The sequence below is a fragment of the Oncorhynchus mykiss genome, chromosome 30 (genome assembly GCF_057628025.1).
Source record: "Oncorhynchus mykiss isolate SJ-2025 chromosome 30, ASM5762802v1, whole genome shotgun sequence".
Lineage (NCBI taxonomy): Eukaryota > Metazoa > Chordata > Actinopteri > Salmoniformes > Salmonidae > Oncorhynchus > Oncorhynchus mykiss.
Window position 1 is genome coordinate 29,103,978 of NC_143051.1, and position 144,179 is coordinate 29,248,156.

General features: G+C 42.3%; 4 protein-coding genes across 11 annotated transcripts; 1 reads left to right on the plus strand and 3 right to left on the minus strand.

Moving 5' to 3' along the window:
• Positions 1 to 3,836: 3,836 nt before the first annotated feature.
• On the minus strand, positions 3,837 to 48,640 carry LOC110488229 (thrombospondin-3b). The gene is made up of 23 exons (XM_021560367.3): positions 48,234 to 48,640; positions 44,631 to 44,837; positions 43,360 to 43,613; positions 39,146 to 39,248; positions 29,075 to 29,101; positions 28,848 to 28,930; positions 25,855 to 25,906; positions 25,059 to 25,207; positions 24,657 to 24,797; positions 24,279 to 24,353; positions 23,968 to 24,120; positions 23,174 to 23,284; positions 22,962 to 23,069; positions 22,253 to 22,412; positions 21,731 to 21,849; positions 21,591 to 21,643; positions 21,167 to 21,360; positions 12,716 to 12,894; positions 12,577 to 12,625; positions 12,185 to 12,381; positions 11,787 to 11,959; positions 5,794 to 5,933; positions 3,837 to 5,693 (listed from the first exon to the last, which is right to left on the minus strand). Exons 1-23 carry the CDS (start codon positions 48,316 to 48,318, stop codon positions 5,638 to 5,640), a joined length of 2,868 nt encoding a protein of 955 aa, XP_021416042.3. The 5' UTR covers positions 48,319 to 48,640; the 3' UTR covers positions 3,837 to 5,637.
• Positions 48,641 to 50,605: 1,965 nt separating this feature from the next.
• On the minus strand, positions 50,606 to 79,698 carry LOC110488230 (metaxin-1). 2 transcript variants are annotated; one of them, XM_090227964.1, is made up of 9 exons: positions 79,303 to 79,424; positions 69,667 to 69,736; positions 69,313 to 69,388; positions 68,084 to 68,169; positions 57,923 to 58,015; positions 52,699 to 52,881; positions 51,914 to 51,990; positions 51,646 to 51,803; positions 50,606 to 51,286 (listed from the first exon to the last, which is right to left on the minus strand). In XM_090227964.1, exons 3-9 carry the CDS (start codon positions 69,320 to 69,322, stop codon positions 51,063 to 51,065), a joined length of 831 nt encoding a protein of 276 aa, XP_090084090.1. In that variant the 5' UTR covers positions 69,323 to 69,388; positions 69,667 to 69,736; positions 79,303 to 79,424; the 3' UTR covers positions 50,606 to 51,062. The 2 variants fall into 2 exon arrangements, with proteins under 2 accessions (XP_090084090.1, XP_021416044.1); XM_021560369.3 differs by lacking the exon at positions 69,313 to 69,388 and having other exon boundaries at positions 79,303 to 79,698.
• Positions 79,699 to 103,177: 23,479 nt separating this feature from the next.
• LOC118946464 (uncharacterized) lies at positions 103,178 to 112,979 on the plus strand. Of its 2 annotated transcripts, XM_090228532.1 has the most exons (8): positions 103,178 to 103,345; positions 104,598 to 104,782; positions 104,969 to 105,042; positions 105,456 to 105,595; positions 105,704 to 107,073; positions 107,190 to 107,324; positions 109,892 to 109,976; positions 111,729 to 112,979. In XM_090228532.1, exons 1-7 carry the CDS (start codon positions 103,282 to 103,284, stop codon positions 109,943 to 109,945), a joined length of 2,022 nt encoding a protein of 673 aa, XP_090084658.1. In that variant the 5' UTR covers positions 103,178 to 103,281; the 3' UTR covers positions 109,946 to 109,976; positions 111,729 to 112,979. The 2 variants fall into 2 exon arrangements, with proteins under 2 accessions (XP_090084658.1, XP_090084659.1); XM_090228533.1 differs by lacking the exon at positions 109,892 to 109,976 and having other exon boundaries at positions 111,729 to 112,416.
• A 17,723-nt stretch (positions 112,980 to 130,702) lies between these two features.
• Positions 130,703 to 142,494, minus strand: LOC110488232 (uncharacterized). 6 transcript variants are annotated; one of them, XM_021560374.3, is made up of 9 exons: positions 141,945 to 142,477; positions 140,963 to 141,094; positions 139,070 to 139,183; positions 138,635 to 138,691; positions 138,226 to 138,363; positions 134,351 to 134,398; positions 133,772 to 133,888; positions 132,643 to 132,726; positions 130,703 to 132,453 (listed from the first exon to the last, which is right to left on the minus strand). In XM_021560374.3, exons 2-9 carry the CDS (start codon positions 141,056 to 141,058, stop codon positions 132,427 to 132,429), a joined length of 681 nt encoding a protein of 226 aa, XP_021416049.1. In that variant the 5' UTR covers positions 141,059 to 141,094; positions 141,945 to 142,477; the 3' UTR covers positions 130,703 to 132,426. The 6 variants fall into 6 exon arrangements, with proteins under 6 accessions (XP_021416049.1, XP_021416046.1, XP_021416045.1 ...); XM_021560371.3 differs by having other exon boundaries at positions 130,703 to 132,422; positions 141,945 to 142,452; XM_021560370.3 differs by having other exon boundaries at positions 130,703 to 132,425; positions 141,945 to 142,169.
• Positions 142,495 to 144,179: the final 1,685 nt, after the last annotated feature.

Below are 144,179 nucleotides of genomic sequence, written 5' to 3' on the forward strand. Positions count from 1 at the left end.
GTGGAGCAGGTTGAGAGTTTCAAGTTCCTTGGTGTCCACATCACCAACAAACTATCATTAGGGGGTATATTATTGTGGCCCTGGTGGCACAAAATCAATAGTCTGACTGCATGGAGATGCTTGGGAATATGGTCAATACGGGGGACCGTGTTGTGGGTGTTTCAGGGGAAAGGGGTACATCAAAGACGTGATAATGGTTAATAAAATCTCCCCATTTCTGTCCATTTTTTGCAGTCTTGCAGGCCTTCTCATACAGCTGCAACTGTATATGCATTCGTAAATCAAGACCTTTCTTGAGTTGGGCTCTGGGATGGTGCAACTGTTGAAAATGTGAGCCTATGGTTGTGTGAGGGAAAGGGGTTGAGTGTGTATGAGTGTGTGGGTGTATGTGTGTATGCCACAACTGTTGTGAGGGAGTAAAAGATGTTAGGAACAATACAGGATGATTCACAATAATTGTTTGCTAATATAATAATGGCTTGCAATAATGTCATTTTGGTAATGGCGAGACTGGTGAGAGGTAAAATCCTTTGCATAAATTGCCTACATTACTACACATATTAATAGCTAATTATGGAAAATAAGATAAACATGATTTTATTATATATATATATTTTTTTTGATGGCTATATATAATACAAATCGAGGAGAGGGCGATGGAAATGCATTTGGCAATTGATGTACTTCTGTTCTGTGAGTGGCACTGTGTGCTCTTTTCGAAGGATGGATCCCAGTCTCTTCAGGGCTATGGGATCCGGGGGGTCGGGGGTGGTCTGCCGGGCATTGGGATGACAACCCAACTCGGGATGAGGAGGGCTTTTAGTGGGTGGAATAGTGGGGACCAATTGGAGGTTTACTTAGTAGCAATGCAAATATCATGGTACAGCTATATAGACACTCAATCATCATGTTACTTTTGAATGGTATGTTTACAAACATATTTGCCTTTTCCCTTTATTCAGATTACAACTGCTCACTTTCGGTTGTTTGAAAAGGAAATAATCCCGACTATTTCTGCTGGTACACTCTGTTTATTATCTATGCATAGTCACTTTAACTCTACGTACATTTACGTGCTCTAACCTCTAGGCTACCCTGCCGCTACATTGACTCTGTTATTTTACTGCTGGTCTTTAACTATTTGTTATTTAAAAATGTTCTTATCTATTTTTTACTTAGCCCTTATTTTTCTTAAAACTGCATCGATGGTTAAGGGCTTGTAAGTATTTCACTGTAAGGTCTACTACACCTGTTGGATTCGGCTCATGTGACAAATACAATTTGATTTAATAAAGCATTATACCATTCGGCTTTAAGAAAAGTGTTACTAATATACATTAGTCCTTCATCAATTCATACAGTATGAGACATGCACCAGGATATGGAAACGGAAGTGTAATGGAATTCTAATCAAAACTGTTACTCTGTAGCTTCGCGTGGGTGATATTGCTGTTTTGCAATGAGAAAAGCGCCCTCTAGTGAGAAACCATAGCATGAATAAAATATTCCGTAAAACACCAAACATGAGACAAATTAATTTGGGGTTGAAGACAAATGTGGTAAACAATCTCAGAATAATGGGTCACACACATAGCTAATTTCTGACATTGCTTGTAATATCCATTACACAACGACAGCTGGCTTTGTGCCAATTACAACATGTATGAATAAAGTTTGAAGAGAGGTCGACTGCTGTTGCTTTTGCGGCGGATGTTTATGAGTATGCCAGGTGCTTTCTTGGAAGCAGGAAAACTGACTCAAGCAATGTCAATGTTTAAACGCTGGCTTCATAGGTAATACTCATACTGTAAGTTTGACCTATGACTGAATATGAGCCACGTTACAGAGTTCCAAATAGTTATAGATTATTAAATTATAAAACGTATACCTGGGCGTTTACCTACATTCCTTACTTTTTTTATGTGACTTTATTTAAATGCTGCAAAGTTATCAAGACTTCAAGTGTTACCCTTTTTTCCTGAGACATTAGATTGTTACGATTGGATGTCATGACATATATTATACCCAGATAGCACACATACATCTCGCCGATGTTGTACACATGATACATCGGGAAAATGTATGGAGAATGTTTGCTAACTGGCAAGACGTGGTGAGAATATCTGGGTAGTGTGCTAGCTGGGTAGTCAACGGTCGAAATTGGTCAAATGTCATCAAATAATCTGCTTCACCCACATTTGACTGGTGTTTGAATTTGAATGTCTGGAGCGTGAATCAGAAGTGCAGAGAAAGTTCATGTTTCCCCTGTCACCACTAAAACTGTGATCACATTGCTCCATCTAGAGGTCAACGTGTGCTGCTATAGTTATTTTCCATGTAAACGCCTGCCGCGTCTTTTTTTTTATCCACGCCCACGGTTGTTCCCTGGGAGAAGGAAGAACGCTAGAGACCAAAACAAAACATTTCCAACCATACCTTGCATTTTCCCAAATGTGAATATAAAGCTGCATTAAAATAGATTTTTAGTGAGCGATTTCAGCCAGACTGACTGACCAGATGGATAGCATCAACATCAATGATAGTTGCATTGTTTTTGGAGGTAATTAAACAGTGAATTATAACAAGTGTTATTTCTATTTTACACCGCTGACTTTTTTATTTTACTAGGCAAGTCAGTTAAGATTCTTATTTACAATGGCGGCCTAGGAACAGTGGGTTAATTGCGTTGTTCAGGGGCAGAACGACAGATGTTTACCTTGTCAGCTCGGGGATTCGATCTAGCAACCTTTATGTTGCTAGGTTGAAAAGAACGAAACGGAGAGTGACCTACCTGATTTTTTTCAATAGAAATTCACGTTTTCGTCTCAAAATGTTTTCTGTTTGGAGTAAATGGTTTCAGTTGCAACAGACGAAATGTTTTGCAACAGAGTCTGCGTAATGAATACACCCCTGGTTATAACATGAATCCCGTGTCCTGATCTTTTCCTCATTCTTTTTGTGCCCACATTTTCAGACTTGTCTACACATGGTGTTTTTATTTTATCCATCCACTGTGTGTGCATTGTGACCAGATTTCCCGGCCCTCCTGCAAGACGCACAGCCTGCTGATGCCATAAGTCAGTGGTGCCAGTTGTAAATTATTTTAGAGGGCAGAATAATAATTTAAATGGATTCACTGTCCAGAGCCGTCTACACTTGTAAGATATCCAGACACAATGTGTGCCTGACTACCTCCGAAGATGGGCAAGAGGATCTGATCACATTCAGATCACAATGCATCTTAGTTTTTTGCCCCCATTTTCATGATATCCAAATGGTAGTTACAACCTTATCTCATCCCTGCAACGAGGCGAAGGTTGAGACACGCATCCTCTGAAACGTGACCTGCCAAGCCGTGCTGCTTCTTAACACACTGCTCGCTTAACCCCGGAAGTCAGCCTTACCAATGTGCTGAAGGATTCCAGCTGGCATTCAAAGTTGCCATTTTAGCAAACCTTAACCCTATTCCTAACCTTAACCTAATTCTCCTAACCTTCTACTTTAATTATCCTAACCTGTTGCATAAGTTCTTCTAACTTGCTACAAACAGTCAAATCTGACGTTAATATGACCAAAGCTGGATGCCTTCTAGCCATGACCTGTTTTCTCCGACACATTGGTAAGGCTGACTTCTGGGTTAAGCGAGCAGTGTGTTAAGATGCAGCGTGTCTTGTTTCCGAGGACCCGAACTCAGCTTGCTTATTCACTCAAAATACCAATTAGTCCGAAAAAAGGCTCAGAATTGTGTAAATGTAGCCAATTCATCTTATGTATATGTTGGGTTGGTGAGATCTAATATTATGGGTTACATACAAACAGACTCAGTAAAAAAGATGGTGGATGGAGATTTGGATGTTTATTACTGTGAAATGTGTTTCTCGCAGGCTTCCACATAGGTCTGTCTCATCTCATTCTTCACAAAAGTCAGTGAGATATACAGTACTTCTCTTTAATTACTTCCATATCTGTAATAGCTATGCATAGCATTATTTCCTTATTGGGCAAAAATAACACACACACACACACCTTTGTTTTCGATGATCCTCATAGAAAGAACAAGTATAGAATTCATTATAAACTCAGCCTTGTGTTAAACCCTTCATCATGAGAAATATTGTACAATTTAACAGTGGATTCAGTGGTGTGTAATATGACAAGTGTGAGTCTGAAACCTTCATGATGCTCAGTTTAAGTCTAAGATTAGGCTTTTACATTTTTCCAACATATATTCACTACTAAAAAAAAACTATGCATTTAATTTTCCATTCTACACATACACTGAGTGTACAAAACATTAGGAACATTAGAGCGCTTCAAAGGGTGAGTGGGCATGACAAACAATTCAAGAAATGCAACGCTGCTGGGTTTTTCCGCGTTCAACAGTTTCCTGTGTGTATCAAGAAAGGTCCACCACCCAAAGGGCATCCAGCCAACTTGACACAACTGTGGGACGCACTGGAGTCAACATGGGCCACATGCCTTTCGATACTTTGTAGAGTCCATGCCCTGACGACTTGAGGCTCTTCTGATTCAATATTAGGAAGGTGTTCCTAATGTTTTGTACACTCAGTGTCGTCCTGTACCTTGGGATTTCACAATCTTGATTTCTTAAAAGTATACTGAACAAAAATGTAAATGTATAGTGTTGGTCCCATGTTTCATGAGAAAGATCCCAGAAATGTTCCATATGCACAAAAAGCTTATTTCTCTCAAATTGTGCACACATTTGTTTACATCCCTTTTAGTGAGCATTTCTCCTTTGTCAATATAATTAATCCACTTGATAGGTGTGGCATATTAAGAAGCTGATTAAACAGCATGCTCATTACACAGGTGCACCTTGTTCTGGGGACAATGAAAAGGCCACTCTAAAATGTTCTGTTTTGTCATACAATACAATGCCACAGATGTCTTAAGTTTTGAGGGAGTGTGCAATTGTCATGCTGACTGCAGAAATGTTCAACAGAGTTTACCCAGAGAATGTAATGTTAATTTCTCTACTATAAACCGTCTCCAACATAATTTTAGAGAATTTGGCAGTACGTCCAACCGGCCTCACAACCGCAGACCACGTGTAACCATGCCAGCCCAAGACGTCCACATCCGGCTTCTTCACCTGCAGGATCGTCTGAGGAGATGAAAAGTATTTCTGTCCTGTTTGTTGGGAAAAACTAATTCTGATTGGCTGGGCCAGGCCCACCCATGGCTGTGCTCATTGCCCAGTAATGTGAAATCCATAAATTAGGGCCTAATTTATATTTTTAAATTGACTGATTTCCTTCTATGAACTGTAACTAAGTAAAATCTTTCAAATAGCATTTTGCGTTAACATTTTTGTTCAGTATAGCTTTCATTCTTCATTTTATATAATAATAATAAAAGCTATTATTTTGTCATTTTATATAATAATAATAAAAACTATTATTTTGTCAATCAATCTTTAACTCTTGACTTGGCCAACCTGTAGTCAGGTGTAAGGTTGCTGTGGAGTTAAAGACAGAAAGAGTACCACTGTAAAGTAAATGTACCTTAAAAACACAAAAGTATGCATGTATATGCGCACACACAGACACACAGGATACAGCGAAGGCACAGGTGATGTAATGTAGCTGCACAGATGCTGTGCTAGGCTTAAAGTCACACCCTGATGTGGATCTGCTTGCGGTAGAACTCATAGTCCTCTGGTACAGTATCTGATGGGAAAAAGAAAGACAGGTTATAACCAGGAAGCCATAACAATTTCAATTGAATTAATTCAAGAGGTTAAATTCCAATTCAAGAAGGTTGACATACCGTTGCAGCGATAGCCCAGGTTGGACCAGATGATTTGCTCCTGGGAGAAGCAGAAGACGCCCAGCCTCCCGCCCCTCATTGAGGTGTCCACCAGCACGCCCGAGTCTGCCACCAATGTCATGCCTTCATACAGCCTCACTCTGGCATAGATATACACAATGAAAAGCTGTACAGATCGCTCTATCATCTGAATTATATATAGATACTGTATAGCCATAAAGAGCTATAGATCTATCTCTATACAGTAAACAGCTCAAGGAAACAGTGAGGAAGGCCCTACTTAATAACCTTCCATCTTCTCTAAATTTGCTGATGAATTACAGATATCTGAGTTGCCTAACTTTTTCACATGATTGGTTAACTTGATGTTCCTAGGGCCTCCACCGAGCTACTGCATGTATATGTATGTACAGTCGTGGCCAAAAGTTTTGAGAATGACACAAATATTAATTTCCACAAAGTTTGCTGCTTCGGTGTCTTTAGCTATTTTTGTCAGATGTTACTATGGAATACTGAAGTATAATTACAAGCATTTCATAAGCGCCGAAGGCTTTTATTGACAATTACATGAAGTTGATGCAAAGAGTCAATATTTGCAGTGTTGACTCTTGTTTTTCAAGACCTCTGCAATCCGCCCTGGCATGCTGTCAATTAACTTCTGGGCCACATCCTGACTGATGGCAGCCCATTCTTGCAGCCCATAATCAATGCTTGGAGTTTGCAAGAATTTATGGGTTTTTGTTTGTCCATCCGCCTCTTGAGGATTGACCACAAGTTCTCAATGGGATTAAGGTCTGGGGAGTTTCCTGGCCATGAACCCAAAATATCAATGTTTTGTTCTCCAAGCCACTTAGTTATCACTTTTGCCTTATGGCAAGGTGCTCCATCATGCTGGAAAAGGCATTGTTCGTCACCAAACTGTTCCTGGACGGTTGGGAGAAGTTGCTCTCGGAGGATGTGTTGGTACCATTCTTTATTCATGGCTGTGTTCTTAGGCAAAATTGTGAGTGAGCCTTGGCTGAGAAGCAACCCCACCCATGAATGGTCTCAGGATGCTTTACTGTTGACATGACACAGGACTGATCGTAGCGCTCACCTTGTCTTCTCTGGACAAGCTTTTTCCGGATGCCCCAAACAATCGGAAAGGGGATTCATCAGAGAAAATGACTTTACCCCAGTCCTCAGCAGTCCAATCCCTGTACCTCTTGCAGAATATCAATCTGTCCCTGATGTTTTTCCTGGAGAGAAGTGGCTTCTTTGCTGCCCTTCTTTACACCAGGCCATCCTCCAAAAGTCTTCACCTCAATTTGCGTGCAGGTGCACTCACGCCTGCCAACTGCCATTCCTGAGCAAACTCTGTACCTGGTGGTGCCCCGGTCCCGCAACTGAATCAACTTTAGGAGAGGGTCCTGGCGCTTGCTGGACTTTCTTGGGCGCCCTGAAGCTTTCTTCACAACAATTGAACTGCTCTCCTTGAATTTCTTGATGATCCGGTTGATTTAGGTGAAATTTTACTGGCACAAATATCCTTGCCTGTGAAGCCCTTTTTGTTCAAAGCAATGATGACGGCATGTGTTTCCTTGCAGGTAACCATGGTTGACAGAGGAAGAACAATGATTCCAAGCACCACCCTCCCTTTGAAGCTTCCAGTCTTTTATTTGAACTCAATCAGCATGACAAAGTGATCTCCAGCCCTGTCCTCGTCAACACCCACACCTGTGTTAACGAGAGAATCACTGACATGATGTCAGCTGGTCCTTTTGTGACAGGGCTGAAATGCAGTGGACATGTTTTTGGGGGATTAGGTTCATTTGCATGGCAAAGAGGGACTTTGCCATTTATCTGATCACTCTTCATAACATTCTGGAGTATATGCAAATTGCCATCATACAAACTGAGGCAACAGACTTTGTGAATATTAATATCTGTGACATTCTCAAAACTTTTGGCCATGACTGTATACAGTCCATTCAGAAAGTATTCAGACCCCTTGACTTTTCCACATTTTGTTACGTTATAGCATTATTCCAAAATGGATGAAATTGTTTTTTTTTTCTCCCGCATCAAACGTGAAAAAACAGGTTTAGACATTTTTGCAAATGTATAAAAAAAAGACTGAAATATCACATTTACATACGTATTCAGACCCTTCACACAGTACTTTGTTGAAGCACCTTTGGCAACGAGTACATCCTCAAGTCTTATGGGTATGACGCTACAATCTTGGCAAACCTGTATTTGGGGAGTTTCTCACATTTCTCTCTGCAGATTCTCTCAAGCTCCGTCAGGTTGGATGGGGAGCTTTGCTGCACAGATATTTTCAGGTCTCTCCAGAGATGTTTGATTTGGTTCAAGTCTGGGCTCTGGCTGGGCCACTTAAGGACATTCAGAGACTTTTCCCGAAGCCACTCCCGCATTGTCTTGGCTGTGTGCTTAGGGTCATTGTCCTATTGGAAAGTGAACCTTCGCCCCAGTTTGAGGTTCTGAACATTCTGGGGCAGGTTTTCATCAAGGATCTCTCTGTACTTTGCTCTGTTCATCTTTGCCTCGTTCCTGACTAGTCTCCCATTCCTGCTGCTTAAAAACATCCCTGCAGCATGATGCTGCCACCACCATGCTTCACCGTAGGGATGGTGCCAGGTTTCCTCCAGATGTGACGCTTGGCATTCAGGCCAAAAAGTTCAATCTTGGTTTCATCAGACCAGAGAATCTTGTTTCTCATGGTCTGAGAGTCTTTAGGTGCTATTGGCAAACTCCAAGCAAGCTGTCATGTGCCTTTTACTGAGGAGTGGCTTCCGTCTGGCTACTCTACCATAAAGTCCTGAGTGATGGTGTGCTGCAGAGATGGTTGTCCTTCTGGGAGGTTCTCCCATCTCCACAGAGGAACTCTGTCAGAGTGACCATCGGGTTCTTGGTCACCTCTTTGACCAAGGCCCTTCTTCCCCGATTGCTCAGTTTGGCCGGGCGGCCAGCTCTAAGAGTCTTGTTGGTTCCAAACTTCTTCCATTTAAGAATGATGGAGGGCACTGTGTTCTTGGGGACCTTCAATGTTGCAGAATTTTTCTTATACCTTCCCCTAGATCTGTGCCTCAACAAAATCCTGTCTTGGAGCTCTAAAATCATGTCCAATCAATTGAATTTACCAGAGGTGGACTCCAATCAAGTTGTAGAAACATCTCAAGGATGATCAATGGAAACAGGATGCACCTGAGCTTAATTTCGAGTCTCATAGCAAAGGGTCTGAATACTTATGTAATTAAGGTGTGATTTTATTTGTAATAAATTTGCAAAAATGTCTAAAAACCTGTTTTAAAGGCTGTAACGCAACAAAATGTGGAAAAAGTCAAGGGGTCTGAATAGTTTCCGAAGGCACTGTATTCATATATAGACTATCGTTCAAAAGTTTGGGGTCACTTAGAAATGTCCTTGTTTTTTAAAGAAAAGCACATTTGTTGTCCATTAAAATAACATCAAATTGATCTTAAATACAGTGCAGACATTGTCAATATTGTCAATGACTATTGTAGCTGGAAACGGCTGATTTTGAATGGATTATCTACATAGGCGTACAGAGGCCCATTATCAGCAACCATCATTCCTCTGTTCCAATGGCACGTTGTGTTAGCTAATCCAAGTTGATAATTTTAAAAGGCTAATTAGTCATTAGAAAACCCTTTTGCAATTATGTTCACACAGCTTTACTAATCTTCCGTGAGTTTTACTAACAATACACACACACATTAGCTTGGTGGAGGACCTGGGAAATATATACAGTGGGGCAAAAAAGTATTTAGTCAGCCACCAATTGTGCAAGTTCTCCCACTTAAAAAGATGAGAGAAGCCTTTCATCATAGGTACACTTCAACTATGACAGACAAAATGAGGGAATAAAATCCAGAAAATCACATTGTAGGATTTTTTATGAATTTATTTGCAAATTATGGTGGAAAATAAGTATTTGGTCAATAACAAAAGTTTCTCTCAATACCTTGCTATATACCCTTTGTTGGCAATGACAGAGGGCAAACGTTTTCTGTAAGTCTTCACAAGGTTTTCACACACTGTTGCTGGTATTTTGGCCCATTCCTCCATGCAGATCTCCTCTAGAGCAGTGATGTTTTGGGGCTGTTGCTGGGCAACACGGACTTTCAACTCCCTCCAAAGATTTTCTATGGGGTTGAGATCTGGAGACTGGCTAGGCCACTCCAGGACCTTGAAATGCTTCTTACGAAGCCACTCCTTCGTTGCCCGGGTGGTGTGTTTGGGATCGTTGTCATACTGAAAGGCCCAACCACGTTTCATCTTCAATGCCCTTGCTGATGGTAGGCTTTGTTACTTTGGTCCCAGCTCTCTGCAGGTCATTCACTAGGTTCCCCCGTGTGGTTCTGGGATTTTTGCTCACCGTTCTTGTGATCATTTTGACCCCGCGGTGTAAGATCTTGCGTGGAGCCCCAGATCGAGGGAGATTATCAGTGGTCTTGTATGTCTTCCATTTCCTAATAATTGCTCCCACAGTTGATTTCTTCAAACCAAGCTGCTTACCTATTGCAGATTCAGTCTTCCCAGCCTGGTACAGGTCTACAATTTTGTTTCTGGTGTCCTTTGACAGCTCTTTGGTCTTGGCCATAGTGGAGTTTGGAGTGTGACCGTTTGAGGTTGTGGACAGGTGTCTTTTATACTGATAACAAGTTCAAACAGGTGCCATTAATACAGGTAACGAGTGGAGGACAGAGGAGCCTCTTAAAGAAGAAGTTACAGGTCTGTGAGAGCCAGAAATCTTGCTTGTTTGTAGGTGACCAAATACTTATTTTCCACCATAATTTGCAAATAAATTAATAAAAAATCCTACAATGTGATTTTCTGGAATTTTTTTTCTCATTTTGTCTGTCATAGTTGAAGTGTACACCTATGATGAAAATTACAGGCCTCTCTCATCTTTTGAAGTGGGAGAACTTGCACAATTGGTGGCTGATTAAATACTTTTTTGCCCCACTGTGTGTGTGTGTGTATGTGTATATATATATATATATATATATATATATATATATATACACTGAACAAAAATATAAACGCAACATGTAAAATGTTGGTCCCGTGTTTCATGAGCTGAAATAAAATATCCCAGAAATGTTCCATGCGACACAAAAAACATATTTTTCTCAAATTTTGTGCAAACATTTTTTTACATCCCAGTTAGTGAGCATTTCTCCTTTGCCAAGATAATCCATCTGACATGTGTGGCATATCAATAAGCTGATTAAACAGCATGATCATTACCCAGGTGCACCTTGTGCTGGAGACAATAAAATGCCACTTAAAATGTGCAGTTTTGTCATACAACACAATGCCACCGATGTCACCGATGTTTCAAGTTTTAAGGGAGCGTGCAATTGTCATGCTGACTGCAGGAATGTCCACCAGAGCTGTTGACAGAATAGATAGTTAATTTCTATACCATAAGCTGCCTCCAATGTCATTTTAGAGAATTTGGCAGTACGTCCAACCAGCCTCACAACAGCAGACCTCGCGTAACCACGCCAGCCCAGGACCTCCACATCCGGCTTCTTCAACTGTGGGATCGTCTGAGAGCTCTCTCTCAGACGAGGTCTGCTGGGGGGAAGGGGGGGGGGGGGAGTATTTCTGTCTGTAATAAAGCCCTTTTGTGGGGGAAAACTCATTCTGATGGACTGGGCCTGGCTCCCCAGTGGTAGGCCTGGCTGCACCCCTGCCCAGTCATGTGAAATCCATAGATTAGGGCCTAATGAATTTATTTCAATTGACTGACTTCTTTGAAATGGTTGCATGTTGCATTTATGTTTTTGTTCAGTATATATACTTTTTGGGTTGTGTAAAATGTGTATATTTATAGGTCTCTAGATCTAAAAATGTTTTCCCTGTTAAAATAAAGGTTAAATACAAATAATACATTGGCAGAAGAATACAACTAGGAGTAGAGCATTTGTGGCTGTAATGCCCTTTGACTTTTTGCTCACTTGATGTAGCCCATCTGCGGGCGGTGGCTGAGGTGCCAGCGGTACGATGTCTTGTCCCTCCAGCCCACATTCCGGGGGTCCTTCCACAGCAGCGTGACCTCGCCTGGGGTGTCGCCCGTGTGCCACAGGGCGTTCCGGAGGTACTCGCCTGGACCCGTACGTGACTTCACTGCCTGTAGAGAGAAGCGAGTAAAGTCAAGTGTGTGGCTGGGGTAATCTAATATCTATTACATTTGGAGTTGAGGCATGTAGCTGGAACTACCCAACTGGATGACGTGGGATGTGGACTCCTATTGACACAAGACTATTTTGAAGGTCTAAAAACATCTGACAAACTTCTGATGTTTTAGTGTAATGTCCCTTTAAAGTCAACTGGTGCAGTTTACTGTGTGCCCCACCTTTAGTTGCAGGCCTGGCTGGGCCATGGCCCTAAAAGGCAGCGACTGCCAGTAGGTCTGCTCCGTCTGTTTCCACATGACCACGTAGAAGCTGGACGAGTCCTGGTAACCGAAGATGAAGCCCACGTAGTCATCGTCTGTGGCCGTGTTGATGTGGAATGTCCCTTCAAAGTCTACCCCGTTAAAGGCTGTGTAGCCTGGTGGGGATCGGGTTGAGGGAGAGAGAGAGAGAGAGAGAGAGAGAGAGAGAGTGAGATACTTGACTTTCATGCTCTTTTTTTGAGACATTTTCACGTAAAAAGGAGAGAAAGTGGGATAAAGAGGGGTGGGGTCAGAGAAAGACAGACAGAAAGATACACCACAGAGTGGCAGAAGGAGGTTTACAGACTTACCTATGGCCAAACCAGGGTCACTGTTCATGGTTTGAACAATTTCCATACCCTAAAAATTAATTTCAGAACAATACTAAATTAATTGAAGTACATACAATATAATGTTTGTTTTCTACATGGGAATATTCCAAATGGTCACCCGATTGAGCACAATCCACTTGGGTTCGATTTGGGCATCGCCCTCCGGGTCCAGGATGACCGTCTGATAGTTTCTGAAGTCGGTCATTGTGACTTCAGCGCTCTCTGGACACACGTCAATCAAGTCTATCACGGAGTCGTTGTCAAAGTCATTCTCGCACATGTCACCAACGCCATTTCCTGATTGGATAAGGGGGACACAAAAATACACAAACATACACCACTCTGAGAAAACAGATGGGGTGGGGAGTATAGCGGAAATAGGTTACTGTAGTATGACATACAGTATAGGTGTTACGGTGAGTGAATGAGGACCCAAAAGCGAACTAACTTAAACAGAGCTTCTTTAATAACCAAACATAGGTAGGCTCAGATAGACCGGCAGATTCCGACAGGACAGGACAAGGTTACAGCAAACATGACGATAGTCTGGCTCAGGCATGAAACACAACAAACAAGAATCCGACAAGGACAGGAACAAAAACAGAGAGAGATATAGGGGACTTAATCAGAGGGAAAAAGGGAACAGGTGGGAAACGGGGTGAATGGGTAGTTAGGAGGAGACAAGGAACAGCTGGGGGAAAGCGGGGGAGAAAAGGTAACCTAATACGACCAGCAGAGGGAGACAGGGTGAAAGGAAAGGACAGAGACACAACATGACAATACATGACAGTACCCCCCCACTCACCGAGCGCCTCCTGGCGCACTCGAGGAGGAAACCTGGCGGCAACGGAGGAAATCCTCGATCAGCGCACGGTCCAGCACGTCCCGAGAGGGAACCCAACTCCTCTCCTCAGGACCGTACCCCTCCCAATCAACGAGGTACTGGTGACCACGGCCCCGAGGACGCATGTCCAAAATCCTGCGGACCCTGTAGATGGGTGCGCCCTCGACAAGGATGGGGGGGGGGGGGGGGGGGAGACGAGCGGGGGCGCGAAGAACGGGCTTAATACAGGAGATATGGAAGACCGGGTGGACGCGACAAAGGTATCGCGGAAGAAGAAGTCGAACTGCGACAGGATTAATGACCCGAGAAATACGGAACGGACCAATGAACCGCGGGGTCAACTTGCGAGAAGCCGTCTTAAGGGGAAGGTTCTGAGTGGAGAGCCAAACTCTCTGACCGCGACAATATCTAGGACTCTTAGTTCTACGCTTATTAGCAGCCCTCACAGTCTGCGTCCTATAACGGCAAAGTGCAGACCTGACCCTCTTCCAGGTGCGCTCGCAACGTTGGACAAAAGCCTGAGCAGAGGGAACGCTGGACTCGGCGAACTGAGATGAGAACAGCGGAGGCTGGTACCCGAGGCTACTCTGAAAAGGAGATAGCCCGGTCGCAGACGAAGGAAGCGAGTTGTGGGCGTATTCTGCCCAGGGGAGCTGTTCTGACCAAGACGCAGGGTTGCGAAAAGAAAGACTGCGTAAGATGCGACCAATAGTCTGATTGGCCCGTTCTGCTTGACCGTTAGACTGGGGGTGAAAGCCGGAAGAGAGACTGACGGAAGCCCCAATCAAACGGCAAAACTCCCTCCAAAATTGAGACGTGAATTGCGGACCTCTGTCCGAAACGACGTCTGACGGAAGGCCATGAATTCTGAAAACATTCTCGATGATGATTTGTGCCGTCTCTTTAGCAGAAGGAAGCTTAGCAAGGGGAATGAAATGAGCCGCCTTAGAGAACCTATCGACAACCGTAAGAATAACAGTCTTCCCCGCTGACGAAGGCAGTCCGGTGACAAAATCTAAGGCGATGTGAGACCACGGTCGAGAGGGAATGGGCAGCGGCCTGAGACGGCCGGCAGGAGGGGAGTTACCGGACTTAGTCTGCGCGCAGACCGAACAAGCAGCCACGAAACGACGCGTGTAATGCTCCCGGGTGGGCCACCAAAAACGCTGGCGAATGGAAGCAAGTGTACCCCGAACGCCAGGGTGGCCGGCTAACTTGGCAGAGTGAGCCCACTGAAGAACGGCCAGACGAGTAGGAACGGGAACGAAAAGAAGGTTCCTAGGACAAGCGCGCGGCGACGGAGTGTGAGTGAGCGCTTGCTTTACCTGCCTCTCAATTCCCAGACAGTCAACCCGACAACACGCCCCTCAGGGAGAATCCCCTCGGGGTCAGTGGAGGCTACTGAAGAACTGAAGAGACGAGATAAAGCATCAGGCTTGGTGTTCTTAGAGCCCGGACGATAAGAAATCACGAACTCGAAACGAGCGAAAAACAGCGCCCAACGCGCCTGACGCGCATTAAGTCGTTTGGCAGAACGGATGTACTCAAGGTTCCTATGGTCAGTCCAAACGACAAAAGGAACGGTCGCCCCCTCCAACCACTGTCGCCATTCGCCTAGGGCTAACCGGATGGCGAGCAGTTCGCGGTTTCCCACATCATAGTTACGTTCCGACGGGGACAGGCGATGAGAAAAATACGCGCATGGGTGGACCTTGTCGTCAGAGAGGGAGCGCTGAGAAAGAATGGCTCCCACGCCCACCTCTGACGCGTCAACCTCGACAACGAACTGTCTAGAGACGTCAGGTGTAACAAGGATAGGAGCGGATGTAAAACGATTCTTGAGGAGATCAAAAGCTCCCTGGGCGGAAACGGACCACTTAAAGCACGTCTTGACAGAAGTAAGGGCAGTGAGAGGAGCTGCCACCTGACCGAAATTACGGATGAAACGACGATAGAAGTTCGCGAAGCCGAGAAAGCGCTGCAGCTCGACGCGTGACTTAGGGGCGGGCCAATCAATGACAGCTTGGACCTTAGCGGGATCCATCTTAATGCCTTCAGCGGAAATAACAGAACCGAGAAATGTGACGGAGGAGGCATGAAAAGTGCACTTCTCAGCCTTCACAAAAAGACAATTCTCTAAAAGGCGCTGGAGGACACGTCGAACGTGCTGAAGATGAATCTGGAGTGACGGTGAAAAAATCAGGATATCGTCAAGGTAAACGAAAACGAAGATGTTCAGCATGTCTCTCAGGACATCATTGACTAGTGCCTGAAAGACAGCTGGAGCGTTAGCGAGGCCGAAAGGAAGAACCCGGTATTCAAAGTGCCCTAACGGAGTGTTAAACGCCGTCTTCCACTTGTCCCCCTCCCTGATGCGCACGAGATGGTAAGCGTTACGAAGGTCCAACTTAGTGAAAAACCTGGCTCCCTGCAGGATCTCGAAGGCTGAAGACATAAGAGGAAGCGGATAACGATTCTTAACTGTTATGTCATTCAGCCCTCGATAATCTATGCAGGGGCGCAGAGACCCGTCCTTCTTCTTGACAAAAAAAACCCCCGCTCCGGCGGGAGAGGAGGAGGGGACTATGGTACCGGCGTCAAGAGCTACAGACAAATAATCCTCGAGAGCCTTACGTTCGGGAGCCGACAGAGAGTATAGTCTACCCCGGGGGGGAGTGGTTCCCGGAAGGAGATCAATACTACAATCATATGACCAGTGTGGAGGAAGAGAGGTGGCCCTGGACCGACTGAACACCGTGCGCAGATCGTGATATTCCTCCGGCACCCCTGTCAAATCACCAGGCTCCTCCTGTGAAGAAGAGACAGAGGAAACAGGAGGGATAGCAGACATTAAACATTTCACATGACAAGAGACGTTCCAGGAGAGGATAGAATTACTAGACCAATTAATGGAAGGATTATGACAAACTAGCCAGGGATGGCCCAAAACAACAGGTGTAAAAGGTGAACGAAAAATCAAAAAAGAAATGGTTTCGCTATGATTACCAGAAACAGTGAGGGTTAAAGGTAGCGTCTCACGCTGAATCCTGGGGAGAGGACTACCATCCAGGGCGAACAAGGCCGTGGACTCCCTTAACTGTCTGAGAGGAATGTCATGTTCCCGAGCCCAGGTCTCGTCCATAAAACAGCCCTCCGCCCCAGAGTCTATTAAGGCACTGCAGGAAGCTGACGAACCGGTCCAGCGTAGATGGACCGACAAGGTAGTGCAGGATCTTGAAGGAGAGACAGGAGTAGTAGCGCTCACCAGTAGCCCTCCGCTTACTGATGAGCTCTGGCTTTTACTGGACATGAAGTGACAAAATGACCAGCAGAACCGCAATAGAGACAGAGGCGGTTGGTGATTCTCCGTTCCCTCTCCTTAGTCGAGATGCGGATACCTCCCAGCTGCATAGGCTCAGCTCCCGAGCCGGCAGAGGAAGATGGTAGTGATGCGGAGAGGGGGGCAACGGAGAACGCGAGCTCCTTTCCACGAGCTCGGTGACGAAGATCAACCCGTCGCTCAATGCGAATAGCGAGTTCAATCAAGGAATCCACGCTGGAAGGAACCTCCCGGGAGAGAATCTCATCCTTTACCTCTGCGCGGAGACCCTCCAGAAGACGAGCGAGCAAAGCCGGCTCGTTCCAGCCACTGGAGGCAGCAAGAGTGCGAAACTCAATAGAGTAGTCTGTTATGGATCGATTGCCTTGACATAGGGAAGACAGGGCCCTGGAAGCCTCCTCCCCAAAAACAGATCGATCAAAAACCCGTATCATCTCCTCCTTAAAGTCCTGATACTGGTTAGTACACTCAGCCCTTGCCTCCCAGATTGCCGTGCCCCACTCACGAGCCCGTCCAGTAAGGAGAGATATGACGTAGGCGACACGAGCAGTGCTCCTGGCGTAAGTGTTGGGCTGGAGAGAAAACACAATATCACACTGGGTGAGGAACGAGCGGCATTCAGTGGGCTCCCCAGAGTAACACGGCGGGTTATTGATTCTGGGCTCCGGAGATTCGAAAGCCCTGGAAGTGGCCGGTGGATCGAGGCGGAGATGGTGAACCTGTTCTGTGAGGTTGGAGACTTGGGTGGCCAGGGTCTCAACGGCATGTCGAGCAGCAGACAATTCCTGCTCGTGTCTGCCTAGCATCGCTCCCTGGATCTCGACGGCTGAGTGGAGAGGATCCGAAGTCGCTGGGTCCATTCTTGGTCGGATTCTTCTGTTACGGTGAGTGAATGAGGACCCAAAAGCGAACTAACTTAAACAGAGCTTCTTTAATAACCAAACATAGGTAGGCTCAGATAGACCGGCAGATTCCGACAGGACAGGACAAGGTTACAGCAAACATGACGATAGTCTGGCTCAGGCATGAAACACAACAAACAAGAATCCGACAAGGACAGGAACAAAAACAGAGAGAGATATAGGGGACTTAATCAGAGGGAAAAAGGGAACAGGTGGGAAACGGGGTGAATGGGTAGTTAGGAGGAGACAAGGAACAGCTGGGGGAAAGCGGGGGAGAAAAGGTAACCTAATACGACCAGCAGAGGGAGACAGGGTGAAAGGAAAGGACAGAGACACAACATGACAATACATGACAATAGGTTAGGACAAACATAGGTGGCCTGTGGTAGTTTGCCAGCAGTCCAATAAAATGCCAAACCATTTAAAACAGAATACGAAATTCTACTCTAACTTTAATTTCCAGTAAAATGTGCTCCCCCTCTGTGTGTGTCTGAAAAGTTACAGATTGGGCCTTTAAATCCTGGTCACCTTCTCACGTGTGAGTTTCAACTATCTCGAACAGTCGCCCCAGTGTGAGTTTCAACTATCTCGAACAGTCACCCCAGTGTGAGTTTCAACTATCTCGAACAGTCGCCCCAGTGTGAGTTTCAACTATCTCGAACAGTCACCCCAGTGTGAGTTTCAACTATCTCGAACAGTCACCCCAGTGTGAGTTTCAACTATCTCGAACAGTCACCCCAGTGTGAGTTTCAACTATCTCGAACAGTCACACCAGTGTGAGTTTCAACTATCTCGAACAGTCACCCCAGTGTGAGTTTCAACTATCTCGAACAGTCGCCCCAGTGTGAGTTTCAACTATCTCGAACAGTCGCCCCCAGTGTGAGTCTCTTTATGCACGCGATGTCAGAATATACTTACTCACTGTTGCAAAATGTGATTCAAACCAAGCCACGCTGCCTGCTAATTATCTATAGGTTATGTTTCAACTAGTCAATTCACATATAAGTAGTCCATTTCACTGTTGCGGACAATTTACGTTTGAGGCTTTACTGAGCAGGACATACTTCTCTCTTCAATGAAAGCCCAAGCACAAACTTTTTCCTCCCTGGCACATTTTCTAGCTTCCTTCACTACTAATTATAACTTTGACATGTGTACATTCCTATCAAAGTAAATGCCTTGTTACGCTATCATTATAGTTTCTGTATATCGTATTGTCGTTTCTAATGTAGAACACCGTATGTACGGAGCATAATGTATTAACTGTTTTATTCACGTTTTCAAGTACTGGTGACAAATCATGCATTCCGATTCTTGCATAGATTATAATGGACACATATGAAGTGTGTAAAATAATTTTTTGAAGGATGTAATTATTATGATGAGCTAATGCTAAGCTATTTGCCAGCTACTGTTGAAGTCGGAAGTTTACATACACCTTAGCCAAATACGTTTTTCACAATTCCTGACATTTAATCCTAGTAAAAATTCCCTGTCTTCATCAGTTAGGATCACCACTTTATTTTAAGAATGTGACATGTCAGAATAATAGTAGAGAGAATAATTTATTTCAGCTTTTATTTCTTTCATCACATTCCCAGTGGGTCAGAAGTTTGCATACACTCAGTTAGTATTTGGTAGCATTGCCTTTAAATTGTTTAACTTGGGTCAAACTTTTTGGGTAGCCTTCCACAAGCTCCCCACAATAAGTTGGGTGAATTTTGGCCCATTCCTCCTGACAGAGCTGGTGTAACTGAGTCAGGTTTGTAGGTCTACTTGCGCGCACACGCTTTTTCAGTTCTGCCCACAAATTGTCTATGGGATTGAGGTCAGGGCTTTGTGGTGGCCACTCCAATACCTTGACTTTGTTGTCCTTAAGCCATTTTGCCAAAACTTTGTAAGTATGCTTGGGGTCATAGTCCATTTGGAAGACCCATTTGCGACCAAGCTTTAACTTCCTGACTGATGTCTTGAGATGTTGCTTCAATATATCTACATAATTTTCTTTCCTCATGATGCCATCTATTTTGTGAAGTGCACCAGTCCCTGCAGCAAAGCACCCTCACAACATGATACTGCCACCCCCGTGCTTCACGGTTGGGATGGTGTTCTTCGGCTAGCAAGCCTCCCCCTTTTTCCTCCAAACATAACAATGGTCATTATGGCCAAACAGTTCTATTTTTGTTTCATCAGACCAGAGGACATTTCTCCAAAAAGTATGATCTTTGTCCCCAAAGGGAGTTGCAAACTGTAGTCTGGCTTTTTTATGGCGGTTTTGGAGCAGTGGCTTCTTCCTTGCTGAGCGGCCTTTCAAATTATGTCGATATAGGACTCATTTTACTGTGGATCATGATACTTTTGTACCTGTTTCCTCCAGCATCTTCACAAGGTCCTTTGCTGCTGTTCTGGGATTGATTTGCACTTTTCGCACCGAAGTACGTTCATCTCTAGAAGACAGAACGCGTCTCCTTCCTGAGCGGTATGACGGCTGCGTGGTCCCATGGTGTTTATACTTGCGTACTATTGTTTGTACAGATGAACGTGGTACCTTCAGGCGTTTGGAAATTGCTCCCAAGGATGAACCGGACTTGTGGAGGTCTACAATTGTCTTTCTGAGGTCTTGGCTGATTTATTTTGATTTTCCCATGATGTCAAGCAAAGAGGCACTGAGTTTGAAGGTAGGCTTTGAAATACATCCACAGGTACACCTCCAATTGACTCAAATTATGTCAATTAGCCCATCAGAAGCTTCTAAAGCCATGAAATCATTTTCTGGAATTTTCCAAGCTGTTTAAAGGCACAGTCAACTTAGTGAATGTAAACTTCTGACCCACTGGAATTGTGATACAGTGAATTATAAGTTAAATAATCTGTCTGTAAACAATTGTTGGAAAAATTACTTGTGCCATGCACAAAGTAGATGTCCTAACCGACTTGCCAAAACTATAGGTTGTTAACAAGAAATTTGTGGAGTGGTTGAAAAACGAGTTTTAATAACTCCAACCTTAGTGTATGTAAACTTCCGACTTCAACTGTATGTGTGGCGCCATGTTTGCTGACCTCATACTATGCACTCACGTAAACGTCTGTTAGACCACGGATGACTTTTATTAGATTTTTAGAAAGGGTTTTACTCAATTATTTAGATCACTGGTGAGGTCACCAGCGATGTGATGAATTGTAAATAGTAAATGCTATTAGCCTTATTCATATTATGGTTTCTGTCATCCGAGAGTTAGCTAAATATCACTGCTTGTGTTAGGTCACTCTTTCCTCAGTTAACACTACGACCAATGTGGCCAGCTCAAACACTGACTGTTGCGTCACTCATAACTGTAACCTTCTAAATGAGTGTTCTAATCACACCGGTTTGAGCGTACGCTGCAGGGACCACTGTAGAATGATCACACACGTGTTCATACGTGTCAAAGGGTCAAAACTCTGCACTTCAAAGAATCTCTTTCCCTGGAACTCCTCCCATACCATTAGTGTCTGTCTGGCTGGGGTTAGGGATGAGACGACAGTTATCCGGCCCGGGAGGTCTCGCATCTGGAATGCCATCGTTGTCGTCGTCATCGTCGCATTCGTTGCCGATGCCGTCATTGTCTGAGTCCAGCTGGGAGCTGTTAGGGACGTCTGGACAGTTGTCCCTTGAATCCTGGTGGCCGTCCCCATCCCTGGACAAGATTGGGACATTAGGAGAAGGCTCAAGTATACAACCTGAGATCATGGACATTGTATTGTAAAATTATGTTTTTTACACATCTTGTTAGTGACAAGAAAAAGACAGCGTTACCTTGTTCAGCCTGGTTGTCATATGGTTATATAACCAGATAACAGCTCCAAAAATAGCTTCTTTATGTTTTGCTGAAGTCCCCTAAACCAGAAAACTAGTAAGAGCACTCACATGTCCTGGTTGGTGTCACACACATCTCCCACCAGGTCGTTGTCTGTATCAGACTGAACGGAGAAAATAGGTTTCAAAGATTTCCTCAGTAAACTATAGTTTTATTTCAACTATCTAGAATGTTATTCTTGACCTCTGACCTGCATGGGGTCGTTGACTTCCGGGCAGCTGTCACAAGCGTCCCCCACTCGATCCCCGTCACGGTCAGTCTGCATAGGGTTGGGCACCTTGGGACAGTTGTCCAGCACGTTTGGGATACCTGGCGAGAGGACAAGGAGGAGGAAGATGAGCGATTAATTTATGGTTTTGGGACGGTATTCACAAAGGGTCTCAGAGTAGAGTGGTGATGATCTAGGATTAAGTCTTCCCTGTTCATATACTCTTATTTATTATGATTGACAGGCAAAAGTGATCCTATATCAGCACTCCTACTCTGAGATTATTTGTGAATACTGGACCTGGAGGGCCAAAACACTTCCGGGAACACTTGCGAAACAAACACTTCCATTCTCTCCCTCTATTCATGAACTAAATCAGACAAGGAACATAATCAATAATATCAACCAATCAATTAACTACCAGGTGAGAAAAAAACCCAGCAGTACTTTGGTCCTTGTGGGACAGTAATTGAATAGCCCTGTCCTAAGCGATCCATAGCCTACCATCCCCATCAATGTCATTGTCACAGGTATCCCCAGCCCCGTTTCCATCTGTGTCCTTCTGGCTTCCGTTGGAAACGTTGGGGCAGTTGTCACACGTGTCCCCATACGAGTCTGTGTCCGAGTTCTGTTGATCCTTGTTGGGGACCAGACGGCAGTTGTCCTAGAAAAACGAAGAGGAAAAACTAAATGGTGTGAAGTGGAAACAGGAAGATTCCATTTTGCCTACTGAACATGATCCCACACTGACAAAATACAAACATGGAATTTCTAAACCCAGAGGCGCAACCATCGCAAGATTTCCGGGAACACTTGCGAAACAGACCAGACCATGGTTTAAAGAGTCAAAGAGAGAAGTGAAAAATTATTCCTTACTTGTTCATTTTCTGAAAATGTAAAGGCACAACCTTGTTTCGAGCCAATGTCTCAAGTAGTTGAACATGTTATTACTTCAACCTCATGAAACTGGCTAACTGACACATTTTCTGTCAAAAACAACTTTATATTGAAGGAGTACCTTTGATTTGACGGCGTGCACATGCACAGTTTGGCATGAGACGACCGTTAGACCTGATGACACGTTTCTACGCGTGTGCTTAGCTAGGCAACGTCACCATGACATCGCCTACAAGTGTGATCGGGGATTTCTGTTGGAGGAACAGTTTTAGCCTGTCTTCATAATGTACTGTCTTGGATACAAGGCTAGACTGACCTCCACGTTCTTGATGCCGTCTCCGTCCGCATCCTCATCACACTGGTCACCTATACCGTCTCCGTCTGCGTCCTCCTGGCCAGAGTTGGGCGTGTTCACACAGTTGTCCTGCATAGGGAACACAACACATGATGATTGTGGTAAGTAAGACATTTTGTTAATGTTTTGTGTGTGTGTGTGTGTGTGTGTGTGTGTGTGTGTAACAAGCTTACGGCTCGGCAGTGATAGTCATTGTCTATGCAGGGGAGAGGTTGGTCGGGGTAGCCATCAATGTCTGTGTCTGGGCCACATGTATGCCCATTACCTGCCCAGCCCACATTACACTGTAAGGGAAGAGATATTCAGAGAGAATATACCAAGTGGTAAAAAATTGGAACAGGATTTCTTAATGATGTCATACTGTATAACCAGATTACAACCAACTGGTCTCTGTTACAACCAAATAAAGACGTCTTTTCCATGGCAACACATTTTGGGGAAAGTGTCATATTTTGGTTGTTATCTTTTTCTTGGTGCTAAAAAGACATTGAAGGGATAGTTCACCCAAATGACAAAATTACATATTGGTTTCCTTACCCCGTAAGCAGTATAGGGACAAGGTATGACAGAAATCCATGCGTTGGTTTAGTTTAGTTTCCACATTCAATATTTTAGCGTTTCTGGCACAAATCCTATTCAAGTCACGGGACCGATATTAGCATTTTTCGCACATCATGTTCAAATAAACTATAAGGGACGTTGTTGAGGTTCACAATCAATTTTTAGATACATTTGGAGGATTTGGACATGATGCATGAAAAATGATAATATCGGTCCCATGACATGAATGGGATTTGGGCCACAAATGCTAAAACATTAGCATGCGAAAACAATGCCAGGGAAACTTAACCAAAGCATGAATTGCTGGAAACCAATGTGTCACTTTGTAATTTGGGTGAACTATCCCTTTAACAACTTCCTTTTAAAAGCGTCTTTAGCCTATTGAGATGTGCTATGCGTGTCTTACCTCGCAGGAGACCCTGGCAGCACCCTTTATGACACAGTGGGCGTTGACGTCACAGGGGTTGAAGCCCAGCGTGGCGCAGGACCTCCGCAGGAAACAGCCCACCGTCTGGTTGCCTACAAAGCTCTCCTTACATGGACCACACCTGAACGAGCCCTTTGGTGGGAGGGCGAGATGGAGGAGGGAGTTGGGGTAAGACAGAAGGGGAGACAGGAGGGAGACAGAGAGAAAGACACAGAAAGGGAATCATGTATTTCTTTTAAGTGATACAAATATTTCACCTCGCAACCTCTGACTCCCTTTCCACTACTGACCTCTGTGTTGATGCAGACAGAGTTCGGCACACAGGCCTTGTAGAGGTCAGCACACTCATCCACATCTCTGCACTTCTACATAGAAAGACAGAACACCTCAATTTAAGGACAAAACATATCAGACCACCTATTATGATGGCCATAGTGGCAATCACTTTGACACAGTGCACATCTATGTATACAGTGGGTGAGAAGAGGTGTCAATAGTGGTGGTGGTGTGTGCCTGCTGTGTATGTGTGTGTGCACAATGTTAATGTATGTGTGTAGGGTTAGGGAAAATAGGATTTTTAATGGTCAAACATTTTTACACTCCAAAAAGTCCTGACGTTTCACGAAAACAAAGTGTGTGTGTGTCAGGGGGTTTAATGTTGGTCAGACCTGCTTGTGGCTCTTGGCAAACTCCACCCCAAGCCCGCTAAGGAGGGGTCCGGAGAAGCCGACGGGACATGGTTCACAGGTGAAGCCCTTTGCCGTGTTTACGCAACCCTCGGGCGAGAAACAGGGCCGGGCTAGAGCACACTTAGACATGGAGAGAGAGAGACAGAAAGTAACAATACATATATCAGTGTATTTGTGTTCTTGTCACACCTCAAAGTGATTGGTCGCCAAACATCAACTTTCTAATTGTTACTCTGCAGCTGGGTCGTCTGGGGAAATATTGTTCCACCTTAGCTGCAAAGCTTTTGGGAAACTCAACCAAGAATGTTTAAGAAATGATGGGAGCATATCATGCTATCATCTTGTGGTGCTAAAGAAATATAAATAAGACCCTTAGAATACCTCGTCAATGTCCTGGCAGTGGGTGCCATTCCCCGTCATGCCGTCTGGGCAGGCACCACAACGGTACCCTGGGTACTCCCTGGTCTCTGTACAGGCCAAGCCCTTATAGCAGGGGTTGGGCTCGCAGCGAGAGTGGGTCTCGTGGAAGCCTGGTTAACAAAGATATAGAGCATACCAGAGCTGGGTTCAAAATAGGATTTTAAATCTTTTAGCATGCCTTCGAGCTTGCACAGAGTGCCATATGGGCAGGGTTTGCACTAAAACAAGCAATCTGCAGTTGCTACTTAGAAATGAATTATATGTATCCATTGATTCTTGAAGAATATAACTTATAAATGCTTAATGAGCTCAGTTCAACTGTCACATCCCATCAGAGCCCAAAATATAAGCTTGTTTTACTCCAATGTTTGTAAAGAAATTAAATGTAAACAGACACTGTATAGCCTCACAACTATCATTTTTTGTATCATGGATGGTCAGTCCTTGCATCAATAGCTCTTTCTATGAATTTGAGAGTGGCTACATTTCTCCAGCCCCTTTCCTAAGCTTTTTACCGAAACAGTGGCGGGGAACTCTTTTTTGCTAAATTGAAAGGGGCAATTTTTCCATTGGTTCCATTGCGCCAAGCAAGATCAATCAAAGACAGCTAAAGTACTTCATATATTTCAATCTCTCTCTCGCTCTGATTTCCTGTGCTTCTCATATCATCTTGTTTATATTTTCTTTATATGAATCCCCTCTGTTTTATACACGGAGGCGCAGCCTGATGGTATGGTACTGCTCTTCATGCACTCACCACACACTTGGCACTCCAGGATAGTGTTCCTAATCAGAGACATCTCCTTTACCTGTGAAGACCACAAACATACAGCAGTCACCAGAACTGTTTAATGTATTCAACTCTAAATGTAGTATACTGTAGTTGCTCTATAGAACAGTAGTATACTGTAGTTGCTCTATAGAACAGGGGTATACTGTAGTTGCTCTATAGAACAGTAGTATACTGTAGTTGCTCTATAGAACAGTAGTATACTGTAGTTGCTCTATAGAACAGGGGTATACTGTAGTTGCTCTATAGAACAGGGGCATACTGTAGTTGCTCTATAGAACAGGGGTATACTGTAGTTGCTCTATAGAACAGTAGTATACTGTAGTTGCTCTATAGAACAGTAGTATACTGTAGTTGCTCTATAGAACAGGGGTATACTGTAGTTGCTCTATAGAACATGGGTATACTGTAGTTGCTCTATAGAACAGTAGTATACTGTAGTTGCTCTATAGAACAGGGGTATACTGTAGTTGCTCTATAGAACAGGGGCATACTGTAGTTGCTCTATAGAACAGGGGTATACTGTAGTTGCTCTATAGAACAGGGGTATACTGTAGTTGCTCTATAGAACAGGGGTATACTGTAGTTGCTCTATAGAACAGTAGTATACTGTAGTTGCTCTATAGAACAGGGGTATACTGTAGTTGCTCTATAGAACATGGGTATACTGTAGTTGCTCTATAGAACAGGGGTATACTGTAGTTGCTCTATAGAACAGTAGTATACTGTAGTTGCTCTATAGAACAGGGGTATACTGTAGTTGCTCTATAGAACAGGGGCATACTGTAGTTGCTCTATAGAACAGGGGTATACTGTAGTTGCTCTATAGAACAGTAGTATACTGTAGTTGCTCTATAGAACAGTAGTATACTGTAGTTGCTCTATAGAACAGGGGTATACTGTAGTTGCTCTATAGAACAGTAGTATACTGTAGTTGCTCTATAGAACAGGGGTATACTGTAGTTGCTCTATAGAACAGGGGTATACTGTAGTTGCTCTATAGAACAGGGGTATACTGTAGTTGCTCTATAGAACAGTGGTATACTGTAGTTGCTCTATAGAACAGGGCTATACTGTAGTTGCTCTATAGAACAGTAGTATACTGTAGTTGCTCTATAGAACAGGGGTATACTGTAGTTGCTCTATAGAACATGGGTATACTGTAGTTGCTCTATAGAACAGTAGTATACTGTAGTTGCTCTATAGAACAGTAGTATACTGTAGTTGCTCTATAGAACAGTAGTATACTGTAGTTGCTCTATAGAACAGTCGTATACTGTAGTTGCTCTATAGAACAGTAGTATACTGTAGTTGCTCTATAGAACAGTCGTATACTGTAGTTGCTCTATAGAACAGTGGTATACTGTAGTTGCTCTATAGAACAGTAGTATACTGTAGTTGCTCTATAGAACAGTAGTATACTATAGTTGCTCTATAGAACAGTCGTATACTGTAGTTGCTCTATAGAACAGGGGTATACTGTAGTTGCTCTATAGAACAGTAGTATACTGTAGTTGCTCTATAGAACAGTAGTATACCGTAGTTGCTCCATAGAACAGTAGTATACCGTAGTTGCTCTATAGAACAGTAGTATACCGTAGTTGCTCCATAGAACAGTAGTATACCGTAGTTGCTCCATAGAACAGTAGTATACCGTAGTTGCTCTATTCGAACAGTAGTATACTGTAGTTGCTCTATAGAACAGTAGTATACTGCAGTTGCTCTATAGAACAGTAGTATACCGTAGTTGCTCTATAGAACAGTAGTATACCGTAGTTGCTCTATAGAACAGTAGTATACTGTAGTTGCTCTATAGAACAGGGGCATACTGTAGTTGCTCTATAGAACAGGGGTATACTGTAATTGCTCTATAGAACAGTAGTATACTGTAGTTGCTCTATAGAACAGTAGTATACTGTAGTTGCTCTATAGAATAGTAGTATACTGTAGTTGCTCTATAGAACAGTAGTATACTGTAGTTGCTCTATAGAACAGTAGTATACTGTAGTTGCTCTATAGAACAGTAGTATACTGTAGTTGCTCTATAGAACAGTAGTATACTGTAGTTGCTCTATAGAACAGTAGTATACTGTAGTTGCTCTATAGAATAGTAGTATACTGTAGTTGCTCTATAGAACAGTAGTATACTGTAGTTGCTCTATAGAACAGTAGTATACTGTAGTTGCTCTATAGAACAGTAGTATACTGTAGTTGCTCTATAGAATAGTAGTATACTGTAGTTGCTCTATAGAACAGTAGTATACTGTAGTTGCTCTATAGAACAAGGGTATTCAACTGGGGGAGGTACAGGGAGTCAGCACATTTTTAAAGTGGAAAGTGGTTTATTTAATGAATATCGCTAGTAACAATACAATGAACTAAGTTTGAATTGTCTACCCACAGTAGAAAATAGGAAAATATATTCTTTCTAATGTCAACTTTATTTCTCAACACCTAATATTGTGTAAAATACACTCATTGGAGCCAGTTACACTCACTGGAGTATCTGACATAGGCTTTGAAAAGACATCCTCGAATATAATAGGCTATAATGTGGCTGTGGAGGTCAAAATAATGAAAAACTATCTAGCAAATCTATTCATTTTAAAATATGATAACTGCTCCTTGCCTGATGATAAGACATGACATATAATGGGGGTCCCTGTTTGGTTTTCCTGGGAGGTCGTCCCTGGGCAAGAAAAGCTTGAAAACCTGTGCTATAGAACACTGCCATCTCTCAAACAGTTACGTTCTTGTTTATGTGAGCACACAATTGATGAACCTGCACTTTTCTGCTTGTTTCCTCTCTCTTTCATCTCTCTCTTTTAGTCCCCTCTCACCCTCAGTCCCCGTGCCTCTTATCCAGTCACCCCCTCCCCACACACCCCCTGCCTTCTCCCCTCTCTCTCTTTCATTCCCCCTGGGCCTCTTCCCCCTCTCATTCTCTCTCCATCTCTTACCTGTTCCCTGATGTCCTCTCGGAGTTCGCCAAGAATCTGGTTGAAAATGATCAGCTGGCCAATCAAAGCCTTGGTGTGGTCACCTGACACAGTGATGTCCAAGCATTAGAACATAAGCACAGGGAAACCATTAAAGTAAATTATAGCATTATACCGGTAACTATAATTGTTAGGTAGCATTTGGGTAGGGGGAGGTTGATAAACCAGTGTTTCTGATTGATACTCACCCAGAATGGCATTGACATCGGCGCTAACTATGGAGACCAGAAAGTCCACTTTAATCATTTCAATCACAACACACTACTCATTTTAATATACTATTCATAACAATGCCTTTCACAGACATGAACTAGTGCATGTAAACAGAGACAGAAAAAGGACAACCAACATGACAATTATATGTTAGTTACGTGGGCTCACCACTAGAGGGGGTTAAAGTGATAAGAATACACTACTGAGATTAGCTTCTGCTGACCAAATACCTAATGTGACGTATGGGTAGGAGGAACAAGTGGATGGAAATATATATCAGCAGATATCAAAGTGAACACTCTCTATAGACAGACAGGTTTCCTCCCACAATGTACCAATATTCTGGCTTACATGTCTATACATAATAAATGTCAGTTTGGCACAGAGGAAAAGGCAGAGTTGGGACATCTGGCTTTCCTACATCCCTGTCTTATCCGCAAGTTGCCGTAGCATAAACCCCCAGACACAAAATGTTTTTTTTTTTGTTTCCAAGACAATGTCATTAATCCCAGATCTAGTGATGTTACTCCTAGGTCTGAGTTTCCATGACTAAAGTGAATATAACGTTATACACTGAGTTTACCAAACATTAGGAACAACCTCCTAATACTGAGTTGCACCTAGGGTTGTGGCGATCACAAATTTCGTCAGCTGGTGATTGTCAAGCAAATAACTGCCGGTCTCACGGTAACTGACCATTAATTAACATACACATTTAGCATCTTCTGGCTTCCACACATAGCCTACAAGCCACTGATGCAGACCTTTGGAACATCTACATGTTAAAAAATATAATTAACCCATGCAATATAGCCTAAACCTTCACAATAAATCCATTATTTATTTTAGACAGGTCTAAAGAAACATGATATGAAGGAGATGTCTATTTCAGAAGCACAGAATAGCATACTCTGAGTTGTCTTTATGTTAGGTCCTGATCTGGCTATGCCATATGGCTGTGGGCTACACTAGTTCATTAAGCAGACGAGATTCGCTTAGAATTCCGTGGCATTATTTTCTAGTATTTTCTAGCATAAATTAGAAAGGGTCTTTCTCTAAATGATTTGAGGGAGTGTGCACATGCAGCTATTCTGTGTTGAGCGGTTAACCAAGACACAGGTACTCCTACATGCTTAATTTAGAGTTATTAATGTAACTTTAGTTATGATACAAAGGCTTGTCTATATGTTTTGATTTTGAATACATTCTAAGGCTGCATGACGCGACTCTAATGATTATTTGAAAACAAGTTGAATGAAAGGCATGAGCTCAATATGTTTTTCATCAGTCTCTCATTCACAATTTGACAAATGCCTTGATAATGCCTTGAATTTCCCAGTAGCATCCGCTTTGTGTGGCTGTAATTTCCCCTCAAAATATCCATGCCTTTTGTGGCCAGTGGCTGTTGGGCTGAATATAATAAATTATAATTCCTTCTCCCTGTTGTGCTGCTTGCTCCAAAGCACCTCTCACTCACATGGCTCTGTCACGGATCCCTCTGAACTTTCATTAAGCACACATGTCCCCTATTCCCACTGATTAGTACTTGTACAGTTGAAGTTGGAAGTTTACATACACTTAGGTTGGAGTCATTAAAACTTGTTTTTCAACCACTCCACAAATTTCTTGTTAACAAACTATAGTTATGGCAAGTCGGTTATGACATCTACTTTGTGCATGACAAGTAATTTTTCCAATAATTGTTTACAGACAGATTATTTCACTTATAATTCACTGTATCACAATTCCAGTGGGTCAGAAGTTTACATACACTAAGTTGACTGTGCCTTCAAACAGCTTGGAAAATTCCAGAAAATAATGTCATGGCTTTATGATAGGCTAATTGACATAATTTAAGTCAATTGGAGGTGTACCTGTGGATGTATTTCAAGGCCTACCTTCAAACTCAGTGCCTCTTTGCTTTTCATCATGGAAAAATCTAAAGAAATCAGCCAAGACCTCAGAAAAACAATTGTAGTCTCCACAAGTCTGGTTCATCCCTGGGAGCAATTTCCAAACCCCTGAAGGTACCACGTTCATCTGTACAAACAATAGTACGCAAGTATAAACACCATGGGACCACGCAGCCATCAGGAAGGAGACGCGTTCTGTCTCCTAGAAATGAACGTACTTTGGTGCAAAAAGTGCAAATCAATCCCAGAAAGGACCTTGTGAAGATGCTGGAGGAAACAGGTACAAAAGTATCTATATCCACAATAAAATGAGTCCTATATCGACATAACCTGAAAGGCCGCTCAGCAAGGAAGAAGCAACTGCTCCAAAACCGTCATAAAAAAGCCAGACTACGGTTTGCAACTGCACATTTTGGAGAAATGTCCTCTGGTCTGATGAAACAAAAATAGAACTGTTTGGCCATAATGACCATCGTTATGTTTGGAGGAAAAAAGGGGAGGCTTGCAAGCCGAAGAACACCATCCCAACCGTGAAGCACGGGGGTGGCAGTATCATGTTGTGGGGGTGCTTTGATGCAGGAGAGACTGGTGCACTTCACAAAATAGATGGCATCATGAGGAAAGAAAATTATGTAGATATATTGAAGCAACATCTCAAGATGTCAGTCAGAAAGTTAAAGCTTGGTCGCAAATGGGTCTTCCAAATGGACAATGACCCCAAGCATACTTCCAAAGTTTTGGCAAAATGGCTTAAGGACAACAAAGTTAAGGTATTGGAGTGGCCACCACAAAGCCCTGACCTCAATCCCATAGAAAATGTGTGGGCAGAACTGAAAAAGCATGTGCGAGCAAGGAGACCTACAAACCTGACTCAGTTACACCAGCTCTATTGTGGGAAGGTGGTGGAAGTCTACCCGAAACATTTGACCCAAGTTAAACAATTTAAAAGCAACACTACCAAATACTAATTGAGTGTATGTAAACTTCTGACCCACTGGGAATGTGATGAAAGAAATAAAAGCTGAAATAAATCATTCTCTCTACTATTATTCTGACATTTCACATTCTTAAAATAAAGTGGTGATCCTAACTGACCTAAGACAGGGAATTTTTACTAGGATTAAATGTCAGGAATTGTGGAAAAACTGAGTTTAAATGTATTTGGCTAAGGTGTATGTAAAGTTCCGACTTCAACTGTATAAGTGTGCCCTTTGGTTTCCATTGGGTTTTCGATTATTATTATAATGTTCGTTGGTGCGTGTGAGTACCTGTGCTGTGTGTTTTGGGCTTTCGTGCCCTTGTGGATTGCGCAGATGATTACAGGTCTCGTTCCGTGGGTGCGTGTGTGTATATTTTCGAGGTATTCCTCGCTCTTTTGTTTGGGTTTCAACCCTGTGTGTTGTATATGTGTTTGTTTGGTCTTCGTCCCCGTGCCCTCACACGGCACGCCATAACTTGGGGGCATAATAAAAAAAAACTATTACGCATTCCTGCGCCTGTCTCCCGAATCATTGTTACCAACGTGACAGGCTCTCTATCACGTGATCAGGTCTTTCTCACAGGCTGCAATTGAAGACCGATACAACAGGGATGCAACTGCTTGTGTCTTTATCCAATTCTGAGGCGCATACTGAAGATATTGAACGGTCCACATTTCATTTGTCAGCCAACTAGGCGAGTAGGCCTAACAAACAGCAAAAGCACTAGCCTATGTCAGTCTACTATCCCCCACGGTACAAATGTTGACCTATTCTGTGCAAGAAATAAATGTTCCAAACATAGTCTGGGACAGTTATGGGATGCGACAGATCACACATTAATACAACCACTAGCATCCAAAACCCTTTTTTAAGCAATGAGGCTTACGCAACAGATAAGAATGTTTAGCTTAAAATGTTGATAAACTATTCGGCTATTTCTTCACATTATAAGTGCAGCCATGTGCACACGGCGGTAGGCGATAAGCGCAAATGTTCCATTAACGGGAAAACACTATCAACATTATCCGCACAAAGGATTATGCATGTAATACTTTTATTATAGAGGTGCATTTTTATGGTGAAAATGATCTTACCAAAACTTCAAACTCACGCACTGCGTATGCATGCCAGTTAGGCTCTACGCCTGTTGCAAAGTGGATTCATGTGCTTCATTTTAAGAAGTTATTTGGCCACTTTAGTTGTGATACAAACCTGACCAAAACATATAGGCCTATGGGCTAGGCTACATGAGTTGTGCGACTAAAAAGTCACAAAAAAAAGGTATGTCTTCTTTCTTGCCTTATGATGGTCATCATTCACAAGAGATGATAACCTCAGCAAAAAAAGAAACATCCCTCTCACTGTCAACTGCATTTATTTTCAGCAAACTTAACGTGTAAATATTTGTATGAACATAAGATTCAACAACTGAGACAAACTGAACAAGTTCCACAGACATGTGACTAACAGAAATTGAATAATGTGTCCCTGAAAATGTTTTTGTGTCCCTCAAAATCAAAAGTAACAGTCAATATCTGGTGGGGCCACCAGCTGCATTAAGTACTGCAGTGCATCTCCTCCTCATGGACTGCACCAGATTTGCCAGTTCTTGCTGTGAGATGTTACCCCACTCTTCCACCAAGGCACCTGCAAGTTCCCGGACATTTCTGGGGGGAATGGCCCTAGCCTTCACCCGCCGATCTAACAGGTCTCAGACGTGCTCAATGGGATTGAGATCCGGGCTCTTCGCTGGCCATGGCAGAACACTGACATTATTGTCTTGCTGGAAGTCACACACAGAACGAGCAGCATGGTTTGCAGCATTGTCATGCTAGAGGGTCATGTCAGGATGACATGGGGGAGGAAGGGGAGGAGGATGTCTTCCCTGTAAAGCACAGCGTTCAGATTGCCTACAATGACAACAAGCTCAGTCCGATGATGCTGTGACACACCGCCCCAGACCATGACGGACCCTCCACCTCCAAATCGATCCCGCTCCAGAGTACAGGCCTCGGTGTACCGCTCATTCCTTCGATGATAAACGCGAATCCGACCATCACCCCAGGTGAGACAAAACTGTGAAGAACACTTTTTGCCAGTCCTGTCCGGTCCAGCGACGGTGGGTTTGTGCCCATAGGCGACGTTGTTGCCGGTGATGTCTGGTGAGGACCTGCTTTACAACAGGCCTACAAGCCCTCAGTCCAGTCTCTCTCAGCCTATTGCAGACAGTCTGAGCACTGATGGAGGGATTGTGCATTCCTGGTGTAACTCGGGCAGCTGTTGTTGCCATCCTGTACCTGTCCCGCAGGTGTGATGTTCGGATGTTCCGATCCTGTGCAGATGTTGTTACACGTGGTCTGCCACTGTGAGGACAATCAGCTGTCTGTCCTGTCTCCCTGTAGCGCTGTCTTAGGTGTCTCACAGTACTGACATTGCAATTTATTGCCCTGGTCACATCTGCAGTCCTCATGCCTCCTTGCAGCATGCCTAAGACACGTTCACGGAGATGAGCAGGGACCCTGGGCATCTTTCTTTTGGTGTTTTTCAGAGTCAGTAAAATTGCCTCTTTAGTGTCCTACGTTTTCATAACTGTGACCTTATTTGCCTACCATCTGTAAGCTGTTAGTGTCTTAACGACCGTTCCACAGGTGCATGTTCATTAATTGTTTATGAATCATTGAACAAGCATGGGAAACAGTGTTTAAACACTTTACAATGAAGATCTGTGAAGTTATTTGGATTTTTACAAATTATCTTTGAAAGAGGGTCCTGAAAATGTGACGTCTCTTTTTTGCCGAGTATATAATTCACAAGTGATAAACTAATATTGTCACCCATCAGACTATTCTTGATTTAGTCTTGTCTTTACATATACTAAATAATATGTGTATAATTTGTTTTGATTTAGAATGGACCATTATCATGCATCTGTCTCGAAACAGGGGCAAGGCAAAAAAAATACATGCACTTAAATAGCGAATGGAGGATGCTTTTCCTGTAGTTTATTTTCATGCCAGCTAGGTAGGCTATACTCCTGTTGTAAAGAGAATCAATTTGCTTAATATTAGAAAAGTTGTAAATATAGTATACCTAATCTATAGAACGCTGATGGGATCATCCTCATTTTAATAGAGGCCATCACTCTGTTTTCTCACGCAATTGCAGAGTCTATGGAAATGTGGTAGCCTATAGAAAAAGTTTGGACACCTCTACTCATTCAATGTTTTTTCTTTATTTGTACTATTTTCTACATTGTACAATATTAGTAAAGACATTGAAACTATGAAATAACACATATGGAATCATGTAGTAACCAAAAAAGTGTTAAACAAATCAAAATATACTTTTTATTTTCGATTCTTCAAAGTAGCCACCCTTTGCCTTGATGACAGCTTTGCACACTCTTGGCATTCTCTCAAACAGCTTCACCTGGACATTCCACATATGCTGAGCACTTGTTGGCTGCTTTTCCTTCACTCTGCGGTCCAGCTCATCCCAAACCATCTAAATTGGGTTGAGGTCAGGTGATTGTGGAGGCCAGGTCATCTGATGCAGCACTCTATCACTCTCCTTCTTGGTCAAATAGCCCTTACACAGCCTGGCGGTGTGTTGCGTCATTGTCTGTTGAAAATAAATGATAGTCCCACTAAGCGCAAACCAGATGGTATAGTGCAGGGGTGTCAAAGTCAAATGGACGGAGGGCCAAATAAAAAAATCAGCTACAAGACGAGGGCCGGACTGTTCGAATGTTCATTGAAAAAATTTTAAATGACGCATATAGTCTAGTGAACCTAATTGAACCTACTGAAAACCTAACAAATATATTACAATATGATCAGATAAATAAAGCAATATTTTCTTATGGCTCTGTCAGTAATCTTTAATTTTCAACAGACACAAAAGACAAATTTCCTTTATATAAATATCCCCATAACATGAACATTAAATGAAAGAAACCGGTATTCAAGGCACCATCAGTAGACTATATTTTCTATTTTAGCAAAAGTGGGCTAAATTTACTTCAAAGAAAAAACAATAATAGCAATTTTCTATCATCCACTCAACTGAAATATTTTTAAAATATAATTGGATTGAAATACAAAAAAATAAAGTGCAAAAATCTATTAATCAAAAACAACACTTTGTTTAAGGAGAAGTAACATGCAGTGAAAACAAATATTAAATTTTAACTTTTAAACTTGAACTGAGTAAAAACTCTAAATATGTGATTGCACAGTAATGTTCACTTGTTTGAGGTTGAGGGTGATACTTGGTGGTGTCCCATCTTTTCCACAAGTTCATCAATGTTCGGGGTAAGGCTCTGAGCTGAAGAAATCCTCAGAATTGAGTGGAGGTGTTCAGCAGTAAGTCGACTTCTGTGTGATGTTTTGTTCAGGTTCATCAAAGAAAACAGTTGTTCACACAGGTATGTGCTGCCAAACATAGACAACGTTTGAGCAGCCTGGATGCGCAGCTGGGGCATTGTGCCGGGGAGGAAACGGGCGAACTCCGCAGCACCCACTGCCGCATATTTTGCCCTCAGTGCATCATTGCATTGGAGGTCAATCAACTCCATTTGGAGGTTTGGTGGTGAGCTTTCCACGTCAACAGCAAATGGGTTACCGAGCAGTTCCAACCTGCTTTTTTGTGCTTCAAAGTCAGCAAATCGGCGTCGAAAGTCAGCGGCAAGCATACCTATTTTATCAGCCAACTGTGTGCTCGGGAACGCACTGGTAGAGAGCTTCTCTTTCATGGTCTGGCAGCTGGGAAAGTGGCTCAAATTTTCTTTCCGCATCTGCGTCTCCCACAGAGTCAGTTTGGTTTTAAATGCCTTCACTGTACTGTACATATCAGAGATGACACGATCCCGACCCTGCAGCTGCAAGTTTATTGCATTCAGATGACTCGTAATGTCACACAGAAAAGCCATTTCACACAGAAACATTTCGTCTCGGAGTTGTGTTGTGTCTTTCCCTTTGCTGTCCAAGAACAGACAAATCTCCTCACGAAGCTCGAAACATCTTTGAAGCACCTTTCCCTGGCTTAGCCATCGCACCTCTGTGTGATAAGGCAAATCGCCATGCTCCGTTTCTAACTCCGTCAGAAATGCCTTGAACTGGCGGTGATTCAAACCTTTGGCTCTGATAAAGTTAACTGTGCGCGTGATGATGCTCATTACATGCTCCATTTTCAAGGCTTTACCGCACAACGCTTCCTGGTGTATGATACAATGATAAGCTGTCAGCTCACCTGTCGCGTTTTCCTCTTGCATCTTTTCCCGTATCTTCGCCACCAGTCCGCTCCTGTGTCCACACATCGCAGGTGCTCCGTCGGTTGTCAAACCCACGAGTTTTTCCCAAGGCAGCTCCATCTCATTTACACATCTTGACACCTCTTCATACAAATCATGCCCCGTAGTTGTGCCATGCATAGGACGTAAAGCCAAAAACTCCTCTGTCACGCTTAGGTTGGAGTCCACTCCGCGGATGAAAATTGACAACTGGGCAATGTCAGAAATGTCGGTGCTCTCATCCACAGCCAAGGAATATGCAATAAAATCTTTTCCCTTTTTCACAAGCTGCTCTTTTAGATTGATGGACAACTGGTCTACTCTCTCGGCAATGGTGTTTCTGCTCAGACTCACATTTAAAAAGAGTTGCCTTTTTTCTGGGCAAACTTCGTCACAAACTTTAATCATGCAGTTTTTGATGAAATCCCCCTCCGTAAATGGCCGGGCTGATTTAGCGATCTCTTCTGCCAAAATAAAACTGGCCTTGACAGCAGCCTGGCCTTGTGATTTGGCTTTTTTGAACAGAGCCTGTCGAGATTTGAGGCCTCGTTTTAATTCCTCTGCCTTTTGTAGCCTTTGTTCCATGTCCATATTCTTGTTTTTGTCCGCGTGTTTCGTTTCATAATGTCGTCTCAGATTATACTCTTTCAGTACCGCCACACTTTCTCCACACAGAAGACACACAGGTTTTCCAGCTACCTTCGTGAACATATACTCCGACTCCCACCTTGTTTGAAACCCCCGGTTCTCAGTATCCACCTTCCGTTTTGCCATTTTTGATGGGTATCTGAAAGTTAATTTTACTGTGATGCTGACGACTGCTGTGCCAATAAATATTGAAATGAAGCAGCCTACTGCTCGGTGCGTCACCTTTGCATTGTGGGAAATGTAGTATTGGTGCGTGTAAAAGATCTGCGGGCTGCCGGCTTGCTGCGGGCCGGTTCTAATAATAAATCAAGATCATCCCAGGGGCCGTAAAAAACCTTCTTGCGGGCCGGATGTGGCCCGCGGGCCTTGACTCTGACATATGTGGTATAGTGTAAAGCTGCAGAATGCTGTGGTAGCCATGCTGGTTAAGTGTGCCTTGAATTCTAAATAAATCACTGACAGTGTCACCAGCAAAGCACCACCACTCCCTCACACCTCCTCCTCCAAGCTTCACGGTGGGAAATACACATGCGTTCACCTACTCGGCATCTCACAAAGACACAGCGGTTGGAACCAAAAGTCTCAGATTTGGACTCATCAGACCAAAGGACAGATTTCCACTGGTCTAATGTCCATTAAGGCTAGGGGGCGGTATTTTCACGTCCGTGATTTGTTTAACACTTTTTTGGTTACTACATGATTCCATATGTGTTCTTTCATAGTTTCGATGTCTTCACTATTATTCTACAATGTAAAAAATAGTCAAATAAAGAAAACCCTTGATTGAGTAGGTGTATCCAAACTTTTGACTGGTACTGTATATTTGCATTTATGTCAGAGTGATTAGAGGGACAATTGAGTGCTGAGTACCAGGCAGTTAGAACGTTTGGTAGGCTACTAATGACCATCAGCAGCATCAGAGCTTGGAGAAGCCTAATTACAAGTGGAATGTGACTGCCTTCATGACTCGTGACTGCCATTGTGGCGGTCATACGGTCCCCATAACAGCCCTAGTTGTCTCGTCCCCTTCATCTACACTGATTTAAGTAGATTTAAACAGGTGACATCAATAAGGGATCATAATATTCACCTGGATTCACCTGGTCAGTCTATGTCATAGAAAGAGCAGCTTTTCTTAATGTTTTGTATACTCAGTGTAATAAATTAGTATGAGGATCGTTTGCATGTGTTTATGGTTGTATACAAAGATTTTACCTGAATTCTGAAAATGTGTATCTCCCTGAAATGGACAGTCGGTAAGGATTCCTGCTTTGGCTATGGAGCCACCCAAAGCCAGTTTCAAAGAGTCCACTGAGCCCTGAAACACGCACACACAAGCACAGTACAGTTAAATTAATTAACTCTCTCACACACACAAAGGGGCATGGTAGGTGGAAAATCATGCTAATTTGTATTCAGAGTAAACTGTCACTTTTAAATGAATGTCTAGGCCTAGGGCTATGTTATGCAACTGACAACATGCAATGTTCCCTACAACTCCTCTGGGACTGCAGCTCCCCCAGGACTGCTGCGCTAAAGAAATACCAGCTCGTGCATAGAAGTACAAAAACAAAATCCCCATTAGTTAACACAATCAACATTTCCCTCCACTCAAAATGTTTCATAAAATCAATGTAATATTTGCCACTTTCAATGCAACGTGACGAGCATGAGCGGTTGCGAGTAGATTCACTTGTTTTGAGATCAAAGCGTGTGCACATTTATTCATCTTCTTTGCTAGTTATTGAGTTATGGCTAATTTCTGGTCAGCATCTTTGAAAAACGAGTCAGGTAAAGAGCTTTTTTATGTCTTAAAGGGGCAGTGTTATATTTTGAGACAGGATTGAATAAGCTAATTAGTAGCCAATAGGCAGAGGAGACCATACATTTGTGGCTGATTCATTGTAACAATAATAATGGTATGGGAATAATAATGCATTTTATTTTGTAAAGTGGTTTCTTGCATCAAACACAACACAACAACATTTTCTGGCACTTCCTTGTCTGAAGGACAAGTGGATAAACTGGTTAATGTCAAGCCCTGCATGGATTTTGAAAAAGTCTCATGGAATGTAATTCTACATTGAATACCAAACATTGGCTGCTACTGTAGGCTGAATGCTAGAACTGCTATTTCCATGTAAATAATATTGTTTTTCAAGGTAGGCCACTCTGGTAGGCCTACATTATGATCACTGTTAAAACTGTAACTTAAAGTGGGTACAATCTCAGTGTTCACAGTAAACGCACGCAGGAAGTTGCACAGAATATTCACAACATTCAAGTTCGCGCTCAGTAGACCTGAAATTTGCTCAGTGCGAAAACAATTAAAGGGAACATTGACCCCCAGTCTTACTTAGACATATTGAGGCACATGCTCTGGGTTGTGTTCATTGGGGCACACCGTAGCAAAAAATAATCAAAATGTTGTGCAACGGAAAGGGAAACACGTGTTTCTTATTGGACAAATTCTGATAGTACCTCCCAGTTTCACTCCCCTTCTGACCATTTCCTTCTGTTTTATGCCTAGTGAACATGACCCTGGTCAGTACCCGTGTACATCTGCATGCATATCACCTGAGCGGTCCATTCAAGATAAGAGATACAAACTAGGAACAATAGCTGCAGTGTGCCCTCTCATTTTAGATATTTCCTTCTACAATTCCCCCCATCCTCCTTCCTGTTCTCTCTTTCATCCATCTTGACAGGGAGTGTGGCATCTATCAGTCAGATAGTCACACATGCAAACAGCACCACAGAGTTACAGATAACTACAGAGTTCTCCATATAAGCCTCAGCATGAGCCATTAAAATGTAGCTGATAGATAGGATGTACAGCTCTAGTCCATGTTATTCCATTTTTTTTGATGAAAAGTTACTTATAAAATAGTAGACATTTGACAGTTCACTCAATTTACGTATGTGCATACCCCAACCAGAAGCCATGGATTACAGGCAGCATCTGCACTGAGCTAAAGCCTAGAGCTGCCGCTTTCAAGGAGCTGGACTCTAACCCTGAACCTTACAAGATATCCCGCTATGCCCTCCGATGAACCATCAAACAGGCAAAGAGTCAATACAGGTCTAAGATCGAGTCATACTACACCGGCTCTGACGTTCGTCAGATGTGGCATGGCTTGCAAACCATTACAGACTACAAAAGGAAGCACAGCCGAGATGCTGCCCAGTGAAACGAGCCTACCAGACGAGCTAAACTACTTCTATGCTCGCTTCGAGGCAAATAATACTGAAACATGCATGAGAGCACCAGCTGTTCCGGAAGACTGTGTGATCACACTCTCCGCAGCCGATGTGAGTAAGACCTTTAAACGGGTCAACTTTCACAAGGCCGCAGGGCCAGACGGATTACCAGGACGGGTACTACGAGCATGCACTGACCAACTGGCAAGTATCTTCGCTGACATTTTCAACCTCTCCTTGTCTGAGTCTGTAATACCAACATGCTTTAAGCAGACCACCATAGTCCCTGTGCCCAAGAACACTAAGGTAACCTGCCTAAATGACTACCGACCCGTAGCACTCACGTCTGTAGCCATGAAGTGCTTTGAAAGGCTGGTCATGGCTCACTACAACACCATCATCCCAGAAACCCTATACCCACTCCAATTTGCATACCGCCCCAACGGATCCACAGATTATGCAATCACTATTGCACTCCACACTGCTCTTTCTCACCTGGACAAAAGGAACACCTATGTGAGAATGCTATTCATTGACTACTGCTCAGCGTTCAACACTATAGTGCCCTCAAAGCTCATCAATAAGCTAAGGACCCTAGGACTAAACACCTACCTCTGCAATTGGATCCTGGACTTCCTGACAGGCCGCCCCCAGGTGGTAAGTGTAGGTAACAACACATCCGCCACGTTGATCCTCAACATGGGGGCCCCACAGGGGTACGTGCTCAGTCCCCTCTGTTCACTCATGACTGCACGGCCAGGCACGACTCCAACACCATCATTCAATTTGCCGATGACACAACAGTGGTAGGCCTGATCACGGACAATGACGAGATAGCCTATAGGGAGGAGGTCAGAGACCTGGCATGTGGTGCCAGGACAACAACCCCTCTCAACGTGATCAAGACAAACGAGATGATTGTGGTCTACAGGAAAAGGAGGACCGAGCACGCCCCCATTCTCATCGACGGGGCTGCAGTGGAGCAGGTTGAGAGCTTCAAGTTCCTTAGTGTCCACATCGCCAACAAACTAACATGGTCCAAGCACACCAAGACAGTAGTGAAAGGGGACAAAACCTATTCCCCCTCAGGAGACTGAAAATATTTGGCATGGTTCCTCAGATTCTAAAAAGGTTCTACAGCTGCACCATCGAGAGCATCACTGCCTGGTATGGCAACTGCTCGGGCTCCGACCGCAAGGCACTTCAGAGGGTAGTGCGAACGGCCCAGTACATCACTGTGGTCAAGCTTCCTGCCATCCAGGACCTCTATACCAGGCGGTGTCAGAGGAAGGCCCTAAAAAAATTCAAAGACTCCAGCCACCCTAGTCATAGACTGTTCTCTCTGCTACCGCACGGCAAGCAGTACCGGAGTGCCTACCTACATGTACATACTACCTCAACTAACCTGTGCCCTCCCACATTGACTCTGTATCGGTACCCCCCTGTAAATAATCTTGCTATTGTTATTTTACTGTTGCTCTTTAATTACTTGTTACTTTTATCTCTTATTCTTATCCATATTTTTTTTAAACTGCATTGTTGGTTAGGGGCTCGTAAGTAAGAATTTCACTGTAAGGTTTCACTGTACCTGTTGTTTTGGTCACGTGACTAATAAAATAAAATTTTACTTCATAACTAATATCTACGACATCTTATTAGCCATGCAAAATCTAGGTGATTTGCTTAAGTGGCATAGATGGCAGTTGTGGATAGAATATTAGGCATGTAAATCAACCATAAATGAGCAACACTATTAAAATGAGGAATTCATTGTGGTCAGGCTGGCTTTGTGTTTCATGTACTGTATGGCTTAATTGCTTTGGTCTTATAAAAGCTAATCTGCCAGACTCCTGCCAACTACATACAAGTAGTGTAGTACAAATGGTTGAGTTAGGAAGTATGATTAGAGACTTTGAGTCTGAGAGCATGCTCTAAAATGTGCTCTGAATAAATAGAGGTAGACTAAGCAATATGACATCATAATTTTGCTGCCCTGCCACCTTCTGCTATACAAAAACTATTAGCTCTTCCCAATTGTTGCACTCCCTTGAGGCACACGTGCCCACATTGGGGAGAGTCAATTGTGCAAGCCATAGGGCAGATTTAAATGTTGTTGTTGATTTCTGTAAGCAGGATGCCCCACTGTGTATGATGATATCTTATTGCTAAGTCTACCTTTAACTTCAGTCTAGGTCTGTTCGGAACTTATTAAAGTTGTGTTTCATCACCTGTAGCCTGGCATAGGCCTTCTGCCCGTTGCGTATCTCCACAGACTCTGCCTCCGCTGGGAGCTGGACCATGGATGGCAGGACCTGTGCTGAGTCAGCCAATCGGCAGTTGACATAGAGTTCCATGTGGAGGTGGTTTCGTTGGAGCCCACCCACACGGAGGATGAGTGACTGGGTGCGTCCATCGGAGAGGCCGGGGTTCTGGAGGTTCACAGTGTGTAGTTTACCATCCTCGCGTACGTAGCGCACCAGAACTGAGAAACAGAGAGGATTCTAAGATCAGGTCATCTCTTGTAGACAGATCTACGTAAACATAACTGGTACCATAGAATCTGTCGGGAAGGAATGGGATGCGTTGGATAACGAGCAGCAGTAGTTCCTGTATTTGGATTTTTCATCACTGGTTATTTGGACAAATCACAATTTCATAGGTGTTAGCATCTTTCAAATTACAGAAGGGAAGGGGACATTCAGTCCATAACCCGCAATCTCTCTTGGACAGATTCTCGTGAAAAGATGAAACGGCAATAATCTAGTAGTTCCTGGTTTGGAGTTTTAGACGTTGATTATTTGAACGAATCAGGATTGGATGAAGTCGGTGCTTAAACTGGTGGGGTGATTTTCAAGCCTGTGTATGGATGATAAACACTCTCCACTAGATTCCACAGCCACAAAGTCAGAATTAGCTGTATGATAAAAATTCATACAAATACAATAAAAAACGTGAAATTAGCCGAAGGGAGGTGTTTAGCCAAGAGTTACCATTTGCGAGGGAGAAGACTAATCACAATTGTTAACGGCATTCCCCCAGAAAGTAAAACAGGAAATGACACACTTTCAGGGGAGAATTGTACTTCTAGGTAACCGAGATGAACTTGCCTGTAATTTAGCAAAGAGAGAAGGTGGAGATCCTCGTTCCGGTTCCGCTCCTCGTTCTAGCATCTCTTAATCCCTTCTCTTAAAATGTACTGTATGTACCCAGAACATAGAGATCAGGCAACCCTGAGCATCATTGAAGCTAGCCTACATACTGTAGAAGAGTTTGTAGAACAAGAGCTCCATATGGAAAAACAACATACATATTGTTAATTGTTTTGCAACTATCTTAGATGTATGGGTGTAGGGGCTAGGAGTCGATTGGGGAAACCCACTATTGGGATTGGATGATTGTGTCTTAGTTATAGGCCATGAAGAGAATCAATTTAGGCTACACCAAAATATCTATCTACCACACTTCCCTCCCTATCCCCTCTACTGACAGTACACCCTACCTTTGTTGACCTTGCCCATGAGGGCCACCTCCAGGTACTTCCTGTTGTCGCCTTTGTTGTAGACTCCCAACAGCACTCCTCCCAGTTTGGGCGGCAGACGAAGAGTTGACACCAGGTAAAGGTCCGACACGAAGCCCAGAGCCCCCGACATCTTCCCCACCGCGGACGCACTCTGCCTGGCATCGTGAAGCTCCAGCATGTCAATCACTGAAATATGGAGGGGTGGTGGTGAATTACATGGGTCCAGTTGGAATACTTTGGAAATGCCTCCTTAAAGTATGCACGTGTGTAGGGTGTGAAAAGGAGGAGGGATGGATAGTGATGGAGAAGTTAGAGAAAGAGGGATATTGCAATAGAGAGAAAATAGGCATACACAAAAGAAAGAAGGCCAAACAGAGGACACAAAAAAGGAGATATCGGATGGAGTAAGAGTGAAAGAGAAAATATGAATGAATAGACAAATGGGGGATTCCTCCTTTTTGCGTTTACTGCCACTCTGGAGTGTTTTTTGAGAATTTATAAGCCTGACACAAACTCAACGCCTCGTCTTCTTTCTGTTCCGTCGCCCCTGCCACAAAATAAACACTGTCACTGAAAAGACCAGCCTTTGCTGTCACTGTTGGTGGCAGCATTTATGTCTGTCATTAAACTGGGTGCTGCTGGAATCTTTTCTTTATGAGACGTCTCTCCATTTATGGTGAATTCCGGGGGTGTTATAATGGTAAGTTATTGGCCATGGTTGGCAATGGCGACTGGCGTGGGGCTGAAATATACATTATGCTCCTTCGCTTAAAGAAAACGGTTTCTTATATTTGTCTATGAAGATATTGGAAACCCTTTGAGAGGTTGGAAATACTGCAGGGAGAAAAACATGGGGTGCAGATGACAGGAAAAGTCTTAAAATGCTTGTAACCATCATGAGTTGCAAATGTGTGCAGCAACAGAACGCAGACCAAAAAAATGTCACGTAACATTCTCAACTGTTGTAACAAGTATGTTCAAGGCCTAGATAAGAGTCCATTTATCCTATGAGCGTTTTGCTTGAGCTCTCGTCCAGGTGAGTGAGTGAGAGAGAAAGAGAAAGATGACAGACGTATTGGATTAGACATACCAGCCTCTCTCTAATCGTTCTCGTGTCTCCCTAGTGGCTGCCCATTCAGAAATCTGACTAAAGCCAAAGACATCAGGGGTGCCTCTAACCACCAATTCTCCCCTTGCAGACGCCCGTCTCTGTATATCTCCCCCCCTTATAATACAAGCCCAGGATTTGTTCAGTCTGAATTATGTTGAATATAGACCTGGACCTAATGTGTGACCAACTGCGTTCGAACCCAGTTCTCTTGCACGCCAGAAGATTAGCTAACTCAGCTAAACCTTCATGTGTCAGGCAGTTACAGTACTCATCTCTTCATGGTTTACCAAATCACCAGTTAGTAATGAACCTTGGGCTTTAGTTTAGCGGGTTAATACAGTATTGTGGTGTGCAGGAGACCCGGGTTCAAACCAATAATGTATATAAACCCAGGATTGCTGATGCTATGTATTGGCCAATGAGAGGATTTGAAGCAACCGGTTGGCAATATTGGCACTCCTCAGAAGAAGCAGTCCTCGATAGGAATGAATGGAATTCTACAGTATTTCATTTAAATGTTTCAAGAACAAAATGACATGTATTTCAGTATTGTTTTGTGGTAGTGGGGGCAGTAACATAACAAATTGCAAAAAATTGTACTTTAAGGATTTATTTTATGTTTAGCTCACATATCATTTAAAAGTATGCATTAAGATGTATGTAATATAATAAATCTAGCAAAAATAAATGTAGACATGAATAAATGCATTTGTATAGCTACCAAAATGTTTTTTTTTACAGTGGTGGTGGAGTGCCATGTTGGAGGCTTGAAAACAGCGCCCCCTGTCAGTCATATAGTGTATATATAAATCATTGGTTCGAACCCAGTTGGTCACATCAGCACCCCAGGCATTCCATGTCATCTTATTCCATTGTCACACAATGCTAACTCCTCTTGTTGGTCACCTTTGCTTTCAATCAATTTTTTCTCACTCTCTACCTTGGTCTCCTCCCCATCTCAACTGCTGCGTTGCTTGTTGGTTAGTTCTACTTGGTCTCTTTTTTATTTTCTTTGATGATCTTCCTCCAAGTCCTTATCATCTCACACTCATTCTCTCTTCAGTCTTCTCCCATTCTCTCTCACTTCAGATATTCACTCTGACACATGGCTGAAAGTCAAAGCTGCAAGAATTGATTGGGGTAGAGCTCAACATCATTGGAAGTCCCGCAAGTCGGTCCTGGCTTTCAAAAACAAGGCTCTCTGCATTTGATATCTCCCTTACCAAAGTTCTTGAAAAAAAATATCAGCCTCCACTGTTTGATCGAATCCGAAAGGTCTCCTTCCGGACACCCTCTCCTTTCCTCTATCCCCAACTTTCAGAACACTATTAAATCACTTGTAAACTTGGGATGGGCTTGTTCAGTAGACCTGAACACTGACCACTGCAGATAGAAATGCACCGTATAGAACAGATTCCCAATTGTATAAGTGACGAGTGAGTCCAGTCTATACCATTTCTATCTGCACCATTCTGAATGTTCAGTCCCACTTAAAGCAGCCCTAGTGAATGAAAAGGCAGGGAAGCAATTACCCTAGGGGTTAAGAATTTGTGAGGTGATCCTTCTGTTGGACTGTTGTATGGGCCAGTAACCATTAGTAATCAGTGTGATGGACAGGTGTAATTAAAAGATCTCTTTCTCGCTCTCCCTAAGTCATAGTTGACATGCGCACACCTTGAGCTGACAGCCATTAGACCGTAGCACCATCGTTGTGGGCATGTCCCTGTGAAAACTTATTGATGCCCATCATCTGCTTGGCCCCATTGCACCATACGGTTCAGCAAACACCTTCTAGTGGGAGGCGGACCCATCAGTGAGTGTTCATTGTTTCACTGGTTGAATCTTATTGCTATCTTAAACTGCATTTAGCAGGACATCTGGTCATCTCTATTGTATAGAGACGGCAGCCATTGTATGCAGAATTAAGAAGGAAAAGAGTAGGCTAGAGATGCTTACCGTTTCAAGTTTAGGAGCTCTTTATAAAGCAAATGTATGCTTAATATGCTATTTATTATTCTGATGGCATTGCAATGTAATGATAGAGATGATGTAATACGCAGCCACAAATTTAAGGAAAATAGAAGGGGGGGATTCTGGCAGGGGGGATATTTTCGGCACAACACGCAACAACAAAAAAGTCCTTCAATTTGCATGACCTCAAATGTTGAAGAGGTCGTGGGCGATGGCAAGCATTCCACAAGAGCGCACATTTCGCGTTTGCCACATAAGTGTCTATTTGGTCTATTTTTAATACACTCGAGTCTATAGTGGTTAAATTGAACATAGCCTAATCAGAATGCCTCAACACCGCGAAAGTGAATTTGATAGGAATTACCATAATAATCATGAACCTTTTTACATATAGGTTGTGGCATACAGCCACTGAACGATGCAGTGGCTTCACGTACAATACAATTAAAACTAACATCAGAATACTATTTTGTCAAATCATGCGTTATAGTTTTCATTACCTTGCATTTCTGAAGCCCTGGTCAAGCCCAAGAGAACCGCCGCGCTCGCAAGCAGCAAATGTAGCACAAACCTCACCATATCCATCCTCAAGGCACAAGGTTTATAAACGTTACCTAAATAATCGAATGTATAACTTTTCAACTGTGACTACACCGAAGTAACGAAACGTGAGTGGGAGTGTGTGAAGAACACTCCTCGACCGGCACGCTGACCAGCGCGGGTGGAGTTGTCAAGGAGTTTAGGCTCGCACAGCCAGGCAGGTCAGCGGGTCTCGCTCGTGATCCGCGCAGCTTGGGGTGTGCTGCACCGAACACTTTCCCCATCTCCCAAATGAGAAACATGAGCTGGTCTGCGAGCTACTACAGACAGTGAACAGGGCAATGGCCTCTGTGCGCTCCCTGTCTCCAACTTGCATACTGATAATCTGAAAAGTATTCAAACGAAATGAAAACAAATATCACTTCTTACTGTACATGAATTGCAATCACACAATTAATGTTTAATTATGGTGCAATGATTCCGTTTCATTTGTGTGCATTCATACGATTTGTTTAAGAGCTGGTAAATACGGGATATTCATTTAACAATAGCACAATTTTTATAAAAAAGCATCCCACGGGATCTAATTGACAATCCTACTAGACCAGGTCCAAACTACCAAACTTTACCCGTGACAACATTTGGAATGGCCTGCCAGAAGCTTTGAGAATGAATTTATGTATTTATGAAAACTTGTTTTTTGGTTCAAAAAGATTATGAGATTATGTCATGGCTCTGGGCTATTGCCTTCAAGTTATAGTCTTCTTTTCTGAAATAATGTGGTTGTAGATTGATTACTGAGACTGTTTAAACTAATGGATATTAGTGTGATTTCATCCATATGTTGTGTCTCATTGGTAATGTTTTGGCCTACAATGTACACAATGACAACACACAGGTCAAATGATGAATGTGGAGACAAAACATATGGTGAAAATAATATCTCCCTCCTTGTAGTAGTTGCCTGTGTAGCTCATAGAACACACAAACAATGTCAGTTGGAGCCATTTTTCAGCATATTATTGAGCGTACTGTATCTATTTCACTGTTTATATGCTTCAGTTCAACCTCTCAGTTCAACCTCAGCGTAAGAACCAGGGCGTGTTTAGGAGGGCGGCAGGGTAGCCTAGTGGTTACAAAGGTTGCAAGTTCAAATCCCCGAGCTGACAAAGTACAAATCTGTCGTTCTGCCCCTGAACAGGCAGTTAACAGACTGTTTGTTCCTAGGCCGTCATTGAAAATAAGAATTTGTTCTTAACTGACTTGCCCAGTTAAATAAAGATTAAAAAAATAGACATAACATTCAGATAGGTATATATTGTCTCCACAAAGCATTTCTAACAAAAACGCAACATGCAACAATTTCAAAGATTTTACAGAGGAGGAAGAGGAAATCAGTCAATTCAAATGAATTCACTAGGACCTAAATCTATAGATTTCACATGACTGGGAATACAGATATAATATGTTGGTCACAGATACCTTTAAAAAAAATGGTCCTAAAGGATCTCATCACTGTATTTCTGTGCATTCAAATTGCCATTGAGAAAATGCAATTGTGTTCGTTGTCCATAGCTTAGCCTGCCCATACCATAACCCCACTGCCACCATGGGGTACCTGGTACATAACGTTGACATCAGCAAACCGCTCGCCCACACAACGTCATACTATCTGCCCAGTACAGTTGAAACTGGGATTCATTTGTGAAGAGCCCACTTCTCCATAGGCCATCAAAGGTGAGCATTTGCCTGCTGAAGTCGGTTTCGACACTGGACTGCAGTCAGATGAGAACGACGAGCACACAGATGAGCTTCCCTGAGATGGTTTCTGACAGTTTGTGCAGAAATGTTTCGGTTTTGCAAACCCACAGTTTCATCAGCGGTCTGTAATGAAGCCCTTTTGTGGGGAAAAACAACATTCTGATTGGCTGGGCTATGCCCTCCCAGGCCCACCCATGGTTGTGCCCCTTCCCAGTCATTTAAAATCCATAGATTAGGGGATAATACATTTATTTCAATTGACTAATTTCCTTAAATGAACTGTAACTCAGTAAAATCTTAGAAATTGTTTCATGTTGCGTTTATATTTTTGTTCAGTGTATAAATGTTTTTTTTTTCTTCTGTTGTGACAGAAACCTTCTCTGTGTTAAACTAAAGTCTGTCTCCTTCCCCTTCTTGGAAAGATCAAGCAATTTAAATAACTTCCAGTTAATATATCTGCTGTACTGTATAATTCTGTCTATGTTTTCGATTGTGATTTTAGGGGTAGGGTAACATATTTGAAGCTTGGAGAAACTGGAATGTTGGCAAACATACAACAAACACCTTGTGACAGATGGTTCAGCATTTGTACTTTTAATGACCTGAAATCAAGTCAAAATTCTGTTTGTGTAAGTGAAACCTGACAAAACATTTCAGAAAGTGGCTCAACCCTCATAACCTCTACCTGAAAGAAAGAAACCTGAAAAAATAAAAGGCATACCATTCTTGAATTAAATTAAAGTGTTCTTGAAGATTCTGAGACAAGAAAAGGTATGCCTTCCTGGGATGTCGAGAAAACAAAAATCAAGCACCAAAAACAGAGACTGCATAACTAGGCATGTTTGTGGAAGCCTAGAAGTGGTCTGAACTGACAGAGGATTATCGTGCAATGTGGGAGATTGAGATGTTTGAGGAACGTAATTCCTGTCCATCTATTCTCCGTCAATATGCACAGAATAAGTCAGAGAACGTCCATTTTCCCCTCACAACACCTCCTTCCATCTGGTCCTACACCGAGACAGTACTGCTCATTCCTCTTCCTCTTCCTCGCCTCCCTCTTCGATGTGGCGGGGTCCCACTAGCGCTGCCTGCGGTCGGATGTGCTGGATGCTGACGATCCCCATCAAAATGGCGTAGCCCAGCATCGAGCCCATGGCGAACAGGACCGACAGGATTTGCTTGCGTCGTTTATGGGGCTCGCTGTCAAAGTCACTACTGTCCGAATGGACTGACACCTTGCGAATGGGTGTCTCTAAAACAGAGAAGAAAAAACAGGATGAGAGTCCAAGAGCAGAAAGCATGAAGTCTCTGCACACAGTGGATCTAACATTTTAGCAATAGATTCTCAATACAGTTAGAGTTTTCAGTGTTTTGGAATTGAGTATCAGACTGCTAGACAAGGCACTCCAGATCAGCTGGTTCTCAAGTATCCCAAACAGTACAACTTTTTTTGTTGTAGCCACGGACAAGCACACCTGAATCAACCAGTCAACCAATCATCCACTTGACTATTTGAAATCAGGTGTGTTTGTCCTGTGCTACAACAAATGTGTACGGTTGGGGGTACTGCTCGAGGACCGGAGATGAAAAATAATACTCCAGGGAACTTACCTCCGCCCTCTGAGGGGAAATAGAGGATGAGGATGTTGGTGCAGTAATGCCGCAGGTTGTCCAGGGAGTTGAGGTGTTGCTGGAGTTTCCCATTGGGCAGCTTCACCTTCAGCAGGGGGGCTAGGTGACCAAACACATAGGCATCCAAAGAGGATGGGCTGTGGAGACAATCCACAAATGACAGTATACACACACTGATATGAAAGACGGTGGGGCAAACGTGTTATACATGCAATTTGTTTGCAGTTTGCACACAGCAGCCACTTACGAATCCCCGAAGAAGAACTTGTGTGAGCCCAGCCGTTGAGAGAGCAGGGTCATGCACTCTAGCGCATCATGATAGAGCTGTGGAGAAGATGAAAAGCCCCCAGACAACCATCAGCATGGACACACAGAGGCATTCACAGCCTGATCAGCTGTATCTGCATTCATGAAAAAGGTAGTCAGCGAGCAAGTGCCCATGGGGCTTATTTACGAACCATCCTTCAACAAAGCCAGAACATTGTTGTGTGTACAGTTAAACCAGAGATGGGGAACTCTGCCAAGGACCAGATTTGCCCATCCAGAGTTAGAGTCAATAAAATATAGCATAAAAAAACAATACCCCCTTTACCTGACTCAATTACCATGTGTTGTGAAAACACAGACTGTTTTGGCTTTTTGGGATTACTATGAACTACCCTCTCCATGTCAGTGTACCAAAGAGCCAATTCAAGGGCCTCTCTCTAGTAATAGCTAGCTGCCATTTTAATGATAATAGTCCTTCCATAGACTTGACCGTATAACCCCTAATTTATGCCCTGCGGTGATACTCGTTTTTCACCTCCTTCTCAAGACCCTCTTTCATCACTCCCCTCCATCTCTTCATTCTCACCGTCTGAATAAACTCTTTGTAAACTCTTTGTTCCTCTCTTCTGCATCACCCTCTTCTTCACCTTCTATCTCATCCCTCCACCTGCTACCTGCCCATCTGCAGAATCCCATTGTGTCAATTCACACGCTCTTATCTTCTTCCATAATATGTCTTTCTCACCCTCAACCATTCCTCCTCACCTCCTTCTCCAGCTGCTCCCCAGGCTCCAGTGTGGGGTCTCCCCTCACCAGCCTTAGCCTTTCCAGTTGCTGGTTGTGAATGCGGTTGGGCAGCAGGAAGTTGAGTGGGAAGGGGATGTTCTCGGCGTACCAGCGCCGTGTCACGTCCACATAGTTTTTTGAGTCCACCCACTGTGTGTATATCTGAGGAGGGAGATGGAGAGAGACAGAGAAAGGCAGGGACAGACACATACAGTGCCTTCAGAAAGTATTCATTCCCCTGGACTTTTTTTTAGCCTGAATTTAAAATTGAGATTTTTTGTTACTGGCCTACACACATAATGTCAAAGTGAAATCAGTTTAAAAAACAACAACATTTTAACAAATTAATTAACAATGAAAAGCTGAAACGTCTCGAGTCAATAAGTATTCAACCCCTTTGTTACGGCAAGCCTAAATAAGTTCAGGAGTAAACAAGTGCTTAACAAGTCACATAATAAGTTGCATGGAGTCACTATGTGCAATAATAGTGTTGAACATGATTTGTGAATGACTACCTCATCTCTGTACCCCACACATTGAGCAGTGAATTTCAAACACAGATTCAACCACAAAGACCAGGAAGGTTTTCCAATGCCTCACAAAGAAGGGCACCTATTGGTAGATGGGTACAAATAAAAAAAAGCAAACATTGAATATCCCTTTGAGCAAGGTGAAGTTATTTATTACAGTTTGGATGGTGTATCAATACACCCAGTCACTACAAAGATACAGGCGTCCTTCCTACCAGTTTAATGGCTGTGACATTGTAGTTACTCCACAATACTAACCTAATTGATTGAGTGAAAAGGAGGAAGCATGTACAGAAAACAAATATCTCAAAACATGCATCCTGTTTCCAACAAGGCACTAAAGTAATACTGCAAAAAAATGTGGCAAAGCACAAAGTGTTATGGTTGGGGCAAATCCAATAAAACACATTGCTGATGACCACTTTCCATATTTTCAAGCATAGTGGTGGCTGGATCATGTTATGGTTATGCTTGTAATCGTTAAGGACCGGGGAGTTTTTCAGGATAAAAACAATTAATGGAATGGAGCTAAGCACAGGCAAAATCCTTAAGTAAAACCTGGTTAAGTCTGCTTTCCACCAGACACTCGGAGATGAACTCACCTTTCAGCAGTACAATAACCTAAAACACAAGGCCTAAACTACACTGGAGTTGCTTACCAAGAAGACAGTGAATGTTCCCAAGTGGTCGAGGTACAGTTTTGACTTAAATCTTAAGACTTGAAAATGGTTGTCTAGCAATGATCAACAACCAATTTGATAGAACTTAAAGAATTTAGAATATAATAAAAATGGGCAAATGTTGTACAACTCAGGTGTTCAAAGCTCTTAGAGACTTACAGTTTTAATCACTGCCAAAATGTGTATCACTGCCAAAGGTGTAGCATGTATTGACTCAGGAGTGTGAATATTTATGTAAAAGGAGACACACTATATATACAAAAGTATGTGGACATACATACCCTTTAAAGTAATGGATTTGGTTATTTCAGCCACACCTGTTGCTGACAGGTGTATAAAATTGAGCACACCGCCATGCAATCTCCATAGACAAACAGGCAGTAGAATGGCCTTACTAAAGATCTAAAGATGTCATAGGATGTCACCTTTCCAACATGTCAGTTGGTCAAATTTCTTCCCTGCTAGAGCTCCCCGGTCAACTATCAGTGCTGTTATTGTGAAGTGGAAACATCTAAGAGCATCAACAGCTCAGCCATGAAGTGATAGGCCACACAAGCTCACAGAATGAGCGAGTAAAACTTGTCTATCCTTGGTTGAAACTAGAGGTCGACCGATTAATTGGAATGGCCGATTAATTAGGGCCGATTTCAAGTTTTCATAACAATCGGAAATTGGTATTTTTGGACGCCGATTTATTTAACTAGGCAAGTCAGTTAAGAACACATTCTTATTTTCAATGACAGCCTAGGAACGGTGGGTTAACTGCCTTGTTCAGGGGCAGAAAGACAGATTTTTACCTTGTCAGCTCAGGGATTCAGTCTTGCAACCTTACGGTTAACTAGTCCAACGCTCTAATGAGGAGCCTGCCTGTTACGCGAATGCAGTAAGAAGCCAAGGTAAGTTGCTAGCTAGCATTCAACTTATCTTATAAAAAAAACATCAATCAATCATAATCATTAGTTAACTAAACATGGTTGATGATATTACTAGTTTATCTAGCGTGTCCTGCGTTGCATATAATCGATGCGGTGCGCATTCGCGAAAAAGGACTGTCGTTGTCCAACATGTACCTAACCATAACATCAATGCCTTTCTTAAAATCAATACACAGAAGTATACATTTTTAAACCTGCATATTTAGCTAAAAGAAAGGTTAGCAGGCAATATTAAACAGGTGAAATTGTGTCACTTCTCTTGTGTTCATTGCACGCAGAGTCAGGGTATATGCAACAGTTTGGGTCGCCTGGCTCATTGCGAACTAATTTGCCAGAATTTTACGTAATTATGACATAACATTGAAGGTTGTGCAATGTAACAGGAATATTTAGACTGATGGATGCCACCCGTTAGATAACCGATGGCTAGCTAGTCTCATGTCATATGTTCTGAGCAAGGAACTTAAACTTTCTTACATATATTGCACTTTTACTTTCAACACTTTGTTTTTGCATTATTTAAACCAAATTTTTGGTTTCATTATTTATTTGAGGCTAAATTGATTTTTTTTTTTTTTTGAATTTTACCCCTTTTTCTCCCCAATTTCGTAGTATCCAATTGTTGTAGTAGCTACTATCTTGTCTCATCGCTACAACTCCCGTACGGGCTCGGGAGAGACGAAGGTTGAAAGTCATGCGTCCTCCGATACACAACCAACCAAGCCGCTGCTTCTTTAACACAGCCCTCCCTAATCCAACCCGGAAGCCAGCCGCACCAATGCACCGGAGGAAACACCGTGCACCTGGCCACCTTGGCTAGCGTACACTGCGCCCAGCCCGCCACAGGAGTCGCTGGTGCGCGATGAGACAAGGACACCCCTATCGACCAAGCCCTCCCTAACCCGGGCGACGCTAGGCCAATTGTGCGTCGCCCCACGGACCTCCCGGTCGCGGCCGGTTACGACAGAGCCTGGGCGCGAACCCAGGGCTCTGATGGCACAGCTGGCGCTGCAGTACAGCGCCCTTAACCACTGCGCCACCCGGGAGGCGAGGCTAAATTGATTTTATTTATGTATATCAAGTTAAAATAAGTGTTCATTCAGTATTGTTGTAATTGTCATTATTACAAATAAAACATTTTTATTTTTATTTTTAAATCAGCCGATTAATCGGTATCGGCGTTGAAAAATCATAATCGGTCGACCTCTAGTTGAAATACTCTCTACCGAGTTCGAAACTGCCTCTGGAAGCAAAATCAGTACAATAACTATTGGTTGGAAGCTTTATGAAATGGGATTCCATGGCCGAACAGACACACACAAGCCTAAGATCACCATGTGCAATGCCAAGCGCCGGCTGGAGTGGTGTAAAGCTCTCTGCCATTGGACTCTGGAGCAGTGGAAACACGTTCTCTGGAGTGATGAATAACGCTTCACCATCTGGCAGTCCAACGGTCGAATCTGGGTTTAACGGATGCCAGGAGAACATTACCTGCCCGATTGCATAGTGCCAACTGTAAAGTTTGGCGGATGAGGAATAATGGTCTGTTGTTTTTCATGGTTTGTGCTAGGCCCCTGAAGACCAGTGAAGGGAAATCTTAAAGCTACAGCATACAATGACATTCTATTCGATTCTGTGATGTGGCAACAGTTAAGGGAAGGCCCTGTGCACAAAGCCATGTCCATGCAGAAATGGTTTGTCAAACATATTTGGGATTAATTGGAACGCCAACTGCGTGCCAGGCCTAATCGCACAACATCAGTGCCACTAATGCTTGTGGCTGAATGGATGCAAGTCCCTGCAGCAATGTTCCAACATCTAGTGGAAAACCTTCCCAGAAGAGTGGAGGGTGTTATAGCAGCAAAAAGGGGCACCTACTCCATATTAATGTCCATGATTTTCAAATGAGGATGTTCAATAAGCAGGTGTCCACATACTTTTGGTAATTTAGTGCATTTCATTTTCAATACATTCGCAAACGTTTCTAAAAGCATGTTGTTTTCATTGTCATTATGGAGTAGTACTGTGTGTAGAAGAAAAACATTTTTTTATCAATTTTGAATTCAGGCTGTAACAACAAAATGTGGAATAAGTCAAGGGGGTATGAATACTTTCTGAAGGCACTGTAAATGGATGGAGGAGGAGGAGAACAGAAGAGGCAGGTACCATAGATTGCGACCATAAAGTACTGCTAGAGCAACTACAACAAATGATCAAAGGCACGTTATAGAGCCAACACACAACAATGAAGATCAAATGCAACTTTTTTCAAAACACACCTGTGATCTTTTCAAGGTAGAGAAACGTGCATGTTCCACACTAGTTCCTACCCTGTCAACACCATAGGTTATCAAAAGGTCAACTCCCAATACCAGACAGAATTAATAGGACAGGACCACCCTGAGTAGAGGACCTTGTGCATTTCAGGTAAAATAGCAACCCAACGTTTATATCCCGGGACAAATTAGCTAGCAATAGCAAGCTTGGTAAATAGGACAAATTAGCTAGCAACTGCAAGCTAGCTAGCTAAATTGCCATAAATGTTTAATGCTTTTCGACCTGTCTCCAAATTAATATAATTGGTTCAGAGTTTGTTTTGATATTTCAACATGCGTGTCGTGATCGCGTTTGGTGTGGGGGGGACAAAATCAATATGCGCACGATGGCGGGTGGACGAACACACGCGCCCGGTTTGGGTATGGTGTCAGACAGAATTTATTTTCCTGAATCCACAGGGGTAACTCCAACTCCTCCCCCTGGCACAGACTGAAATAGCCGAGACCTTTGATAATGTTTGGATCATCATCAACCACCATAGAAAGGCAATAATGGGATTGTTAAGATGTGGATATGGTTATTTGTGTGTGTGTGTGTGTGTGTTGACCCCATGCCCCTGTTTTACCCTGATCTGCTAAACCATATCCATCCTTTACCCCTTTTCTCATCTCACTTTCCCTTTCTTTTTCTATGTTCTACGGTATGTGAAGAGAGAAAAACAAACTGTCATCTCTTTCCTCCGGCCTTCCCTCGCCCTCTCCACATGTAGACGTGATCTCACCAATGCGGGCAGCAGTTTCTCCTCCAGTAGTGACACAAAGGCAAGAGTGTCCGCCCCTTCCTTGGCTGAGAGGTCATAGTCAGCGTTGTATTTCTGAAAGACAAGGACGGTCAGTCATTTAGTTTAGATATGGGATATCAGGTCCTAGATGAGAGTATGGATGCCGTTACAAAATAGTCAATAGAATTTACCAGGTAAAAAGACAGTCATAGCAAAAGTTCAGGTGAAAAGGCCTTTACAAAGCACAGAGAGGAATCTATACTGAACCAAAACAGAAACGCAACATATAAAGTGTTGGTCTCATGTTTCATGAGCTGAAATGAAAGAACCCTGAAATGTTCCATACGCACAAAATGCTTATTTATCTAATTTTGTGCACATTTGTTTACATCCCTGTTAGTTAGCATTTCTCCTTTGCCAAGATAATCCATCCACCTGACAGGTGTGGTATATCAAGAAGCTGATTAAAAAGCATGATCATTACACAGGTGCACCTTGTGCTAGAGACAATAAAAGACCACTCTAAAATGTGCAGCTTTGTCACACAACACAATGCCACAGATGATTCAAGTTGGGGGAAATGTTCAATTGGAATGCTGACTGCAGGAAAATCCACCAGAGCGGTTGCCATAAGCCACCTCCAACATAATTTTAGATATTTGGGCATTACGTCCAACCGGACAAAAAAAACGCAGACCACATGTAACCACGCCAGCCGAGGACTTCCACATCCGTCTTCTTCACTTGACGGATTGTCTGAGATCAGCCACCCGGACAGCTGATGAAACTGAAGAGTATTTCTGTCTGTAATAAAGCCCTTTTGTGGGAAAAAAAAAACTAATTGTGATTGGCTGGGCCTGGCTCCCCAGTGGGTGGACCTATTCCCTCTCAGGCCCAACCATGGCTGCACCCCTGCCCAGTCATGTGAAATCCGTAGATTTGGGCCTAATGAATTTATTTCAAATGACTTATTTCCATATATGAACTGTAACTCAGTAAAATCTTAATTATTGCATACACACACATATATTATATATATATTATATAAATATATAATATTATTTATTTATTTATTTATTTATAGAGATAGAGATAGAGATAGAGATAGATAGATAGATACACACACACACAAAGTTGAGAGCCATTTCCCTGTAATTTCAGGGAGTTACTATACTGTAGGTCACCAAGTGCTAACAATCAGTATCTATATAATGTGTGTGAAATGCTTGATATTGTATGTGATGTAAACAGGTCTACTTTCTTGGGGACCTGAATATTGATTGGTTTTCATCAAGCGGAAGCTTCTCACTGTAACCAGTGCCTGTAATCTGGTTCAGGTTATTAATCAACCTAGCAGGGTGTTTACAAACACTACAGGAACTATATCATTCTCGTGTATTGATCACATTTGTACTAATACTGTAGAAAAGGGATCTTCAACTAGATTAAACCGCCGGGTCAATTTTTTTTTTTTTTTGTGAAGAATCAACAACAAGTGGGACACAATCATGAAGTGGAATGACATTTATTGGATATTTCAAACTTTTTTAACAAATCAAAAACTGAAAAATTGGGAGTGCAAAATTATTCAGCCCCCTTAAGTTAATACTTTGTAGCGCCACCTTTTGCTGCGATTACAGCTGTAAGTCGCTTGGGGTATGTCTCTATCAGTTTTGCACATCGAGAGACTGAAATGTTTTCCCATTCCTCCTTGCAAAACAGCTCGAGCTCAGTGAGGTTGGATGGAGAGCATTTGTGAACCGCAGTTTTCAGTTCTTTCCACATATTCTCGATTGGATTCAGGTCTGGACTTTGACTTGGCCATTCTAACTCCTGGATATGTTTATTTTTGAACCATTCCATTGTAGATTTTGCTTTATGTTTTGGATCATTGTCTTGTTGGAAGACAAATCTCCGTCCCAGTCTCAGGTCTTTTGCAGACTCCATCAGTTTTTCTTCCAGAATGGTCCTGTATTTGGCTCCATCCATCTTCCCATCAATTTTAACCATCTTCCCTGTCCCTGCTGAAGAAAAGCAGGCCCAAACCATGATGCTGCCACCACCATGTTTGACAGTGGGGATGGTGTGTTCAGCTGTGTTGCTTTTACGCCAAACATAACGTTTTGCATTGTTGCCAAAAAGTTCGATTTTGGTTTCATCTGACCAGAGCACCTTCTTCCACATGTTTGGTGTGTCTCCCAGGTGGCTTGTGGCAAACTTTAAACAACACTTTTTATGGAAATCTTTAAGAAATGGCTTTCTTCTTGCCACTCTTCCATAAAGGCCAGATTTGTGCAATATACGACTGATTGTTGTCCTATGGACAGAGTCTCCCACCTCAGCTGTAGATCTCTGCAGTTCATCCAGAGTGATCATGGGCCTCTTGGCTGCATCTCTGATCAGTATTCTCCTTGTATGAGCTGAAAGTTTAGAGGGACGGCCAGGTCTTGGTAGATTTGCAGTGGTCTGATACTCCTTCCATTTCAATATTATCGCTTGCAGAGTGCTCCTTGGGATGTTTAAAGCTTGGGAAATCTTTTTGTATCCAAATCCGGCTTTAAACTTCTTCACAACAGTATCTCGGACCTGCCTGGTGTGTTCCTTGTTCTTCATGATGCTCTCTGCGCTTTTAACGGACCTCTGAGACTATCACAGTGCAGGTGCATTTATACAGAGACTTGATTACACACAGGTGGATTGTATTTATCATCATTAGTCATTTAGGTCAACATTGGATCATTCAGAGATCCTCACTGAACTTCTGGAGAGAGTTTGCTGCACTGAAAGTAAAGGGGCTGAATAATTTTGCACGCCCAATTTTTCAGTTTTTGATTTGTTAAAAAAGTTTGAAATATCCAATAAATGTCGTTCCACTTCATGATTGTGTCCCACTTGTTGTTGATTCTTCACAAAAAAAAATACAGTTTTATATCTTTATGTTTGAAGCCTGAAATGTGGAAAAAGGTCGCAAAGTTCAAGGGGGCCGAATACTTTCGCAAGGCACTGTACCTCAGCTGAATCTGGTAATGAATGGTGTGGCTGTTGAGCAAGTTGAGGATACTAAAGTGACCATAGATTGTAAACTGTCATGGTCAAAACATATTGATTCAATGGTTGTAAAGATGGGGAGAGGTCTGTCCGTGATAAAGAGATGCTCTGCTTTTTGACACCACACTCCACAAAGCAAGTCCTGCAGGCTCTAGTTGTATCTTATCTTGATTATTGTCCAGTCAGAAGTGCTGCAAAGAAGGCTGCAGCTGGCCTAGAACAGAATGGCAAGTTTTGCTCTTCATTGTAATCAGTGCAAATATCAATCTCTTAGCTAATAGTTGTGGAAATACTAACTGCATCGCTTCTTGTTTTTATAAAGAGACATTGTTTACATAGTCAATTTACACACAGCACTGGCAAAATTCAAGGAAACATACAGTATGATACAGAGCCATGATAGAATGGAACTCCCTTCTTTCTCATATAGTGCAAGTGAACAGCAAACCTGGTTTCAAAAAACAAATAAAGCAACACCTCTTGGCACAATGTAAATAGTCTGGTGGCCATTTGATTAACTGTTCAGCAGTCTTATGGCATGGGGGTCGAAGCTGTTAAGGAGCCTTTTGGTTCTAGACTTGGCGCTCCGGTACTGCTTGCCGTGCGGTAGCAGAGAAAACAGTCTATGACTTGGGTAACGTCTGACAATTTTTTGGGCCTTCCTCTGACACCACCTAGTAGTATATAGGTCCTGGATGGCAGGAAGCTTGGCTCCAGAGATGTACTGGGTCGTACGCACTACCCTCTGTAGCGCCTTATGGTCAGATGTCGAGCAGTTGCCATACCAGGCGGTGATGCAACTGGTCAGGATGCTCACGATGGTGCAGATGTAGAACTTTTTGAGGATCTGGGGACCCATGCCAAATATTTTCAGTCTCCTGAAGGGGAAAAGGTGTTGTCGTGCTCTCTTCATGACTGTCTTGGTGTGTTTGGACCATGATAGTTTGTTGATGATGTGGACACCAAGGAACTTGAAGCTCTCAACCTGCTCCACTACAGCCCTGTTGATGTTAATGGGGGCCTGTTCGGACCGCCTTTTACTGTAGTCCACGATCAGCTCCTTTGTCTTGCTCACATTGAGGGCGAGGCTGTTGTCTCATCGTTGTTGGTGATCAGGCCTACCACTGTTGTGTCGTCTGCAAACTTAATGATGGTGTTGGAGTCGTGTTTGGCCACGCAATCGTGGGTGAACAGGGTGTACAGGAGGGGACTACACATCCCTGAGGGGCCCCAGTGCTGAGGATCAGCGTGGCATATGTGTTGTTGCCTACCCTTACCACCTGAGGGCGGCCCGTCAGGAAGTCCAGGATCCAGTTGCAGAGGGAGGTGTTTAGTCCCAGGGTCCTCTGCTTAGTAATGATCTTTGTGGGCACTATGGTGTTGAACGCTGAGCTGTAGTCAATGAACAGCATTCTCACATATTTCTTCCTTTTGTCCAGGTGGGAAAGGGCAGTGTGGAATGCGATTGAGATTGCGTCATCTGTGGATCTGTTGGGGCGGTATGCAAATTGGAGTGGGTCTAGGGAATCCGGAAGGATGCTGTTGATGTGAGCCATGACCAGCCTTTCAAAGTACTACATGGCGACCGATGTGAGTGCTACGGGGCGGTAATCATTTAGGCAGGTTACCTTTGGTTCCTTGGGCACAGGGACTATGGTGGTCTGCTTGAAACATGCAGGTATTACAGACTCGGTCAGGGAGAGGATTAAAATGTAAGTGAAGACACTTGCCAGTTGGTCTGGGTGTGCTTTGAGTACACGTCCTGGTAATCTGTCTGGCTCCGCGGCTTTGTGAATTTTGACCTGTTTAAAAGGTCTTGCTCACATCGGCTACCGAGAGCTTTGCTTGTTTGATGGTTCATCTGAGGGCACAGCGGTATTTCTTATAAGTGCCCGGATTAGTGTCCACCTCCTTGAAAGCGGCAGCTCTAGCCTTTAGATCAATGAGGATGTTACCTGTAAATCCATGGCTTCTGGTTGGGATATGTACGTACGGTCACTGTGGGGATGACGTTGTCAATGCACTTATTGATAAAGCCGATGACTGAGGTGGTATACTCCTCAATTCCATTGGATGAATCCCGGAACATATTCCAGTCTGTACTAGAAAAACAGTCCTGTAGCGTAGCATTCGCATCATCTGACCACTTCTGTATTGAGTGAGTCACTGCTACTTCCTGCTTTAGTTTGTGCTTGTAAGCAGGAATCAGGAGGATATAATTGTGGTCAGAGTTTACAAATGGAGGGTGGGGGAGAGCTTTGTATGCATCTCTGTGTGTGGAGTAAAGGTGGTCTAGAGCTTTTTCCCTCTGGTTGCACATGTGACATGCTGGTAGAAATGAGGTAAAATGGATTTATGTCCCTGGCCACTAGGAGTGCCGCTTCTGGATGAGCATTTTCTTGTTTGCTTATGGCCTTAAATAGAGTTGGTTGAGTGCGGTCTTAGTGCCAGCATGGGTTTGTGTTGGTAAATAGACACGAATAATAGATAGTATGGTCTACAGCTTATAAGGTACTCTACCTCAGGCGAGCAATACCTAAAGACATTGCGAACCAACTGTTATTGACAAATAGACACACAACCCTCGTCTTACCAGACGTAGTCCCTCTGTCCTGCCGGTGGGTGGAGAAAATACCGCCAGCTCTATATTATCCGTGTCGTCATTCAGCCACGACTCGGTGAAACATAAGATATTACAGTTAATGTCCTGTTGGTAGGATAATCTTGATCGTAGGGCATCGATTTTGGCAAATAGAAGGGATGGCAGTGGGAGTTTACTCGCTCGCCTACGAATTCTCAGAAGGCAGTCTGACCTCTGATCCCCTTTTTCTCCATATTTTCTTCATGCAAATGACAGAGATTTGGGCCTGTTACCAAGAAAGCAGTATATCCTTCGCGTCGGACTCGTTAAAGGAAAAAGCTTCTTCCAGTTCGAGTAATCGCTGTTCTGATGTCCAGAAGTTATTTTCGGTCATAAAAGACGGTAGCAGCAATATTATGTACAATAAAGTTAAATGCTATTTTTTTTATACAAATATAGCATGTGACCTACTTGTTGTGTGTATGAACTGACGTATGTGTAACTGATGCAAACACACACACACACTACACTAGTCACTTTAAACAATGCCACTAATAATGGTTACATATCTTAATACTCATTTCATATGTATATACTGTATTTTATACCACCTATTGCACCTTGCCTATGCCGCTTGACCATCGCTCATCCATATACTTATATGTACATATTCTAATTCACCCCTTTAGATCTGTGTGTATTAGGTACAGTTGAAGTCGGAAGTTTACATACACTTAGGTTGGAGTCATTAAAACTCGTTTTTCAACCACTCCACAAATTTCTTGTTAACAAACTAGTTTTGGCAAGTCGGTTAGGACATCTACTTTGTGCATGACAAAAGTCATTTTTACAACAACTGTTTACAGACAGATTATTTCACTTACAATTCACTGTATCACAATTCCAGTGCTTCAGAAGTTTACATACACTAAGTTGACTGTGCCTTTAAACAGCTTGGAAAATTCCAGAAAATTATGTCATGGCTTTAGAAGCTTCTGATAGGCTAATTGACATCATTTGAGTCAATTGGCGGTGTACCTGTGGATGTATTTCAAGGCCTACCTTAAAACTCAGTGCCTCTTTGCTTTACATCATGGGAAAAGAAAAAAGAAAATCGTCCAAGACCTCAGAAAACAAATTGCAGACCTCCACAAGTCCGGTTCATCCTTGGGAGCAATTTCCAAATGCCTGAAGGTACCACGCTCATCTGTACAAGCAATAGTACGCAAGTATAAACACGATGGGACCACGCAGCCTTCATACCGCTCAGGAAGGAGACATGTTCTGTCTCCTAGAGATGAACGTACTTTGGTGCAAAAAGTGCAAATCAATCCCAGAACAACAGTAAAGGACCTTGTGAAGATGCTGGAGGAAACAGGTAAAAAACGATCTATATTCACAGTAAAATGAGTCCTATATTGACATAACCTGAAAGGCTGTGCGTCAAGGAAGAAGCCACTGCTCCAAAACCACCATAAAAAAAAGCCAGACTGCGGTTTGCAACTACACATGGGGACAAATATCGTACCTTTTGGAGTAATGTCCTCTGGTCTGATGAAACAAAAATAGAACTGTTTGGCCATAATGACCATCGTTATGTTTGGAGGAAAAGGGGGGAAGCTTGCAAGCCGAAGAACACCATCCCAACCGCGAAGCACGGGGGTGGCAGCATCATGTTGTGGGGGTGCTTTGCTACAGGAGGGTCTGGTGCACATCACAAAATAGATGGCATCATGAGGAAAAAAAATTATGTGGATATATTAGAAGCAACATCTCACGACATCAGTCGGGAAGTTAAAGTTTGGTTGCAAATGGGTCATCCAAATGGACAATGACCCCAAGCATACTTCCAAAGTTTTGGCAAAATGGCTTAAGGACAACAAATCAAGGTATTAGAATGGCCTGACCACAAAGCCCTGACCTCAATCCTATAGAAAATGTGTGGCCAAACTGAAAAAGTGTGTGTGAGCAAGGAGGCCTACAAACCTGACGCAGTTACACCAGCTCTGTCAGGAAGAATGGGGCAAAATTCATCCAACTTATTGTGGGAAGCTTGTGGAAGGTTTGACCCAAGTAAACAATTTAAAGGCAATGCTACCAAATACTAATTGAGTGTATGTAAACTTCTGACCCACTGGGAATGTGATGAAATAAATAAAAGCTTAAATAAATAATTCTCTCTACTATTATTCTGACATTTCACATTCTTAAAATAAAGTGGTGATCCTAACTGACCTAAGACAGGGATTTTTACTAGGATTAAATGTCAGGAATTCTGAAAAAACTAATTTAAATGTGATTGGCTAAGGTGTATGTAAGGTTCCGACTTCAACTGTAGTTTTTGGGGAATTGTTAGATTACTTGTTAGATATTACTGCATTGTCGGAACTAGAAGCACAAGCATTTTGCTACACTTGCATTAACATTAAAAAAATAGAGATTGTTTTCCACATTTATTTAACCAGGTAGGCCAGTTGAGAACACGTTCTAATTTACAACTGCGACCTGGCCAAGATAAAGCAAACAGTTCGACAAAAACCACAACAGAGTTACACAAACAAACATACACAATAGAACAATCTATATACAGTGTGTGCAAATGTAGTAAGATTAGGGAGGTAAGGCAATAAAATAGTGGTAAAATAATTACAATTTAGCATTAACACGAGTGATAGATGTGCAGAAGTTGATGTGCAAGTAGGGATACTGGGGTGCAAAAGAGCAAAAATAAAGAACAATATGGGGATGAGGTAGTTGGGTGGGCTATTTACAGATGGGCTGTGTACAGATGTAGTGATCGGTAAGCTGCTCTGACAGCTGATGCTTAAAGTTACTAAAGGAGATATAAGACTCCAGCTACAGTGATTTTTGCAATTTGTTCCAGTCATTGGCAGCAGAGAACTGGAAGGAAAGGCAGCCAAAGTAGGTGTTGGCGTTGGGGATGACCAGTGAAATATACCTGCTGGAGCGTGTGCTACGGGTGGATGTTGCTATGGTGACCAGTGACCTGAGATAAGGCAGGACTTTACCTAGCAAATACTTATAGATGACTTATAGATGGGTTTGGCGACGAATATGAAGCGAGGGCCAGCCAATGAGAGCATACAGGTCGCAGTGGTGGGTAGTATATGGGGCTTTGGCGACAAAACAAATGGCACTGTGATAGACTACATCCAATTTGTTGAGTAGAGTGTTGGAGGCTATTTTGTAAATGTCATTGCCGAAGCCAAGGATCGGTAGGATAGTCAGTTTTTAGTAGTCATGTTTTTAAATGTATGTAAATAAAGTTTTTTGTCTGTAATGTACTTTTTGTTATGTGTCGGACCCCAATAAGACTGTTGCCATTGGCCCTAACCCCTCAATCTGTAAGGTCGAAGCAATATGGGAGACGCTTTACCACAACACTGCTAAACAAATCATCTGTTGCTCAACCTGTGGGGTATACTACAAAGTAGGATCAATGAGTTAGCCAACTAATTTGATAAACAACCAGAAACAACTATTGATTGATTTCTGAAAGCTAAACTTAGATGTGTTTTTGGTTGTTGTAGTCAATTAGACCATGTCTAAGCTTATCTTTCTAAATTGTAAAAGGTTATTTCAGAATATTAAGGCAAGTTAGCTGGCTAATTTATTCATCCTGATTTGTAGTATACCCCTCTGGTGACTTGATGAGAGACCCCTTCCATCTATGCAGAGTTTATGGCCAAGATTTCTACACCAGAGGCTCACAACCCAGCCTAAACCACACAATTAAGCCTAGTAAATCACTATGCCAAGACTTTCTACCAATAAAGGTCAATGCAACAACTCATAACCAGTTAATTTCCACCCCCAAGACTCACTGTCCCTGGACAGCAATATATTTAAGGACCTCAAGTTTTGCCTACGGTCTTCCTTTTGCATACCAGTTGTATCAGTTTGGCAGACGAGAAAGACCCCTGCACTTATGCAAAAGTGTGCCTTTTTTAAGTTTCTTAACCATACTTCTTAATATGGTTGGTTAAATGGTTATTTCAAATAAAAAATTGTTTAACATAAACTTTAAATCCGAGTGTGTGAACCTCCACTTTGAGTACTGACAATTTAACTTGAACGCACCAACAAAATAACTAGTGCCCAACCCAACTATAGATGTGGAGGTCTTGTAGAGATTACCATGTTGTTACTGGAGCTCAAGAAAATACTTGTGAAACTAATTTCTAACTTGAATCTGCATGCCCAGAATTTATAAGCAAGGGAATATACCTTGAAGCCAAAAGCAGTACACATTGGAAATCAGTTCCTGACTATGACGATATCTACAAATGGCTCCGGATGTCACTCACCTGTTTGTTATTAAGAATGTCTCAACCTTTTAGTGTTACATTAACACACGTTTCCTATAGAACAGCTCATAATTTGGCAGAGCATCATCACCCACCTGTTCCCTCTCCAAAAGGATGGGGGTGGAGGGGGAGGTTGTCTTTCACCTGCTTACCATTCATCTCCCCTGTGGGAAGAGGAAGAGACATGGTAGGAATAGGACTCACCTGTTTTCTAAGGTGAATGATGATATTACTGGGTTTGGAAAGACTACGAGTACTTTCCTCCGTGGTCTTCAGTGCCGGCAAGGTACCTGAAACGAGGGACCAGAGCAGTCAGCCGAAAGGGCGCAATCAAGGTCGTCTTTATTGCAATCGCTCTGCGCAGATTATCTGACCTCACTCACAACGCGTGGAAAAGTGTTTAACATCTCAGGAAACACATTAAAATGATATAGCGATCTTCTGAAATGGATAGCGGGAATGCAAAAAACAACGATCCAGACAGTAACCATAAAGACCTCAGAGTCGTCTGAACCCCCTGTGGTGTGAGGAAGCCAGGAGGGTGCAGCAAAACTGGGCTGGCATACAAAGAAGGTGGTACTGAGAGATATGAGAACGTCAGGTGCTCGCTGACCTTTTGACTGTTACCACACGACCTGTGACCCCTATTCTACTCCAGTGAGAAGAGGGGGAAAGTAAGAGCTTCCTGTTCTCATATATCAAACCATGGCTTTCTTCGTTCCTAAGGGTGAGTGAACGCAGACGGTAAAGTAACACTATGGGAGTTGTGTGATGTGTGAGCCTGTACTGAGTTCAGTGAGTTCATTCCAAAAAAGGCATGTGAGTACTAGGGCTGGGAATTGCCAGGGACCTCATTACGATATCAAAATGCTTAGATGCTGATAAGATAAGAATTGCAATTCTCCCTATTCTATATGTATTGTGATTCGATTGCGATTTGATGTTCCAAACATATTGCTCACTATACACTGTGTACAAAACATTAGAAACACCTTCATAATATTTACATGCACACCCTTTTGCCCTTTGAGAACAGTCTCAATTCGTCAGGGCATGAACTCTAAACGGTATCGAAAGCATTCCACAGGGATGTTGGCCCATGTTGACTCCAATGCTTCCCACAGTTGTGCCATGTTTGCTGGATGTCCTTTGGGTGGTGGACCATTCTTGATACTCACATGATACTGTTGAGTGTGAAAAACAGCAGCATTGCAGTTATTGACACATTCAAACCGGTGTAGCTGGCACCTACTACCATACCCTGTTGAAAGGCATTTCAATCTTTGTCTTGCCCATTCACCCTCTGAATGGCACACATTCACAATCCCTGTCTCAATTGTCTCAAGGCTTAAAAATCCTTCTTTAACCCGTCTCCTCCCCTTCATCTAGACTGATTGAAGGGGACTTAACAAGTGACATCAATAAGCTTTCACCTGGATTCATCTGGTCCAGTCTATATCATGGAAAGAGCAGGTGTTCCTATTGTTTTGGACACTCAGTGTGTGTCTGCTGAAGAGAGACGAGACAGCATAAGAAAATGACTTTTGATCAGTCATGGAAATAAAAGTGCTGAAAACGTATTTAAAAGAAGATAAATACTGGAGTTTTAGCGCAGGTAATGCCGACTAGCGCTAGCCAAGCTACCTAGCAAAAAAATACAACATTTAAAATTGATACTTGAAGTCAAAATATATCTATATATAATATCATCCAAAATAATATTGCAATATGTATCGATTTTTACGATAGTGAGAACAGAACATAGCAGTGCTCTGGGTTGGAATTACCTGTGGGGCTTCTCCAGGGGTTGGTGATCTTGTGGACTTTGAGTGGAGCACCAGCAAACTTGGCATAGGCCTGAGAGAAAGAAAGACAGAGAAACAGATGAGCAAACAGTTTCCAATAAAGTTTATGACTCAATATAATAAATGCCATTTAGTAGAAGCTTTTATCCAAAGCAAGTTACAGTAACGCGTGCATACATTTTACATATTGGTGGCCCCGGGAATCAAACCCAGAACCCTGGCTGTGCAAGCCCCATGCTCTACCAACTCTCTATCAACTCTGCCATACAGGACCACAGTAATGGAGTCTTATGGATTACTTTGGTACCTTATACTTTAGGACAGCGAGATGCCTCTTTCACCACAGAGAAACTATTCAAGCAAGAAGAACACCACTTCTTCCAGATAGCACTGAAGAAATTACATGTCTTTGGAACTGAAGAGAGGTGCATGACTCTTTTCCAGCCAAAATACCAGATTACAAAGCTCATTACCTTCTTGAAAATTCAGTGAATGTTTAAATAACACAACGGCTCCTTCAAAGACCAAGAGATCTCGTTAGGAAAACTCAAAAGGCAAGAATATCCTGACATTTTCAACCTCCCCTGTCAGAGTCTGTAATACCAACATGTTTCAAGCAGACCACTATAGTCCCTGTGCCCAAGAACACTAAGGTAACCTGCCTAAATGACTACCGACCCGTAGCAATCATGTCTGTAGCCATGAAGTGCTTTGAAAGGCTGGTCATGGCTCACATCAACACCATCATCCCAGAAACACTAGACCCACTCCAATTTCCATACCTCCCTAAAAGATCCACAGATTATGAAATCTCAATTGCACTCCACACTAGAGGTCGACCGATTAATCGGAATGGCCGAATAATTAGGGCCGATTTCAAGTTTTTATAACAATAACATTTTTTTTTACACCTGTATTTAACTAGGCAAGTCAGTTAAGAACACATTCTTATTTTCAATGACGGCCTAGGAATGGTGGGTTAACTGCCTTGTTCAGGGGCAGAATGACAGATTATTACCTTGTCAGCTCAGGGATTCAATCTTGCAACCTTACGGTTAACTAGTCCAACGCTCTAACCACCTTCCTCACGGGGAGCCTGCCTGTTACGCGAATGCAGTAAGAAGCCAAGGTAAATTGCTAGCTAGCATTAAACTTATCTTATAAAAAACAATCAATCATAATCATTAGTTAACTAAACATGGTTGATGATATTACTAGTTTATCTAGCGTGCGCATTTGCAAAAAAAGGACTGTCGTTTCTCCAACGTGTACCGCACCAGCAGGCTCGTAAGCATTCATTCAAACAGCACCTTAGTGCGTTTTGCCAGCAGCTCTTCGCAATGCTTCAAGCATTGAGCTGTTTATGACTTTAAGCCTATCAACTCCCGAGATTAGGCTTGTGTAACCGATGTGGAATGGCTAGCTAGTAAGCGGGGTGCGCGCTAATAGCGTTTCAAACGTAACTCGCACTGAGACTTGGAGTAGTTGTTCCCCTTGCTCTGCAAGGGCCGCGGCTTTTGTGGAGCGATGGGTAACGCTGCTTCGAGGGTGGCTGTTGTCGATGTGTTCCTGGTTTGAGCCCAGGTAGGGGTGAGGAGAGGGATGGAAGCTATACTGTTACACTGGCAATACTAAAGTGCCTATAAGAACATCCAATAGTCAAAGGTATATGAAATACAAATCGTATAGAGAGAAATAGTTCTATAATTCCTATTATAACTACAACCTAAAACTTCTGACCTGGGAATATTGAAGACTCATGTTAAAAGGAACCACCAGCTTTCATATGTTCTCATGTTCTGCGCAAGGAACTTAAACATTAGCTTTCTTACATGGCACAGATTGCACTTTTACTTTCTTTTCCAACACTTTGTTTTTGCATTATTTAAACCAAATTGAACATGTTTCATTATTTATTTGAGGCTAAATTTATTTTATTGATGTATTATATTAAGTTAAAATAAGTGTTCACTCAATATTGTTGTAATTGTCATTATTACAAATAAAAGATACATTTATTTTTGTAATTTTTTAATATATTTATTTTTAAACTTTTAAAAAAAATTGGCCGATTTATCGGTATCGGCTTTTTTTGGTCCTCCAATAATCGGTATCGCTATTGCCGTTGAAAAATCGTAATCGGTCGACCTCTACTCCACACTGCCCTTTCCCACCTGGACAAAAGGAACACCTATGTGAGAATGCTATTAATTGACTACAGCTCAGCGTTCAACACCATAGTGCCCTCAAAGCTCATCAATAAGCTAAGGACCCTGGGACTACACATCTCCCTCTGCAACTGGATCCTGAACTTCCTGACGGGCCGCCCCCAGGTAGTAAGTGTAGGTAACAACACATCCGCCACGTTGACCCTCAACACGGGGGCCCCTCAGGGGTGTGTGCTCAGTCCCCCCCTGTACTCCATGTTCACTCATGACTGCACGGGCAAGCCCGACTCCAACACCATCATTAGGTTTGCTGATGACACAACAGTGGTAGGCCTGATCACCGACAACGATGAGACAGCGTATAGGGAGGAGGTCAGAGACCTGCCCGTGTGGCACCAAGACAACCACCTCTCCCTCAACGGGATCAAGACAAAGGAGATGATTGTGGACTACAGGAAAAGGAGGACCGAGCATGCCCCCATTTTCATCGACGGGGCTGTAGTGGAGCAGGTTGAGAGCTTTAAGTTCCTTGGCGTCCACATCACCAACAAACTAACATGGTTTGAGGGCACGACAAAACATATTCCCCTTCAGGAGACTGAAAAGATTTGGCATGGATCCTCAAAAGGTTCTACAGCTGAACCAGAGTATCCTGACTGGTTGCATCATTGCCTGGTATGGCAACTGCTCGGCCTCCGACCGCAAGGCACTACTGCGAACGGCCCAGCACATCACTGGGGCCAAGCTTCCTGCCATCCAGGACCTCTATACCAGGCAGTGTCAGAGGACGGCCCTAAAAATTGTCAAAGACTCCAGCCACCCTAGTTATAGACTGGGGAGCAGTACCAGAGCGCCAAGTCTAGTTCCAAGAGGCTTCTAAACAGCTTCTACCCCCAAGCCATAAGACTCCTGAACATCTAATCAAATGGCTACACAGATTATTTGCATTGCCCCCCCCCCCCCCCTCTTTTACACCGCTGCTACTCTCAGTTATTATCTATGCACAGTCACTTTAACTCTACCTACATGTACATATTACCTCAATTACATCGAATAACAGGTACATTGACTCTGTACCAGTACCCCCTGTATATAGCCTCATTATTGTTATTTTACTGCTGCTCCTTAAATTATTGTTTGTTTTGTTTATTATTCTTTCTGTTTTTAGGTACTTTAAAAATGTTAAAACTGCATTATTGGTTAGGGCTCGTAAGTAAGCATTTCATTGTATTTGTATTGTATTTGGCGCAATAAGATTTGATTTGATATCCAGGATTATCCTACCTTTACGAGGTAGAGTTTACAGCACTCCGAAACCCTTAAGGGCACATCACTTGCATTATGCTGACAGGGCAAGTGTCCAAATATTTCTATTTACCTCAACTTTAAGTTAAACCCCGAGGACGTCAGGCCAACAAAATGAAACAACCAACCTGCACTCCCTAAATTAGGTCTACATGTAGGCTAGGCCTCTTAAAAGTTGAGGAGGGATACATTCAATATTCACGAGACTCAAACTAGCTGGGTTTAATTGAAAACAAAGACGTCAATCATCGCTTTGGCATAAAGTAGCCTAAAAGTAGTCACCCTTACAGGGGTTAACTTGAAATCTATCTGGGTGGTGGTGGTAGGAGGGGAAAGAAAAAGAAAGGAGAGGAGGGGTGACGAGTCCCTAAGTCGTCTTCCTGAGGTTCAAACCCCCCATTTTCTGAAACCCCTAGGAAACCGCAGTTAAAAAACATAAAAACGCAGATACCCTCAACCGCAGAACTGTTGGCAAATTTCACTGAGGATTGAGGTACTCTGTGGCGCTCGGAGCACTCTATAAATCATCTTCCTTTTTGGGTGTCCATAGGGATGGAGAGGAATGCATAGCCTATTTCACATAGAGCAATACAAACCTACAGTACCCTAAACAAACACTGACTGACATTTACAAGGATATACAAGCCAAGTATGCTACAGCCTAAACTTGGCCCAGCTATCACATTCATTTTGAAATCCATCCTGGAAATGTTTAAAACGAGGGCCTGAACTAAACTCAGCAAAAAAGAAACATACCTTTTTCAGGACCCTGTCTTTCAAAGATAATTACTAAAAATCCAAATAACTTCACAGATCTTCATTGTAAAGGGTTTAAACACTGTTTCCCATGCTTGTTCAATGAACCATAAACAAAACTTAGGACACTAAAGAGGCCTTTCTACTGACTCTGAAAAACATCAAAAGAAAGATGCCCAGGGTCCCTGCTCATCTGTGTGAAAGTGCCTTAGGCATGCTGAAAGGAGGCATGAGGACTGCAGATGTGGCCAGGGCAATAAATTGCAATGTCCGTAGTGTGAGACGCCTAAGACAACTCTACAGGGAGACAGGATGGACAGCTGATTGTCCTCGCAGTGGCAGACCACGTGTAACAACACTTGCACAGGATCGGTACATCCGAACATCACACCTGCGGGACAGGTACAGGATGGCAACAACACCTGCCCGAGTTACACCAGAAATGCAAAATCCCTCCACCAGTGCTCAGACTGTCCGCAATAGGCTAAGAGAGGCTGGACTGAGGGCTTGTAGGCCTGTTGTAAGGCAGGTCCTCACTAGACACCACCAGCAACAACGTTGTCTATGGGCACAAACCCACCGTCGCTGGACCAGACAGGACTGGCAAAAAGTGCTCTTCACTGACGAGTCACGTTTTTTTCTCACCAGGGCTGATGATTGGATTTGCATATATCGTCAAAGGAATGAGCGTTACACCGAGGCCTGTACTCTGGAGCGGATCGATTTGGAGGTGGAGGGTCCGTCATGGTTTGGGGCAATGTGTCACAGCATCATCGGACTGAGCTTGTTGTCATTGCAGGCAATCTCAACGCTGTGCGTCCTACTCCCTCATGTGGTACCCTTCCTGCAGGCTCATCTTGACATGACCCTCCAGCATGATAATGCCACCAGCCATACTGCTCATTCTGTGCGTGATTTCCTGCAAGACAGGAATGTCAGTGTTCTGCCATGGCCAGCGAAGAGCACGGATCTCAATCCCATTGAGCACGTCTGGGACCTGTTGGATCGGAGGGGAGGGCTAGGGCCATTCCCCCCAGAAATGTCCGGGAACTTGCAGGTGCCTTGGTGGAAGAGTGGGGTAACATCTCACAGCAAGAACTGGCAAATCTGGTGCAGTCCATGAAGAGGAGATGCACTGCAGTACTTAATGCAGCTGGTGGCCACACCAGATACTGACTGTTACTTTTGGCTTTGATCCCCCCTTTGTTCAGGGACACATTATTCCATTTATGTTAGTCATATGTCTGTGGAACTTGTTCAGTTTATGTCTCCGTTGTTGAAACTTGTGATGTTCATACAAATATTTACACATGTTAAGTTTTCTGAAAATAAAACGCAGTTGACAGTGAGAGGACATTTCTTTTTTTTGCTGAGTTTACAAATAAGCTAGACTGCTAAAGAATTGAGTTCCTGCAAGGATCTAGCGTAGAGTAGGCTATACCACGAAAATGTGCCAACATTAGATGTTGGCTATCCCTAGATAATAATAACAAAATCAATGACTTTCCCAGAATTCCCAGTTTTTCCATAAATCCTGGTTGGGAATATCCTGGAATCAGGAGAGAATAAGTGCAAAATCCAGAATCCAGGATTTCTAGAAAACCTGTGGATTGTAGGTAAGTTGCAACCCTACACCTGACCAAGACACCTTTATTGTTAAGTAAAAAATAGGTAGCTAGAAAGTCAAATTAGGTAAACTGGCCTGGATGTTGATACTGTGAATGCATGCTGTCAAACAATGGTTCTTAATAGCTTGATGTGTTTTGTGCCCAGTATGTGTGGGTTCACATAGCAGGACAACACTGACACAGCTTTAGAAAACAGCCCATGACTTAGGAAAATATCTTAAGTGAAAGAGATGAATTCTGTGGCCTGACAAAATAAAGCCCTGTCTGCCTTGTCATGGCAGATCATATAACACTGCCAAGTAGCCTCCAACCCCACAGTGACTGCTGTGCAGCTTTAGAGCAGCTAAGCAGAACATTCCTCCCTCCCTCAATCTGAGTGTGATGAAGTCCAAACATCACTTTCTCGGCACAGTAACTAAACAGTAGATTCCCTTATGTCTGAATGTAGACAGTTTGGGCCTATAGACCTCTCATCTCTCTTTGAGTAGCTCAATTATCATAGCCTACCCTTTAGGCACTATCGTGCTGACCCGAACTGTGCTGGTCTGGCTTGGATATGTCTTTGACCCTAGATCATAACTTCTAGCATGGTTCAAGCAACTAACCTATGCGTAACCAAGTCAGCACAGAACAGTTCATCTCGGCTTGTGAAATGGCTATTAGATCACTTTAAGCTCTCAGAATGAAGACAACCTTAATACTTGGATGTGTATACAAGAAAATCACCTTTACCCCTCCCATATGGCCTCTGTGTGTGACTGTAGTTATAATAAGAGAGGGTTCTGGACATTGTACCATATGTTAGAAACCATAACCCCACCCTCATCCCGCTCGGGTGTGGGTTTAGTAAATGGAGACCCCACTTTGTTGCAGATGAGAATGAAAATCATTACATTTTTCCCTGCCACAGGAAAAATAATGGGAGTGTTTCCTTCCCACTGTGGGATTTGCCAGACGCTTTTAAATCCCATTTCCTTCAGGAAAAAAAGCTATTTGGGTTTGCCAGCTGAAGTGTGTCTGGCTCGAGGGAAACGAAAGAAACACTAAGGTCTAGATCACTATCCTAGTATGCCTAAGTCATTAAACAGAAGCTGTGGAATGAACATTGTTCATTAACATGGTTTTAACTACTGTCGATTATGCCAACACCTGCCTGAGATGGGGAGAGAGATGGTAGTCTGTGGTTTATGCTGTATAGACAGCATTGGAGCTTTAAAGTAAGAGTGTGGTAGTATTGTGCAGTCCAAATCATGTAAATTGAGAAAGCTCGACAAGCATTGGGTTTCAGATCCCCTAAAAATACAGACAAAGGAGGGAGCCACAGTAATTGACAGACCTTTGTCAGGCAGCAGGAAATTTCCTTGTGGCTCCCAATCATGTCTACACATATTTTGTTGGAACTTTCAAATCTTATCCCAAAACCATGGGCCTTAATATGGAGTTGGTTCCCACATTTGCTACTATAACAGCATACACACTTCTGGGAAGGCTTTCCACTAGATGGTGGAACATTGATGTGGGGACTTGCTTCCATTCAGCCACAAGAGCATTAATGAGGTCGGGCACTGATGTTGGGCGATTAGGCCTGGCTCGCAGACATTGATCCAATTCATCCCAAAGGTATTTGTTGGGGTTGAGGTCAGGGTTCTATGCTGGCCAGTCAAGTTCTTCCACAGAGAGGTCAGTACAGGTCCATCAAAGCTTGGACCGAGAGCCTAAAAAACAGCTTCTATCTCAAGGCCATCAGACGGTTAAATAGCCATCACTAGCTGGCTTCCACCCGGTTACGCAACCCTGCACCTTAGAGGCTGCTACCCTGCATACATAGACTTGGAATCACTGGCCACTAATAATGGAACACAAGTCACTTGAATAAATGTTTAAATAACACATACATACGGCTTTACTCATCTCTTATGTTTATACTGTATTATATTCTCCTGTATTTAAGTCAATGCTCGATTTTATAGACCTGTCAGCAGCGGGTGTGGGGAGGGGGTAACAGGGCATCTTTCCACAGGAAACACCATTTTTTGTAAATTATACAAGGGGAAGAGTGTGTGCTTATTTATGTTTTCTTCCCCTTTCTTGGCTTTTCTCTAGTTTCTTAGAACCCCGCTAGTTGGGTGGTGGTGGTGATGATGGCTGCATGCTGTTTAGACAGCTGCACTGGACAGTGAGATAATCCATGCTGGGTAAATTAAAACAAAGACAAGTAATAACAGGCTAGCCAGGGTTCAAAGCAAGTCCCTATAACACCAACAAAAGGGGGCTAAAGTGAGAGCGGTTCCCTTTCCAGTCGCCACCATTCACAATGACATCAGCATCAATTGTGTGTTAGTTAAATGAAGTCTGCCATAGAATGAGGAATTATAATAATGTAATAAATAGGATCTCTATGTTACCAGCCCTCCAATGTTCACTGGAGGAATGAGCCTCCATATTAATTACCATATGCCGAATACAAAGAAAACACCAGGCTAAAATCGGTTAAATTATTGACACTTTTTCTTAATCTCAAACACCATCTGGGAATTAAAGTTAGTGTCCACAAATATTTGGGTGTATGAGAACACATTCTCATTTGCAGAAACAACCTGGGGAATAGTTACAGGGCCAATTGTAAACTGGGGATTATTAGGTGGCCAAATTGGGAATTTAACATCCTGCGATAAGTGCCATGGGACCGCAGAGGACACCGTTGATTTTTTACCTTTATTTAACTAGGCAAGTCAGTTAAGAACAAATTCTTATTTTCAATGACGGCCTAGGAACAGTGGGTTAACTGCCTGTTCAGGGGCAGAACGACAGATTTGTACTTTGTCAGCTCGAGATTTGAACTTGCAACCTTTTGATTACTAGTCCAACGCTCTAACCACTAGGCTACCCTGCCGCCCCTAATGCAGGGTGGTATGCTGCTGGCGAATTGTATGCTTAGTTAGAAGTAGTGAATTAAACTAACTCTAAACTACAAATTATTGCCATAATAAATAATGTAAATGTTTCACTTCACAAATGAATGCGTATTGTGAACTGGACATTGCAGTGGCCACTTATTAGTCACTTTAATAATTGAAAAAATGACACTATAAATGACATTTATTTTAGGCATAACTATTTTTTTTCCGGGGGCAAATTATGAAATTGGTGTCTGAGCAAAGACAGTTGAGCAAAACAGAATGGAAAGCGTTTAACATAACCTTTGACAATTTAGGCCATTACTCGATCCTTGGCATTAGCTAATACCAAGACATGTAGCTAGTTCAAACTGTCATCAAATGCGGCACTAGAAATTCTCAACACAATATTCCAACAGAGTAGTACAGTAGGCCGCTTAAGTCAGGTCACACTTGACTTGTCAAAAGCAAGCAACCAGAAACCTGAAATTGGCTGTTCCCTGACCAAGTTGCATATCCAACTAGTTAACGTTACCTGGCTAAATAATAAGAGCATGTTTTACTGGATTTGAGCTAAATGTTATAACTGAGCTAACATAATGGGAACGTGACGATCATTGACCAGCCTAGGATTGTTGGATCAATGCATGTCATGTTGTCAATAACACATTATGTAGTTAGTTAGCTAGCTAACATGAGTGTGCATTCAAGTCATTCATCAAAGCGGAGCTAACCGTTAGCTAGCTAGCTAGGTCACCTCAGTCCTCACCCTCTGTTGCCTTGTGTTGAAGGGAAATTATTTATGCGACGACAGTAACGGTGAATAATAATTTACGTATTGTAATCACCTATTGTATTTCTTACCAAAACGGTTAGACAGTCTGTATCAACTGAGGGTAAACCCCAATCGCCTTTCCAGCAGTACAACTCCAAGGGGGCAGCCATCTTAATTTGTTAACCCTTCACTCGGAAGCTAAGCTGCGAACGCCTCGATAACATCGACAGTGTCATTGTGCAAAATGGTACGCAGCATCATCTGGATGTGTGCAATAAAAGTTAAACATTCACATTCTACTACCATTTCGGTCAAGCCTTCTCTGCATACAATTTGATGCATACGTTCGATAAATCCACACATAACGCACTGCTTCTGCAACGCAATGCTGCAAGGAACACGCAGCGTTCCATTGGAAATGAAGTACTTCTGGGGTACCAAAACCCTAAACTCTGTCGGTGTGCTCAAGGCGTTCGCGCCACTGTAACCACTGACAACAATCTCAGGATTTCCTTAGCAACGTTGAATGAAGGAACAGATATAACAATGAGCTATTTGATGAAGACACAAGAAGGGAGGACAAAGATGGTGAATACATGAAGATACTGGTAATTCACTGAGGCTGTTTACCAATTTAAAAAAATATTTTTAAAAAGTATTTTTTTAAATCCAATAAATGTTGTATTACCGCCACCTACTAGCCTGGAGTACAACCCCGTACACTTTGCTTGAATAAATAAATAAACACATACCCTACCATCTAACACCACACTCATATTTTTATTTATTTTTATAACAAATAACACCACCCTACCCTATTTAAATCTATTTAGTCCTACCTCAGGCCAACAACCTGAAAGGCTGCGACACCACCACTTAACACACCCAATTACTTCTCTGCAGCTGCCACTACAACCTCAATTTTCTGCAACCTACGTTCCATCCCTGCTGTACAGTTGATAACCATTGCTATAAATGCTAAAAATCCAATCTCACTGAAACATATATCACTTGTTGGCCAATCCATATGTACTGGTAAAGATCTACTACTCACACCACTCCTCTAATGATCCTGCCCACTTTACCCATCTACCTCTACTTTCTTCACTGCCTCACCATATGACAACTTCTGCACTACTCTAACCCTGGAAATCTCAACCTGCCTCTCTCACACGGGACATGTCTGATCCCCAGCCCCATGGGCACCTCTACAATTAACACATACCACTACTTTCCCCTATGCTACACATTCATTTATCTCATGCCCTTCTGCACACTTCTCACACCTATGATAAAATCAAATCAAATGTATTTATATTGCCCTTCTTACATCAGCTGATATCTCAAAGTGATGTACAGAAACCCAGCCTAAAAACCCAAAGAGCAAGCAATGCAGGTGTAGAAGCACGGTGGCTAGGAAAAACTCCCTAGAAAGGCCAAAACCTAGGAAGAAACCTAGAGAGGAACCAGGCTATGAGGGGTGGCCAGTCCTCTTCTGGCTGTGCCTGGTGGAGATTATAACAGAACATGGCCAAGATGTTCAAATGTTCATAAATGACCAGCATGGTCAAATAATAATAATCACAGTAGTTGTCGAGGGTGCAACAAGTCAGCACCTCAGGAGTAAATGTCAGTTGGCTTTTCATAGCCGATCATTAAGAGTATCTCTACCGCTCCTGCTGTCTCTAGAGAGTTGAAAACAGCAGGTCTGGGACAGGTAGCACGTCCGGTGAACAGGCCAGGGTTCCATAGCCGCAGGCAAAACAGTTGAAACTGGAGCAGCAGCATGGCCAGGTGGACTGGGAGTCATCATCAAGGAGTCATCATGCCAGGTTGTCCTGAGGCATGGTCCTAGGAACCTCCCTCCTACACACTGCCGCCACATGCCCAGAAGCTTGACAACTGTAACAACATAATTTATTCGGCACAAAAGCTGAATAAATTATATATCCTAGCATCACTTTGTCGGGCAAAGTCTCAACATCAAAACTCATAAGAACAGACAATGACTCTTCTGTTTCCCCACTCACGCCACCCTGTCTGTTGCACCAAATGACGAGCATCACAAACACTGGGAATCGTCCCCTTCAGTTGGTCAACTTTTACATTTACTGTTACCCCGGTAATCACTCCTTTCAATGGCACCCTTTTCTTGAGAGCAAAACAATTCACATTTCTTGCCCCCATTCGTTTAATGTGGAACGCCTCTCCCTCTGACCAGCAGAAACACAAACAATTATCACAAGACCACTTCTGGTTACCTTCACCGATTCCACAGCACCCAACTCTGTTTTCACCCACCCTGAAACCACAAATGGATTAGCCAAAAGGCAAGGGTCCACTTTTCCAAAAACTTCACTTCTACTGTCACAGACTCATCTTTATCCTGACCCTCAGTGCAAGCCTCATGCTCTGAGAACTTCACCAAGCCTACCATCTCCAATACTTTGACCTCATTCACCTCCTCCTCTGTATTCCAAGTATACGTCTCCTTATGATAATACTGCACTTCTCCTGACATACATCTTGTTCTTGCCTTCTCAAGAGACGCCATTTAACTGGCTGTCACAATCTCCGTACAATCAGCACAAACCCCTCGAGATGTAGCGCTCAACAGTGCATCCCACTAATAAAGCAGCTGCTTCGTCTTGATGTTGTTCTTCATCAAAAGCTACCGCAACGCTTTTCCATTTCAAACAAGCGCGCTCTTCCAACCACCATCTCGCTTCATGCCATTCATGGAAAAAATGATCAGTTCCTGTCTAATTAAGGTGGTGGTTCTCCCATTGACACAGATGTGACAGCAGCCTGGTCTGGTTGACTTAGTTAATTGACTTCCATTGAAACAGAAAAAATAAGAGAATGGAATGTTTCGCTTCCTCTTCCATCTCTGGAGAGGACAGGATACATGTTTCTTGAACTAAAAATATACTTAATTTATGATACTTGTAAAAATAGATCCAAACTACAGAGATACAAGTGTCAATACATGTGAGAGTGTAAGAACCATAGTTTTGGTCCATGTTTCCTAGGGGACCTTAATTGGCAAACAATATGTGAGATGTAGCCTATTAAACCACCAGGGGTGTGTTCATTAGTCAGATTCTGTTGCAAAACATTTAATCTGTTGCAAAACTTTGCAACAGAAACTGTTTACTCTGAAGAAGTTTTGCAACGCAAACAAGAGTTTCTGTTGGATGCAGGTCGCCCTCCCAAAAAGGCGCTGTTGCGCCTTCTTCACCACACTGTCTGTGTGGGTGGACCATTTCAGATTGTCAGTGATGTGTACACCAAGGAACTTGAAGCTTTTTACCTTCTCTACTGCGGTCCTGTCGATGTGGATAGGGCCGTGCTCCCTTTGCGGTTTCCTGAAGTTCATGATCAGCTCCTACGTTTTGTTGATGTTGAGGGAGAGGTTGTTTTCCTGGCACCACTCCGCCAGGGCCCTCACCTCCTCCCTGTTGGCTGTCTCGTCATTGTTGGTAATCAGGCCTACTACTGTTGTGTTGTCTGCAAACTTGATGATTAAGTCGGAGACGTGCTTGGCCACATAGTCATTGGTGAACAGGGAGTACAGCAGGGGGCTGAGCACGCACCCTTGTGGGGCCCATGTGTTGAGGATCAGCGAGAGCCATAACTGGCATAGGCATAGGCAGCGTGTGAGTTTCAAGTTTGGGGAAGATCATTTTCACCATAAAAATGCATCTCTATAATAACTAATTACATGGCAATCTCATTTACGGTCACTTTTGAGAGCAGTGTTTTCAGCTAACTGATTGCATTTTGGAACATTCACGATTATAGCTTATAATGTGAGAAAATATCCTAATATTTTACCAACATTTTGAGCTAAGCGTTCTGATCTGTTGCATCAGCCTCATTGCTTTTAAAATGTTTTTTGATGCCAGCGGTGTATTAATTTGGGATCTACCGCATCCTACAACTGAAGATTTGTCTCTACTCGGTTTTGGACGTAGATAAGTTTAATACACACTAGTACGGGTTAGTACGGGTTAGAGGGCCTTGTCATTGCGTGTTAGGGTCTGCTCGTGGACTTGACGACTGACCTGTCGTTGAATTTTAGAGCAATGCCTGTTTGATTAGCTTGCCAGGTGTGATTATTGACACTTTCGGACGAGTGTCCTTATATTCCTAAATTTTTTAGTTTTGTTTCATTATTTATTCATTTATCAATTCTTATTTATTATCATTATCATACCTTTTTGTTTTGCAGGGGGTGATGGTTGGGGCAGGGTAGATGGGGTAGCATCAGACACCTGGAAATCGTGTTGATGTTTTGTGCCGTTCCGCTGGTTCCGCTCCGATCATTTCCGTGGGCCCGTTCTCCCCAATTAGGTTCCCACCAGCCTCCTGTGGTGTTTGTGTATGTATGTATGTATGTATGTATGTACAGTATATATATACATGTGTGTGTACATATAAATAGTATTTGTACTTTATTTTTTCTCATCGTTTTGTTATTATGTATGTGTAGATATATTTTAATTTAGTGTAGATTTTTTTATTAGTATTTATTTTATATATATGTAATTTCTATTTATACATTTTCTCTTTCTATTTTTTGGATTGGGGGGGTACGTTTAATTTAGCAAGAGCCTTGTTCCAATTTCCCAACCCACAATATGTAAATGTACTGCTGTCTGTATCAGTTTCTGATGGTTTATGTTTAGATCTGCATTGCTCTGCAATATAACCTTGAGCTGTTACATCTTGCTTATCGCATGGAGTCAATCCAGGATGGAGCTTAAGTGCGTAATACATTTACATTGCAACTTTTTTTGTTTTGGTTTATTAGATGCTAAATTAACACTTGATTTGCGGGATCCTCCTCAATTCATATGTTAGTAGAAGTTCTAGGATAGTGAGTGGTGAACATACTGTATATTTGGGATTTTATTTTTGTTCTCGTTTGAGGTCACGCCGTGAATTTTTGGCATCAGCCAGACAGTGTGTTCTTTATTTAAATTTGTAATCATTTGTTTCCTATTTGTATATGCTTGTTCAAGGTTGGTTGAGGGGGAGGGTAAATGTTGGGGAAAGTTGGGGGACAGGGTGGCTAGTAAGGGTGCTTGCTGGGGGAGGGGTCAGTGTAAGTGCTACATATGCTGCTCTTGATGGTTTGGTGGGCTTTCATACCTTTTTATTGAGTTGCATGTTATGCAGGTCACCATAGGAACAATAAACGAGAGGAGTGCGGGGCTTACATTTATTTCCTGGAATGTCAAGGGTTTAAATGAACCAGTCAAGAGAGGCAAGGTCCTAGCCCACTTGAAATCACTCTCGTCTGATATTATATTTTTGCAAGAATCCCATCTGAAAAACAATTCTTATAGCAGACTTAAATGTTGGTGGGTGGGTCAAGTGTATCATTCTAGCTTCTCCGCCAAAACGAGAGGCAAAGCAATTCTGGTACAGAAAATAATTCCTTTCTACTGTACATAAAACCCCTATTGCGGATAAAGAAGGTTGCAATGTGATCGCAATAGGAGAGATCCATTCTACTTCTGTAACTTTACTGAATATCTATGGGCAAAAAAATTGATAACCCCACCTTTTTCAAAAGAGTCCTTGTCCTAATTCCAGCTATCTCCCATACTAACCTGGTTATTGGAGGGGACCTTAACTGTGTGCAAGACCAATATTTGGATAGATCCTCTACCCGGCATACCCCTGCCCCCTATTCAAACAAATGTTGAATACCTACATAAAAAAATCAAACTTATTTGATATTTGGAGGATCTCCAACCCTACGTGAAGGGAATAGTCCTTTTATTCTCATGTTCAAAATGTTTATACCCGTATTGACTACTTTTTGGTTGATGCTAAATTACTCCTGGATACCTGTAATGTGAGGTATCATGATATTATCATCTCTGACCACAGTTCACTCACCTCTTCCCTGAGATTGGGTGACATTGTATCAAGCGAGAGTGTCTGGAGGTTGAAAAGTCAGCTCCTCACAGAACCGATATTCTGTGAGCATCTTAAAGACCAAATTACATTTTCCTTTGATACCAACAACAACAAAGAGACTTCCCCAGCAGTATTGTGGGAGGCTGTATCATCTTCTTTAAGGCTGCCAGAAGAAGGTAAAGCAGAGAAAAATGTGTAGAATTGGAGGAACAAATTCACTTACTGGATTGGGAGAATGCTAGTCATCCATCTATGGAGAAACAAAATAAATAACCTCTTTAAAATTGGAATATATTGCAAAATCTTTTCTCTATTCCAAGCAAAAATATTTTGAGTTTAGTGACAAACCGCACAAATGACTTGCCAGACAACTCTAAAAAAGGGAGTGACCAAATGATTTACAAAGTTAAATCTGAAAATGGGGAATTACTCTCTTTCCCCAAGGACATAAATGACAGATTCCATCAGTTTTACGAGACTCTATATACATCTAAAGCAGATTCTAACCCCTTCTCCTTGCCTTGAACCAGGAAGATTCTAACTTCCTGAATGAGAAAATATCTCTCTGAGAAATTCGAGAAACAATTAAATCTCTAAAGAGTGGCAAGACCACGGTCCTCGCTCTACAACAAAGCTTTCTTAGTGTCCAACAAGCTTTCTCTGCCCTTAACCTTGTTCTGAACACCCACAAAACAAAGGTCATGTGGTTTGCTAAGAAGATTTCCCCTCTCCCAACAAGTGTGATTACTACCTCTGAGGGTTTAGAGCTTGAGGTAGTCACCTCATACAAGTACTTGGTAGTATGGCTAGATGCTACACTGTCCGTCTCACAGCACATATCAAAGCTACAGGCTAAAGTTAAATCTAGACTTGGTTTCCTCTATTGTAATCGCTCCTCTTTCCTCCCAGCTGCCAAACTAACCCTTATTCAGATGACCATCCTACCCAAGATAGATTACGGAGACGTAATTTATAGATCGGCAGGTAAGTGTGCTCTCGAGAGGCTAGATGTTCTTTACCATTCGGCCATCAGATTTGCCACCAATGCACCTTATAGGACACATCACTGCACTCTATACTGTTCTGTAAACTGGTCATCTCTGTATACCCGTCGCAAGACCCACTGGCTGATTCTTATTTATAAAACCCTCTTAGGCCTCACTCCCCCTATCTGAGATATCTACTGCAGCCCTCATCCTCCACATATAGCACCCGTTCTGCAAGTCACATTCTGTTAAAGGTCCCCAAAGCACACACATCCCTGGGTGGCTCGTCTTTTTAGTTCGCTGCAGCTAGCGACTGGAACAAGCTGCAACAAACACTCAAACTAGACAGTTTTATCTCAATCTCTTAATTCAAAGACTCAATCATGGACACTCTTTCTGACAGTTGTGGCTGCTTTGCGTGATGTATTGTTGTATCTACCTTCTTGCCCTTTGTGCTGTTGTCTGTGCCCAATAATGTTTGTACCCTGTACTGCTGCCATGTTGTGTTGCTACCATGTTGTTGTCATGTTGTGTTGCTACCTTGCTGTGTTGTCATGTGTTGCTGCCATGCTATGTTGTTGTCTTAGGCCTCTCTTTATGTAGTGTTGTGTTGTCTCTCACATATGTGTTTTTTCCAATATTTTTATTTAATTTATTTTTATTTTGAATCCCCGTCACTGCAGGAGGCCTTTTGCCTTTTGGTAGGCCGTCATTGTAAATAAGGATTTCTTCTTAACTGACTTGCCTACTTAAATAAAGGTTAAATACAATAAAATTAATAAATAAAATGAAATAAAATATGGATTCCCTGGTGAATTCTATAAAACATTCAGTAACATTCTCTCTCTTTACCTGCACAAACTGTTTGTTCAGGCCAATGAGGATGGAGCTCTCCCACCTACTTTGGATGAGGCGTTTATTACAGTTATACAGAAAAAGGGTAAAGATCTGTAAGAAGTAGGTTCATACAGACCAATATCTCTCCTCAATACAGACCAAAAGAGCTTAGCAAAAACTCTGGCTAACAGGCTTAGCACTTTAGTGGGCAAATTGGTTAATTCAGATCAGACCAACTTTATCCTTAACAGAAACTAATTCTTCAATCTCAGGCGCCTCTTCGACATTATGTATTTTCAGAGGTTACCGAACGTGGACTTTGCCGTTATATCGCTGGACACCGAAAGGCCTCTGACCAAATAGAGTGGTCCTGTCTATTTAAGGTCCTACAGAAATGTAATATTGGAGATGGGTTCATAAAATGGATCCAGCTTCTATATGGGAACCCCATGCAAGAATACTCACTAACCAATCATTGTCGCCCCTATAGAGGGACCTTAACCTTTATAGAGGGATAAGGCAGGGTTGTGCTCTGTCGTCTCTGCTTTTTGGTCTAGCCATTGAACCTCTCGCTCAAGCGATCAGATCTCACACACCAATACACGGCTATAATACTAAAGATACTCTGTACAAGATTTATCTATACGCAGATGGCATTCTTCTCTCTGTAACTGAAGCCCAATCTATTCTTGATTTTATTATTAACCTGTTTGGTACCTTCTCGGGATATAGAATTAATTGGAACAAGAACGAATTTATGCCCATGTGGTTGCAAAACCCCTCTTGGTTAGAACTTCTACAATTTAAATTAATGTACCGTTCTAGGAATTGTAGTTACCAAACAATACTCCTCTCCATTTAAAGAGAATTTCCCCTATCTGATGCAAAAACAAGGCAAACATACCATTTTGGAGAACTCTCCGAATGTCCCTGCTCTGAAGAATTAATGCCATTAAAATGGTCTTCCTCATACAACTACTTTAGCTATACCAGAACATCCCGGTATTCATACCTACATCCTTTCATAAACAACTGGACTCAATTATCAATCCATTCATCTGGGATTCTAAAAACACACAGTAAAACACCTCTGTAAATCCAAGATGGAAGCCAGACTGTCTCTCCCAAATGTTATATTTTATTATTGGGCTGATACACTCTGTGCTGTTACGTTTCGGCTTGATGACGCACCTCTTTTTTTTTTTACCTTAATCCAATATCATTCCTGCTCCCTATTGTGAGGAATCCCTCCTTTGCCCCTCTTACTTTGACAACACCTTTGAGCAATGGTGAGAACTAGGCATCAATACCATAGGGGATCTATATATGGAAGGGACCTTTGCCTCCTTTGATTTGCTGAGGGAAACCTATAATCTTCCCAGAAGTAACTTTTTCAGATATCCACAGATTAGAGACTATGTTAGAAAACATCTTGCTACATTTGGAAATGCTAAACCTTCGATGTTTGATGGATGCATAAAAATCTGTCTATAAGACCCTGTTAAATCTGTCAGCACACCTTCTACAGATACCATTAAGGCAAAATGGGAGGAAGAGCTAGGCACTGACATTTCTGTAGCAGACTGGGAAGATAGTATATGGAGTAGATCCACACCTGCTCCATTAACTCCAGACATCGTCTCACACAATTCAAGGTATTACACAGAATACACTATTCAAAAACTAAGCTGAATAGGATATTTCCTGATACCTCCCCTATGTGTGATACATGTCATGCTGAGGAGTGTACACTACTCCACTGCTTTGCCCTATGTGTCAGGAATGCGTAAATGGCTTTAAGGGAGTCAGGTGCAGGAGGGCAGATATTGGGTAGCCAACGGAGCCTTTTATTTAGGCGAACCAAAAGCAAACGGCAAAATAAACACAAAATAACAATTCGGGTTAACATAACCCAGCGCAACAGACTAACGTGCGCATAACATGAAACAGAATAAACAATACCACATAAAGACATGGGGTAAACAGAGGGTTAAATACACAACACATAATGAGGGAAATGAGAACCAGGTGTGTGGAAAAACAAGACAAGACAAATGGAAAATGAAAAATGGACCGCCGAGCACCGTCCGAAAAAGGAGAGGCATCGACTTCGGCAGAAGTGCTCTAACTTACATGGTTATTGGTATGGAATTTTTAGGATCCCCGAAGTTCTGGAGACTTCAATTGACTCAGACCTGCTTCTGCTCATCGTGGGAGTGTCAGAAACCCTAAACAGATTAACCAACCTCCAAAAACAACTAAACTCTCAGTCTCATTTCGGCAATAAAATGTATGTTGTTGTTTAGGAAAAGGAAGGAAGTTCCATCTAACAACTTATGGCTCAGCGATTTGGCAAACACGCTACACTTGGAAATAATTAGATACTTTCTGAGCAATTTTTACTTTTTTTTTACCCCCTTTTTCTCCCGCTAAACCACTCTCCTAAACACCCGCCTGCTTAACCCGGAAGCCAGCTGTACCAATGTGTTGGAGGAAACACCATTCAACTGACGACCGGTGTCAGCATGCAGGCGTCCGGCCTGTCACAAGGAGTCCCTAGACTGCGATGAGCCAAGTAATGCCCCCCTGGCCAAACCCTCCCCTAACCCGGACGACGCTGGGCCAATTGTGCGCTGCCTTATGGGACTCCCAGGCACGGCCAGGTGTGACACAGCCTGAGATCAAACCCGGGTCTGTAGTATTTTTATTTTTATTCATTAGGGATCCCTATTAGCTGCTGCCAAGACAGCAGCTATTCTTCCTGGGTTTCAAGCACACCAAATCATCGACATTACATATAAGACAAAAGATAAAACAGTGAACTATGTTTGTACATCTTATAACATCCCTAGACCACCACATTTCCTCAACACAAAATGGTCAATACCACCATACAACAGTATCACAATGTGTGCGTATGCATGTGTCTGTACCTTTGTGTGTGTCTCATGTGTTGGTACCTTTGTGTGACGCCTCAAGCACTGCGATGCAGTGCCTTAGACCGCTGTACCACTCGGGAGGCCAATGCCACGGAGTTCTAAGCAAATCTTGTCTACTAAATGAACTAGTCTAGCCCACAGCCATATGGCATAGCCATATCAGGTTCTAACATGCTATTCTGATTTATTAGACTGTAGATGTTCCGAAGGTCTGCATCAGTGGCTTGTAGGCTCTGCAGGGGAGCCAGGAGATGCTAAATGTGTTGATGTTAATAAACGGTCAATTACCATGAGACAGGCAGTTATTTGCTTGACAATCACCAGCTGTCAAAATGTCATTACCGCCACAGTACTAATTCTGAGCAAAACATTTATCTTCTTTTAAAGACTTATTTTAAATTGCATGTACCCAGTTAAGATCATGTATGTGTCTAATCTGTGATATGTCTCAACAGCTCTGCCCAAGGCTTCACTGACTAAAGATCCAAGAGACAGTCACTCTGACCTGTACTGTGTGATCTCACAGTGACTGGAGCTATCAGTGGTTCAAAGACAGCGGTAACAATAGTGTTCCATTAGTATAGCTTCTGTATCTGACCAGGGTCAGTACTGGTGTGAAGGGAACAGATTCTCTAGACCCACATCTTCATAACCAAGTGACGTGTTTACTCTGACAATAAATGGTGAGTTACTCTCTTGTGTGTGACTTTTTGTCATACAGTTGGACATTGAGTCAATGTTGAGTCAATCATAGACATGTTATGTGTCAGTAGGCTATTCTGCCTCGCTGAATTTTGATCAGTTACTCATCAAGAGGACATATCAGGCAGCAGATTCAAGAGATGTTTTCCTGTTGCATGACACCCTTTCCTAAATTCCAAAAGATAATCGTCCGACAGCCACACTGAAGTCCGGCCAAAGGGCAGTATTCACAGGCGATACAGTGACACTGACCTGTACAGTCGAGTCTTCTGGGTGGACAATCTACTGGTACAGACACAGCCAAGGCTCTGACCCAGTTACTATCGCTGGATACTCCTACACAGCCGAGTCAGTGTCTCAGATGGAGGGCAGTACTGGTGCAGAGCTGGGAGTGAGGACCCTGCCTACTACACCCTGTACAGTGATCCAATCCAGATAAATATTAATGGTGAATCTGAAATAAACTATATTTTTTACCAAAACATGAATGGATGATGCATTTTACTTAATTGTATTGTCTACACATGATCCATTTACGGTTCTTAATGTAACCTCAAGCTTTTTGTCATGAATATCGATGAATATATTCAGAATTGTAAAACTGAGATAATTGTGTGTGTTGTGTTCGTACAGTCAGACCCAATGCTGTTGTGACCTTGTAGTCTGACTGGACCCAGATATTCAGTGGAGAGATAGTCATTATTAGATGTAAGAGACTGGGAGTATACGTGGTATAAGGACAGGATGTCCGGCTACTCCAGTACAGCGCCCTAGTACAGAATCAGTTCTGCCAAAATGACTGACAGAGGTTCAAGCCCTGGAGACTCAGTGATTGAGCTGTGGAGTTAAAGAGTTATTTACAGGCTGGAGATTCTTCTGGAACAAGATTGTTCCCTACAGAAAATAATAACCTCTTGAGCCCCTATATGACATAAGTAATGGGCATGCAGGGAGATTCTACACTATTATCCCTGCTGGTTCTACTCACAAAGGAGGGTATGTGTGTGTAGCTGGGAGAGGCAAATAGCAAACTTCAGTTTCTCTAGTCAGGAGGTAAGCGTCTATGGTTCTGTCTGTCTGCCTGCCTGCTTGTCTATCTCACACTACTGTATCTCAGTTGAAACTCTGACCAAGTATGTCTTTGTATTAGATATGCATCCTCCTTAAGTTTCTTTTACCACAAGTCCCAACAAAACCCAGCATTTTGCATGGAAATCTCTCACATTGAGCTCTGAGGAGAAGGGGAACGCTACTGGATGGAGACTGAAAAGGTACAGACAGAGGATACCTGTCAATGTCTGTCTGACCATAACAAGGGGTCAGTAACAGGGTCCACATGTACCATCAGCTACACACTTGAAGGGGACAGTGGAGTAATACTGGCGTGAATCTGGAACAGGAGAGTACAGTACTGCTGTCAACATCACATTGCATGGTATGACTGTTGTACTCCATGACAATTGTAATTGTAGAGTTCAATGCATTATGAGACACAAGCTCAAACAAAATTGTTCAATTGTGTGTGATGTCTGTCTATGACGTCTACAGTGATGTTGATTAATGCATGCCGATTTACAGTGTAAATATGTTTTTGCTGCGATCCGGGAGACGGAGGGAGAATCTACTACTATGCGCTGTGGATTTAGATATCAGGACTGAGTACTACAAAGACGGATTACGCATCAAGAATGAGACCAACAGAGAATTTAACTATCCCCATAGTGGCATAATCAGGCAGGTGAAAGCTCCTATAAGTGTATGTCTAATGAAGGAGAATAACTAGAGAGCTGGGTGACAGTTGGAGGTGAGAGAACCTATTTGACCACTTGTTATCTTTTCATAATGTCTTTGATAGTCTAATATTTGTTATGTTAGTGTTAACAAGCATAGGTTTGGAGGTGCAGCCTTTGCCAGTCAGTTGTCAAGATATTTATTCTATATTTTATCTACAGCAATGTGTCCACTTCAAGAAATTATATTTATTCTCTATTTCATATACATTTTTCTTTGAGTATTGGTCTGATGTTTTGCGGTCCTTAAAGTCTCATCAGTCCCAGCTTTTGGATCGTCTTCATCAGTCCCAGTTGTGGGTCTTGTGGCCACCTGTGTTTTACTGGTCATTCTACTGATACTGCTGTGTTCATATAAATATGACAAAAGTGAGACCTTTACTAGAATTCAGATGTGCTAGCACTACTTAAAGACTTCTCTGGAATGGGGTACTTTTTTTGGTATTCCAAAAAAATGACCGTAGCAACAATGTTTTTAATTCATGGTGCTCTTATTATTTTTAAAAGCTGACAATGCTTGCCATGCTTTAAAAATAGTTTGAAATGTCCAAACAAACTCCATGTGGTGATTTGTTGAGGATACTTGAGGGGGATGGAGGGACACCCCTTCAGAGGAGGAGCATGAGAAAACGAGGAACATTCATGTTTTTATGCATGCACACACACCCACGCAGTTATGCACACAGGCACGCAGCCAGGTATACACACACACACACACACACACACACACACACACACACACACACACACACACACACACACACACACACACACACACACACGCACACACACACACACACACACACACATGCATGCATGCGGCTATGCACACACATGCAGCCATGTCAACACACACAATAACAGCTTGTACATTAAAGATTTTAAACTTATTTTATAAGCTATATTTTATTGAATTGTGGATTAATCATGGTTTGATTGTGTTGAACTATATGCTTGTTAATATGCTATGCTATGTTTATATGCTATTCTCAGTTTTTTCCATTGTGGTCTGAGAGGCATTTGAGAAGAAGTCAGTTACAGTTCATACGATGTTTGATATTATCAGATGTGTGGAAGGCTGATGACTCCGGGTTGGTTGCCTCTGACAATGGCACTTGCCAATATCCCTTACAGAGGTCGGGTATAGTGAGGTACTTGTGTGCTCAATATGTTTCACCCTGATTGGTTTCACCTGTCTTCATCCTTGTCTCTACACCCCCTCCAGGTGTCGCCCATCTTCCCATTGTCCCATTGTCACTTGAGAACTGTACTATCCGGCTCCCGTGTCTGCATCTGGGTCATATCTTGAGTCATGATACAATAAGCTTAGTAATATCATCCTTTCTAAGCAGCATAGGGTAGAGGTAAAATGTTGAAATGGAGATTTCATCCTGACCCCCATACAAAACCTAGGCATGATGTGGAGTGTTTGGTTTCAGTCTTTTTTAAATGTATTTCATTTATTGTTACCTAAACCCAACCTTTTCGCGGTTCTTGCATCAAAAATTGCATCAAAATTCAACGTCTGTGGTAAGCGAGATAAATAAATAAAAACATGGACACTGAGAACCCTGTAGAGGCTCTTCAAGGACCACGGTATAGGTACTGTATATAGCAGACAAGTTGGGTAAGATATTAATCACATTCTTCCACTGGGCGGCACTAACTGCATACAGATAGCCAATAGATTGCGGGCAGCTAGAATGGAAACATAGTTTTTTATAGTTGAAAATCAACAGAAAGTCTGCACCCAATGTATTACTAGCCTGTGAGTAATATGATGTTCATTTGGTCATGCGTTGGTTAATACAATCCCAGCCTTGAAACGTTTTGTGGCCATGGAAGAAAATTCAAGATTACAGGTACTGTACCTCACTTGTGTTGTTGATTATTAGTGTTGTGTTGGATAGTCAATCACTCAGCTCAATCATAGTCAAGCATTTGGCATTTCATCATAGTGGTCTCTGACTTGTGGCCAGACTCGCTCAGGTGTAACAAAGTTAAACTTGAGCCTTTTTTTCAATGGTGAATTGAATGTCATTGAGAAAACAGAAAAGTGTCATAATCAAAACATTTTGGAAACATCCCATTCTGAAATTAAAAGTAATCCAATGAGTAATCATCAATTTCTAAAGTATCTGTAATCTGATTACAATATTTTAGCAGGTAACTGATTACAGTTACATTTTTTTTGTAATCAGTTACTCCCCAACCCTGGTCTTATTCATAGTTTTATTTTCAGGTTGATGAATTGCATCCCACAGGGTTTGCCATTACGCAACAGTGTGTAAATCGTTCCAACATGACAAGTCATTTGGGTGGGTACAAGGACCTAATAACAGTAAGCAAAGGCTCCAAGGCTTTGCGACAGCAAATACAACCTATTATAGATGGATTAAAAAGCAATTTTACATACTGGTGACAAGCTACATACGTCAAAAACTTTCTTTGTGTCCTCCTTTGCCACACAACTCCCTTCCCCTTTGAAGCACAATTATAAGAATAGGTTAGGCAAAAACTAACGTCAAGGTGATGTTTTGTTTGTGTATAAACAGATCCTAATCAATGACAACATTTGAAATTGAGTTATCAAGAGGTTTATGTTCAATATAAAAGAGCTGCATCATAACCAAAGATATTAAAGCATTTTGATTGAGATACTGAAAAAGCTGATTTTAGAATGATTTAGAATGATTTAGAAAATCCCTTTTCTGTTTTAGTCTAACTGAGTGTCATGTACTGTCATGTTGTCTTGTCTCTGTCCTTTCCCTTCACCCTGTCTCCCTCTGCTGGTCGTGTTAGGTTACCTTTTCTCCCCCGCTTTCCCCCAGCTGTCCCTTGTCTCCTCTAACTACCCATTCACCCCGTTCCCCACCTGTTCCCTTTTTCCCTCTGATTAGGTCCCTATATCTCTCTCTGTTTCTGCTCCTGTCCTTGTCGGATTCTTGTTTGTTTGTGTCATTCATGCCTGAACCAGACTGCCGTCATGTTTGCTGTAACCTTGTCCTGTCCTGTCGGAATCTGCCGGTCCATCTGAGCCTACCTATGTTTGGTAATTAAAGAAGCTCTGTTTAAGTTGATTCGCTTTTGGGTCCTCATTCACGCACCGTAACAGAAGAATCCGACCAGAATGGACCCAGCGACTTCGGATCCTCTCCACTCAGCCGTCGAGATCCAGGGAGCGATGCTAGGCAGACACAAGCAGGAATTGTCTGCTGCTCGACATGCCGTTGAGACCCTGGCCACCCAAGTCTCCAACCTCACAGAACAGGTTCACCATCTCCGCCTCGATCCACCGGCCACTTCCAGGGCTTTCGAATCTCCGGAGCCCAGAATCAATAACCCGCCGTGTTACTCTGGGGAGCCCACTGAATGCCGCTCGTTCCTCACCCAGTGTGATATTGTGTTTTCTCTCCAGCCCAACACTTACTCCAGGAGCACTGCTCGTGTCGCCTACGTCATATCTCTCCTTATTGGACGGGCTCGTGAGTGGGGCACGGCAATCTGGGAGGCAAGGGCTGAGTGTACTAACCAGTATCAAGACTTTAAGGAGGAGATGATACGGGTTTTTGATCGATCTGTTTTTGGGGAGGAGGCTTCCAGGGCCCTGTCTTCCCTATGTCAAGGCAATCGATCCATAACAGACTACTCTATTGAGTTTCGCACTCTTGCTGTCTCCAGTGGCTGGAACGAGCCGGCCTTGCTCGCTCGTCTTCTGGAGGGTTTCCGCGCAGAGGTAAAGGATGAGATTCTCTCCCGGGAGGTTCCTTCCAGCGTGGATTCCTTGATTGAACTCGCTATTCGCATTGAGCGACGGGTTGATCTTCGTCACCGAGCTCGTGGAAAGGAGCTCGCGCTCTCCGTCGCCTCCCTCTCCGCATCACTACCATCTTCCTCTGCCGGCTCGGGTGCTGAGCCCATGCAGCTGGGAGGTATCCGCATCTCGACTAAGGAGAGGGAACGGAGAATCACCAACCGCCTCTGTCTCTATTGCGGTTCCGCTGGTCATTTTGTCACTTCATGTCCAGTAAAAGGCCAGAGCTCGTCAGTAAGCGGAGGGCTACTGGTGAGCGCTACTACTCCTGTCTCTCCTTCAAGATCCTGCACTACCTTGTCGGTCCATCTACGCTGGACCGGTTCGTCAGCTTCCTGCAGTGCCTTAATAGACTCTGGGGCGGAGGGCTGTTTTATGGACGAGACCTGGGCTCGGGAACATGACATTCCTCTCAGACAGTTAAAGGAGCCCACGGCCTTGTTCGCCCTGGATGGTAGTCCTCTCCCCAGGATTCAGCGTGAGACGCTACCTTTAACCCTCACTGTTTCTGGTAATCATAGTGAAACCATTTCTTTTTTAATTTTTCGTTCACCTTTTACACCTGTTGTTTTGGGCCATCCCTGGCTAGTTTGTCATAATCCTTCCATTAATTGGTCTAGTAATTCTATCCTCTCCTGGAACGTCTCTTGTCATGTGAAATGTTTAATGTCTGCTATCCCTCCTGTTTCCTCTGTCTCTTCTTCACAGGAGGAGCCTGGTGATTTGACAGGGGTGCCGGAGGAATATCACGATCTGCGCACGGTGTTCAGTCGGTCCAGGGCCACCTCTATTCCTCCACACCGGTCGTATGATTGTAGTATTGATCTCCTTCCGGGAACCACCCCCCCCCGGGGTAGACTATACTCTCTGTCGGCTCCCGAACGTAAGGCTCTCGAAGATTATTTGTCTGTAGCTCTTGACGCCGGTACCATAGTCCCCTCCTCCTCTCCCGCCGGAGCGGGGTTTTTTTTTTGTCAAGAAGAAGGACGGGTCTCTGCGCCCCTGCATAGATTATCGAGGGCTGAATGACATAACAGTGAAGAATCGTTATCCGCTTCCTCTTATGTCTTCAGCCTTCGAGATCCTGCAGGGAGCCAGGTTTTTCACTAAGTTGGACCTTCGTAACGCTTACCATCTCGTGCGCATCAGGGAGGGGGACGAGTGGAAGACGGCGTTTAACACTCCGTTAGGGCACTTTGAATACCGGGTTCTTCCTTTCGGCCTCGCTAACGCTCCAGCTGTCTTTCAGGCATTAGTCAATGATGTCCTGAGAGACATGCTGAACATCTTTGTTTTCGTTTACCTTGACGATATCCTGATTTTTTCACCGTCACTCCAGATTCATGTTCAGCACGTTCGACGTGTCCTCCAGCGCCTTTTAGAGAATTGTCTTTTTGTGAAGGCTGAGAAGTGCACTTTTCATGCCTCCTCCGTCACATTTCTCGGTTCTGTTATTTCCGCTGAAGGCATTAAGATGGATCCCGCTAAGGTCCAAGCTGTCATTGATTGGCCCGTCCCTAAGTCACGCGTCGAGCTGCAGCGCTTTCTCGGCTTCGCGAACTTCTATCGTCGTTTCATCCGTAATTTCGGTCAGGTGGCAGCTCCTCTCACAGCCCTTACTTCTGTCAAGACGTGCTTTAAGTGGTCCGTTTCCGCCCAGGGAGCTTTTGATCTCCTCAAGAATCGTTTTACATCCGCTCCTATCCTTGTTACACCTGACGTCTCTAGACAGTTCGTTGTCGAGGTTGACGCGTCAGAGGTGGGAGTGGGAGCCATCCTTTCTCAGCGCTCCCTCTCTGACGACAAGGTCCACCCATGCGCGTATTTTTCTCATCGCCTGTCGCCGTCGGAACGTAACTATGATGTGGGTAACCGCGAACTGCTCGCCATCCGGTTAGCCCTAGGCGAATGGCGACAGTGGTTGGAGGGGGCGACCGTTCCTTTTGTCGTTTGGACTGACCATAGGAACCTTGAGTACATCCGTTCTGCCAAACGACTTAATGCGCGTCAGGCGCGTTGGGCGCTGTTTTTCGCTCGTTTCGAGTTCGTGATTTCTTATCGTCCGGGCTCTAAGAACACCAAGCCTGATGCTTTGTCTCGTCTCTTCAGTTCTTCAGTAGCCTCCACTGACCCCGAGGGGATTCTCCCTGAGGGGCGTGTTGTCGGGTTGACTGTCTGGGGAATTGAGAGGCAGGTAAAGCAAGCACTCACTCAAACTCCGTCGCCGCGCGCTTGTCCTAGGAACCTTCTTTTCGTTCCCGTTCCTACTCGTCTGGCCGTTCTTCAGTGGGCTCACTCTGCCAAGTTAGCCGGCCACCCTGGCGTTCGGGGTACGCTTGCTTCCATTCGCCAGCGTTTGGTGGCCCACCCGGGAGCATGACACGCGTCGTTTCGTGGCTGCTTGTTCGGTCTGCGCGCAGACTAAGTCCAGTAACTCTCCTCCTGCCGGCCGTCTCAGGCCGCTTCCTATTCCCTCTCGACCGTGGTCTCACATCGCCTTAGATTTTGTCACCGGACTGCCTTCGTCAGCGGGGAAGACTGTTATTCTTACGGTTGTCGATAGGTTCTCTAAGGCGGCTCATTTCATTCCCCTTGCTAAGCTTCCTTCTGCTAAAGAGACGGCACAAATCATCATCGAGAATGTTTTCAGAATTCATGGCCTTCCGTCAGACGTCGTTTCGGACAGAGGTCCGCAATTCACGTCTCAATTTTGGAGGGAGTTTTGCCGTTTGATTGGGGCTTCCGTCAGTCTCTCTTCCGGCTTTCACCCCCAGTCTAACGGTCAAGCAGAACGGGCCAATCAGACTATTGGTCGCATGTTACGCAGTCTTTCTTTTCGCAACCCTGCGTCTTGGTCAGAACAGCTCCCCTGGGCAGAATACGCCCACAACTCGCTTCCTTCGTCTGCGACCGGGCTATCTCCTTTTCAGAGTAGCCTCGGGTACCAGCCTCCGTTGTTCTCATCTCAGTTCGCCGAGTCCAGCGTCCCCTCCGCTCAGGCTTTTGTCCAACGTTGCGAGCGCACCTGGAAGAGGGTCAGGTCTGCACTTTGCCGTTATAGGGCGCAGACTGTGAGAGCTGCTAATAAGCGTAGAACGAAGAGCCCTAGATATTGTCGCGGTCAGAGAGTTTGGCTCTCCACTCAGAACCTTCCCCTTAAGACGGCTTCTCGCAAGTTGACCCCGCGGTTCATTGGTCCATTCCGTATCTCTCAGGTCATTAATCCTGTCGCAGTGCGACTTCTTCTTCCGCGATATCTTCGTCGCGTCCACCCGGTCTTCCATGTCTCCTGTGTTAAGCCCGTTCTTCGCGCCCCCGCTCGTCTTCCCCCCCCCCCCCCCATCCTTGTCGAGGGCGCACCTATCTACAGGGTCCGTAAAATCTTGGACATGCGTCCTCGGGGCCGTGGTCATCAGTACCTAGTTGACTGGGAGGGGTACGGTCCTGAGGAGAGGAGTTGGGTTCCCTCTCGGGACGTGCTGGACCGTGCGCTGATTGATGATTTCCTCCGTTGCCGCCAGGTTTCCTCCTCGAGTGCGCCAGGAGGCGCTCGGTGAGTGGGGGGGTACTGTCATGTACTGTCATGTTGTCTTGTCTCTGTCCTTTCCCTTCACCCTGTCTCCCTCTGCTGGTCGTGTTAGGTTACCTTTTCTCCCCCGCTTTCCCCCAGCTGTCCCTTGTCTCCTCTAACTACCCATTCACCCCGTTCCCCACCTGTTCCCTTTTTCCCTCTGATTAGGTCCCTATATCTCTCTCTGTTTCTGCTCCTGTCCTTGTCGGATTCTTGTTTGTTTGTGTCATTCATGCCTGAACCAGACTGCCGTCATGTTTGCTGTAACCTTGTCCTGTCCTGTCGGAATCTGCCGGTCCATCTGAGCCTACCTATGTTTGGTAATTAAAGAAGCTCTGTTTAAGTTGATTCGCTTTTGGGTCCTCATTCACGCACCGTAACACTGAGAAAACACAAAATCAGAGTACAGTGTTGGAAAAACACCTATTTGGTTAGCCTTCTCAAGTCTCAATTGCATGCCTTCCTCTCTCCTCTGTTTAAAATGTTATTTAATAATGCTATCCGTACGCTAACACAACTAGTTAGCTATTCCAATAATAAGCAAGTTCTGTCTGACTGGCATCATAACAGAAGAATGGGATAAATGATGCTTTTAATCATCATTTTTATCTCGGTAGGCTTTTTATTTGAGAGAAACGGTGGTGTAGTTGACCCTGGTCAGTAAATCAACTGCTCTTCCCTCTGCCAGCCTCTAGCTGACTCGACAGTTAACCTGTCTACTTCTGGTGAATCTTTCATTTCTACAATTGACTATCTGTGATGTGCTAGATGTCTTGCTTAAGATGTATGTATAACAAATCCACTGGAGCTGATATGCGTGATCCATTTTTGCTGCAGCTTTCTGCCCCCCTGATTACTGAATCATTAACCCATATTTTTTTACCCGATGATTATATCTGGTACTATCCCCAAGGTTTGGAAGGCAGCCCATGTACTCCCCCTTCACAAAGGTGGTGATCCTTGTGACCTAAATCATTATCAGTCTAACACTCTTGCCTAGCTAAACTATTAGAATCCTTGATCAATTCTCACTTAAGATCTTTCTTATCTTTGAAATGTATTCTAAATGTCCATTAGTCAGGTTTTAGACCAGGTCATAGCACTATCTCTGCTGCATCCCTACTTATAAATGAGGTGGTTAACTGTATGGATAAAAGGCATCATTGTGCTGCCCTCTTCATTGACCTGTCAAAGGCTTTCGATACTGTTGATCACTCACTGCTAATTCAGAGGCTTTCCTCAATTGGCCTAGACCAGGCTGCATGCAACTGGTTTAAAAAGTGTGTCCATATTGATTGTGTCCCTGCTTCCAAATATCTGGGCATCTGGATAGATGAAAAGCTGCATTTTAATAACGATACTGAGGAGTTTGTTAAGAAGCTGAGCTCTTCTATAGAAATAGGTCCTGCCGCTAAATAGTTGAAAGCAGATTATTCAGTCGAAGTTCCTACACTCTAAAAATAAAAGGTTTTTGGAGTATCATTTAGGGGTTCTTCACATTGAAACTGTGTGGGAACCCCTATAAGTTCTTTGAAGATCTTCAAAGAACCGATTTTAATGGATCCTCGAGGAAGAACCCTATTATTATTATTATTATTAATAATAATAATAATAACATGCATAATAACAATAACACAATATTTTAGTTGTCAGTGATTATTATGATTTTAGAGGCTAAGCAAATATGAGGTAAACTCCCAGCAGAGCCCCAAATGCAATGGGAATACCCTCTTGCGTGTTGATGTTAATGTGTTGACGTTCTACGTATCCACAGCCAGAATGATTTTGCAGTGCATGGTGATCTAACAGGTAGCCTGTTATATTCATCAGAGGTGTAGGGAGGGTGAAGTCTGAGAATTCAAAAAATAGTAATTATAAAGATGATTAACAAAACATGCACACAACAGCATTCATAACTTGTTTTTTTTGTGGTAAATGTGAATGATTTTGTTTTTTTATATAATGGTTTTCATACTCATACCTTGTCCAGAATGTAGAGGCCTATGGAATTTTCATTGAAGATGTAAGGGAGGAGGATGGTACATGTGATCTGCTTAACATGCCAATACCAATTGACATACCTTTGTGTGCCCCCTTGTCTGCATACCTGCAGACACAGACACAAAGTGAGTAGTTCTGCACCCAATACGGCTAGCCTTCAACATATGCTTATAGCCTACATATTCTTACCTCTTTCTTGATTGATATCCATTGAATTGTGTCCATTTTCTGTTTTAGAAAGATTTGCACAAATATGTATAGATGGTATTATAAAACAACATCAATTTAGATCACACAAGGGACAAACCTTACCTTAAATTGAGGAGATCTTAAAATGTTTCAGTTAAGTGCCTGCACCAGCTATCGTTCTAAATTCAACTGTTTCATTTGGGCAGTTAGGTTCCTGCAAGACTAAGGAGGGTGGTCGATGAACCCCATCTCCTATGGGGTTCTTGGAAGAACCTTTTGGTGGCAATTTTCAGTACCAAGAACCCTTAGATTCTTGAAGAACTTTGAGGATCTTAAGAAGAACCCTTGTTGAACCCCTCATTATTTGAGTTAATCGGTCCTAGACTATGGCAACATCCTCTATATGAACGCAGCTGCCACTTCATTAAAGCGCTTTATTACAGGCGACAATTTTTGTACTCATCACTGCATTCTCTACCAGAAAGTTGGTTGGCCCTCTTTGATGTCACGTAGGTTGATACAAACTATGCTTTCGTGTATAAAGCCCTTTTTTCAAAAGGTCTCACTCTACCTAACATCCTTATTAAACTTTAGACATACGAGTTACCACACCCTGTCTCAGGGATGTCTAACTGGGAATTACTTTGGCCTCTACTGAGTTAGGTAAATCAGCTTTTAGTTTTTGTTGCACCTTATTTGTGGAACAATCTTCAAAATGTTGTTAAAAGTGATGTTCTGGTGCCTCTAGGGTAATTCAGAAAGCTGATTGAGGACCTTTTTACTGATGAATGTGTTTGTTTTTTAAAGACCATGTTTTTGTTCCTGCTTGCATTTTTGAATTTATGTTTTAAAGTGTGTATTCTCAGTCATTTATGTAATTCAGGGCTCATCTGTAAATGACACCTTGGTCTCAGTATGACTCCCAGATCAAATAATTGTTAAATAAATTGCAGCCCAGCCAACGATTTACACAAGTGTCAGGACAAATATAGATATCATTTTTTTTTCTGATCCAATTCAGTGTATTGTGTGTACAGGTCAAACAAATGTGCCTTGATGCTATATCTCAAGAATCACAGAAGCAAACAGAGTTGAGGTATGATTCACCTCTCACTCAGTTTTATCCCGGCCCAGCCTCAGACCCACGTGGCAATTGAGTTAGGTTAACCCATATAAAAGACTGGTACCTCACCCTGCAGATGACAAATTCCACTCATCATTGAAAAGTCCATACTTGAGAAGTTAAATAGTTTGTATAATACATTTGGTTGAATTTGTTTAAATAGCCTGATTTTAATCATCAAGATGGTACGACCTTCGACTAACCTTTTGAGGACTACACAATGCATTTTAGTATTTGCCATCTCAGGTAAGAAAACTCATTCAGTTAAGTAAATACAACATTAGTGTTGCTTTATGGAAAAAGGAAGGAGAAATGTTTCTGTAGCTTGAAGTTGGAAAAATGTCACACTTGACTTGCCCTAACATCAACCCCTACAAAAGAATGGACTGGTGATTGTCTTGGTGTTGATTCAGGTATATTTGACTGATTTTAAGTGGGAAAAGATGGCCTAAAAGATGGACTTGAAAATACAATTATTTTGAAACATATCCATAATTCAATTCAATCTACTTTGGTTTGGTTAATTTGAGCTAAAATGACAATGGTCCTTGTATACTGTAGTCTTAGTCCCAACCCTAAATGCCTTGCATATTAATGACAGTGATGGAATCGCTCGAGTGTTCTCTACACTCAGATCTCCATGAGTTGATCATCCCACAACAACTAATTAGCAAAGTCAATCTAAGTCCAAACACTTTTGAGAGGGGTATTGTTCTTCAATTGATGTCTGATGCGAATATAGTAATCTAAGCTAAAGAGTAATGAGGATAGAGTAATCCGGTACACATTGAATTCTATGTCGGGCATAAATGAGTGTTTGAATAGGAAAGTTTCCTTTTATGACCTCTACAGGCCTGAATGTTAAATAAAATAAAATTTAACTTTACGGGTTGTACGTGTCCTTTTACAGGTAGGAATGTGACACAATATACAGTATCCCCAGAAAAGGGGATAAAACTATACAGCCAACGGCTAACTCTATGTGTGTGTACAGATGTAGGATCTTAATCTCTTTTGCTGCTGAGAATTTTCCTGCACTTTTACTTTCCTGACTTTATTGTCTCCACAAGTCAATTTTATTGCAGCATCATGTACACGTTTAAAGTGGCGTTTAAATACAGTAGACAACAAATGGACAATACAAAAATCATAACAGTTACATACACAGCAGGAAATGCAAACTTGTCATGTCTTCAAGATTTTAAAAGGCTTCTAAAAGTGTGTAATTGATCTAGTTGATTTGCCCTCACATAAAATGTATCAACCCCAACAGGAAGTGTCCATTTAATTGTAATACGTTTAATAATTCACATTTCCTATTGCTGCAGGATTATTTTCTTGCTGTAGCAAACTGGCTCAAATTAAGACTTGACATCTATCTGTTAGCACTTTAGGCTCCCTCAAATATCCTCTGACTCCCAAGATGAAAGTTTGTCCACCTTACACTTTAGCCTTAATTTATCCACTTGAGTAAGGTGTATCTTTTTGCTTCTCACAGGTGCCCTGTGTGCCAGCTTCTTTCGAGTGCCCCGTTCAGTCACCCCAGCGGGTATGAGCACCACCCCCACAGCAAAAATGGCCTACCAGATCTGCTTGGAGATCATCAATCGTGTCTTCAATGACTCCCTGTTGAGTCCAAATTCTAAGGACTACAAGAAAATGTATGACGAGGTCAACCAATTGGTAAGCTTGAGAACCATGCCTTGAATTAAACAATACCACTATACCACAGCAAGGACCTATGGGCTGTTCTGGCCTTGTCCAAGGCTGACTTACTTACTTACAGCAATTATAACAGCAGGAATGATCTCTGAATGGGATGGTCTCATGACAATGATGGAAATGGTGGACTAATGTAGTATTTTGCAGCTTGCTGAAGTCTATGGGTGTCGTACGTGCTCAACAGGATCCGTTTATGAGGGCATTGCAACAATGACTTTCAGGTACAGTAAGCTTGGCTGAGTCACCTGGATCCTCAATCTGCTTTTAAGAGGATGTGTCACTAAAGTATAAACACTGTATTTATATCTGTCCTTGACTTAGATAGAAACGTTAAATTATGACTTGGAATGACATGTCTCGTCTAAACTACATAATCTCATAAAAATTATAGCTTCAATGACGCAATATCCTTAATGTTAAATTTTGGTGGGTTAGGGTAGAGACATATCAAACTTTGAAACAAAACAAAAACATTGAAAATGGCTGTGCCTCACGCAGGGCCAAACTTATGATATTCTGGTTTGCAAGCCGTGTTTAATGCCCGCAATCCACCGGATCAAGGTTGGGTGTTGGATTTGTTATTATACTGTATTATCTTTAACTTTCTTAATTTTCTGAATCTTATCTTTCACAGTCATGGATCAGTGATAGCAAACGCTACCATAGTTTTCTACACAGAGGGTATCAATCAATGGGTGGTCAAGTATCTCTTCCTGAAACATATCAAAGACAATCCTTCTGCCGTTCTCCAGATAAATTCAAATTATACCGAATGTAAGACATACAAATATACCAATTGTATTTTTACATAATGTAATATTTATTGATTCATTACTCTGATTGAATGTTTTACCTGAGTGAGTTCCTCTTTTCTCTGTTCAGTTCAAGCAACACCAGTACCAGCCGTGGTTCCAAACATAACCATCCCCACCACACCTGCTAAAATCATAACAAATACGACTCCCATGTCTACAACCACTACTACTAACCAGCCAACAACCACTACTACTAACCAGCCAACAAACACTACTACTAAACAGCCAACAACCACTACTACTAAACAGCCAACAACCACTACTACTAACCAGCCAACAAACACTACTACTAAACAGCCAACAACCACTACTACTAAACAGCCAACAACTACTACTACTAAACAGCCAACAACCACTACTACTAAACAGCCAACAACCACTACTACTAAACAGCCAACAACCACTACTACTAAACAGCCAACAACCACTACTACTAAACAGCCAACAACCACTACTACTAAACAGCCAACAACCACTACTACTAATCAGCCAACAACCACTACTACTAAACAGCCAACAACCACTACTACTAAACAGCCAAAAACCACTACTACTAAACAGCCAACAACCACTACTACTAACCAGCCAACAAACACTACTACTAAACAGCCAACAACCACTACTACTAAACAGCCAACAACCACTACTACTAAACAGCCAACAACCACTACTACTAATCAGCCAACAACCACTACTACTAACCAGCCAACAACCACTACTACTAACCAGCCAACAACCACTACTACTAATCAGCCAACAACCACTACTACTAAAGAGCCAACAACCACTACTACTAAACAGCCAACAACCACTACTACTAAACAGCCAACAACCACTACTACTAAACAGCCAACAACCACTACTACTAAACAGCCAACAACCACTACTACTAAACAGCCAACAACCACTACTACTAAACAGCCAACAACCACTACTACTAAACAGCCAACAACCACTCCATTGGCTACAACTACGAAAGATCCCTCATTTGACAAAACCAAAGAAGGTCCAATTGGCGTTGCAACCGTCTCTACCACTATAGGCAGTGGGAAGAGAAACGATAGTGCACGCAGTACATCCAGTGCTACATCTACTTTATCTTCAGTGATAACCGATGGCTCAGGAGGAAACAACAGGACCAATACAACTTTTCCACCAACCACAAGTCATGGTGCCAGTACTTCACCTGGGAGGGTGGACTCAGCAAAAACCAGTAAGAGATCAACCACCTCCCCATCTGGCGGTTCTACTAAACGTCCCCTGAAGCCTTCCACCAGGCCTCAGTCAAGCACCACAACTAAATCTAGCACAACTGCCAACGTTGCTTCCGGGGGTAATGGTGGTGGTTTCAGAGACTGGGTACCGGGATGGGCCATTGCTCTGTTGGTGTTAGCCGCTGTCATCCTGCTACTCCTCATTATCATCTTCATCATGATGGTGAGTAACCTGCATGGTATTTTGTGTCCATTCAGAAACAAATATTTTGTGATACTTTAACGCAAACAGTTTTCCGCAATGTCTGATAGCTTTCTTATACGTTGCTCTCTCAACAGGTGGTGCGTTGGTGCTGTAAAAGGTCAAAAGATGAAAAAAAGAGCACCCCCAACATCGGCTCTTTCCCCGGACATGTCTCCCATGGCCCCCAGTACCAGCCGGAGCAACCCAATGGAAAGACCTTTGAGACCATTGTAAGAATACCTCTAAACATGAAATCTGATCATCTGATCATGCACTTATAGTGGTCTACCTCAACATAGCCTTTATCTGCCATTGGCGCTGGAAATGTTGAATATTACAGCAGCTAATATTACTAATACCACATTTAGTACAATACAGTGCCTTGCACTACAATACAATGCCTTTCATCCCCCTTGGCGTTTTTCATATTTTGTTGCATTACAACCTGTAATTTAAATAGATTTTTATTTGGATTTCATGTAATGGACATACACAAAATAGTCCAAATTGTTGAAGTGAAATTTAAAAAATGACTTATTTCAGACAATTCTAAAGAATTTAAAACGGAAAAGTGGTGCGTGCATATGTATTCACCCCTTTTGCTACGAAGCCCCTAAATAAGATCTGGTGCAACCAATTACCTTCAGAAGTCACATAATTAGTTAAATAAAGTCCACCTGTGTGCAATCTAAGTGTCACATGATCTGTCACATGATCTCAGTATATCTAAACCTGTTCTGAAAGGTGTGCAACACTACTAAGCAATGGGCACCACGAAGCAAGCGGCACCATGAAGACCAAGAAGCTCTCCAAACAGGTCAGGGACAAAGTTGTGGAAAAGTACAGATCAGGGTAGGGTTATAAAAAACGATCAGAAACTTTGAACACCACTTTGGAGCACCATTAAATCCATTAGTAAAAAAATTGAAGGAATATGGCATCACAACAAACCTGTCAAGAGATGGCTGCCCACCAAAATTCGCAGACTAGGCAAGGAAGGCATTAATCAGAGAGGCAACAAAGAGACCAAAGATAACCCCGAAGGAGCTGCAAAGCTCCACAGCAGAGATTGGAGTATCTGTTCATAGTATCTGTTCATAGGACCACAATTGGCCTAGCGTCGTCCGGGTTAGGGAAGGTTTGGCCGGTAGGGATATCCTTGTCTCATCGCGCACTAGCGACTCCTATGGCGGGCCGGGCACAGTGCACGCTAACCAGGTCGCCAGGTGCACTGTGTTTCCATCCGACACATTGGTGCGGCTGGCTTCCGGGTTGGATGCGCGCTGTGTTAAGAAGCAGTGCGGCTTGGTTGGGTTGTGTTTCGGAGGACGCATGGCTTTCGACCTTCATCTTTCCCGAGCCCGTACGGGAGTTGTAGCGATGAGACAAGATAGTAACTACTAACAATTGGATACCATGAAATTGGGGAGAAAAGGGGCTAAAATTCAACAACAATTTTTTTTTAGCTTTTTGGCCATCAAGGAAAACGCTAAGTCTGGCGCAAAAACAACACCTATCATCACCCTGAGAACACCATCCACACAGTGAAGCATGGTGGTGGCAGCATCATGCTGTGGGGAGGTTTTTCTTCTGCAGGGACTGGGAAACTGGTCAGAATTGAAGGAATGATGGATGGCACTCAATACAGGGAAATTCTTGAGGGAAACCTGTTTCAGTCTTCATGAGATTTGAGACTGGGACGGAGGTTTACCTTCACCTTCCAGCAGGACAATGAGTCTAAGCATACGGCTAAAGCAACACTTGTGTGGTTTAAGGGGAAACATTTAAACGTCTTGGAATGGCATAGTCAAACTCCAGACCTCAATCCAATTAAGAATCTGTGGTATGACTTAAAGAGTGTTGTACACCAATGGAACCCATCCAACTTGAAGGAGCTGGAGCAGTTTTGCCTTGAAGAATGGGCAAACATCCCAGTGGCTAGATGTGCCAAGCTTATAGAGACATACCCCAAGAGACTTGCAGCTGTAATTGCTGCAAAAGGTTGCTCTACAAAGTATTGACTCTGGGGTGGTGAATAGTTATGCATGCACAAGTTTTCGTTTTTTTGTCGTATTTCTTGTTTGTTTCACAAGAAAAAATATTTTGCATCTTCAAAGTGTTGTGCATGTTGTGTGAATCAAATGATATAACCCCCCCCCCAAAAAAATCAATTTTAATTCCAGGTTGTAAGGCAACAAAATAGGAAAAATACCAAGGGGGGTGAATACTTTCGCAAGCCACTGTACAATACAAATGAATCAAATTGGCCTGGCCCCCTCTGTACATTTGATGATACTTAATATGATCAACAACAAAAGAATAGGAACAATAATAGTTTTGATAATCTACAATCCAGCTTCCTCTTTAATCTTAGTGGCCTTCCTTTTGGCCTTCGGTCTTCCTTTGGGGCTATCTCTGAGTAAAGTATGTTATCAAAGCACTCTAGTGTCCGGATGTAAGAACTCAAGTGCATCTTGATGTCAAAAGCTATGGTTATCTGTAATAGCAACAAATAGAAAGAACCATATAGTGGGGGAAACAATGTGGCATACCTCTACAAAACCACATCACGGCAACAGCTGCAAATTGAAAAGCCAGAGTGAAAGACTTTAAACCAAATATTTGAATTACTGTGAGTGTTAAGTGTATTGGACTAACAATGCTGAATGGATTTCATGAACTTCACCTACATCATTTTGCATACGTTTAGTGAGGATGGGATAATCTGACAATAGACATTAGAGGAAGGGTTGTTTTGAAAGGAAGTTCTGAAATGAATGCATCTGTCTGATCTCAGCAGGATGAGCCCCGAAAGAAGAATAAAACAGGCATGTACATAGTGAACCCCTGATCAGGAAGATGTGGAGGTGACATACCAACAGGTACCTAAATCCAACACAGCTTCTGATTTTTTTATTTTACCTTTATTTAACCAGGCAAGTCAGTTAAGAACAAATTCTTATTTTCAATGACAAACTGCCTGTTCAGGGGCAGAACGACAAATTTGTACCTTGTCAGCTCGGGGGTTTGAACTCGCAACCTTCCGGTTACTAGTCCAACGCTCTAACCACTAGGCTACCCTGCCGTGATGTTAACCGACCCACAATCTAAGACCTCTCCGGATTGGTTGTGAATTTTATGTCACTAAAATATGGCTTAAAATATCATTGACCTGTGACATGCAAATAACATATTGCTCAGGATTGTTGTGACAGCCACATTTTGCGTGTTCAAGTTCAGGTACATATGGATACTTGATTGAATGATGTCTGCAGGTTCCACCTATTGACAGTATCCATATCCCATTGTCCCAATCTACTGCTTTTCCCAGTTGTCATCATAGCATCAAGAATAATGTTCCAAGACACTTGCAAAACACAAAGAGCAGTAACGAAAGGACTAAGAAAGAAGGAAGGGCCAGAAAACTTTGGGCTCAAGTGCTTACCACAGGGACAAATGGGTAGAGCGAGCCCTTTCAGCTTAAACAAATGTAACCAAGCCACACAGTACACAGCCATATAATCCAAATAATAGGAGAGAAGCGTAATGCAAACAAATGCATTCAGCTTTGCTCTTTGCTGTTGTTATTAATGCATATCAAGTCAACCTCATAATACTGCTCTTTAATGGCTTTTACAAACGCAGCAGGTTACACACAAGCAGAGCACACACACACACACATCAAACTATTTAAAATACACTACACAGCGGAGAGAGTTACAGGACATAGTCAGGTAATCACATTGCAGGAATTTATGCAAATAATTTGCAGCACAAAAATGAAATACATGTGTTTTCATTGTGTTGAGTGTCACGTGCACATTGATGGAATGATAGAACACATTCAATCTAATTTGCAATCTGTAGCTTAGTTTTGTTGACATCCAATTGGCCTGCTATGGCCAAAGAGGAGTCCAATTAGAACAGTTGGTCTTTCCTATTTGATATCAGATTATGTTGGATCAGTACCCAGCTTGTCCATTCACAGCAACGCCCTACAATCTTTTATGCCACTATATGTCACTCTTACAAAAGCTTATAAGGGATACTTCCTGTGAATGGCACCCAGCACCATTGTTGTGTTGGTGATTGATACCCCTGTACTTACTTTGGTAGTAAAGGCGGCAGATTGACTCACACCTGCATTCTAGTGGCCCTGCCCAGTGCATGCCAATCATATTCATAATATCCTTAAATGTAATGGATATATCTTGTATGGGAAGAAGCCTATACAATGCTGCCTCTCCCCACCTCCCATTGTGAGTCATTCATTGGCCAATCTGTTCCCATATGAGGCTCAATCGAAATGAGTCATTATCTTTGACGAATGGCAAAAAAACATTGATTGATTGTCCACCTTGTGTGTGTGGTTTGAATAACCTGTCATTTTCAGTGTAAATGACCAGTAAATTGGGTTCAATGAGAATATGTAATATTGACATGAACAAGCAATTAAATTATTGTGAGAATCAACAGTAGGGCCTTGGTTCCATACTATGGGGGAGAATGTTTATTAATAGGTCTGGTCAAGCCAAACCCCCTTGAACAATATTACTATGTTCTTGCTTGATCAAGAAAATAATAATCTATCTGATATGACAGATATTAATGATAATCGTTATTTATTTTTTCAGGCAAACTCTGGTCAACAGAACAAAAGCAGATAAGGATGAGCTACAAGCAAAATCAAATCACAGCCCCTGTAGATATGTATAGTTTATCAGGAATGTAGTATGTTATATTTTAAGAATGAAAATGATCGGAATGAATGGTTTCATACTTTTTTATTTATTACACTTTTGTTTGTGCATAAATATTGGGCAACCTTGCTAGTATTTGTATTACTCTATGTGACGTCATCATCTTTGACCCTGTTATCAAGGCAAACAGCATCTTTATTACATTCTGACTTGTCCATTGGTACAAAACAATATTGGTACACACATCTCAGATGTTTTGCTTTGCATCTTATGTACCTGTTCAGTTGTATAATGTTAAAGATTATTGTTAAAAAATATATGTAAAAATCAGAGTGCATTCCTTAATTGGTCAGATATTTGAATAGGGAGTTTACACTAATAATGTGATAACTTGCAAAATGGAAATGAATCCTAACTTGACTTGAGATCCCATTGATGTCAATGGAAGATTTGCAAAAACTCAAGTTACATGCACAGATCTTAAGTTAGTTTTGGGAGTTGAGCACTACACATCATTAGTGTCCTTGATTTCTGTGTATTGAGTTTGTGTCACATCATGTTATATACAGTTTAATAGAAGACTTCTTTGAAGTGTCCTCATTAAAGTGACAGTTCACTCCAACATCAAAGTTGCTATTTTTCTACCTTAAAAGTAGTTTCATGTAGAAATAACTACATGCTTCAAGTAATCTAATCTGAAGTCATTCAAAATGCATGCAATCCCAAGTATCCTTTGAGTTACATGAAATTTGGTTTAGGCTTTATTGATTTACAGAAATAGGATGTGGGCTGGTACAAAGTAGATTCATTAATGAAAATGCATTCAACCGCTTACCTCTGTCCGTGTAATCTACACACCCCACCCTTAAAGGAAGGATACGCCTTTTAAATGGCAACTTCATATTTATTTGAACCCAATGCAAATACCATTAACATTATGTAAGCAGACAGGTTGTTTAGCATTTGTGTGGTATGTGAGTAATGTGTGAATGACACGATGCTCCAAGAAAATTATATATCTCTCCATCCATCTCACTGTAAGATGCAAGTGTCGTGGAGGTGGTTGGATGAAGTACTTTGAAACATGAACTATCTTTGCATGATGAACCTGGCTGAGATCTGAAAACCTGTGCTTAGTATTTATTTTTAATCATTATTAAATATTAAATTAAGATTAATGCTTTATTAAACATTGTGGCGTGTTTTGTTTTGTCTTGCAATGCATTTATTTTTACTCAAATAAAATATATGAAAACCAAATATGTACTTAATGCTTTAGCTCAGCAGGCTAACCGTCTGTTGGAGTGCAGACATTCAAAACGAGGTTCAAACCCAGTTGGTATTATAGGTGTATATACTTTATATATCCGGAATAAGAAGGATATATATATATAAACTGTACATAAATATAATAAACCTGTTAAAATCCTCCTTTACAACCATGAACACCAAATCCACATTGTGCTGGTGCATTATGAGTTGTAAAGTACAGAGTCAATACACGATTGGGAAAGTAAACAGTCTACAGAATAAAACAGTCCTTCAGACCATAATCCCTCTAAGCTTTACACAAATAATCAGGTGTGTTAAGCTGAGCTCTTCCTGTTGTACATGCTCCCAGTGTGATTGAAATCAGATGGTTTTGAGGAAACCTCATAAAAACCCTCAACCAGAACCGTGTAATCCATCTAATATATTTCTATTCCATTTTTTGTTCCATACACGTTACAAACAGCAAAGTTAAAAACTACGAACGCACATACAAAACTTGATATGCCTATTTTGGCCCAATCATTGAGAATTCTTCAATATCTAACTTTTATGTGCATTCCTTATTCGTGACTGTGTTGTTAGGAACATGTGGAACTAGAAATGGAATGAAACCATTCTATGGATCACACAGGCCACCCACAATCACGGGTTTCTGTTGTTTTGGAGCTCACAGCCTTCAACAATTGTTTACTCCTCCCCATACCCTAAACATCATTATAACTTTCGAGGCTTGTGTAACATCGCTTGTATAACATCAATTGTCAAATGTGATTATGTCAGTTTAAAAACTATAAAATACCTGGATGTGTAGTTTTTATATGATAGTTACACAGATAACAAAGAGAGCCAACTAACAACCCAACTTAATACTATCTTACTATGTTTGATTTATTTTTCATTGACTGACATTGGGTACTGTTGTATTCCTTCCTGTACATTGTTCATTTAACATTGTTTCTGTTATATACATTGAACAAAAATATAAACGCAACATGCCACAATTTCAAAGATTTTACTGAGTTACAGTTCATAAAAGGAAATCAGTCAATTGATATCAATTCATTAGGCCCTAATCTATGGATTTCACATGAATGGGAATACAGATATGCATCTGTTGATTACAGATAACTTTAAATAAGGGTAGGGGCATGGATCAGAAATCCAGTCAGTATCTGGTGTGTGACACATGCGTCCCACATCTCCTTCTAATAGAGTTGATCAGGCAGTTGATTGTGGCCTGTGGAATGTTGTCCCACTCCTCTTCAATGGCTGTGAGAAGTTGCTGGATATTGTTGGGAACTGGAACATGCTGTTGTACACGTCGATCCAGAGCATTCCAAACATGCTCAATGGGTGACATGTCTGGTGAGTATGCAGGCCATGGAAGAACTAAGATATTTTCAACTTCCAGAAATGGTGTATAGATCCTTGCGACATTAAATAAACAAGATGTGAGGAAACAGGCAATGTGCGTTTCAGCATTATCATGCTGAAACATGAGGATGAATGGCACGACAATGGCCCTCAGGATCTCGTCACGGTATCTTTGTGCATTCATATTGCCATCAATAAAATGCAATTGTGTTCATTGTCCGTAGCTTATGCCTGCCCATACCATAACCCCACTTCCACCATGGGGCACTCTGTTCACACTGTTGACATCAGCAAAGTGCTGGCCCACACCATATCTGCGGTTCTGAGGCCGGTTGGACACCCTACCAAATTCTCTAAAATGACGTTGGAGGCAGTTTATGGTAGAGAAATGAACATTCCTGCAGTCAGCATGGTGGACATTCCTGCAGTCAGCATGCTAATTGCACGCTTCCCCAAAACTTAAGACATCTATGGCATTGTGTTGTGTGACAAAACTGCACATTTTAGAGTGCCTTTTATTGTTCCCAGCATAAGGTGCACCTGTGTAATGATCATGCTGTTTAATCAGCTTCTTGATGAGCCATACAGTCAGGTGGATGGATTATCTTGACAAAGGAGAGATGCTCACTAAGAGGGAAGTAAACAAAGTTGTGCACAAAATTTGAGAGAAATTGCCACGATCGTTGGAATAAATGGACCAAGGTCACATGTTTAATTGAAATGAAACTCACAAAAACAATAAAGAGCTAAATGAAACATGAAGTCATGGAGTGCTCACAGGCACTACACACAAACAAGATCCCACAAAAACCCAGTGGGAAAAGGCTGCCTAAATATGATCCCCAATCAGAGACAACCATAGACAGCTGCCTCTGATTGGGAACCATACCAGGCCAACATAGAAATACAAAAACTAGAGTACCCACCCTAGTCACACCCCGACCAAACCAACTTAGAGAATAAAAGGCTCTCTATGGTCAGGGCGTGACAGAAATAAGCTTTTTATGCGTATGAAACATTTCTGGGATCTTTTATTTCAGCTCAGTAAACATGGAACCAACACTTAAATGTTGCATTTATATTTTTGTTCAGTGTATACAACATATACTTATGATAGCATAAAGAGTTAAACCTATCTGATGCTGATGATGCCAGCCATTCATTGCCCTATGTTACTACTAGCATGCAGCATTACAATACTGGACAATGTTACATTTTATTATTTCAATGGACACTGTAGCAATGTTCTATTGTTCTTAAATAGTTAATTATCATGGCACTGGTCAAAATGATAAGACACTTATCAGCTACTGCAAACTGTTTCACACTATCACGTTTTAGGGAAGACCCAGATGCAGACAGTGTCGAAGTAACAAAAGTTTATTACTAGAACAGGGGCAGGCAAAACAACAGGTCGAGGGCAGGCAGAGGTCAGTAATCCAGATCAGAGTCCAAACGGTACAGAACGGCAGGTAGTCTCAGGGTCAGGGCAGGCAGAGTTCAATAATCCAGTGTGATGTGACAAGGTACAGAACGGCAGGCAGGATCAGGGTCAGGGCAGGCAGAATGGACAAAACCGAGAAAACTAGAAAAGAGGAACTAGAAACAGACAGGAGCAAGGGGGGAAACGCTGGTACACTTGACAAACAAAACTTACTGGCAACAGACAAACAGAGAATAAATACACTGTGGATAATGGGGAAGATAGGCGATACCTGGAGGGGGGTGGAGACAAGCACAAAGAAAGGTGAAACAGATCAGGATATGACAGTACCCCCAGGCGCAACCTGCGTCCTACCTGAGCGCATACCTAGTTGAATGGGTTGCTTGCATTGGAAATCAGCGATGAGGCCTGGGCCCAGGATGTCCCTAGCGGGGACCCAGCACCTCTCCTCTGGGCCATAACCTTCCCAGTCAACCAGGTACTGGAATCCCCTGCCACGAGGTCGGACCTTCAGGAGACAGGAGACAAAGGGCTGTGAGACATGGGTTTGATTCTAGACACAGGAAAAGTGTGATGTATACGGAGGGTACGGGGCAATAGAAGATGAACAGCAGAGGGGCTAATGACCTTGGAGATGGGGAAAGGGCCGATAAACTGGGGGGAAAGTTTGCGGGACTCCACTCGGAGGGGCAGATCCCGGGTGGAGAGCCATATCTTCTGCCCGAGACGATACCTGGGAGTCGGGGTCCGGTGGCAGTCGGCTTGTCGTCGAGACCTGGAGGTGGTTTTGAGAAGGGCCGTCCGGGCTCTGTTCCAGGTATGACGACAGCGGCGGATAAACATCTGGGCCGAAGGTATGCCGACCTCTTCCTCTTGCTCAGGGAAGAGCGGGGGCTGATAAACCAGGGAACCCATATCAGGTACCCATCAGGACGGTAGCGTCCCACCTCAACAACAGCCAGTGAAATTGCAGGGAGCCAAATTCAAACAGAAATCCCCAAATTAAAATTCCTCAAACATACATGTATTATACACCATTTTAAAGATAAACTTTAAATCCAACCACAATGTCCGATTTCAAAAAGGCTTTACTGCAGAAGCACACCATGCGATTTAGTTAGGTCAGCGCCTAGTCACAGAAAACCATACAGCCATTTTCCAGCCAAGGAGAGGGCTCACAAAAGTCAGAAATAGCGATTAAACTAACTGATTAATTGATTATAAAAAATGTTTGACATGTTTCTAGGAATGTACGGACACTATTTGGAATTTTCGTCTGCCCCGTCATGACCGCTTGAGCATGTGGATTTCTGAACATAATGCGCCAACCAAATGGTGGCATTTTGGATATAAAAATAATCTTTATGGAAAAAAAGGAACATTTATTGTGTAACTGGGAGTCTCGTGAGTGCAAACATCCAAAGATCATCAAAGATAAGCGATTCATTTTATTGCTTTTCTGACTTTCGTGACCAATCTACTTTGCTGCTAGCTGTTTGTAATGTTTTGTCTGCTGAGAGAGATGTCCTTACATAAACGCTTGGTATGCGTTTTTTTTAAATCTGACACGCCAGGTGGATTAACAACAAGCTAAGCTGTGTTTTGCTATATTGCACTTGTGATTTCATGAAAATTAAATATTTTTAGTCATTTAATTTGAATTTGGCGCTCTGCAATTCAGCGAATGTTGATAAAAATGATCCCGCTAACGGGATGGGTGCATCAAGAAGTTAATCTGCAACATGTTTCATAATCTTCTGCAAGCCTAACAGTTTCTCCACTCCACGGGTGGGGAGAGAATGTCCTCTAAGGAACACAGTAGTACAACTTGTCTGTCGATCGCTCCTCTTATCATTTGTTTCACACTTGCACCCTGCTTACATACTAAAAAGTAGCAAAGGTCCTTGATCTAATTCTGATTAAAACTACACACATCATCAGATTATAGTTTTATGATTCTAATACATTTCATACAATTATATGGTTTCAGGGTGGAATTCTTTAGTCATTATTTTTAACATATAAATTCCATTATCAGGGTCCACTCCAGGACCGAGGAGCGGACCTCGTCAGGAGCAAACATCCGGTTAACGTCCAATCTACCACCACTCTCACCTTCCCGGGATCCGTCTGTACACTCCCTGCAGTAATGATGTAACCCAGGAAGGGGATGGTGGAGCAAAAGCACCTCTGCTTTCACAGAAAGCTGGTTCTCTGGGAGGCGTTGGAGAAACTGTCGGACGTGGAGCACGTGTTCTTGGGCGGAGCAGGAGAAGATGAGGATGTCGTCAACATAGACGAATATGAACCGGTTCAACATGTCGTCGCAAGGAACATAATTAACCAGAGCCTGGAACACAGCTGGGGAGTTGGTAAGGCAAAATGGCATGACCAGATACTCGTTGTGATTGCTGGCCATGTTGAAGACAATCTTCCAATCGTCCCCTTCCCATATCCTCACCAGGTGGTAGGCATTCCGTAGGTCCAGCTTGGAGAACACAGTGGCCCTCTGGAGCGACTCGAAGGCCGATGAGATGAGTGGTAGCAGGTAGTGGTTCTTCACCATGATGTTTTGTCCTTCTTCTCCACAAAGAAGAATCCTGTGCCAGCGGGGGAGGCAGAAGGACAGATGAACCCAGCAGTTATGGAGTCCTCAATGAAAAGGGGTGCGAGTAAAGGGAGAAGACAAGTTCTCCGTATGGCCCACCAGAGTACTCGCTCCTACGGGTGAGCCTGGTCTTTTAGTGGACAGGTGGAGACGAAATGATCAGTAGTTCTGCAATACAGGCAACTCTTACTGTGAAGCCTGTATAGCCGTTCTGCTGGAGACAGCCTACTTTAGCTCTGCCTAGTTGCATTGGCTCGGGAAGGGGTGAATTGGTAGACTTCGGAGACGCTCAGGAGAACCCGGGTTCTCTCGGCAACGGGGATGGGGTGTCTCAGAGGCGAGTTTGAATCCTTGGGCAGGCGAGTGAAATCGAATCCCCTCTCCTTCTTTCGTTCCCGAAGGCGATGAGCGAGTCGACATCTGTCGGTAGTTCCCGGGCTGCAAGCTCGTCCTTTACTTCCTCCGAAACTCCATGCAGGAACATGTCGAACAGCGCTTCCGGGATCCAGGGATTGGTAATCCAGTTCAGAGTCCAAACTGTACAGAACGGCAGGCAGAGGTCAATAACCCAGTGTGATGTGACAAGGTACAGAACGGCAGGCTCAGGGTCAGGGCAGGCAGAATGGTCAAAACCGGGAAAGCTAGAATAAAGGAACTAGAAACAGACAGGAGCAAGGCGGAAAACGTTGGTCGGCTTAACGAACAAATCAAGCCGATAAACAGATAAACAGAGAACACAGGTATAAATACACTGTGGATAATGGGGAAGATGGAAGACACCTGGGGGCAGATGGAGACAAGCATAAAGACAGATGAAACAGATCGGGGTGTGACACACATACACAGTTGTTCTTAATGACGATAGCCTGACGATAGAGTGGGCAGTACTTTCAGTACCATTTGCATGATGATCAATTGTCACTCCATTGAGAACGGAGAGTCAAAAATTGAATTAGAGATCATAGGATCCAAAAGGCCTCGTACACAATGCAGCTTGTAGACAAGTACAATCCCAATGTGGCCATAAGCATGTGCCCACACTTAGAAAATAGAAAAACATATTCACACATCATGCACACTCAACATGGGCTCAGCTTTGCATCACATTCACAGAGTCTTGAGTGCCATTCAACTGTGTAATGCAAGAATTTAATGTAATGTAATGCAAGTAATACAGAATTTGGAAATTGAAATCATGACATTATTTACTCTACCATGTTACAATCCATGATTAGATAGTACTAGCTTCACCGAACCAAAAGTTGTATTCTGTAAAGAATGGAAGTCTGGCTTTCAAAACTTTAGAATGTTTTAGCTTTTTTCCTTTACCTGTCAATGTTTAGAGATACTGTACGCAGGAACGTGTCTGTGATCATTTTATTTTGAGTTTTTTCCCTTTTGACCTTACTTTACACATTACCTCCATCCTGTCTAGTGACCTCAGTTATGTTTTAGAAATAGTAAGCTAACATATGACATGTTTTTGATGCGCATTGAATAACATTCATAAATGGCGAAAAAAGACAGTCAAAAAATGTAACATAAGGAATAAGCTTTTGAAGTGTCTGTCCTATATCAAGGAGATAAGAGAGCTCAGGAAATATTTGTGTTTTTTTGGACACATATTTAACCCCTTATTTTTGTTGGCACAAAACTACCTCCATACTTCCATTTGTTTGTAGGCCAAACCATTTGGACAGTACTGACGTTTTTGTGAGAAGACCGATATTCGGATGTCTCATGGTCTGACAAACACCATTGTGAACGGGGCGGCAGGTAGCCTAGTGGTTAGAGCGTTAGACTAGTAACCAATAGGTCAAATCCCCAAGCTGACAAGATAAAAAAAAACACTGTTCCTAAGCCGTCATTGAACAAATAAGAATTTGTTCTTAACTGACTTGCCTAGTTAAATAAAGTTTCAATGAAATTGTAGCTCAGCCACATTCCACTGCAGATGCTGACATAGGAGAAAGTGGTGGATTGAGATGCAACCCATGCAAAAAAAGATCTATCTTAAATTGAAATATTTTGATGAGGATATTTTTATTATGTTACTTAGATTGACGTCCAGGTTCATCAATAGGACCTCTTAAGGAGTTTTAACTACCATTTAATCCAATAGCAAAAAAATGCAAAAACTGTTATTTCTGAAATTCTGAATAGAAAGAATAGTAGATGGTAAAAATCATTTTCTATACAGTCGTGGCCAAAAGTTTTGAGATTGACACAAATATTAATTTTCACAATGTTTGCTGCTTCGGTGTCTTTAGATATTTTTGTCAGATGTTACTATGGAATAGTGAAGTATAATTACAAGCATTTCATAAGTGTCAAAGGCTTTTATTGACAATTCCATGAAGTTGATGCAAAGAGTCAATATTTGCAGTGTTGACCCCCCTCTTTTTCACCTTTGCAATCTGCCCTGGCATGCTGTCAATCAACTTCTGGGCCACATCCTGACTGTTGGCAGCCCATTCTTGCATAATCAATGCTTGGAGTTTGTCAGAATATGTGGGTTTTTGTTTGTCCACTCGCCTCAAGACCTTTGCAATCCGCCCTGGCATGCTGTCAATTAACTTCTGGGCCACATCCTGACTGATGGCAGCCCATTCTTGCATAATCAATGCTTGGAGTTTGTCAGAATATGTGGGTTTTTGTTTGTCCACTCGCCTCAAGACCTTTGCAATCCGCCCTGGCATGCTGTCAATGAACTTCTGGGCCACATCCTGACTGATGGCAGCCCATTCTTGCATAATCAATGCTTGGAGTTTGTCAGAATTTATGGGTTTTTGTTTGTCCACCCACCTCTTGAGGATTGACCACAAATTCTCAATGGGATTAAGGTCTGGGGAGTTTCCTGGCCATGGACCCAAAATATCAATGTTTTGTTCCCCGAGTCACTTAGTTATCACTTTTGCCTTATGGCAAGGTGCTCCATCATGCTGGAAAAGTTATTGTTCGTCACCAAACTGTTCCTGGATGGTTGGGAGAAGTTGCTGGTAACATGGTAACAAGAATGTTGGTAACATTCTTTATTCATGGCTGTGTTCTTAGGCAAAATTGTGAGTGAGCCCACTCCCTTGGCTGGGAAGCAACCCCACACATGAATGGTCTCAGGATGCTTTACTGTTGGCATGACACAGGACTGATCGTAGCGCTCACCTTGTCTTCTCCGGACAAGCTTTTTTCCGGATGCCCCAAACAATCAGAAAGGGGATTCATCAGAGAAAATGACTGCCCCAGACCTCAGCAGTCCAATCCCTGTACCTCTTGCAGAATATCAATCTGTCCCTGATGTTTTTCCTGGAGAGAAGTGGCTTCTTTGCTGCCCTTCTTTACACCAGGCCATCCTCCAAAAGTCTTCACCTCACTGTGTGTGCAGATGCAAATGCAGTTCATTTGCATGGCAAAGAGGGACTTTGCAATTAATTGCAATTCATCTGATCACTCTTCATAACATTCTGGAGTATATGCAAATTGCCATAATACAAACTGAGGCTGCAGACTTTGTGAGAATTAATATTTGTGTCGTTCTCAAATCTTTTGGCCACGACTGTAGAGTACTTTACTTTCAAAATACAAAATTCTGGCCCGTATGATTCTCTTGAAAACTTGATTGCTGACATGCAAAACATTTTCTGACTATATCAACATTGGAATAATGAAACAAATACCAAAGGATTTGGGGTTTTGGGCTTCTGGGTGGAGTTTTCCTTTAACGTCTCAAAATGGTCTAGAACATATCAATGGTTAAACACTTGGAGGATTAATGGAGGAGCAATTCAGCAGGTCGGATACGTATGCGGCAGGGGCTTCTAAAGATCACGGATTACAAAAAAAAAGCCAGTCATGTCGAAGACACCAACACCACCCTACTGGATGAGCTAAACAACTTTTTCTTACACTTTAAGGAAAATTACTCTGAGCTGCTGAGGAGAGCCCCTGAGGACTAAGAGGACTATGTGTAAGTCATTCAAATGGCATCCCTAGTTGCAGACCAACTAGCTGTTGTGTTTTCAGACATTTTATGTCTCTAGTTCTCCATTATAGCCACCTGCTTCAAAGTGTCCATTACCATCCCGTGCCCAAGAAAGGGAAGGTAACTGAACTAAATGACTACTGACCTGTAGCACTCACTTCTGTTATCAGGCTAGTCAAAAACTACATTGAAGAGGGTTGATTGTGTCATGGAGGGAAAAGGTCCATGACACAATCAACCCTCTACAATTCGTCTACCGCCTCGACAGATCCACGGACGATGCAATCGCCATTGCACTGCAAATTGACCTCATCCAGATGGACAAGCGGAATGCATATGTGAGGATGCTGTTCATCAACTACAGCTCGGCCTTCAATACCTTAGTGTCCTCTAAGCACCACAAAGCTCACAGCCCTGGGACTGAACTCCTCCCTATGCAACTGGGTCCTGGACTTCCTGACCGGCCGCCCCAATGTTTTGAAGGTAGGCAACATTAACCCACTGTTCCTAGGCCGTATTTGAAAATAAGAATTTGTTCTTAACTGACTTGCCTAGTTAAATAAAGGTAAAATAAAAATAAAATAAATACCCACAACTGCGTGGCCTCCACACTTCCAACTCCATCATCAAGTTCGCTGACAACACAACAGTAGTAGGCCTGATTACCAACCATGACGAGATGGCCTACAGAGAGGAAGCAGGCATTCTGACAGTATTGTGCCAGGAGGACTTCAGGAGGAACCAGGCGGGGCATGCCCCCAACTTTGTCAAGTTCCTCGGCGTACACATCTCATAGGAGTTGAAATGGTCAAGCCACAAAGACGTTGTGGTGAAGAAGGCACGACAGCGACTCTTTAACCTCAGGAGGCTGAGGAAATTTGGACTGTCCTAGAGGGCACTCACAGTGTTCTACAGGAGAATCGTCGAGAGTTGGGTGAGGTGAAGATGCATTTTCTCGGTGCTCCAATCCAGGGCGAACAATTTACTATTCATACCTGACCAACACTTCCCCCACAGTGTTCATTTTGTAACATTTAATTTGGAATTGAACCCAATGTACTAATCTGGCTTTTTTTCCTGAAATTGTTGGCCTTTTAATCGTAAAATGTCTAGACAACAACGGCTACGGGCCACAAAGGAGTTGGCCTCTGCTGAAGCCTCGGGCTCACCTGACAAGGACTCTGATCCCCTACGACCTAGCCGTGGTAATGGCGGCTATCATTAAATCTGAACAGACTGTGCTGGCTAAGGTGGAGTCACTATTCACTGACCTATCCGCACAAATAGCTATTCTTTCCACCAAGGTCAACATAAAGACCAACTCCGTTAACGAAGTTGGCGAGACATGACATCCGTCTGAATAGCCTGGAAGATGCTGCAAAGTGGTGACACTGGAAGAGCAAGTCTCCCGGCTATCATCAGATGTCATCAAACTCACTTCCTATGTTGAGGACCTCAAGAACAGACAGCGGTCGCATTTTTGGTGTGAGAGAAGGGCTCGAGACAGGAGGTGGAATGTGGCCTACCCTGTCCATAGCTAAACTGCTACAGGAAATTCTAGGCCTCGATTACGCGTGCGCACAGAAGCATACAGTCTGCACCGAAGAATGGGTAGCCGCCCAGACCCATAGTAGTTAAATTCCACTACCTTCAGGAGAAGGAGGATGTCTTCTTCTGTGAGGCAGCGCAAGTGGCTCCCATCACCCACGACGGCCAGAATATTAGCATTTACCCTGACTTCACGGCAACAGTCATGAAGAAGAGGTCAGTCTTCAACGAGGTGAAAATTATACTAACTAGCCATTGTAGGCTCATACTCTGACCCTGCACTAGCCGTGCTAACGCGACCAAGGACCAACTAGTGAATTCATATCTTGATTAGAAACGTGCCTCCACCCTGCTGCCAAAAAAATAACAATTATTCATCCAGTAACTTAATTAACGTTATGAACAATGATGATATGTATAGCGTGACATGTTCTAACAAGGACAATATAGTTAGAGTAATATTTTATTCACAGTATATGGCACAATTAGCTTTTACCAACTCGCTGCGGTGCTAGGTGGTGCGGTAATAATTAATAGGATACCCTACTAAGATACTGTGAGCATGTTTAATACATACAAGTTTATACTCCCAAAGGACCATGTGTATTATTCTTTACTATTTGACTGGTTGGTCCGCCCTGGTGCTTGGTGGCGGATGGCATGGGTGTGCAGGTTGTATAGCCGAGCGGACACTGCAGGACGGTTATTAATTACCAAGCGTTTGCCAGTCATTTTTCAGTGTTCTGACTTGTTGGGGTGTACAAATGTTGAATTTTACTGGGTATGTTTTCCTATTTACTTATTTAATTATCTTTTTTAAAAGTATGAGTGTGAGTTTTTGTCACAACCCAGCTTGTGGGAAGTAGCGGCCAGCTCTAGGAAAAGTCTTGGTGGTTCCAAACTTCTTGCATTTAAGAATTATGGAGGGCACTGTGTTCTTGGGGACTTTCAATGCCGCAGAAATGTTTTGGTACCCTTCCCCAGATCTGTTCCTCGACACAATCTTGTTTAAGAGGTCTACGGACAATTCCTTTGACCTCATGGCTTGGTTTTTACTCTGACATGCACTGTCAACTGTGGGACCTTTTATAGACAGTTGTGTACCGTTCCAAATCATGTCCAATCATTTGAATTTACAACAGGTGGACTACAATCAAGTTGTAGAAACATCTCAAAGATGATCAATGGAAACAGGATGCATCTCAGCCCAATTTCGATTCTCATAGCAAAGTGTCTGAATACTTATGTAAATAAGGTATTTCTGTTTTAAAACCTGTTTTCACTTTGTCGTTATGGGGTATTGTGTGTAGTTTGCTGAGGATTTTTATTTATTTAATACATTTTTGAATAAGGCTGTAACGTACCACAATGTGGAAAAAGTCAAGGCGTCTGAATACTCTCCGAAGGCACTGTATATATTATTTCTTCATTCACACCTGCACTGTTGGAGCTCAGATCTAAAGTATTTCACTGTACACTACATCTACATCTGCGACCCTGTGTAAATGACTAAATAAAAACTGTAATCAATCAAATCTAACAATAAGCACAACATAGGGGATGTTTAAGGAAATATATTGAACATTTGACATGTAGGTAACACTTTGTTTGGACAGGACATCCGTAGATGCTCTACAGATTATCAGTAACATTTCAACTAACTACAGTGTCTACTAAGCCTAACCCTAGTGCTAACCCTAACCTTCACCTTAACCCTTACTCTTACTTTAAACATAACCCTAATCGTAACCGTGGCAAGCAGTTGCATATCAACAGATAGTTTGATAATAGTATGACCATATGTAGAGCATCTACAGATGGAAAATCCGGACTATCCAAATCAAGTGTGAGCTTTTAATCACTCTTTTGTTGCTGAGACTGCAAACCCGTAGTGTATTCAATGATTAAAAAGGCTTCTAAAATTTGTCATTTCCATTTAAAATGCCCGACTTGATTTGCCCTAACATTTTTGCCCTAACATCCTACATCTCTGTACATGGTAAAGTATACAGTAGTCCTCATTTCAGGTTAGACCCTGCTAAAATATTTTGCTAATGATTAGTCAATGGTTTATAAGGGCCTATAATAAACATCTTATGAATGAGTAATGATTAATACATGATCAGCAAACTGTTTGCAAATTTCTTATACAAGTTTATTACTGAACGTTATTATAAAGTGTTACCAAAGAGTTTGCTTTATAGATAGCTGTGTAAAACCAACTTGTTGTTTTTTGGAATATGTTTAGTGGTTGGTTTCCAAGGGAGAACATTGGCAAAGGCCACCACCACTTCACCTAGATCTATCAATAGAAGATTCTTTACGTCAGAAGGGGAGAGGTGGGCAGAACAAAGGTCTTATTTGTGGATCATTTATCAACATGCTTTTCCTTTATTAAATGGCCATCATTATTCATTGAATTGGAAACCCGCCCTAAGTGCTTGAACGTACTGTAGGTATCAGATCCTAACACACACGCACGCACGCACGCACGCACGCACGCACGCACGCACGCACGCACGCACGCACGCACACACACACACACACACACACACACACACACACACACACACACACACACACACACACACACACAGGACCGAAGGACTGAATGTTCTATATCGTACACCTGGATAGGTAATTATGAGTGCCCTTATGAACTACTGGCAGCGTACGGAGGATGCCGGTATCGCTATAATCTTGATATCAATCAAATAAAACAATCTATTTTACACATTGTTATGTAAAGAATGATAATTACAGTCTGTCTTCCACAAAAAGCAAAAAGGACCTGTAATTAAATTAAAATAAAATAAAATCGTATTGGTCACATGCACATGGTTAGCAGATGTTATTGCGAGTGTACCGACAGTGCAGCAGTATCTAACAATTCCACAACAACACCTAATATCTAACAAATTCCACAACAAAACCTAATACACACAATCTAGTAAAGGAATGGGATAGGAATATATAAATATAAAACATATGGATGAGCAGTAACAGAGCGGCTAAGATGCAATAGATAGTATAGATTAGATAGTGTAGTGTACAGTATGGTCCAGTATAAACATATGAGATAATTCATGCGAGATATGTAAACATTATTAAAGTGACTAGTGTTCCATTTATTAAAGTGCCCAATGATATCAAGTCTGTAAGTAGGCAGCTGTGCTAGTGATGGCTGTTTAACAATCTGATGGCTTTGAGATAGAAGCTGTTTTTCAATCTCTCTGTCCCAGCTTTGATGCACCTGTACTGACCTCACCTTCTGGATGGAAGCGGGGTGGACAGGCAGTGGCTCAGGTGGTTATTGTCCTTGATTATATATTTTGCCTTCCTGTTGTAGGTGTCCTGAAGGGCAAGTAGTTTGCCCCTGGTGAAGGGTTGTGCAGACCGCACCACTCTCTGGAGAGCCCTGTGGTTGTGGGCGTTGCAGTTTCCGTACCAGGCTGTGATACAGCCCGACAGGATGCTCTCGATTGTGCACCTGTAAAAGTTAGTGAGGGTTTTCGGTGACAAGCCAAATTCTTTCGGACTCCTGAGGTTGAAGAGGCGCTATTGCGCCTTCTGTCTGTGTGCGTGGACCATTTCATTTTGTCGGTGATATGATCACCGAGGAACTTAAAACTTTACACCTTCTCCACTGCTGTCCCGTCAATGTGGATATGGGGGTGCTCCCTTTAATGTGTCCTGAAGTCTGTTGTTCAATTTCTTCAACAAATGTTCAGGTCAAAATAATTATCAAACACACATTAGTAATGGAAAGGAAACACAGACTCTTTATTTAAGTATTAAAATACTCCTTTTAGTACTACAATTGTAGGCAGATGTTGATACAGAGTACAGTATAAAAGTACATGATAGTTCTCCCTAAGTTCTGCAAAATGTCTAAGACATCCTGTAACTCATATAGCCTCCGCAATTCCCCTTACGTAACTTTCCCTAGCAACAACATATTAATAATTCTTGTATGCATCGCAGAAGTTAGAGTAGCAATGATCGAGCGTGTTACTCGCTCATGTACTGCAATCGATATGCTGATAGAATTTAGGTAGCTTTGTTTGCAAATTAGCTTTGTTAAAATCCCCAGCTACAATAAATGTATCCTCAGGATATATGGTTTCCAGTTTGCATAAAGTCCAGTGAAGTTCCTTAATGGCCGTCTTGGTATCCGCTATACATGGATATACATGGCTGTGACAATAATGGAGGAGAGTTCTCTTGGGAGATAATACGGTCGGCATTTGATTGTGAGGAATTCTAGGTCAGGTGAACAAAAGGACTTGAGTTCCTGTATGTTGTTACAATTACACCATGAGTCGTTAAACATGACAGAATACATCCCCGCCTTTCTTCTTACCGGAGAGATGTTTATTCCTGTTGGCGCGATGCACGGAAAATCCCATTGGCTGTACTGACTCTGACAGCATGTCCCAAGCTAGCCATGTTTCCGTGAAACAGAGTATGTTACAATCCCGGATATCTCTTTGGAAAGCAACTCTTGCCCGAAGTTCGTCGACTTTGTTAACTAGGGACTGGTCATTAGCGTGCGCACATCCGAAGCCTCGCTAGAAGACCACTCCGGCTCCCTCTCCTCTGGTGGCATTGTTTTGGGTGGGCCTCTGGAATCAGTTTGAATGCCCTGGGAGGTGCAGACAAAGGATCCGCTTTGGGAAAGTCGTAATCCTGGATGTAGTGCTGGGTGTGCTGGTAAGTTGACGTCTCTCTGATATCCAATAGTTCTTCCCAGCTGTATGTAATAACACTTAAGGTTTTCTGGGCTAACAATGTAAATAATAATACATTAAAAAACAAAATACTGCACAGTTTCCCAAGGGCTAGAAGTGAAGCTGCCATCTCCATCGGTGCCATCTTAAAGTTAATTAACAAAATTAATGGAAAGTCTCAAAAACCTATTAAAATCTGTAAGTAATGTCAAATTAAATTAATTTCCCTGTGTCCTTTGGCATTGAACGTGGTTTTTCAAAGACCATGTAGTGCAATGCCGTATGGATTAGTAAACACTGACAATCAACACAATCAGAATGACAGTCTCACTGGATTTACAATATAAATGTAAGGATTGTTGAGGAGGACCCTATTAACATACAGTGCCTTTGGAAAGTATTCACACCCATTGACTTTTTCCATGTTGTTATGTTACAGCCGGAATTTAAAATGGGTTAAAAATGTAGATTTTTTGTGGTCATTGGCCTACACACGATATCCCATAATGTCAAAGTGGAATTGTGTTTTTCAACATTTGTACAAATTGATTAAAAATGAAAAGCTGAAATGGCTTCAGTCAATAACTATTCAACACCTTTGTTGCATGGACTCACTCTGTGTGTAACAATAGTGTTTGACCAGATTTTTGAATGACTAACTCATCTCTGTACCCCACACATGCAATTATCTGTAAAGTCCCTCAGTCAAGCAGTGCATTTCAAACACAGATTCTAAATAAATACAATTATTTCAAAAATGCAGACACGAAATATCCCTTTGAGTATGGTGAAGTTATTAATTACACTTTGGATGGTGTATCAATACACTCAGTCACTACAAAGATACAGGTGTCCTTAACTCAGTTGCCGGAGAGGAGGTAAACTACACAGGAATTTCACTTTGAGGCCAATGGTGACTATAAAACAGAGTTTAATGGCTGTGACAGGAGAAAACTGAGGGATGGATCAACAACATTGTAGTTACTCCACAATACTAACCTAACTGAGAGTGAAAAGAAGGAAGCCTGTACAGAATCAAATTACTTTTTTGGGGGTAAAATCAATACAACACATTGCTGAGGACCACTCCATATTTTCAAGCATAGTGGTGGCTGCATCGTGTTATGGGTATGTTTGTAATCATTAAGGACTAGGGAGTTTATCAGGATAAAAAATAAACGGAATGGAGCTAAGCACAGGCAAAATTCTACAGGAAAACCTGGTTCAGTCTGCTTTCCACCAGACACTGGGAAATGAATTCACCTTTCAGTAGGACAATAACCTGAAACACAAGGCCAAATCTACACTGGAGTTGCTTACCAAGAAGACAAGTGAATGTTCCTGAGTGGCCAAGTTAGTTTTGACTTAAATCTACTTAAGAATCTATGGCAAGAACTAAAAATGCTTGTCTAGCAAAGATCAATAACCAATCTGACAGAGCTTGAAGGATTTTGAAAAGAATAAAAGGCAAATGTTGCACAATCCAGGTGTGTTAAGCGCTTAGACTCACAGCTGTAATTGCTGCCAAAGGTGGTTCTATAAAGTATTGACTTAGGGGTGTGAATACTTATGTAAATTATATAGTTCTGTATTTTATTTTCAATACATAAAAGAAATGGGGTAATAAGTGTGTTCTTTTTTTGTAATTCAGGCTATAACACAACAAAATTTGGATTAAGTCAAGGGGTAGGAATAGATTCTGAAAGCACTGTAGTAAAATGTACCAGTGTCTATTGCCTATGATCCAATGAAACTGGCTTGCTGGATAATTAACCATTTTAAAGTTTCTTACATGGTTTCTTGGTGGGGAGGGAAGGTGTGGGTGGACAGATGGGGACTGAGGGGGGGAATGGGTTTGGATTATTTCTGTATGTATTTCTTTGATTGTTTTTGCACCTGTAACCCCCCCCCCCCCCCCCCCCTCTGAAAAAAATTATATAACTAAATAAAAAGTTGGCTCTGAAAGACTTACTTTATTGCATGTTAACAGAAATACCCATATCAATAGCACAGTCAAACACATTGTAAATAAACAGCAAACCAGACCTTTAGAACATCAACACATTCTCCAATGCTGCCCTCTAGTGAGGACAAGGCATCAGTGGACCATGCACAAATATTACAGTAACAGCAGTGACTTTTCTTCACAATGAAAAGAGGTGGTCGACAAGTGCTGTAATGTCGCAAAAGGAAGAACTGCAAAAGTTAGTTCAGTGGTCAACAAGGGCTGGAATGACACAAAAACAAGTACTACAATGTCAGTTAGCTTTTGGTTAAAATGTCAAATGGACATTCATTTTATTATTTTTTTAGGGCAGTCCAGAATATTCTTACTCTTTGAGTATTTTAGTATGTCTAGAATATTAGAGCATACGCAAGAGGCTCTTTTGCTTTGTTAGAGCAAATTGTTCAATAAAAAAACAAGTAATAAATAAACAAATAAAGAAAGTAGATATTCAAACAAATGCAATACAAGTCAGGTTTCTTATGATGGAATCATAACACACACGGAAAAGGTTAGGCTATGGTAGGGATCAATTACGTATTCTGTGTGTTGATGTGGCATGTAACAGTATTTGCTTGCTTTTTTCTAATGTGTTCATCAGTGTTCATCTACAACTATTCTATATTCTAACATGATACAATCCTCTCAATGAGCACGACAATACATTGCCAGCATTGGTTGGTTAGCTTGGTAAGTGATTAGAGCTGTGAAATCATTCACTTTAAAATACATGAATGTGCAAAACTAGACTAAAAACAATGAACAGAATTATATTATGTAAAGCAAGAAGCATCATATTATGACACGGTAGTGATAAAGGCGTGTATTATTTGGTCTCAAAAAGTGTGATGCCACCAAAGAACAACAAAAGAAGCAATGAAAGTATACCTACATATAATTTTACATTAGCTTCAGTTAGTCCCTAGAATCCTCCAATCCATGCAGTGACAGTGTTAGAAACTAAGACCTTGATTAGTTGATTATTTGAAACTGCTGTATTAGTGTTGGGCTAGAACAAAAGCCTGCATACCCTCCTCAGGATCAGAGATGTAGAACCCCTGTCCTATATGTTCATCCTTCACTTTCTGCATCCATGATAATACTTATAATCAGTCTCGTAGCTTTGCAAACATCCTCAAAATGAATAACATTGGTAACAATTGACATTTTCTTCCCATTTTATATAGCTTAATAATTACTGAGGCAATACAGGTTTGAGTGCCTTCATTTACGGCAAAACAGTTATATGTCATTCATGAGAATTTGTCCTGCCAGTCACCACACCATCTCCTTAGAAAGCTGAATTCCCAATGAACCCCTAGCCCCTATACCCTATACCCCTTGGCATTCCTGTAGATCTGAAAGGATATGAAAGGTTTGAACAGTATGTAGGCCAAATGCTTCACCTTGCCTTTAGGTAGGCTGGGTGGAATTTCCACCACCTATCTAATCGTTTCAGATCTACAGAACTGTCTAGGGCTCGATTTGGAATTCAGATTAAGACCAACACTGTTGCGCATATAATCCGGCCCAAGTGGCTGGAGTGGAGGATGAAGGAGGTTTGGTTTAGGGCTCAGCCGCCTCGATGGGCTCCACCTGTGGGTCAGTGGGGGGAGTGGAGACCTCCTCTACCTGGTCGGAATCGGGTTCAGTGACAACAACGGCCACCTGCTTAAGGAGAGAGGCGGAGAGAGAAAGACTGAGAAAGAGACAGTTATTATATTGACATGTAATGTTTGACATTAGAAGAATCTATTACTCGAACACATCAAGGTAATCAAACCTCAAGAGATGCACAGTAAATGGTAGCTAACAGTGCTAAATGGATAAGCCATTTTAGGCTGGCACTATATGGTAGGCTAACCCCTCCGGGCTAGCTAGGCCCTACCTGAGATGCTGCAGCCTGCACAGCAGGGGGACCTGCCGGGGGGCGAGTCTGGGGGTAGGCTGGGCGCTGAGTTCCACTGGATGACTAGAGAGAGAGCAAGAAAGAGGAAGTTAAAGGGAGAACAAGACATAAACTTGTGATGTTCAGTATCTATATGTAATAGAGGGTTCACCCTGCCATTTTTTTTAATACATGAAGGGTATCATTTTTGTTTTCTTAAAAAAGGCACAATTTGCACTGAAAGAACTCACAAACTTTGAAGTAAAATGTCTTAAAACTTCCCATACAACAAAGTCCTTAAGAAGGTGGCAATTATTTATGCACATATGGGGAATTCAGATCCGACTTCTCTCCACATGTATTCTGACCAGTACGCGTTTTGTGCCCGCAAGGGATGCGTACCCTTATTGTTATAGTTTTCTCCTCTTCCAATATTTAATGGATTGAACAACTGAATGGCAACTTTCAGGATAATCAAACCACTGTATTTTGTATTCCCCAATATATTTTGTCAGTAAAGGCTCTCCAAACCTGTTTTTTTAAGTAGGTAGATCCCTAAATATGTTCCTAACCCTTAATAATGTACAGATCGGATACTTTTTCAATTTACCAATTGGTGCTAAAACTGAGATATGCATAGGCCTATAATTGTATGGCTTTCTTTCATTGATCCCTAATATTCTGATCCCGTTCTCTCAATATATTATAGTGACTGTCAAGAATATTTGAATTAAAGGTGCACCGTATTTAAAGGGATGGCTTTAGATAACTGAAAACCACATTGAATGAAAAGTCCATGAGGAAATCAGTTGGCCAGCAAGTGGGAGGGTTTTCAGCAGTTTAATTAAATGTATTCAGTGTGCATAAGGGAGCCACTCTCAAAGAGCTTGTTGCGCACCTGCGTAAAGTAAGTCTGAATCCCAAATACTGAGAAGCGCAGGAAAGGCAAACATTTCCTAAGTCTGAATTGAGCCCATATAAAATAAATAGATTGAAATACATTTTCACATGCAGCAAACACCATCTGCAGTGTTCTAAATTGTTACAGTTTTTAAAATCGCAATGCCCGGGTAGCGCTGCACATGTTTAGAATGCCCTTTCCCATGTGTTCTGTTATATGTGGGTTCACCTGCATTCCACCACTTGAGGCCAGCACACTGAGGCCAAACAGCATGGCTGTGATGCAGATGATCAGCTCCAGAATAAGGAAGATAACCAGAGTACCTATGATGCCGTCAATCAGGAGCTACAAGAAACCACCCATGCGGGCGAGAGACAGGTGATGAAAGGCATGCGGGATGGACAGTGGTATTGTGGTCCAGAGAGAAATGCTTGATATTACAGTAGCATCAATAAATTCCATACAGCATCAAATGAATGCAATTGCGGGATAAAACACATTGTCCAAAAAGCAAACTATAATGTCAGATCTTATTAATCAATTAATTTAGCAAGATAATACAAACAGATGTCAAACTAGGCCTTTTGAATAGCCAAATAAATCAACCACATGACAGTGAATAAAATGTATAACAACTAATACCTATCTAAACTTACAATTGGGTAAGATGTTATTTAAAACTTTTGCTGCAATACCTTTTCGGGTAATGCTTTGTTATAGTACCTATACGAACAAGGCAGAAATACTGCAACCTACCAAGTGTTAGCATTGACCAGAACATATCTACAATAGTGGTCAACTACTTACTTTACATTTCATTTCGATCAGCCCAGTGCATTTCCTGAAACAATGTTGCTGCAGTAAACAGTAAACACAAAGAAAGACATGTTCCATTTTGAAGAACAATAACACTTTTTCCCTTGAAACTACATTAACCTAGATAAGATACTCATATGGTGTTTCTATTCTATAAACAGAAACTCTTCATATGTTCTTACATATTTTTTTACTTTAAAATATGGCAAAAATACAATAGATGATTGGCTGTATCATCAATTAAAACCTTAATAGTGTCATCAAAAATAGAAATGTCATTTACATTCAATTCTAGATCCCACACAGGTTTCGTACTGTTCTATATGAGGACTAAGTTTGAGCAGTCGTGTTAGCACAGTAGAATATGTGTGTATGCTACCTCCTATGCAGACACAGAATAAAGTGGGTCAAAGACGTTGATGCATGACCCCATTTTGACATAGCTCCCACCATAAATAGTTTAGGCCAAATTGTTCCATTGCAGCCTTTTTACAGTTTAGAACAATGTTGTTAAAATTGGTCAAAGCCTTGCCACAATAATCAAAATCCAAAACTCCTTTGCTGAATTTTTTTTAAAGGTCGTTTTTAATCATTCTAGGTAATACCAAACCCTAAAACACTTATTACATGTTTCATCAATGATTGCTCTAATTTGCTGTTTTGTTTAAACAATAATGACATTTAAACAAGTATTTTTGTTGTGGTACTGATATCTACTACTAATATGTGATGTGGCAGAAAAAGAAAAGCCTGCACACTTAATTGACACATTTAAAGTTGTTGTGGGGTGTTTTTTTTTAGATATTCATATGTTTTTATAAAGTGGTCATAAATCATGTGTAATGGGAGCAATGTTGAAATATAGGCCATTAAACAAATCCACTTGGTGGCCAAAATAAAGGTATGCATGTCTGCCAGTATTTCCTGGTGGAGATTGGAGTGCCTAACTCAAAACAAAAACATATTTGTGTAGATGAAATACTCATGAAAACCATGTAACTGATCCTCTCCGTCATTACTGTATGGTTTGAAGCTGGGTGCTGTGCTGAACCAATTAATCAACTAATGTTTTTAATGCTTATTTTACAGAAAACTTTGCTTTAATCAGATGTACTGTATATAGGCCACACGTTGCTTTTAACTAGCAGCACATAGCAAAGGAAAATATACACTGACTATACCAAACATTAGGAACTGCTTCCTAATATTGACTTACACCCCCCCACCCCCTTTGCCCTCAGAACAACAAAGATTTAAGTGCCTTTGAACGGGGTATGGTAGTAGGTGCCAGGTGCACCGGGTTGTGTCAAGAACTGCAAAGCTGATAGGTATTTAATGCTCAACAGTTTCCCATGTGTATCAAGAAGGGTCAAACACCGAAAAGGACAGGCAGCCAACTTGACACAACTGTGGGAAGAATTGGCGTCAACATGGGCCAGCATCCATGTGGAACGCTTTTGACACCTTGTAGATTGAAAAAGGTGACATCAATGAGGGATTATAGCTTTCACCTGGATTCACCTGGTCAGTCTGTCATGGAAAAACCTTAATGTTCTTAATGTTTTGAACAGTGTATAATATCTTGAGCAGATAAGTGTGCGCAACACAGATTTACGCATTCATCTTTGCTCATTTAAGTTAAGCGTGCTGATCTCATGTCAGAATACCGCCTTGAGTGAAGACATTACACTAATACTTCTAATAGATTTTTTTATATAGGCTATTGTTGGATGCAACAACCCTTTTGCTCTCTATAAAAATTGAAATGTTTTTTCTGAAATCCCGGTTGGAGGATCCCAGAATCAGGAGGGAACAGGCAGGATATCCGGAATCCTCCAACCAGGTGTCTGAAAAACCAGGGAATTTATTAAAGTTCCAGGAATTCTGCAACCCTAGTCCTGAGCAAACATTGTTTCAGAAAATGCATATCAGCAACTGATACAAATCTATTCAAACAACAACGGTAACGATCTTTCAAAACATTTGTCAGAATAAATTAAAGAACTACCTTAAAATTATATGAATTCAGCAAATGAGTTGGGGAATTTTACATTGTGACTCTGATTATATGTATTTTGACCACATGAACTCTCAAGGGGGAGAATGTGTGACATGGTAAGCTACTCAATCAAGATGACCGAGAAGGTTGACTAAACAATGATGACTACATCAAAATTCAGCCTGCACTTCATTGTTTCTTCCTAAAATTATGCAATTCTTTTAGACGCTTTTTTAAATAATGTTATTCAATTTGCAAATGTATGTAAAAAGTTTGGGGTCAATTAAAAATGTTCTTGTTATTGAAAGAAAAGCTTATTTTTTGTCCATTAAGATAACATAAAATTGATCTGAAATACAGTGTAGACATGGTTAATGTTGTAAATGACAATTGTAGCTGAAAACTGCAGATTTTTTTATGGAATATCTACATAGGCTTACAGAGGCCCATAATCAGCAACCATCACTCCTGTGTTCCAATGGCACGTTGTGTTAGCTAATCCAAGTTAATCATTTTAAAAGGCTAATTGATCATTAGAAAACCATTTCGTAATTATGTTAGCACAGCTGAAAACTGTTGTTCTGGTTAAAGAAGCAATATAACTGGCCTTCTTTAGACTAGTTGAGTATCTGGAGCATCAGCATTTGTGGGTTCGATTACAGGCTCAAAATGGACAGAAACAAAGAAGTTTCTTATGAAACTCGTCAGTCTATTCTTGTTCTGAGAAATTAAGGCTATTCCTTGCAAGAAACTGCCAAGAAACTGAAGATCTCGTACAACACTGTGTACTACTCCCTTCACAACTGAGCAAGAGGACAAGTACATTAGAGTGTCTTCTTTGAGAAACAGACGCCTCACAAGTCCTCAACTGGCAGCTTAATTAAATAGTACCCGCAAAACACCAGTCTCAACGTCAACAGTGAAGAGGCAAGACTGGGATGCTGGCCTTGTAGGCAGAGTTCCTCTGTCCAGTGTCTGTGTTCTTTTGCCCATCTTAATCTTTTATTTTTATTGGCCAGTCTGAGATATGGCTTTTTCTTTGCAACTCTGCCTAGAAGGCCAGCATCCAGGAGTTGCCTCGTCACTGTTGACGTTGAGACGGGTTTTGCGGGTACTATTTAATGAAGCTGCCAGTTGAGGACTTGTGAGGCGTCTGTTTCTCAAACTAGACACTCTAATGTACTTGTCCTCTTGCTCAGTTGTGCACCGGGGCCTCCCACTCCTCTTTCTATTCTGGTTAGAGCCAGTTTGCGCTGTTCTGTGAAGGGAGAAGTACACAGCCTTGTGTTAGATCTTCAGTTTCTTGGCAATTTCTTGTATGGAATAGCCTTAATTTCTCAGAACACGAATAGACTGATGAGTTTCAGAAGAAAGATCTTTGCTTCTTTACATTTTGAGCCTGTAATCAAGCCCACAAATGCTGATGCTCCAGATACTCAACTAGACTCAAGAAGACCAGTTTTATTGCTTCTTTAACCAGAACAGTTTTTAGCTGTGCTAATATAATTACAAAATGGTTTTCTAATGATCAATTAGCCTTTAAATATGATAAAACTTGGATTAGCTAATACATGCCATTGGAACACAGGAGTGATGGTTGCTGATAATGGGCCTCTGTAAGCCAATGTTGATATTCCATTAAAAATCATCAATTTCCAGCTACAATAGTCATTTGCAACATTAACAATGTCTACACTGTATTTCCGATCAATTTTATGTTATTTTAATGGACAAAAAATGTGCTTTTCTTTAAAAAACAAGGACATTTCTAAGTGACCCCAAACCTTTCAACGGTATTGTATGTAATAATTGTTTATACGCAAATTGATGTAATAATTCAAGGTATACTGTTAGAATGACTGGTTACCACGGCATGCAGCTCCAGTCTCCGGCAGTGTTCACAGTGGTAGGAGTCCTGGCGGTAGGGCAGGTGTTTGGACATCAGGCCCAGAGCAGCCGTGGAGAAGGCAGCACTAATCAAGTGCAGCACCAGGGTACATTTCACCTGGGGAGAGAGTACACCACTACACTGAATACGCCCAGATTGACAGAAAATATTATACATTGAAAGTTATTTTTTGGGGGGTTTGTGTGATTTCTTATAAATTGCCTACATCACTCACAAATATCAGTGGTCACACTGCCACAACAGGAGTAAACATACCTCCAAGAATGGTGTGCAGCATTTCGGGATAATGTGTTGTTCGGTACATACTGTTGAAAAATGCAGCAAAAAATGTAACCAGCTGAATGTGCACCAATTGCATTATACCCACCCAAAAGAGAGAAGGCTTCCTGCCCGCGTGGACAAGGACCGACCCAGACAGGATGAGCTGTGGAAGTATACCCATAACAGAATAAGACACATGACTCACAGGTCAGATTACACACCTATACAGAGATTAAAATAACTAATTCAACAAAATAAATGATCTATTCTAGAAAAGCCTGCAGGAGGGTAGCTCTCCAGGAGGAGGGTTGGCCCGATCTGGCCTAAAGACACTCTGCCAATGTAGAGGGCGCTGTTGTAATAGTTGATACTTGGCCAGTAAATTCTGACTGGTACATGTCATCTGGAGTAGGTAGAAGTTGCCCTTACTAACTGATATAGGGCTGGGATTGATTTTATTGCCCTAATGGTTAAGATTAGGATTGGGGGTAGGGACATCTAATTGTAGATCTTTGGTTGTGGTCAGCAATGGCTCACTCACCTGTAAGACAACAATCAAAAGGACAGCGACATCACCAGTGAAGTGGATCTCGTGGAGCTGCAACACAGAGGCGCTCAAGCAGAGGACAAGACACCCGATGATGATCTGGACGGCCTGAGACAATACATTAAGAACTCTCATCAGTACCATTAAAAGGACATTATGTGGTTCGATGGCTCATCTACAGCAAAGTGTTTGGTAACCCCATAGTTGTGTTCAGCAGGACACACCATAGCAAAACATTTTGAAATTCGAAAATGGAATTGGGCCTTCACTATTATGTCCAGAAATCACTCCCTGATTAATTGTTTTCCTGTTTCATTTGGTGCCTACTGAACAAGACCCAGTTATGGGTTTGATTCAGGCTGGGAATATAAGAGTCTCCTAAATGAATATATTATCATTATATTATAAGGTATTGTGATGATGCTTTATTCTACAGTACAGAATTTAAGCTGTTATTGATTCATATCATATCCTTATAGTGTATCACAACCATCTGTATTGATGACTGGAGTATTGGTGTCGCTGAGGGGTCTTTGACCTGGTTTGCTAACTACCTCTCTCAAAGGGTGCAGCATTTAAAGTCAGAACATCTGCTGTCTCAGCCACTGCCTGTCACCAAGGGTGTACCACAAGGCTCGATCCTAGGCGCCACGGTATTCTCAATTTACATCAACAACATAGCTCAGGCAGTAGAAAGCTCTCTCACCCATTTATATGCAGATGATACAGTCTTATACTCAACTGGCCCCTCGCCAGAATTTGTGTTAAAAGCTCTACAACAAAGCTTTCTTAGTGTCCAACAAGCTTTCTCTGCCCTTAACCTTGTTCTGAACACCTCCAAAACAAAGGTCATGTGGATTGGTAAGAAGAATGCCCCTCTCCCCACAGGTGTGATGACTACCTCTGAGGGTTTAGAGCTTGTTTAGAGCTTGAATAAAAGTACTTGGGAGTATGGCTAGAAAGTACACTGTCCTTCTCTCAGCACATATCAAAGCTGCAGACTAAGGTTAAATCTAGACTTGGTTTCCTCTATCGTATTTGCTCCTCTTTCACCCCAGCTGCCAAACTAACCCTGATTCAGATGACCATCCTACCCATGATAGATTACGGAGACGTAATTTATAGATCGGCAGGTAAGGGTGCTCTCAAGCAGCTAGATGTTCTTTACCATTCGGCCACCTATTGTCCTTATAGGACACATCACTGCACTCTATACTCCTCTGTAAACTGGTCATTTCTGTATACCCGTAAGCAAGACCCACTGGTTGTTGCTTATTTATAAAACCCTCTTAGGCCTCACTCCCCCCTATCTGAGAAACCTACTGCAGCCCTCATCCTCCACATACAGCACCCGTTCTTCCAGTCACATTCTGTTAAAGGTCCCCAAAGCATACACATCCCTGGGTCGCTCCTCTTTTCAGTTCGCTGCAACAAACACTCAAACTAGACAGTTTTATCTCAAGCTCTTCATTCAAAGACTCAATCATGGACACTCTTACTGACAGTTGTGGCTGCTTTGTGTGATGTATTGTTGTCTCTCCCTTCTTGCCCTTTGTGCTGTTGTCTATCTCAACAATGTTTGTACCCTGTTTTGTGCGGTTACCATGTTGTGTTGCTACCATGTCGTTGTTATGTTGTGTTGCTACCATGCTGTGTTTTCATGTGTTGCTGCCATGCTATGTTGTCATCTTAGTGTTGTCTTTATGTAGTATTGTGTCGTCTCTCTTGTCCTGATGTGTGTTTTGTCCTATATTTTTATTCCCAGCCCCCATCCCCACAGGAGGGCTTTATTGTCGTTATTGTAAATAATAATTAGTTCTTAACTGACTTGCTAGTTAAATAAAAAAAACAACAACATTTAAATGCCTATGTGAAGACGTCACTCACCCCCAAGGTTTTAGGCTCCACCTTCTGGAAGGAGCCCACTTGTCCTGAGGTGAGATTGCTAGTGGGAGGCAGGGGGTCCTGGCTTTTGAGGCCCATGTTGTCGAGGCTGACAAGGCTTTAGATGCAGAAAAGCTACACAAAATGGCATAGATAAACAGTAATGAACTGAGAAAATGATGGACAAGGCAATGAATGAAAGCTGCAGTAAATTACTAGAGGAGTATACAAAGATGAAAATGGTTATGAGGAGGGGAAAATGTATGTTTTTTGAGGAGCCCAGCAATAATAAAGACAGCTAAAATGAAACTGCAGGAAATCTTTTTGCAGGATAATATGAGGAATTTGGGATACTTCATTGACATTGGTTGTAAACACGCCATCTTTCGTTTGAACAAAAATGCATATGTATTAGTGGGCAAAACCTGCAATTTGTCTTGACAAAGGTTATTATGAACTCTGGGAACAACAGGCAATTACAGGTCATTGTGATCTTGAACATGCAGGCTCTCAATTACATTTAAAAAATAACAAATATATGACGTAAATTATCAAGAACTCTTCGTTAACATAAATCAATATCATGTTTGCATTCCAATTAACTTCAAAATATTTCAGAGGGAGGTAAATTGAGACGTCTGCCGCTGGTGACAAAAGAGCAACATCAGGACCGCAGTCGATTTTGGCAATTCTCCAAACCCTGTACTGCGCCATCATCACACAACTTTAACCCATGTGAGGACGAGCTCATCACCATACTATAGATTATCTTCTTCACAAACATCGAAGATAAAGCTTTAGTCAGAAAACCGATAAATATCTGCAATGTTCTGTGGTCGTCAAATTAGATAAATACGGGTAGGATATTGTAAATGTAACCATACACCTGCTAATTTGGGCTACATAAGACAGGAACGTGCTACGTCATGTCCCAGTTAGTCCATCTCACAAAGCATGCCGCATTAAAGTGTGTATTCTGTCTTACCTCCTCTGGTTCGAACAAGAAAGTTATTCCTTAATTTATTTTCTGATTTATAATGTCGATAAGGCGCGTTCAGCTACTCCTAACGCGTTGGTGTTGATGGGAGCTAAACAAAATAACTAGCGGAGACGCAATGCGTGTGTGCTGTAGGTGGATGGGACGTTTTTCACTGCAGTGAGGCGCGGGATGCGCTGCTGCACCGAACTGCGTGTGCATGTGTGCGCGTGTGTGCTGCGGCACTCTGGAAGAAAGACATGCATGACTCATGCTTTTTTTAAAACTTGCATAGCAATGGAGTAGTTGAGATGAGACCGGTGTAAAATAAAATAACATATATTCACTATTTGCTGCTAGACCAGAGAGATAAAAATCAGAGAGATAAAAACGCCTGTAGTTAATAGTGATCAAACGTATTCCCAAAAACGCAGCACAGGGGCAATGTCCTACATTTTTATCGGACATTTATCCCAAATTTTTATCTGATGCAAGACGACAAGCATCAGGGCGGTTCTATACTCAATGCAGGTATCCTGTATAGTAGCGTGGTTTATGCAATCTAAACTCAAGGACATGTGAAGCTTTACCTAAGGGGGGTTCCTCTGCTCAGAGGCATGCCAGATTTTACAACGCCTGGATATACATTTTATGTATCTGCTAACCACATCATATGTTACAGCAATTCCTGTTTTGCATGTTATTTTGGCTGTGTCCCATATCAGTTTGCAAACAATGTAAAAAATATATAATTGAGTTAATAAAGCCGCATACAAACATGGTCTCTTTTTTGTTTTCTTGAGTAAGGCAGCTCCAAAAGCAGGTGTTTCAGCCTAGCTCAGTGCTTTCTGTGGAGGTGAGGCAAGCCAGCAGAAAATATGGAGCATTGCACCGTGATTGGCTCAGTGTTCTGTCACCCATGGAGACACTACGTCAGCACCAAGTCTAAGGGTAGACCTAAACAATTCTAGCCCCTGGGGTGCTGCCGTAGAGTTACATTAGAAGTGCCCATCCAAGAAGGCTCAAGGTCATTGGCCACAGATAAAATGACATCAAATCACATTATATGTACAGTAGCTTTGATTGGACTGATCATGTCAACATCATACTTTCAAAATCTTAGCTAGCAGTCATCATCATAAATCAAGTCGACAATCTACTGGCAAATCCTTTTTAATCCTTGTCATATGAAGAGAAATAATGAAGAGAAATTATAGATAAAATGTTTCGGTGCTCATCGGCCATTGGACATAAACATTACACAACAAATTCAACAATGAGTGGTTTGAAAGGAATCCGTGGCTAACTGCAAGCATTGCAAAGCGATCATTAGCCTGCTATTCAGTGGAGTGGCTGTGTGGTCCCAAGTCTAAGATTAAGGGTCTCTTCTCCTAGTTTAAAATTATAAACATTCAACATTGACCATGCTGTCAATTAAGTATGATTTGTGCCATGCTCAAAAGAACTGTTAACTCGGAACTGCAAAATCTGACTTTAGTGAGTTCAAGACAACTGGGAACTTGGGAAAAAACGAGCTACTACTGGGAAAATACATTTAAGTACGTTTAAGTTTCTAGAGCTACGACCTGAAGATCACTGACATCATAACGATTCAACCCTTTTTCTTCTTTGAGTTCCCAGTTGTCTTGAAAGCACCATAAATCCAGAGAATGGCAGACTTTGATGACAAAGTTTGATGACAAAATTTGCCCACGAAGGAATGTCGCTCCACCTTCCTGTTCAAGTGTGCACAGCACAACAAGGAAAGTCCAAAAATGTATTGTATGCTGCTGCATAAATGATGTAATATGCCAAGGAGATATGTATACTGTAGCTAAGAAAGTAATACTAAGTATATGTTGTGTAGTAAGCTGTTAGTAAGCCTTGTGCCTCACCCTAAGAATTTGGTCTATTTTCACCCCTTAATTCCACCTACTGTTCTGACTTGTTGGTGCACATGTAGCCTATAACCTGTTTCTGAGAAAAATAATCATTGAATATTGTAAGAGCCTTCATTGTTTGCTTATATGCCCCCTTTATTTATCCTACAGTTCTGCTTTGGTGTACAGGGAGAACACTGTAAGAACGGCCCATGTTCTGAAATCTGTCGCTATACATTTCAAATGTGCTGAACAAATAATTATATTGACTACGTCTATCCTAGCTTGCTCATTAATGTCTTACACTTGGAACAAACCAACAGCGTCATGGCACAAAATAGTATGTATTCATCTGGATATGTAT

What these genes read in the sequence shown, in the direction of transcription:
- LOC110488229 (XM_021560367.3), bottom strand. Translation starts at nt 48,318, where the DNA reads ATGGATATGGTGAGGTTTGTGCTACATTTGCTGCTTGCGAGCGCGGCG. An exon ending in AGGCCTATGCCAGGCTACAG is followed by an intron (nt 39,249 to 43,359) that starts GTGATGAAACAC and finishes TGCGTGTTTCAG; the next exon opens with GGCTCAGTGGACTCTTTGAA. An exon ending in CCTGGAGTGCCAAGTGTGTG is followed by an intron (nt 25,208 to 25,854) that starts GTGAGTGCATGA and finishes TTTGTTAACCAG; the next exon opens with GCTTCCACGAGACCCACTCT.
- LOC110488230 (XM_021560369.3), bottom strand. Translation starts at nt 79,383, where the DNA reads ATGGCTGCCCCCTTGGAGTTGTACTGCTGGAAAGGCGATTGGGGTTTA. An exon ending in AGAAACTGCTGCCCGCATTG is followed by an intron (nt 52,882 to 57,922) that starts GTGAGATCACGT and finishes CTCCCTCCTCAG; the next exon opens with ATATACACACAGTGGGTGGA. An exon ending in AAGTTCTTCTTCGGGGATTC is followed by an intron (nt 51,804 to 51,913) that starts GTAAGTGGCTGC and finishes TTGTCTCCACAG; the next exon opens with CCCATCCTCTTTGGATGCCT.
- LOC110488232 (XM_021560370.3), bottom strand. Translation starts at nt 141,058, where the DNA reads ATGGGCCTCAAAAGCCAGGACCCCCTGCCTCCCACTAGCAATCTCACC. An exon ending in GGAAGCCTTCTCTCTTTTGG is followed by an intron (nt 138,364 to 138,634) that starts GTGGGTATAATG and finishes CTCTCTCCCCAG; the next exon opens with GTGAAATGTACCCTGGTGCT. An exon ending in TGCAGGCTGCAGCATCTCAG is followed by an intron (nt 132,426 to 132,642) that starts GTAGGGCCTAGC and finishes TCTCTCCTTAAG; the next exon opens with CAGGTGGCCGTTGTTGTCAC.
- LOC118946464 (XM_090228532.1), top strand. Translation starts at nt 103,282, where the DNA reads ATGGTACGACCTTCGACTAACCTTTTGAGGACTACACAATGCATTTTA. An exon ending in ATGACGAGGTCAACCAATTG is followed by an intron (nt 104,783 to 104,968) that starts GTAAGCTTGAGA and finishes AGTATTTTGCAG; the next exon opens with CTTGCTGAAGTCTATGGGTG. An exon ending in ATTGCAACAATGACTTTCAG is followed by an intron (nt 105,043 to 105,455) that starts GTACAGTAAGCT and finishes TATCTTTCACAG; the next exon opens with TCATGGATCAGTGATAGCAA.